Genomic DNA, 129,037 nt, shown 5'->3' on the forward strand with positions numbered 1-129,037 from the left:
GCAGGAATTCACCTCTTCGTACTGCAGGAACTCTCTGGCCACGTGCTCTCTGTATTTCTGCTTGTACTCTGCAGCAGACAGAAGTAGAGTCAGTTCCAAAGCACAGCCACACTCCTGACACACCAGCAGCACGGGACATTTGCTTCAATGCTCTGCCTCAATATAAAATTCAGTTATGCACTTCCTATGTGCCATCCACTGAGCCCTCTTTCTTCTTCTGGGCTCTCCCAGGAATGTCCCCAAGGTGTCCCTGGTGTCCTCCAGCTCAGCAAACATCTGCCAGCTCAGACCTCATGGTTGCAGTGATTGCTTGTGTAGGAGCTCTGCTTTCCCCTTCCAGGCACCCTGGCCTCATCCCCGCAGGCCTTACTCTCCTTGTGGCCTCGCTTCATTATGGGGCAAGGGAGAAGAGGAGGCCAGATAGAATCAGTGGGACACCACGGAGCTGAAGCCTGCTCTTTTACTGACTTCTATCTGTCCCCAGCACTTAAAAGACAACAGAAATCAAAATGGACCCTGGCTGTTTACCTTTCGCCTTCTCATCGAGAATTTTTTCCGCAAGGTCCCTCTGGTTCATCTCCTCCAACAACCCAATGGCAATGTCCATAGCCGTGTCTTCCCCATAGCTGTCACCCATGTAACTGATGAGTGTGGAAGGATGGGTGACCTTCTCCAGCTCATCCCTGTGGATGTTCCAGCCTCCTTCGGTATCAACGTACGACAGCTTCGTCTTGAACTCTTGGAAGTCTTCGAGTGTGAGACCTTCCAGTGCTCCTAAGAGGATGGTGAATGTGCTTTCTACTCCTGCCATCACGGGATATGGAAAATCACCTGAAAAAAAAACAACAAAAAAACATGAGTTAAAAATCAGTGCTCTTTTGTCGTTCTTACAAGACATCCCTGAGAATACGTGAGCACCGAGAGCAGGCAGAGTGGTATTTAAGGCTCAGTCTCACACCCATTCAGAAAGGGCCGGGTGAGGGGTATTGGTGTGAACTTCACAGGGACAGAGCTGCTGAGATGGGGGTTGCTGCTGGCTCAGAGATGGAGGAGGAAAAACAGTGACACTGAAGGGCAGAAAATCCTCGAGGGGAAAAAAACAGGGTGTCACTCAAAGCTAGAAAATGGGAGATGTTAAGAGGAAACGCGTCATTACGAAGGTGATGGTGGGGTGTGATGTCAGGATCCATTGCTGGTGAGACACAGGTGGCTCTGGCAGTGAAGCACCAAAACTTTCTGCCCAAAAACATAACATGGGGCACTTCCCTGGCAGAGATCATATAGGGTTGCTAGCAATTATGAACTAGGTTCAGGAGAAAAGGGGAAAATTTAACATGGGACACGTGGCTTTCAGCAAGGAAGGAGGTGGATAACAGAGGAGAGGGGACGGATGGAAATGGTGATGGTAGGGGTAGAACATTGGAATAAATGGATTAATACAGAAGAAAACATTAAAAGGACATTATAAAGGGTCAGAGGACAGAGAGAAGCAGTAGGAGACAGCTTCACAGTACTCCAACAGCCACTCTGAAGGGATGGCAGAAAGATTGGCCCTGGGGAAAATCCAGTGCCCGAGCTGGAGTCACGGCACCTTCTAGTCATGTCCTGAAGAAGCCAAAGCCAATCTCTGAGGATTGTTTTCAACAACGTTTCTTGAGAGGTTATAAACCTCTATCATTTTGTACCGTGTCCCATTAGCAAGGCTGGTGGGAAATCCTGACAAATGACAATGGAGTGCTGCCAAATAAATGTGTTCACCATGAGAACTGCTCCGATTTCAGCAAGGCAGTGATTATTGCTAAGCTACCAGGAGGCAACAAGTGGTTTTCAATTATAGCTCCAACCGTTTCTTTGCCATCCCGCTTAGTGAAGAATCATTTTTCAGGGCTGTTTTTCTGAAGAGAAGAGATAAAACCCTTCACTGGCAACACCAGGGCTTCCTAATGCACCTGCAGGACACGGGCTCACTTCAGCAACTTGTTCAAATTATCGTCTCCTGAGAATAGTGAAAAATTGTCATCTTACACGGATGCTAGTGACCAGAGCAGCAGAATTATATCATAGAACCATAGAATGGTTGGGTTGGAAGGGACCTCAAAGATCATAGAACCATGGAATGGTTGGGTTGGAAGGGACCTTAAAGATCACAGAACCACAGGATGGTTGGGTTGGAAAGGACTTCCAAGATCATTCACTTCCACCCCCTGCTGTGGGCATGGTTACCAACCGCTAGATCAGGCTGCCCAGGGGAGAGCCATCTATGTGAGCAGCAGTGGGCAATAATATTAATGGCTAGAAGAATTACCATACAGACATTACAACAACCAGATCTTCTCACTCCTGCTCTGAGTGAACAAGGTGCACATCACACTGCTGAGAAAGAAACCAGCTGTAATCACTGGGCATGGATGTAGAGTAATACTAATAAACCATAGGCATGCTTCATCGATGAGAGCTAGACATGGCCAAGGACAAACAGTCCTATTATAGAACAGGAAAATAAATAATGTGGAAACTATTGTAATAAAACACCCTCCAAGTAGGAGTATAGAGTACTACAAACGTTATTAGGAGAAGAAATACCTAAGCAGAATCCTTTGCATCTTGTTGTGGACAGCCATTTTTCTAATTGTGGAATAAAACATGGGAGATGTGGTTGGAGAAAGGAGGATAGAAAGCATGTAACAGGAGACGGAAATGAGACTTCTTAGAAGCTGCTTGAGGGAGCCCAGAGAATTCCAGCATTCATCCACCCAGGCTGGGGACTCAGCACTGGAAAAACATGCTAGAATTACAACAACTTAGTGATGCTGGCAGGTTTGTTCGTGTACAGGATCAGTCTCAGCAGACAACAAGTTGCAGAGGAGCGCGCGGACCCGTGGCAGAGATGCTGAATGATGACAACCATAATATACTGAAGAGGTAAAATGCTTTTCCTGTAAGGAAATATGATGGCTGCAGAGTTAGCTTGCTGTGACATTATTTAGTGTAGTTCTTGTGTGAAGCCTATGGAAAATGTCTCCATACAAGAGACAAGGTCTCCCTCTGCCCTTGAAGGAGCTGCTTTCACCTTGCTGCATCTTGAGCTGAAGCACTGCGTGCTGTGCTGGCACTTGGCTCCCTCCTGCGCTCTCCTGCAACGGATTTTCTGTGGTTTGCTTCAAACGTGGACAAGCATCATAGCCCTTATCTCCTGATCCAATCCAGCTAAAAGACCCATAAGAAGTCCCAGGACCTGGCCGAGGTTTGTCCCCAGTGATGTGCTGTGGGGTGGTTTCAACCTGGGAGGATTCAGGGAGAGGAGAACAGAGATACCACAACCTCCCCCTCTATGCACCATTTCAGCTTCCTCCCCTGCGCTGTGAGAGCATCTCTTGCACGACAGCGTCTGTAACAACGTTCTCAGAAATGCTGAGTGCCGTGAGCCCCCAAATCTTTTTTTTTCTTTCCTTTTCTCTGCGTACGGAAGCATCCCAAATTGCCAGGCTGCCCCCTCCCATTCTCTCCCCCCTGCAGGGGACAGCCCCAAATCACCCAGCCCTGAGACATGGGGATGTCAGACATTCCCCCCCTTGTTCCCCCCCCGCCTCCTTGGCATCCTTTCCCCCCCTCCTCAGTCCCAGCCCTCCCCTCCGGATTGGAGCACTCTCTGCCCTCCTCCCTTGCTCTCCATCTTTCTGCGGTCTGCAGAGGTGCATTGTGGGAAACTCCCAAGTTTTTTCCACTCCCCCACCCTCCCTCTTTCCTCTGCCTCCATCCCTCCTCTCTGCGCAAGAGCCAGCTCCGGAGGACAGAGGTAAGGCTGCTGCTTTTCCCCATGCATACCACTAACTGGGAGGGAGGTTGGAGAGAGGGGAAGGAGATTTTAATCCCCGTTAATAAATAACAAGACATTTTAACCCCAAATAGCAAAGATCCCCGCGCATCTCCTTCAAGGTCAGGCAGCCCTGGAATAGAGCCGGGAGCTGGGATGGAGGCTGGGAGAGGGGATGAAGGCAGGAAGCTGGGATGGAGACTACAGCCCCAGAATGGAGGCAGGGAGCTGGGATGGAGCTGGGAGCTGGGATGGAGGCTGAAGCCCTGCGATGGAGGCACAGAGCTGAGATGGAGGTAGGGAGCTGGGATAGAGGCAGGGAGCTGGGATGGAGGCTGCAGCGCTGGAAGCCTCTTGCCAGGTTCCCAGCTGTGTTCCTGCTCCTTTCTGCATCCACAGTGCAATGTTAAATGTCTAATTGCTAGCAGTCCGCAGGCAGGAGGCTGTGCAGAGCAAGCAGTGCTGCTAAGTAATAGCCCTGGCTGTTAATTGTTTCCTTTTGCCATGCTAGGAGCTGGGGTTGTTCTGCTGGGGTGGGGGTATCTCTCTGATACCAAATGGATAGCATTTGATATTGCCCCCTACTTTGTGCTGAAAAGTTGCTTACAAAGCGAAACAGAGCAAAACCAAAACCAAACCAAAAAGCCGAGAGGCATTAGTGCCTATTTTCAGCTAGTGAACCAAATGGGAGGGGGACACCAGATGGGAATGAGATGCATGAGGGGCACCTGGAGCATTTTGTGCGCCTCTGTGCACGGCTCTTTTTCCATCTGTGTGCGCAGAGACCTGTTAGCTTGGTCCCTGCCTGTGGTCTTGGTGACCACTGAGGAGGGGGGAGAGGATTTTTATGCCATACTAGAGGTCAACCTGGGAGAACTTTGGTGTCGGGGCCATAGGAAGGTGGTGGCAGCCTCTTCTCCTGGGTGGGGCTTGGGCAGGATGCTGTCAGGAACAGGAGGATGCAGCTGGACACAGCTCCCTGCTCCACACGGGGACCAACCTCCACATTCTGACCTTCACAGCCACGACCTTCAACAGTTCCCATCCCCTCACCCATATGATTGCAGCAGGAAGAAAAATCTAGAATTCCCCCTGAATGCACGCATTCATCCCTTGGCTGGCGGGTGGCCACAATTGCGGGCACGGCTCGGTGCAGCGGTTCCATCCGTGGTGGGAAGCAGGGAGGAAGGATGGATATAGGGCAGCCTTCCTGCATTGGAAACATCCCAGATCCCCAGAAGGTCACTGCTGAATTATTCCCCATCCATATGCACTTTTGCATCTGGGTTATTGCTGAGGTCCCAGCTAGGTGCTGGCATGAATGCAACAGGGAATTGCTCTTCTGTTCCTCGGGCAGACCCTGAGGGTTTGGGGGAGGTAGCGGCCTCCATCCTGGAGCAAGCAGCCCCCTGGGAGGATGGCTGAGCCAAGCTGTCTCAGGGAGAGGCTTGGCATCTGATGCCTTGCAATTTTGAATAGTAAAGGCTACAGCCTTGTTCCAGCGATGGAGATATGGAGTGACTTCTCATGCAGTCTCATGCAGGCTCAGGGACCGTGGATGCGATGGCTGAGATTCCAGGTCTCGGTGCAGCTGCAGGGCTGACGCAGACACTCTGCCAGCAGTGATTTGAGGCTGCTGCTGCCTGCTCAAAGCCTCTCAGCTCCTGGATGCTCAAAATTCAAAGGGCTTGTCGGGTGGGGAGCATTTAATCTGGGATGCGAGAAGCAGCGAACAGCACGTTGGGAGAAGGATCCATCAATATTGCATCCCGGGGAAGTGGGTCAGCAGCGTGTGCTGCAGCTGAGTGCCGCTGCCTCCAAGCTGTGCTTTGGGAGGGCTGCACAGCCCAGCCCTGGCTCACTGAGCCTGCTGAAGAGCTTCCACAGCAAGCAGATCCCACTCTGAATGCATCCACGCTGCTTTATCGCATCCGCCGGGCGTTGCGTCGGTCCAAAGAGAGTGGAGGAGGCTGCAAAGCTCCCAGCGACACGGCACCGACTCCTTACGTAAAGCTGCTCTAAGATTTATGGCAATACCGAGAGGTACCGCATTACCTCATCCGCCACCACAGCACCTCTTGGAGATGGGAAAAGGCTTAGTCACGGCACGCTGCCGTCACGCTGCCTGCCTGCTGGCGCGGCATCTCGCTGCTCTTGGTGTGCCTGTTGCCTCAGCAGCACAGAAAGGGGCAGCAGGGCTGTGCCACATCTCCACGGTTCTTGAACGCCTCCAGGGACGGTGACTCCACCACCCCCCTGGGCAGCCTGTGCCAATGCATCACTGCTCTTTGAGAGGATTTTTTTCCTCCTGTTCAGCCTGACTCTCCCCTGGCGCAACGCGAGGCCGTCACCTCTCCTCCTAGTGGCTCCAGCTGCTTTCCCCCTGGCCACCTCAGCCACTCGTGGTGACAGTATACTCAACATAACCATGCTTGAAGGTCTGGCATCGGTCAGCTCGGCCTCCAGTATGACATAAATCCCATTTCCACGAGTTTGTGACACGCAGAGGTCACGTAGGAAGCCCGCAACAGCACTGATACCCCAGCAGCACCCCATTTCTAACAGCCCGGTCCCTCAGCTGCCCTATTTTTGGCACTCAGAACCATGCTGCTTTTGGTGCTATTTCCTCCTTTTGGGGAAGTTATACAGTAGTAAGTTTCCAGGTGCCTCTTTGAAGTGGCTAAATTCTCATTTCCCCGTTTACGCGCAGTCTGCCATAACGGAAGAAAATCTGCCGACTTCAGGCTAAGATTACCTGCTCATAATCTACCAGCTGGCGCCAACAGATGAATCTGCGATGGTAGCTAAGTCCTGTGAGCTGGTGTCAGCAGGTGCGAAATGCACTCAGTAAAAGGGAAGCTTTCTTTGAGAAGAGAGCCACTTTCTGTTCCTTAGAAAGTTGGTTTGGTCTGAAATGACCAGATACAGGTATGGCAGCTGAGACCTACCGAACCCGGCCAAGGGATCCGGGAAGCTCTTGAAACCAACTGGTGTTCTGCATTTGTTTTGTACACTGAAGAAGTTTCCCTGCATTGCTGGACAACACAGTGACAGCGGGGATGGGCAGGGAGAAGCGTTAATGCTTGCCTAGTCCCAGGGACCCATTTAATTCCTTGCCCAAAAGCCAACACAGCTAACTCACAGTCAGGAGAATGGGGCTTTGGAACTGTGGTATTTATCGCTCTCTTATTTATTCTGAACAAGTGAACTTTTGGGCAATTGCTTTTCCAGACAGGTGAGAAAGACAAAGAACCGGAGGGGAGGTTCAGGAAGGAGACCTGAGGGTTTTTAAGGTCTTTTCTGCCAACTCAGGCTCTTTTGGCACGGCCTTGATAGAAGTCAGTAGCTATCCCTGGGGCTGGACTCAACAACCCTTATGGGTCCTTTCCAACTTCTACGTTTTCAGCTGGAGGGCACCCGGAGGTTGTGGCTGGAACTTTTTGGCTGCAAGCATGAATTCAGAGAGGCATAACCCCACTGTGTAAGATGAATTGTTTTTCTGCTGATACGGTACAAGTCTGTCAGTGTGGGGTTTGAGGATCCCCCCCAGCTGTGGGGTGCAGCTTCACGCTGCCCCCCGCACTCAGCTCCTCCTTGCAGCTTTTCTGGGCTTTCTTTCTAACTCAGAAGAGTGAGGGGAAGATTGTAGGGCACAGGAATGGGGCAGGGAATAGGACCTTCTAAGAGTGATACCTTACAGCAAAGCCAGCAATGACTCATCTGCTCCGATTGGTGCAGAACTGATGCAGCTTTCATCTGCACAAACAGGAGACAGATGAATAGATGTGCTTGCTAATTTAGTGGGCACGGAGGGGGGCTGAAGCAGAAAAGGTGCCCTTCAAGGAGCCAGGGAAAGCTGCTCCTTCCCTGTTGCTTTGGCTGGGGCTTGTTGTAATGGGTCTGACTGCACTGACCTTGAGCTGCAGCAAGTAGAACCAGCCAAGGACTTTGTTGGGCAGGAATTCAAAGCGCTTTTTTTTTTTTTTTTCCCCTTTTTCTCCTTAATCACTGGTGTGTGATCTCTGCTCCCCCTTCCCAGCCTGGGGAGGAGCTGGTGGCAAGTGGGAAACTCCCTGCAAGGGGCAAAGATTGTTAAACAGAGGCATAGAATGGAGGAGACGGAGGGAATGAAGGCTGTTTCTCACAAAACCTCATTCTACAGAGCTGCTGTCTGTGTGGGAGGCAGAAGGGAGCTGGAAGGGGGAGGAATGGGTAGACAGGAGGAGACAGCAGCTGAGGAGGAATAAATAGATGTGGTGAGCTATGGAGAAGAAAGTAAAAGGTGGAGAGATGGGCCATGAGAGGGAAAACGTTCTGTGATGAAATGAATGAGGGAAAGGAAGGAGAAGAAAAACCCTTTGAAAATGAGGAAAGCGCAGTTCTTCTGAGCCTGACGTGGGCTACAGAAGTGCTTGAAAATGAGCAGCGCTCGTGCCCTTGAAGGCACAGGGCTAGGAAGAGGAGAGCAAAAATTAGGGAGTCTGATGGATATTGACAGCTTTGGGATCAGTTCTTGCAGAACACATTGTACTGCTTTTGGAGCCTGGCTTGGCAGGAAGAAATAAATGCAAAACTTGCGTTCTGCACATTCACATAGTCCAGCAAGGAGCGCAGGGCAAAGCTTCCCAGCAGTGGGAGAGCACTCGCAGAAAGCCTTTCACATACACACTTAGGAACTGCTGATAGTGAATTTTAGTTGAGTTTGGTTTCCAAATCTTTGGAATCTGCATGAGGGGAAAGCAGCAAACATTTAGTGATAGCAGAATACACTATAACTGCACAATGCGAGGGAGAGTGAGCAGCCCAGCTAATTGCCATCAAAGTCACTACGTAGGTAACTGAATATTTATGGTATGATGAATCTGACTCTCCCTGCCTGAACCTCAAAGCCTGCTCCTGTTGTGAGCCTCACTTTCTCTTCGTGGCCTGTGTCATCATTGCACCAGATGTAAAATGAGAATTAATTCCTCCCCAGACCAGAAGAGTAGTGCCCTGCAAGTGACTGGAGCTGCAGGACGTAGGAGTATGGCTCTGGATGTACGTAGCATTTCTACTAAGAGCATTACAGAATCACATAGAATCATTCAGGTTGGAGAAGACCTCCGAGGTTATCATGTCCAACCGTTAACCCAGCAGTGCCAAGCCTACCATGAAGCCATGTCCTTAAGCATCACATCTACACATCTTTAAACACCTCCAGGGCTGAATTATGAATGTTCTTTGCAGAGGAAGGAAAAGACGAGGCAGGCGTCATTTAGAGACACTGCAAAATGAGCAAGGAAGGGAGACCACCACTCCTGCCCAAGGGCATAGGCTTATCTCCAAACACCCAGGCCACAGGGAAGCTCTTAAGCTCAGTGAGCATCTGCAATTGGGTTTGTGTGGTATACGATGCCCAAGCGCGTGATAATCTTTAGTGAAGAATGAGGGGTGGTAGTTTGGGTTTCCCAAAGGATTTAATATCAAACTCAGCGATGTCAGTAAGTGTTGCTCTGCTGCAGACAAAGTAGATCTGGCCTACGCAGAGCAGCTACGTGGGCATTTGGTTGCTGTGTTTTGGCTGAAGAGGTGGTTTGATTCTATTCCGTGGGAGAAGGTTGAGCTAGACTGAATTGCAAATCCAAGGGGAAGGTGCATGGGAACTGCTGAGTCCCGGCCTGAACCACTGATTGAGTACCTGGAGGAAAGACCCAGTCAGCCCTGGGAGCACAGCTGAAGGCAGTTCACCTCCTAGGCCTCATTTAAGGGCTGGCTGCCACTGAGGAAGGATTTCTTTCTGGAGATCCCTCTTTGGTGGAAGGTTTTCCCTGGGAGCCCAGAATCTTCTGATATGGGTGAGTGATCTACTTCTCTTCCCTTGTAGCACCTTGGTATCGTGCTGCTCATTCCACCTCTGTTGTAAGGCCTTTTCCATCGTGTTAGTCTTTCTGATCATTACAGAAGGTAGCAAATATCCTGCTTCATGCTGGCTATAAAACCCTTTGTGCAGATTATTTGCCACTTTTCAATGATTTATTTCAAAACTAGTCAGCTTGGATCACCTAAAGTCATTTGGAGCCTTCAGGCTCCATCTCACCGAACACTATACAGCTACAACTCATCTGCCCTACAGGAAATAAATAAGGAGGTAGAGGAGAAGCCTTCTGGAAGCCGTGTCCTATCTCCACACTACAAGGCCTTTACCCAAACAGGAAAATGTTCTCTGTTTAGGGAAGCATATGACATAGCAGTATCATGGCCATAAGCATGGCGTAGCATGAGAATCATGGGCTCCAATGCTTTTGGTGTTGCAGTTCCCCAAGTTAACTCCAGCTCACCGGTGCTGGAGGAAATGCTGGCCATCGAATGAGAAATGGTTCCACAGAGAGCAGGAGAGAGGGCAGTTTCTTACACTAGCCAGGAAGCTGTTGCCTGGTTTTGCTCTGAACCCAAGGCCACCACTTCTGCCTAGGCAGAAATGGAGAACCCAGCATTTGTTAGCCTGGCTCCCAGAAGAGGCAGCAGCGCAAAGCACTGCTGCAACCTTAGCACCTTCTCCTTGTCCACTGTTGAAGGAGAGATCTGCCCTCTGAGCTATTACAGAAGGAACATCCATCTGGAGAGGTTTTTGATGAGCTTCTCTATTTCTAAACCCAGACAGTTATTGAGCTCATATTTCACTTAGCAGGCAGAGAGCTCTCGGCAGTGCCAAAGGTCAGCCGGGAGGTAACAAAGCAGGTGACTCAGATCTGATGGCTTCCTCTTGTTTAATCATCATTTCCCAAGCTCAAACCCCATGTGGTGCTGATGGCAAACCTCTCCTCATCCCCTGTGCACAGGGAGGTGGCTGTGGGAGCTCCATCTCCCACCTCACCCTGCCCAGATGGCTGCCTAGTGAGGCTGGCTTAGGTGATGCCTTCACTGTGCTTTTTTTTCTAATTTTCTGAAGCCCGTGATTGCTGAATTATCTGGATGCAGACATGCTGCTTTCATCAGTTCCTCGGGGAAAATGATTCCAGCTCATCTCTGTCAGCAGTATGGGTGGTGTTTGTAGGCAAACTTTGTGAACCACTGCAAGGAGACAGGAGCCTGCCACTGAGATCTGGTGGATGCCCCGTCCCTGGAGACATTTGAGGTCACGCTGGACAGGGCTCTAAGCACCTGACTGAGCTGTAGCTGTCCCTGTTCTTTGCAGTGGAGTTGGACTAGATGCCCTTTAAAGGTCCCTTCCAACACAAATGATTCACTGGAGTCCATACAGAGGGTGAGTTATGGTCATGGAGGAGCTGCTGGTCTTCTTTCCCATGGAACAACACTTTCTCTTCTTACCCAGGAGGAAGGCATTAAGGAATTAAAATTTGGTTGGACATGAGTACATCTTGTCACAGAGAAAGGACATCACATATGCAGCTAGGGATGTATCTTGTAGATGGAGTGTAGCTGCAGTAGACCTCAGCGATGGTTGGTTTGATGTGTTTGGTGCTCTCTCAAGTGCAGGCACTATAGGAGATACTTTGACTACAGCTCACAGTTTTGTTCTCTTCTTCCAGTGGGATGCCACTGGCTTGTTCTCTCTTTTTTGCCCACCTCTCATTGCTCTCCTTTCTCTTCCAGGTGCTGTATCATGTCCAGGTAGGACACCACCAGTGTGAACGTCATCCCAAGGTGATCATCCCAAGGTGCTGAGCTGTCCTGCTCTCGTGGCTCCTCTGTTTCACTCAGCAGCAAGGCAAAGAGGAAGAAAACCTAGGGCTGCCCACCTTGCGCGTGGCATCCAGACCACCTGCAGCACTCGTAGGGATGGATTCCAAAGGTAACGTCCGAAGTGGAAACAAACCCGATGCCAAGGCCCCCAGCTCTGGAAAGCCGGAAAAGGCCAGCCCTGTGTCTGCCACGAATGCAGACAAGAAGGAGACCCCCAAAGAGCAGCCTACTCCTGCCGCTGCCCCCAAGAAGGCGGGCAGCGACGCCGCTGTCGCGAACAACCACAGCAACCTGAAACCCAGTGCAGCCGCCACGGAGACACAAGAGGCCACTGGCCAGTCCCCTGACTCTGACCACAAGGGAAATGGCTCCGAGGAGTCACCGGGCAGCATCTTCGACAACATGAAGCCCTTGATCATCGTTGGAGGAGTGGCGGTGGCTGCGCTGGCGGTGATTGTGGGAGTGGCGTTCCTAGCCCGGAAAAAATGAAGACCGAGACGGGGTGGGCTGAGAAACCCAACCCGGCTGTACAGCTCCTTTTGAGACAAATGCATGCAGAAAAATTCTATACATATCTATATAGAGAGAGCGAGCTAGATAGGTCAATGTCAAACACCAACCGCAACTCCAAGAGTCTTGTTCAAGACAACTGTGCCAGTTTGACCCAATGTGGGTAACTCCATGCACTCAGTGTGTTCTTTTCATGTAATATATCTTGGCTTATACCCCTGTGTATAGATTACAGCTTCTCCTGATTGGTGTAAATGACGGTGTCCCCTCCCCTCCCCTGCTGTCCTCCCTGGGAGCCACCCCCACTTCTCCTGCAGTCCCCTGTTTTCAAGTCCAAAGTGTTCTTCGTCCCATCCAGAGTCCCTGCTTTGTGTTTTGGTTTTTCTGTTCAGTTTGTTTTGAGGGAAGAGATGGAGCCTAGTGAGAAGACCCAGTTCACCTGTCCCTATGTGTGGGGCAAAGCGTGGTTTTTTTGGTGTTAATTTCTTGGGGCTTTGGATAAGGCTGTTCAGCTGGTACTTAACCACTAGAGGCTACGGCCTTTCTGTACATGAGAAGGTAGGAAAAAAGGGAAACACAAGCTGGTTTTAGGGGTGGCAGGAGCTGGGACCCCATGAAAAATAACACTGACCTACATCATGCCAGGGCAACCCTGATCAAGGTCACTGGAAAGACCCATCTGTCCTAGAGTGATTCCTCGCCTGTGACAGTAGCAGGGATTTGTGACTCCTCCACATCTTGGAAATGGAAACAAATTCCCAGCGCTGGGGAGCAGCCTGGTTTCACCGGTGAGTACCTCAGGTCTAAAGCCAGACCTTCTACCAAGGAAAAGGAATGCAGGCAATGAGGGGATTCAGTGCCTTGGCAGATGCCTTTCCCCCCACAGTGAGAAGTGGGTCACTTTATCTTGCACTGTCCTTTCAACTTGAGTCAGAGATCAGATGAGGTCAGAACCACAGGCTCCCTGGAGCTCAACGTAAGTTGCAGCCAATGGGGTTTTGGAGCGATGCTTAGGATAAGGCCGCGTGATGGTGGGGTGAGTTCAGTAGAAATCAGTTCAAGAGCCAATGTGATGTGTCTTTGAGCCTGGATGTATACATTCAGCGTGCCCTAGGCCAGAGAAAGGCACACGTTCCTTGGGTGCTGTCTTTGCAGTACCAGCTTCTGGCAAAATTACTGGATAGGATGGCGGATGAGTATAACCCAATCTGGTAATTCTTCTCTTGGCTCATGTCTTCTTAATTTACCTCCAGATTTGTTTGGCTGAATGCATACAGCTTCCCCAGACAAAAAGCCTTTTCAATGCAGCGTAGCCATTCCTATGGTCACCCTCCTCTTTTCCCTAAGGCTCATAAAATATTCCCAAAGGCACGCAACCTCTGGGAGTATCAGATGCTGTCTTCTGATGAATGACAGGCTGCTTGCAGCATGAGTTTGATGTCTACCTCTACCTTCACCAGTACACAGACAGGAGATGTATTTGTTGGGTTTACGGTGGTTTTGGAAAGAGTGCTAACAGCCCAGGAGAAATCCCAGTGGTTCAAAGCACTCCTTCCCTGTACTGCGGATATCTCTTCAAGCAGCAGTGTGTCACAGCCTGGAGAATTTTGGGGGGGTTGAACAGAAGGGTCTGTGGCTGGGTGCCTCCATAACGCCACTTCTGTCTGAAGAACGGATTTCCCCTCATCCTGCTTTGCAGTTCAGTTGCTCACTTTTTTTTTTTTGTGTAGTTGTGTTTCGTGAGGGAATGTTTCTGCAGTGTAATGCTGAATGGGGCATTTGGTTTTGTTCAGGTGGGGGGGGGGGGGTGAAGGGAGAGTCAACAGCAGCAGAGGAGTATGAGAGGAATTGGGAAAGCAGAGATGTGAGGCACAAAATGACTCCGAAGCAGTCCCAGCACAGAACCTTTGCAGTAACTGCAGCAGGGCTTTGCAAGAGGATGCAGTGGGGCTGCTGCACCTCCTCGCTTGCACCTCAACCAAAAGCCTGGGGGTAAGGCAGAGCACCCAGACTCTGGCAGTGCCCTTGGCATGTCCTCCTGTAGGAGCCAGAAGCAAAAGGCAGCGCAGTCCAGCCAGGGACCTCATCTATGTTACTGCCCACCAGGTGCAGAGCAACGTATCCAAACTAATGGTGTTTGGATGCAGGGATGGATACTCCTGGGCTCCTCCTCCTACAGATCCTTGGAGCACAAAGCTTTTGGCTGTAGGGACTCTTCTTGTGCTGCTTACGAGGAAGGGAAGTTGGCCGTCCCTGTTCTGATTCATGTTTTACCAAACCAGTGTTGGTGATTTTCAGACAAATGCCTCTATTTTCAGGTCCTGCCTTTAGGAGGTGTTTCCACCTGTCCTGTCTTCTCCTGGCATGGGTTATCTTTAGCAGTGTGTGACACTACAGATCCAGCATTTATCTACTCTGCACTGATCAGCATAGATAGATGCAGGGGGAGGAAAAAGAAATGCCTGCCTCATTTGGGTACTTATTATTATTTGCTTTCGGAAGTGTTTTTGTTTTCTTTGCTTAAAGTTTGGCAGCAGAAGAGGGGAAAAACGATTCTCAGCCAACATGGGCAGTAACCATTTCTGTCTGCATCCAACCCCTCCTTGGCCCTAGGGCATGTGGGTGCAAGGCCAGTAACCCCATCTGGAAACACCCCACAGAGGCAGTGCCAGGACAGCAGCTCGTCTGGGTGCATAAGCACATGCAGCCCTCCCCAGGCAGGGTCTGTAACTTGTCCTGTCCCTAAGGGATCTTCTGCTTACCGCTGTAACTTAATGTTGTCTGCTGTCCAGATCCATCATCTGGAGCCCGCCTCTTTGGTTTGGTTTGAGAAACACCTCTCTTTATGTATGCATGTGAGTGTGTCTGTACCACCACCCTGCCTTGAAGAATATTCTGTGTCTGTTTGTATACCGCAGTCTCAGTAAAGTCACATTCCTTGTAGGGAAAACCAAAACAAAACCCGGAGGTGACACTTTGTTCCCTTGCATTTTCACAAAGCCTTCATGATGTCTTTTTTTGCGCCACGCGTCACACCACGCAATGCTCAAATTTCTTTATATTTGGTCCTGGTTTCTTCTCAGTGCAAAGAATGTATGGCTAGTGAACTTCTGAATGTATCACGTGCCCATTATGCTAAAAGCTCAAAACTGCTGTTCCTCTCCCTGGATAGTCGTGTGGGCTACTTGCTTGAAAATAAGGTACTTTTAGACTATATTGGACTGTATGGACTGTGCAGTACTTGTCAAAGCGTGGGTCTAGCGTTGGCTTGAGTCAGGTAGGCGAAGCGTAGATGCCATACGAGCTCCCAGGCACGCTGCTGGGACCGTGCACTTGCAAGTGACCTCCTCTTAGCAAACACCTCCCGTTCTGCCTTAATGTGCCAGGCTGTGCGGTGGCTTTGTTCTGAGTGAAAACGTCCGGTGAGAAGTAGGCTGAGAAGAGCAAATTCATCTCTCTCAGCATCGAAGCGAGATCGAACTCAAAGCTGTCGAGAAGCCGAAGGCTCAAATGACTGAACTCGCTGTGCTAAATAAATAGTTGTCTTTTCTCGTACTGAGCACATGCTGTTATTTGCTTGATGTTATTCTTTGTGTGGTGTTTGTGACACGAAGTCCTTCTAGTGATATCTCCATGGGGAGAATGAACTAATTAATGCTTAAAACGAATCAGATTCTGCGCTTGGGTTTTGAAGAGATCTAGATTGCTAGTTTACTCTTTAGATAAAGTCTAAATCAGAAATTTGACTTCACAGACATTGCAGCTTATCACTAAAACTATAGATTCAATTACAATACCTGATCTCAACCTATTTTTCAGGAGCCGTAAGTTTTGGTCGGATACAAAGATGTTGTATGCTCTCTTGGGCAACTTTTTAGAAGGTTTTTGATGCTTCTAGCTTTCAGAAAGGTGGAAGAGGTTACAGGGCTGCTTCCGCTTTCTGCTGGTTTAAGAGGCTGTGGGAAGTCCAACAGTTTCGCAGCAGGATGCAAACAAACCTGGGAAGAAAAGGATAACATAGCAGCGCTTTCAGGAGGGCAAGCACTGGGCAGCCGCTTGCCCCGGGGCCCTTCCCAGTCCCACTAGGTTTAGCAACAAATTGAAAATGGATTGGTGTCTTTGTTGGATCAAAGATTAGCGGCTGAGCCACAGGCCGCTGAAAACAAAGGGACTTTTTCCATCCATTTCACGTGCTGTGATCAGGCATTGGGGTCTTAACGGCACCAGGGATATGACAGCAGGTCGCTCTGGAAGATACAAAGGCATTTCAGCGTCACGTTTGTACAAAATTGGCAAAAATACTTCTTAGTCCTCTGCTGAGTATAAGGGAAGCCTTTATCGGCACAGCCATGCCTGTAAGGATAGCATTATTTGCGAACAGCCATCAGGATAACTTTGAAAATCAACCAACAAAAAACTCGCTACAGCTGGTGAGAGATGATCCCTGCTTTAAATTCCCTTCCTTCCTTGGAAATGCCACGAGGGTTCAGAAATCTGCCTTTTTCCAACTATTCTTAGAACTGGTTGAAAATAGCAACCCTGAAGATTTGCGAGAAAGAAAAATGTTCTTCAAGAAACAAACCCAACGATGGAGGCGATGAAAAGAGCACCCGAACAGTGAAATTCCAGGAATTACAGTGGATTCAATATTGCTGCTCTGTTTTCAGCCCATTATCTATCTCAAAGTGCTTCTTGTCCTACAATAACGGTTTTTGGCCTCTTTGTCCAAAAACGTCTCCTGTTTCCACTTCAACTGGAAACGAGCGCGCTCTTGCAAAGTTTATCTTTTTGAAGTGTTGATCATTAATGAGAAGCTATTTTTAAGGGCGAGGAGCGTAGAATAAGGTTAGTAAGGTTAATGACAGTCTTCGCTGTCAAAAACAAGAAAGATGGTGCTTAATCTAGGTCCATCCTACTGAACGCAGATGTCCGCAAGATAGCTGTCATTGAGCCAGACTACAATAGCTTGAATTTAGCAGCCCAGATGATGATGCAAGGTGCTGCTGAGGGGACAACAATTTAATTGAGTCATTGGCTTGGAGCACACCCCGTGTGCCATTCAGCTCGACTTGGCCGGCTCTGTTCCAACATTATTTTTCAGTCTTTTATTGTTTCTTGCATTAGTTAGCTCAGATCGCGCTACCTTGACTGGCCCTGGAGAGTTAAATCTGTTGAGTAAAGGGTTTTTAATGATGAAGACTTTCTTCCTCTTTTAGTTCATCAGTCCAGCTGTGTGATCTGCTTTCCTTTTAAAAGGAATGTAACCCGGATTCCTAGGCTGGTGATGCCAGATCTTCATGGCTCCACTGGTTTGTAGAAATTTGGTTTGTTGCTCGTGCTTTACTGCTGCTTCACTTACTGAACTGTCTTCCCTGGCAACTCTGCAGCTGTGACCTCTCCACAGTGAGGCAGAAACCCTGGCCCAGTGCAGAGGCAATTTTTGGGCAGCCTCACCTAACAGATACGGCCAAAGTTCAGCCTCTCAGCACCTAAAGGGAATGCAGAGACTGTGTGGAGCAGCAGGGAAATATGAAGTATTCATTTACCTGGTTGCTAAAGCTTTGGAGTTTGAGGTGCAAGATGCCGAGCGCTTGTCTGCCACAGGAGCTCAGTAGAGGAGAAAACCATAGCTGGAAGGTCACGTTCTTGTCCTTAGTCAGAGAAGCACTGCATGTACACAAGCTCTTCTTGAGATTGGAGACCCAGGAGCTGCCTGTCACTCGGATATGAGGCTATTCTGGCTACTCTAGAGATGTTAATGCGGCGTATGCAAACCCTACACCTGGCTGAAGCTAAGAGCACTTTGGTACTCCCCATATTGGAGCACCGCAAATATGGGCAGAGAAGAGAGCTGGCTCTCAGCTGAAGTCAAGGACCAGCATTTCTGTTGGCCTTGCAGAATCAGTGCGCCTGTAGGGAACACACTGCAGCCCTCATCCTCCATCAGCTGCAGCGCTGAGGACACAGAAGACTGCAAGAAGGTTTCTGTTTGATTGGGCTGCTCGAGTTTTAGGAAGTTACACAAGACGGCTGGGCCTGGAAAATTCACATCTCATTCAGCAAGACCATGCTAAAAAGCTATCAGTGCATGCAGGAAAGAGCATAGTAATTGGTTTTCAAATGTGTGAGTTTGGCTCTACCCAGCACTCTCCTTCTGCTGGCTACTTTGTCAAGGACTCGATCTCTTCCAACTAAAACGATTCCAAGTGTTTGTTCTGTTGGGACACTGACAAGCAGTATGTAGGGAGACGCATTCTCTGCTCTTGGAGGCTGTGCTCTTCTGATTAAATAGATCTTTTTGCTGAAAAATATAACTTGGATTAAATAGGATGTGGACCAGCAGCATTTGGCTGTGTTACTCTTGCTCTCACTTCTCCAGTTGCTGCCATCTTGAAATTCCCAGACCTTTGCATTCTAGTTTTTATTTTCTCATAATGCAAATCTGCAGTGCAGGATCCCAAGAATCAAGTTACTGTTTCCTTCCACCTGTGCACGATGATGCTCCAGTACCAAAACAGGAAGAGAGGAATCTTTAATCATCCCCGCGACAGTAAAGACCTGCATTGTATCCCTGGTTTTGCCTCATCGGCTTCAAGCAGTCAAGTTTCTGGGACAATCCGATAAGAATAAGGGTGCCGTACAGTTTGTTTCAACAACAACATCAAATCATTTGGCTTTATCAAGTTTTGAGCAGCCCTTCTTAAGCCTGATGCCTTTTTCTGAGTCACTGGTTGTGACCCCTTCAATCCAAATCTTTAAAAGGTGTAATCTCAATTCTCCAGTGAAAACCAGCTCCCTCCTAGAGGTAGGCGCAGGTTGCTTATAAACTTGTGGAGAAACTAAAACAGTAGAAAGGGAACTCGAAGGTCCGATTACGGGGGATTTCTTTTCTTCTTTTTGGTTTGCTTTTATTCTGTTATTTGCCAGGGACTGACTCAAAGCCCCTGGAATTCAGATGGAGAGCTCAACCGCTAGCAGCAGGGAAATGCCGGCTGTGACACCTGTGGGTTTTGCATCAGCCCCTGGATGCGTTTTCCAGTTGGTAATAATTATCAGAGTGACATTTTGTTTTCTTCCCGGTACAAACAGACCTGCTTGTCACTTATGCATATTTACCTGTGTTCAACATACAGGTTTGGGTTGTTTTTTTTTTTTTGTTTTGTTTTGTTTTTTGTTTTGTTTTTAATTTTCAGAAACAATATGCTGCTAGATACATTTCCCGGAGGGAAATGGACACCTACCTACACACAAAGCTATTGAGCTAATTTATACCTTGTTGGATTTATAACCTTGTCTATGCTTCTATGGACACTTTGTATGGGCTGCAGCTCAAATCCTAAAATAGTCAAGAATTTTTCCTTTCCCATATAGTATTCTATTTACTTTGACTTAAAAAAAAAAAGCGTATAAATGCAATAATGCAGGTAGACTAGAAATACTAGATTGAAAATTAAAGTAGTTTAGCTTGTCCCGTCGTGACTGACAGTGTTGTACGACACCCAACGCTGTACCCTAACATTTTCCAGGCTTTCTACGTAGCTGAATCTAGTATTAGCTTTGAAAACCCATTGTATGAGTGGTGGGTGGATGGGCTGGAAACGTGTGCTCTCTACACACTGTATGTTACTCACATTAGAAGCTGTATGGCCACTCCATATGCTGTGAAACTGTAAATGATTCCCAGTACACCTGTAACTCTTACCAGGATTGTGAGAAATAAACTATATATAGAGATATATATACAGATATAGATATATTGTATAATTCCTCCTGCGAGCATCTTTGTGTATGCGGGTATGCGAGTGAAAATGGCTCCCTTCCTCTCACTCCTGGGCCACGGTCATGTCTCCTGAAGGCTGAACATTGGCTAGGATTAGAGATCCCAGTAAGAACCATAACAGAAGGGAATCCCTGCCCAGAATAAACTCCAGCCTACCGAAGGAAAACAGGCAAAGGAAGATTATTATTATTATTCCCAGATAGGGGCTGAGTTGTAGAATAGCTGAATGACTTATCCAGAGCCACTCGAGCAACGCCTTCTGATCCCAGCGATCCCCATTCTGCAGGCTGGTTTGTCCCCTCCTTATTAAAAAAAAAAAAAAATTAAAAGCATGAAAAGCAGAGGCGACCTTTGCAACTATCTTAAGCTACAAACTGCTTTTCCCCTCTCTTTTCAGTTCTAGCCAATGTTTAGCCCAAAACTATATGACACAAAATCACCACGCTCTTGAGAAATGCTATGGTTATGTTGTACCACGCCAGATTCAAAGGGGAAGCACTCAGCTAACTCAACACAACTGTAACGTCCAGGCTTTACCAAAGCAAACTGTCTGCACAAAGTAGCAAATATTTTTTATCGTCCTTATGATTCTGCAGTGTTATAGTTGCCTGCTAACCTCCCACATTAAGCTGAGTGCTCACTGGAAGAGAAACGAACAGAAGAGCATTTACAAAACCTCCCTGCATGTGCTCTGGTAAAGCTGAGATGCTGGCACTGGAAGATCTAGAGTAAAGAGGTCACCCTATAATTTAATTTCTTAGGAACTGGGGCTCTCGTATGCTTTTTTTGTTTTTTTTTCTTTCTCTGTGCTCTCACCCTAAATCATTGCCAAGTCTTCTCACGCTTTGTATTTTTGGGCAGTCTAGGGAGGATAGGAAGAGCTGATGGAGCAGAGTTTGAAGCAACGGTTTGCTTTCTGCTCTTGGATTTAGAAAATAAAATGGATTCACATGTAAGGAAGAGGGACCGTAAATCCAAAGCTCAGTACCGTAAGGGCCGAGGCTGGTGGAGGAGCACCACGTCTCCCCTGCAATGTGGCCAAAGTGAAGAAGTGAAAGACAGTTTGGTTGGGTTTTAATCATTTCCTGGTAGCTGCAATGGAACAGACTTGAGCACCCAGGTGTCTCCATACATGACATGGCTGTGGGTTCGGAACGCTTCTTGAGAAAAAAGGAGGTTGGCAGGTAGGCAGACGGCCAGACAGACTGCACGAGGCACGAGCTGCCTTTCCTATAGGAAACCAGGCTGGAAATCAGGTTCCTTCCAATAAATACACGGAAATAGCAGCAAAATGGTGTTGTTTTCATGTCATAACTTATCATCTCGCGATAGTTTCTTTATAACACACTCACGACCATCAAGACCCAGACCAATGAAATGAACCCAGAGGTGAAAAATGCAAATCTAAGGTTCACAAAAATCACATCGCCTTATGGCCAAAAGCCGCCTGCAATAAACGTTGCTCTTGAGGAACAACGTTACTAACATCACAAAGAAGATGAACTGGGAGACACAAGAAGGATGGGAAGGATGCTTTCAGGGAGGATTGGACGAGTTTATTTATCTCGCTCGTTAGAAACCCGCCATTAAACCATGCTTGCAGGGCTTCACTGAGGGTCTTTGGTATTCAGACAAGGAGGGATCTGGGGAGTTGGGGAGCAAGAAGGTTGAAAACCCAACACCGGGCACTGAAAATTAAGTGATACACTGACATTAAATTCTGTTTTCTCGTTTGCAACATGCTAGCGCTGGCATAGGAAGGTCAGTCTGAGCACCCGGCGTTGCAGCCCAACAAATTTGAAGAGGATGGGATATGAAACCGGTATAAAAAGCCAAACATCAACACAAAATCCGGTGAGGAAAACTGCCAGGGCAGAGCGTAGGGAGGAAAAACGGAGCACGGCGGCCACTGTTACGGTGCAGCCCGATGGGCGGTGACACCGGGAGGTTTAAAGGCAGCGCGCGTCAGCAGCCCATCATGGCTGCCCCCATCAGCGTTCCCGCCCAAAGGACGCAGCGCGCGGCGCGCGGCGCCTTGTCTTCCCCGAGTGCGCATGCGCGGCGCGGCTGCATGAGGAGACGGCCTCGCTCCCCACAGCCCGTCCCTGCCATGTCGGAGCGGCTCGGCAAACCCACCTGCCTCCTCGTCGCCAGCGCTGCCGCCGCGGGTGAGCCGCTCCGGGGGCGGTCCTGAGTCGCTGGTCGCCCTCCTGTCTCCCTCCCGGCCCGGCTGAGCGCGTTGCTCCGGCCCCTTTTCCTGTCAGCCCGGCTCCTCCCCTCCCCGGTGCTCGGCCCTATGGTGTTCGTGTGATCCCGCTTCCCCCGCCGGGCCTTGAATTAATTTTCTGACGATCTCCCGAGTTTTTAGATGAGCCAGAGCGGCTGTGCGCGCTTCGGAAGGTAAAATTACGGCTGACGTTATAATGCGGCTGTTGGGCTCTGTTTTCCAGGGGTGTCAGCCCAGTCCTTCCTGCACTGCTTCACGCTGAGTAGCTCTGCCTTCAACCTGCAAGTCGCCACTCCCGGGGTGAGTAAAAACGGTGAAAACAGGTGATTTGTGGTGATTTCAGGCTGAAGCTGTCGCAACCGAGGGGCTGCTCGTGCTTCTCAGGTCTGTGGAGAATTTCAGCCTTCTTTTACAGGTAGCAGGTTGCGCCTTATGAAAACAGTTACAACCTTTCCGTGGATAAAAGCATTTAAAAGCCGAATGAAACAATGCTTTGGAGTTGGTGTTACGCCTAAGCTAAGAATCTAGGACTTGATTCTTACAGAAAACTATTGAATTAATGTTAAAACTATTGCTTTTACTTCCTTTTGAGAGACAAAATACAGATTCAGTCTGAGCTTTCACCATGGAATAAATTAATGAATGACTGAAAGGAGAACTGGAAAGGTTCGTTATTCAAGCATCGTATTTCCAGAACTATTTAGTCAATGAAAGGACCTGAGGATGGAGAAAGTTTGTTACTCAAACATCTTTCCAGAACTATCTGTCTGTGACCTCTCAGCTTATGAACCTGTAACTGGTGCTGCTGCCTGCAGTAGGTCCTGAGCTAGGGTGCAAGCTCACTGCCTTACACGTGCCCTGTGAGAGCTGCAGGTGTGATTTGGGCAGTACTGGGCTGCCCGTCAGGTTGCATCAGCGTGGATGTTGCTAATATGGCTGTTGCAAGGGATGAGGTAAGGAGAGGCAGGGCCCGAGGAGCCTGCCACTCTGTTACACGTGAGTGCTGGGGAAGGTCCTGCTAAGGTGGGCCAGATGTAAAACTGGGTACTGTGTAAGGTGGAGGAGCAGGAGTGGCTCCCGAAGCCTGTTTGGTGCTTGGTGGCAGCAGAGAGAGGCTGGCACTTTTCCCTCTCTGCTGCTGCAGCGCAATCTGGGAGGGTTGGAGCAGTGCTGGCTTGGGTAGTGGCTTTCTTAGGATGCTTGAGTGGCAGGGGACCCCATGGGTGCTGCTGTCTCTGGACCTCCTTCCTTTTCTGCTGCCAGCAACTCTGCTCTTACCCAGCATCTGCTCCCCACATGAGCTGGGCTTCTCCTCGGGTGGCTCTTGTTCAGATCTGTCCCTGCAACTGATATGCCTTTCCACGAGCTTCTTCCTCCACTAGAAATTCAGGAACTGAGGGAGGTCTTTTGCGGGTACGCTGTATTTTGTTGAATCCATGCAGATTAAGTTGACAAGGAAAGCTTTTGGTGTTTTCAATCTGAAAAGCTGTTCTTAAACCTTAAACATTTCTTCATCAGTTGCAACACAGTCTCCACTGTGACCCCACCAAATCATCTTGGTCACTTTTAATCAGTAGCCAGCATTGTTCTGGGAAGCTGAGGGTTAGGAAGATACTGGCTTTGCTCTCCTCAGGAGAAATGTGAGGTAAACATTTGGCTTCCTCTTCATCCGAAGAAGTTAATGACTCCTTTTCCTCCTTCATCCATGCTGCAGCAAAATCACAAGCTGTTCCTTGATCCTGTCCTGGAGGATTAGGAGAAAGGGAGCCTGAGGACTCAAGCCAGCTCCTCTGGATCAGAACAGAAGACAGTTCTGATAGCAATCTCTTTCTGGTTTGTCAGCAATTGTTTGCAAATGCTCCGTGGCTTCAGTAGCATGGCTCCTGCAAGGGAGTAGCTGTGTACACAGGTGATGCTCTGCGGTCTCCCAAGGACTGCTTGGTCCAACTAGAAAAAGACACGACATCCATTTTGCTGATGGCATAAACAGGAGATGTTTTTGATTCCTGTGCTTTTATATGATGTTTTAGAAAGCAAGCTAACAAAATCAGTATGTTCTTCAAGCCTTTTAAGTCACACCCTTCTCTATAGGATCACGTGCTTAATCTGTGAAGGGAAGGCTTGACCTAGAGATGGTGTTTTGATGCAAGCTTTGAGTGGATGCTAAGTTTGAGGGTGGCACTAAATTGGAGGAGCTGTTGACTCTCTCAAGGGTAGATGTCTTGTGGAGGAATCTTGACAAATGTGAGGGCTGGACTTCACTAAGGGCGTGAAGTTATTTAGCAAGAGCAAGGGCCAAATTCCCCACCTGGGCTGGGGCAATCCAGGGCATACGTAGAGTCCTGGGGACAAGAGGCAGGAGAGCAGCCCCATAGAAAGGGGTCTGGTGGTTCTGCCTGATGGCAAGTTGAAGCTGAGTCAGCAGTGTGCCCTGGCAGCAACTAGATCCTGGGGTGGTGCATCAGGCCCAGCACTGCCAGCCAGGGAAGGGATTATCCTGCTCTGCTTTTTGCTGGTGAGGCCTCACCTGGAGCCCTGTGTGAAATTTTGGGCACCACAATGTAAGAAGGACATAAAACTATCAGAGCGCATCTAGAGGAGCACTATGAAGAGAGTGAAGGGTCTAGAGAGCATGACATACGAGGAACGGCTGAGATCCCTTGGTTTATTTAGTCCCCCTCATGGCAGCCTTACAGCTTCCTCACAAAGGGGAGCAGATGCTGATCTGTTCTCTTTGGTGATAGTGACAGGACCTGAGGGAACAGCATGGAGCTTGTATGGGAACTGTTGAGTCAGGGCCTGAATCACTGATTGAGCACCTGGAGGAAAGACCCAGTCAGCCCTGGGAGCACAGGTGAAGGCAATTCACTGTGACCAGAAGGGGAGGAGCTGGGCTCAGCCCCTCTTAGGCCTCATTTAAGGGCTGACTGCCACTTTGGTTTTTCTTTTTTTTTTTTTTCTGGAGTATTGAGTGGTGTCCTCTGGGGTGCTCGTCGATATCCTTGTCAGTGACAGAGGCGGCGGGATGGAGCGCACTTTCAGCACTTTGATGGCACCAAGCTGTGTGGTGCAGTTGACACAGTGAAAGGAAGGCATGCCATCCAGAGGGACAGGCTTGTATCCTGGGCTGCATCAACAGAGGGGTGGCCAGCAGGGCAAGAGAGTTGATTGTCCCATTCTGCTGTGCCCTCATGAGGTCCCATCTGGATTGCTGTGTGCAGACCTGGGGCCCCTAGCACAAGGAAAGTGTGGTGTTGTTGTGGCAGATCCAGAGGAGGCTATGAGCGTGCTCAGAGAGCTGGAGGACCTCTTGATGAAGAAAGGCTGAGCGAGAGCTGGGCTTGTTCAGCCTGGAGAAGAGAAGGCTCTGGGGAGACCTTATTGCAGCCTTTCAATACCTAAAGGGAGCTTACAAACAAGAAGGAGACTGACTTTTTACACAGGTAGGTAGCGATAGGGCAAGAGGGAAACTTGTTAAAGAGTGGAGATTTAGGTTAGATATGAGGAAGAAATTCTTCACTCAGAGGGTGGTGAGGCTGCTGGAAGAAGCTGTGGGTGCCCTATTCCTGAAGTATCTTGAAATCCCCCATGCATATCCTTCAGAAAACGTAGTGGGCATTTGCACACTGATACTAACTGTAGTCTGCAAACCTTTGTTCTGCTAGGGGAAATCAATTGATTTTGTGGATGTGAATGAGAGCAACATGCGCTGGATACAGGACTTCCGTATGAAATCGTACGCAAACCCTGCCAAGCTGGAGTCGATCGATGGTAAGGTCTTTGCTGTTGGCTTGTGTGTCCCTTCCATTTATCAGGGGAACAGATTCTTCATGTTGTGCCTTTAGAAGATTGGTACAGAAAAGGCATAAAAGCTTCTGTTTTAAGAGGAAGCCATAGCAACTGCATTTTTAATCTTCCTTCTTACTATTATCTAATATCTTAGGAAAATGCTTATTTAAAAAAATGAATATTTAAAGTATGAACTAGCAGATAGCTTCTAAGCTTCGTCTGGGTAAGAAATGTCTCATTTTCAATGTGTCCTAGGACAAAGAACCTCTTTCTCCTCTGCTCCACATAGATCATATAGTTTCCTTAGTACTTTCAGTCTATGAAACTTTTGAGCAACTTCCATACTGTTGTCCTAAGTTTGTCTGATCTGAAATGAATTTATGGTCAGGTAGTTTCGGGTTAGCGATGCTAGTTTTTGGTTCCTCTTTACTAGGTGCTAGATACCACGCGCTACTGATTCCAAACTGTCCGGGGGCTGTGACTGACCTTGCAAACAGTGGGTACCTGGCAAAGATATTGCAGCATTTCTGCACGGAGAACAGTAAGTGAACATCATCTCATAGGGAACTTCAGATTCCCTGGTACGTGCTGGAAATGTAATACAGTGCAGGAGAAGCAGTCTAGGAGGTTTCTAGAGTGTGTGGAAGATAATTTCACGACGCAGCTGAGAAGAGAGCCTAGCAGGGGAGGTGCCCCACTAGACCTGATGTTCACAAACAAGAGAAGAACTGGTGGGAGATGTGGGAGATTGTGTGGTGAGGTGGAGGTCTGCCTTTTCTCTCTGATAACTCTCAATAGGATGAGAGGGGCTGACCTTCAGTCGCACCAGGGGAGGTTCAGGTTGGGTATTATGAAAAATTTCTTCTCCAAAATAGTGCTCAGGGACTGTAAAGGACTGCCCAGGTGGTTCAAGAAATGTGTAGATGTGGTACTAAGGAACATGGTGTGGTGGGTGCATGGTTGGACTAAGTGATCTTGGAGGTCTTTTCCAGTCATAATGATTTCATGATATTGGATACTTTGCTAAATAAAATAGTCCCTACTTCTTCAGTATTTATGCAAGACTGTTACCTGAAGTACATTTACATCGTAGTTCTGGAGTGCTGCAGCATTCAGAATTGTAAGGACGTGGCTTTCTGGGAGGGGAGAGGGGCTGGAAAAATGCATCTTCGCTTAAAAAGTATCCTCTTTGTGCAAATAAGTTTAAAAAAAAATAATTTTCTAAGAAGGTTCTCAGATCCAGAAATGCTTCTCTCCAGGTTGGTAGGATTGAAGGTTCGAAGCCAAATGTGGGATGTAGCAGACTAGTCTTTGAGGCCCCAGCAGATTGAGATGTTTGGCTATTTGAAGATGCTTACAATCTCTTAAACACGCTTGGATTTTTCTCTAGAGCCTATCTGTGCAGTGGGACACGGTGTTGCAGCTTTGTGTTGTGCTACCAATGAGGATAAAACCTGGATATTTCAGGGATACAGCCTGACAGGGGTAGGTTGAGCTTTCATCTAACTTTCTGTGATCTTTTTTTTTTTTATTTTTTAAATCCTGTTACAAGGATCCTTTCCTGTCCAGGGGCCTGTGACTTGAGATGACCATGCCAGTGTTTATGGTCTTATTCTAGAACTTTCTACACACAAATCCATCAGTTTGGTGTGCTTAACTTACATTCAAGGAGCTGCTATTGGAAGGGAGCCCAACACCATCCATGAAGGAATTGTTTCACTTCACCCTGCACATTGTGAGAGTGTTTTCTTTCTTGCTGTTCCATCAACTTCAAACTGAGTCTGTAGGATGCTGGGAATGACTTCTGCAGCTCTTTAAGTTCATAGCTGAGGGCTTTTAAGAATCTTTTTTCTCATTCATGAATGCCAGAGTTAAGTTTTACTGCTTTACTAAAGTTCATGAGATTCAAGAGTCATCGTAGTGTCCTGATGTGCTTGTATTTGTTATTAAAATCTAAGATCAATTCTTTTAAACAAAGAGGCACAGTGTGGACTAGCTATTGCTGCTCTGGAAGCCATCAAGTTAACATTCCTTCTGCTTGTATCACACGATCTCAACTAAATACTCCTGTTTTGTTTTCTCTTCATTTAAAGTGGTTTCTTATATTCAGTAGTCGTAGCTAGACTCCACAAGTGACAGAACGTTTACTTCCAAGTGTATATTTCAGCAGGCTTGCTGTGAGATTGTTTAATTACTGCTTTGCATCAATATACTTTATAGCTCAGAATACTTTATATATTTGTAAATGACTAGTTTTACACTTACAAGACATGGTATTGTGTTAGTCCTTGGAAAGCTTCCCAACTGGGGGCAGGGAGAACTGCAGGTATGACATCGATTAGAGATGCTGCTTACCTGTTCTAGTTAAATAAGATGTGTTTTGAATATCAAATGTGCAGGGGGCAGATCTTCCTGTGGTGTCATTCTTTCCTTTGTTGCGTGAGATCTTTCAGTGTGCTCCCTAAGTAAACTCCATAGAAGCTGTCTGCGGTCACTTAGTTTTCTGCTTTGTTTGTTACATTTTCTGTATACAATTGAGAAGATGGTAGTGGGAACAGAAAAGGTAAATTAGAGTTTTGCCTATCTTTTTCTATGAAAGCAAGACAGAATGATTTTTTGTCTTTTTCAGCCCTCTGTGTATGAACTAATAAGGCAGCCTAACTTTGCCAGTTTGTCCATTATTGTGGAAGATTTTGTGAAAGACTCTGGAGCTACGTTTAGCGGTATGTCACTCTTGTTGACCAGCACTTTGTTCTGTGGCTGTGTTGAAAAATAAATGTTTGCGTGCCCGTTTCTCACAGGTGAGCAGGGCTTTGACAGGATATCTAATCTTGCATTCTCATTTCACAGCTATAACTAAACACCCTACTGGATTAGAAAAGATAAGAAAGAACAAGTTCCATGAAACACTGTATGTTGACATGCAGGGGGAGGGCTTTTTTTTCCTCCAAGCAGAATATGTCTTATTATTGAAAACTGGAGGCAGCATACTAAATGTTTTTGGTTGCTCTCATCAGTTGTCCTCTAGCTCCGAATAGAATATCTGATGATAAATCAAATCAAATGTCACTTTTCTTTCCCTCAATTATTTCTGAATGCACAGGGAAACATGTAATCTTTCAAGTGGTCCTGATGAATTAAGTGAGAGGAGGAGAAGCATGCGTGGTTTGGAGGCACTTAGCCTGTGCTTAAGGCAGTAAGAAGCAGGGAGAGGGCAAGGATGATGTTCTATATAGGATGAAGTCTTCAAAAAAGTACTGCTTGGAGTGCTGAGCAATTAACACATCAGGGTTGCTATGGCTAATCATAAAGTAAGTTTTTCTGCAAGTTTTCTGAAGCAGCATGATTACAACTCTTGAAGGGTTGTGGTAGGACAATCTCTTGGTATGTGCACTTTACCCATCTGCTGTTGTTTGAATGAAGGGACCAGTCCTGCTGTCCCTTATAAGTAGTTACCTTCTGCATTCAAGTTCTATGAGGTGAAATGCTGAAATGGAAGCAGTGTCCGCTAACACCTGTTGTGGTTTTTTTCCTCCTGTACGCAGCCAGCAAACCAGATGCTGTTCACATTGTGCTGGACAGGCACTTGGTGACAGGACAGAATGAAAATTCCACCCTTCCAGCGGTCCAGAATCTTCTTCTTCTTTGCAATGTCAGGTGAGGCAATATGGGAGATGAGAACTAGGAATGGATGATGTCAAAGCATCTCTTGCTCCAGGAATCTCGTCCCCCAGATGTTGTCTTCCTCATTTAGCTGCCAAAGTGCATGCTGTCTGTGCTTGATCTGTCTGTTTGGTCTGATAAGTCTTTTGTTAAAAAGGCATTTGTGTAAAATGGGTTGGAAGTGCAGAGTTATCCATCAAGACTGGGGGAGTGAAACAGTAGGCTTTTCTAAATAGTTCTGGTAAGCAAAATTTCTTTTCTGTGTGTTTGGTTTTTTTTTGTGCTCTGCCAAGTTCACGTTTAGCTATATTTAAGAATTCTGGGTATGAACAGATTGAATTTCTGTGGTAACAGCTTGGCTGTTTGACTGTCTTTCATCTTGTCAGATAGAAGAACGCGTTTAAATAACCACAAAAATCTTTTTTTGTTCAGGTGAATGTGTGTTAGAAGTCCTTTCCTGGCTGTGGACTAACAGGTGATGTCATGTTTGGATGTGTTTCCTTCAGCAGGAAATAAAGGAGAAGGTCTCTTTGCAAATAGGATGGATGAAGAGCCAGCAGGCTAAGGACTTGCTTGTCTTTTAACTGGATAAAACACGTTTAAATTTCTATCCTGGACTACGAAGTGACTGTGATGATGAAGTGGCAATATTAGGTTCTCCATATACAGAATGGAGGAAGGTTGTGAATAAGAGAATTCAGAAGTGCATCGCGCTTCAGAAGCAATTATGAAACCACCTTGCATTTGTTACTACATCTTTCACTGCTTCTCTCCAGACCCTTAACTTAGAGTGGTGAGGAACTCTTGTTTAAAACAAACAACAGAAAATCAGTGGCTGTCGGTGTCGTTTACTGAGGATGAAGACCATGTCCTTGGCTGGTGTTAGACCAATCGTCCGTCATTTGTGGTTCAGGTGTAAGAACCTCCACAGTGACGTGCCCTTTCGGAGGTGTTCTTACCTTTTGGTACATCACAAAGTACTGTCTGAATTGAGAATGTATCTGTGACACTTAAATATACTCGGAATGGCATGGGAAATGCTTAGCTGTGTGGAATAAAGCAGAATCAGTTGCCTGAAGGTGTTTCACTGTGGTGCTGCTGCTGGCACGATATGCCCTTGTTTTCTCTTGCATGTTCACACGAATGGACTTCAGTGTAAAAAGTTTGCTCAGCTATTTTTAAATAGCCTTCTAATTGGTTAGCTGTTCTGCTTTGTGGTGGGCATGTTACGATTATTGTTTCTCTCTGCAAGTAGATGTAGAATGGTTTTTGTACTTGTACTGCAGTAGTATCTGTAGTTAGGGTCATTTTGTTTTGGACGTTGTGCAGCTACAGCGAGGATGCTCCGTCCTGAAATCTTTGTTTGAAGACAGAAGGTGAAGCTTCCCACCCCGGGCTCCAATGACTGTCTGAGCTTCTGCGTGGGGAACTTGGGTTGTAGTTGGGTATTCCACCTCCTGGAGGAGGTGGGTGGCTCCTAGGATAACACAGTGTTGGATCTAACCCCTGCCTGCAGCCGCGAAGCAAAATCTTCATTCTGAAAGAATGAGAGGCTCCAAGTCTGTAAGATCTTTCAAACTCTGCTTCCATGCAACTTTGTCAAAATCGTTGCACCTTCTATTTCCTGTCTGTGCATCAAAAAGTGTCTAGCATGTATCTCCGTCTCATTCTGTTGCTGGGAAGTTCTGTACTCTCATCAAGGATCTGCCAGGTGAACAAGGAGTATTCAGACCTCTCCAGGCTTTAATCAGTTCTTTATTTTATGCTTTTCCTTCTTTTTCCTGGCACCCCACTGGAATCACGTGGTTTGTACCCCTACCAGGAAGTACATTGATACACTAAGTACATTGCCTTTACATTTTTTTCTAACGCTTCCTTCTTGCTTTATAGAAGCAGATGTTACTGTGCGTATTTTCATTCTTTCACGTGTCTATCTCCTCAGTGTTCTAATGGTCCCTGGTGGTTTTTTTTAAGCCTTTCATTTTAAGCTTCTTTTGTGAAGAAGTTCCTCATTTCGTGTTTTCTGTTCTTTGTGGTTTGTGCTTTGCTTGTGGTCATAGTGAAAAGGAGGCTTGTGAAGTACACCCTGAGCAGCCAGGAGCTGGTTTTTATCCCGAGTTTCCTTTTGCCAGCAATCTACTAGAACTGCTCCATGCCTTAAAATGGCATATATTCTCATCTTCAAGTTTTAAGAACATGGTATGATAACACTGTTCAGTAGCCAAGTTTTAAGTATTTTTCTTATCCAAGAGAGCACAGCAGGTATTTGTTTCTTGAGGAGGTTCATCTGCATATATGCGAAGTGTTCTGGCCTATTTCCTTGTGACTCTTGGCTTTTATCAGTGTCTTTCTTGTGATAGAGTTAGCATGTTCTCTGATACGCCCCAGGGATGCTAATCTTGAGCTTGAAGTTAATTAGAATGAAAAGATCATGATTCATCTGGTGATGTGAGTCAGAAACCACGCATAGCTGATTTGACCTGGTCAGAAATCAGCTAGAGGCAGGACCAGGAGTCCTGGCATACTTGTTTATCATGTCTGCTGCAGCGGGTTGATTTCTCCTCCGGAGCTAAAGCACACTGTAGCTGGAGTTGTTTGAATATAGGTTAGAGAGCCTGCAGTTCTCTTGTCAAGGGGAAGAATGAGAAGTCTCCTTTAGGGAAAAGGAGGAACAGTGCATGGTGAGTCCCTGTTGTTGGAAGGAGGTGCAAGCAAGCAAATACACTGAAGGACTTGACAGGAGATAAGAGAAGGGCCTTTTGTGTATGCACTGAGCTGTGGTGTTTGAATCGATATCATCTTTCCACTTTTGTTTGAGTAAGAGTTGCAGATTTGCTTTCTATAAGCAGGCTTAACACGTGGGAGCATTTTGTATTTTGTCCTGATAGTCTGATGGGCAAGCTGATATCAGCTAGAAGCATGGGTGTGCTCTGCAGTATGCAGATGGGAAACACTTGTGAGCTGCATCCAAAGGGGGAAGGTGGCTTTCTCAGATGACTTGTCCCTAGGATGTTCTTTGCAGCAGTTGTTTCACAGCTGTAGAGAAACATTGCTGTATTTTTTCAGGAGATCACACACAGGATTTCTTCACCACCACTGCCACCATGTATCACTGTGCATCATACCACCACGCTCACCAACAGAACTGCATAGCTGATCCCTGCAGGGAGGAAAGGAAAGGCAGAGAACAGGTAATAGGAGCTGTTGCCAACAGTTAGACACAAGTTGAGGAGGGATGCTCAAAATGACATATCTGCATACTGGAGCAACTGGTGCTCGGGAGCGATGGGAACGTTGATGCTTTTTGCATCTTAATTAAATTTAGATTTGGGTTTTAACAGTAATGAGAAGATCTTTCTGGGAACTCTAATGTTTACAGGGTAAAAGATTGAATAAAATAAAGATGAATGGGCAAATGCTCAGCACCCTGGGCTTTGGTCATGAGTTCTCTGTGCTGCTTTCTCACAGCTTATTGATGTAGCTGCGGGCAGTTTAGATCCTTTGATGCCAGAGGAGGTGTCAGGCAGCCTAAGCTTTTTGGATGAGGGAACATCCTCTCTTCAGAATGCTTTCAGAGCAAGGAGTGGAGTATCTTGGGTCATACTTTCCTTCTCTCTCCTCTATTGTGGTGGGGCAGGTGCTGGTCGGCCTCTTGCTCTGCATCAGCACAGTGTTACTGCGGTCACTTGCTTTGGGCCAGTTCCTGTAGCCTAGGGTAGACTAATGAAGAGTTGAAAAAAGTGGCCTCATTTTACCAGTATCTTACAAGCTGGCAACTTTTCTTCTGTCCTCATGCTTGTCTCCCACTTCCTTTAATCTCAAGAGCCACTGCAGAAAGTGAAGGACTGACTCTTGAATCTTGTGGTGAAAGGGAAATATGACTCTTTGTAGCAGTATCTGGCTCTAGGAAATCAGAAATCGGGGATTTTCTAGTCTATCTCAGTGGCTAAGCAACCAAAATTCTGTCTTAGAAGGCTAAAAATACATTAACTGACTTACTGTGTCAGATCTGTGGACTATTTCCAAGAGCTATGCTCTCCTGTACCTGTGCTGTACCCTCATTTAAAGAATACAGGAGGTACTGAGAGCAGTGGTTGGGAGCAGCAGCCTGTCTTCCTCAGCAGATTGGGTTGTGCGATGCAAGAGGATGTTCAAAGAGGGAGGAAAAGGTTTCCCACCCACCAAGCTTTGGGTGCTTGCATAATGTGTAGAAGCACCTGCAAACGGGAAGGTTGATTTTTGGGTTTCTGCTCATTGGTTTGTTGCAGCAGTACAAACTATGGAAAAGAGCTGTCTAGGTTGTTGCAGCCTCCCCGCGAGGTGGCGGTAGTGCTCCACACAGCTCCTCATTCCTCCTCAGCCACAGGCAGATTCCATACCCAAACAGCAAGTGCAAAAAGATGTCTTTCCTCTTGTCAGTTCCCAAGGATGGGCCTGCTGTGTCTGTGCACCTGTGACACCACCCAGGGCTACAGTAGCACAAAGTGCATGTTAATGCTGGACTAGATATTGAGCTGTACCTGTGGCTTTCCAGTAACCTACGGCCATAGGATCTGGTGCCCCCTGCTCCTTCCTTTCTAGGAGGAGGATGAGGGAAGCATAGTTAGAAGTCTTTCATGAAAACTTCAGTGTTTTGTCACCTTCTGCTGTCTCAGGTGCCAGTGCTACCCTGCGTGCTTTCCTCGGTAGCAGTTATCCCCAGTTGGAGTAGGCTGTTGCTAAGCCCTTTTTCTCCCACAAGGTCTCTTTTTTTGCAGTTTTGCTGTATGTAAAGCTGAGGACCAGTGTTGAATTGTAGCCGTTCTTTCAAGTAGTTTGTGTCTAATCTTGAGCAATTGAATGGCAGGTAGGTAGGTGTGCTGCCACCTGAAGTGAGTTTGAGGAGCCTGTGGGGTTGTTCTGCTCTCTTGATCTCCTAGGTTAGACACCAGCAGTAAAAATGGATCCACGTATCCCTGGGAATGAGAGAATGGGACTTGTATTGCAAGGGTGCTGCATTTCCTCAGGCAAAACTTGGTCAGGAGGGTGCTGTGGTTCTGTGAACTTCCCAGGACAGATGGGAAATGAAAGTAAGCAGCAGCTGTCAACTTGATTAAAGGTTAGCAGCGTGGCCAATGCATGTATAACAGCAGCTGTGGTCTGTTAGATTTGTAGGTATTTGAGGGAAAACTCCTTGTTGGCAGATACCACTGTAAGAAAACTCTTCCTGTGGTAGGAGGCTGATCCTTTCCCTGTTGTTTGAGATTTGGCTGAGAAATGCAGATCTTCAGATCCTCAACAAGCAGTCCCCCCAGTGGCTTTTCCACTGGAAATCAGAGCACAAAGGGTGTTTTCTTGGGGCTTCCTTTGCTCTGTGGAAATCTTCCTCAACAGCTGCTGGCCACTGTGGGAGACAGGATGCAAGGACGTGATGCTAGGCGGATCTGCAGTTGAATTGTAATGACAATTATCTAGGAGGGCAATATGTATCCTCAGTTCCAAGGTGAGTTTTGCATCCCTGGCAGAGGGAAACCTTTGCATGTACATTGGTTTAAGCAGAGAGAGTTGTGCTGCCAAGTCTCTGTGTTTTCTAGTATCAAGGTAGCTGAATCCATGTAAAAAGATCGGACTGAAATGTTGAGTGCTCACAGCTTTTCAGTGCAAGGACTGTGTTTCTTTGTATGTCTGCGTGCCAGCAGCTGTAACCTCACTATTACCTTAAGGAATCAATAATAAAATGTCAGCTAGGGAGTCAAGAGCTGAATGTGGAATTATTGTCTGTTTTTTAAATTAATTTGCTACGATTTCCAGTCTTGTGCTGAACATGTTCAACAACTTTGTGCTCAACATGGTAAGTCACTTTTTTTAGTCAAAACGTGCTTTTTTTTGAAGAGGTTGTTTTTTTTAATTGGGTTTATATAACTTAATTCTCTGCCTGAGAACTACATTGAAAATACAAGCTTAAAATGTTAATTTAGGTTCTTATCTAGCCTCCAATAGAATCTGTTGTTGGAGGCTCCATTACTTTAACATGCTTTTCTCTTGCAGCAATCCTCAGGGACTCAGGATCTCTATGCATAGAAACTTACAGGATCCCATTGAATGAATCCTACCGTCCTGGGTAGGGAGATGCAGCGCTGTTTCCCCAGGAGTTTGGGACTGAAGCATACGAAGAGCAGCCTTTTCCAGCTTGGTATGCCAGCAGAATCTTGCGCACTTTTTTGCATTCTCTCTGCAGTTTCAGGAAGTGTCCATAAATGCAGATGGTGCAGAGGCCACCTTGGGGCAAATCTGCATTTTTTTTGCAATGTGAGCATGGCTGTTGGGTCAGTCCCCATTGATCTCAACCCAGAGAAACTCCTGCTTTGTTTGGAGTGTGGGGTCCCTTCTGGCTGAATGTTGATGGTTGTGTTTTAATGTCTGAGCTTGTCTTTATGGCTGTGATAGCTAAAAGCCTTTCTGAGAGACAGCAAGTATCTCTTATCCTCAGTTTCTTAACTGAGGAATCATAGGGATCTGAGCAGTTGCTAGAAGGAGTTTGTGAGCTGGCTTCAGATGTGACTGTAGGAGAGATGAATGAAGCTGGGAAAGAAGTTGTGTAAGGAAGCTCTTCGTGGTTTATGTAGCTGCTGGGGTTTTGCTCTGTTTCAGAATGGATGTGGACTTTGAGGCTCAGCTATGTGCATCAGTCACTGCAAAACCCCTAGCCTGTGCTGAAGGAGAAAAAGCCCTGTGCTGAAATGGGAAACTCCAGCTACCACCAGTGCAGGTAAGGGACCTGTGGCAGCAAGCTCATCTCCTGCTCCCTCAGCTCTTGACTGTGTGTCTGTAGCCAAATGGAGTTAGGTTTGGCTGTTACTGAGGCACCTTTTGCCTGTCTCCCCTTCCACCATAGCTGTGGGACCTTCCTGTCTCTTGAGCAACTTTCTGAATGCCTCAGAGTTAGCTTTGAACCCTGCTACTGACCCTGGCCAGCTGCTTCCCTGTATGTGAGGTTACAGATCCTACAGCTCTGCTGGTAGCATGAGGGTGCGGGACACTCCTCTCATCCAGGAGGAAAAAGAGAGATTTCTTGCAGCCAGGTTCCTCTTCAAGGATGTAGCAACATCCCTCTGTGGTAAAATCTTTCTTTCCTCAACCTTCATATCTATGATTATTGCAATATTGCATGTATATATTAATAGTTAATTGTGGTTTTCTTAGTTGTGGCTTGATAGGAGTTAAGTGCAAGTGAGGTGGTATGCTGTTTAATACCTGACTTTCTCACCTTCCCTGAAGGGCGGCATTGCTTTGGTAGTGAAAGGAGCAGTGGGTGTTTCCACACTTCAGTCATTGAGAAATTTCTTGAAGCTCTTCCAAGACACAGGAAAGAGGCTACTGCAAAATTATCTGAGCTGCCTGTGGAAAGTGCTGCACTTGTGTGCTTTAGCTTCTCATTTCACATGGGCTGCATATATTTAAGTTGCTCTGAAAGAAACGCCTCCTATGAAGTTCCATGGAAACTACAGCAGATACAAAGAGCACAACAACACTATTTGATGGAGCAAATTCTCAGCTACCAAACTCATCAATCTGCACCAGTAGATGTGACCTACTGCCACCACTGCTGAAATGCACCGCCCAAAGCCTCGCTGTGCTCACATCCAATGTTTGGTCTCCATAAATGTTCAGCAAGTGTTGAAATGTCTGATCTTGATGCTGCTGGATGTGTGTTAATTTTGTCTTAAGATCTAACTTGTGTTATAAAGGGTAATAGTAAGCTTTTCTTGAGTAAAGGCCTCAGATGTATGGGGGGGAATACCACTGCTGTTCTTCTGTTTACTGTGGGGGTGGTGAGCCACTGGAGCAGTCTGCCCAGGAATTTCTGGATGTCCTGTCCCTGGAAGTATTCAAGGTCAGGTTGGACGGGGATTTGGGCAATGTGATCTAGTGGGAGATGTCCCTGCCCATAGCAGGCGGCTTTAAGCTCCCTTCCAACCCAAACTATTCTGTGATTTTTATGATTCATTTCTACTGCTTTTAAGACTGTATTTGTGGTTTGGAAATGGAAACTAGCCAAACTCAGCTGCTTGATCTTGTTATGAATTTTTCCAGTCCTGGTCTGGTGCTCTTGCTGCTGCTGAGAGGATGAGGCATTTGTTTGGTGTTTCAGCAGAGATCTTCCCTGTTACTGAGGGGCAGCAGGGTTCAGATGTGCAGCTTGTACTGCTGCTGAAGCTTTTATGGGTATTGCCAAGAGATCTGTAAGTGCTCATTGGTCTATTGTGTGTCTGAAGGAACTTCAGGTTTTTTTTAAAGAAGGAGAAAGAAATCCTTCCTTCTGGCAAAAGGGAAGGAGGGAAGGAGGTAAGTGGTTATTTCCAACCTCAAATTGCATTGAGGGTGACTTGAAACTGGGAAATAGTCTTCTTTGGAGCTGCTCCAAAGGGCACTGGATGCAGTCACAACCCGAGCTGGGAGCAGGAATGGGGCAGTGTTGACGTAGCCTAGGAGCAGATATCCCACAACTGCCGTAAAAGTAAAACCCTTCTAGCTGCCGCAATAAATCTTCAAAAAGAAATAAATTCCAGTCTACCTGTAACTTGAGGTGTGGTCCTTGCGGAGAACAGCAGCCCTCTGTGGGAGCTGAGGGCCCAGCAGCTTGCAGCTGAGCTGCTCAGTACAATGCAGTGCCTTGCTCCAGCTTATCACAGCCCTAAATCTGCTTCCTTGCACAGAGATGATGCTCTGGGTTTACAAGTATTCATGGTAGCAGCTTGAGCCATCCTCTCTCCCAGCTGCCAGGAAGCTCCTGGGGCTGTATACTATTAATTAACGTTCAATTTGATTTCGAGCCTGTGAGAGGGAATGTATGTTTATGGGAGGAATGTTCTGTGTGCCTTGCTGAGGTACTTTCTGCAATCAATTATCTGAAGTCTGCTGGTGATATTGCCTTATTATCTGTCTGCTTTAAAGAATGACTGTGTCAATGAGAGCTGGCAGCTCTGGGTCCCCTTGCCTACACTGGAAAGGATGCTGCATGGTTAGTGGAGGAACAGCACATCCCATGGCCTCTTCTCGGGCAGAATTTTGCTGTGCTATGAGGGTATTTAATATGTAGGTCCCTTACACATTTGGGAGAGATGATATGGTGATGTGTGCTTAGCTTGGTGCGTGTTGCTGTGCATGTGGGTAGCTGAGGCATGGGGTGACTGTGTCTCTGCATGCCCCCAGGGAAGTGGCTGGTAGACCCAGATCCTCTGGAAGGTCTCTCCCAGTAGAAAGGAAATCTTGCTTCCATTGCTATGTGAAGTACAGAGGCAACAGGAGGCTTGGCTGTGTAATCGTAGCTCTGTCTCAACAATGAACCTTATTTATCTTATTTATATGAATTTCCTTGGTTCTTGGTGAATAGGCTGCAAGCGATATTCCAGTGATGCCTGGGGTTTGCTTGGTGTCTGTGTGATGGAACCTCTGCTCTTGTTCATCTCTCTCACCACAGATGCTGCCTGCTGTTGGCAATCCTCCTGATTTAGATTTGTGTTTTGGTATAGATCCTGTTTAATTTCATGTCTATCCTGTCCCTAACAGATTCTACAATACCCTATTGGTTATATTGGTCTATGCTGCATAAGTGTGCAGCAGGAAATCTTAGAGAACATCTATGAACTGTGCCTTTCCTTATACGAAGAATAATTCCCACTGAGACCAGCAGAGGAGGGCAGTGCTCTAGATGCTGCTTTCTGCTTTAAGATGCATCAGGGTTATTTCTCTCCTCTGAGCTGCCCCCTGGCTGCTTGCAGCAGCATGCAAGCCTCAAACAGCTGGAGAACAGCTGGAACGTATTGTGAAAGCCAAGACGACAAATGTGAGTAGTGTGTTTTACGTTGATGTGTATTTCCTGCTGTCAGTCCATTCCTGTGGAAACATGGCGATGTCTGTCAGGGGTCTGGAGCACCTTTTAGCTTTCTGAGCCTGACCATTAGGATTTGCTAGCTGCCATGGGGCTTTACTGGGACCAGTGGAGCTGTTCATCTCATGCTGGAGCAGACCTCACCTAACAAACCGCCTGTAATGCTGATCATTTCAAGTTTCCACTTTCCTAGAGTAAACGGGCCTCAGTGTGTGGCAGCACAGGAAGTTTCAAAACAACCTAAACCAGAAAGATCTACTGAAATTGGCACAGCTCTGCTGAATATGCTTTGTCCATCTCTGCTTTCTAGCTTGACTGCTAGTGTTACGGTTTGATTACATGATGTTTTTAAGCGGTGCGTGAGCTATTTTCTCTCTCTTAGGATGGTGTTTTGTTCAGGAGACAAATAGCCCTGAAATACAAACCTGTTAGAACTGCTGTTCACAGTTTCCCAGCCGGATGATGAGTCCGCTGGTCTGCCTTAGAGGTGGCTGGGTTTTGTTTGTGGGCATACCTGTGCTTCTGGACACACCGTGCTGCCATCCCAGGGAAAGGCTTTTAACTGGCATGAGGGACTTGGCTTACAGTGAAGATGCAAGGCTGGGCAGATTGGCTGAAACAAAGGCTTCTTAGGGAAAGGGCCACAGTCAGAACAGGAACTGGCTGAAGTGGGGCTCAAAGCCTGTGACAGCTTCGTAGCAGTAAGCTCCCAAACTCTGCATGCCTGAATCCCCACTCTGATATGGTGTGAGGCTGGCTGCTCACAGAGATGTGAGGCTATTAGCTCAGCAGGGTTGAGGACACGTGATTCCAAAACAGCAAGCTTTTACTGTGCTCCTCATTTCCCCAAGTGACCAGCTTTGATCTGTTGCTATTTTAGGGCTGACTGGGAGACTTTTTTTTATAAATGTTTTCTTTCTTTCTGACTGGGAAAGCTCCATGGCTAAGTGGTTTTGGGGCAAGAGAAGGGCAGCAATTTGTCAGACAGATCTTGCCTAGAAAAGAATCAGTCCAATGTACTTGTCACATTAAGCTAAACCCATAACAGGTGTACTGTCTTCTCCAGTGATGTGCCCCTTGGGAAAGGAGGCCAGTGAGCTGGTGGGTACCCTCTCAAGACTTTGCATTCTCTTCCCTTGTGAGCTCATTCCTGAGTTGTGTTCTCATAGGAGATCTCCAGGCTGAAAGAAGATCCCCGGAATGAGTGGCACACAGGGAGAGTGCTCCCCAGGGGCAGCAGGATTAACCACAAAGGAAAGACCAGGCAGCTTCCAGATGTTTCCTGAGTTGTTTGGTGGCTGCAGAGACCAAGGACAGCTTTCAGAGGGAATGACTTCATTGGTGAGTGAAGTGCAGGGTGGAGGGGTCTGGCGTGGGAGCTTATGTTGATGGCATCAGTTCATGGACCAGAATTGCTGCTTGCTCCCCTCGGGGCTCCCTGAGGGATTGGAGTCACCTTTTGCATGGGTGTTTAAGCTTCAGTGGGCACAACTCACAGAAGTCTGGTGGTTTGCCCAGCTTGCAACGTCAATTTGTAAACGGGGGATTGTAAATGCTGGCCTTCAGTTGTGTGAAATGCAGACCTCTTGGTAAGAGGGGCTGGGGGTGGAAGAAGAGGAAGCATTTCTCTGGCAGTGTGAAAGGCCAGCAGCAGTCCCCCTGCTGTGTGCAATTCAGATGGCAATCTTAAATTGCTCTGATGGTTCTCTAATTCCTAGTTCTATTTAAAAGAACAGCATCTTCACAAGCATGCAGCTTCCTCACTAGATTTTCGGAAACACAAGTGTTAGTAATGTCTGAAGAGCCACACACAGTATGGTAAAGACCTTGTAGGGTGAGCTAACAGCCTGTACAGAGGTTATCACCTGCCAGTGAGTGTCTAATGGCAACTGCACAGGCTTCTCTATGCACCATTTTGTGTTTGTGCTCTTCCACAGCCCCAGAATATGGGGATGCTCCAGCTTTTCACGTGTGCTGTAGCATCTGATGTTGTTTGCTAGATTAAGCAGGCTTGGTGATGTGCAGAAATATTTCTCTTTGGTTGAGGATTCCCATATTACTCTATAATCTGTTCTGTTACTTAAGGATGATTCCAACAGCAGCGTTTGGAAAATGTATTTAGTTCCTTGCTCCTGAGTTGTGTTACTTTTCAGGAGCCATCTCTGGTTGCTCTGGCTTGCCGTGGTTTCTCTGGGTCCATCATCTCTGCAGCTGTCAGTCTCTGTCAGAGTAGTGGTGTGCAACTCTAATTCAGCCATCCCAGCACTATGCAGACGTGACTGATACAGCTCTCTTATCAGAGATATCAGATCTGCTTCTGGCTTGTGAGCATACAGCTATCTGTCACTTCGGCTGAAACAACAGCTCTCAGTTTGCCCTTCTGACAGTACTACTGATGGCTCAGACTGATCTTACTGATCAGTCATTCCCTTGGCATGTTTTTCTCGTGTTAATCAAACAGGACAGAGCTTGTGTATAAACACTGTAGTCTTAATGCTGCAAAGTCTAGAAGTTCAGGCTCATTCACGAGGAAATAGATAAATATTGTCTGCATACAAACAGGAACATCTGCTCTGTTCTTGATGGAGCAGGACCCACATAATCCAATAGGATATTTAATTAGTCTTAACAAAGTACACCATGAAATGTAATCAGATGCATCCCCACTTAATAGAGAGCCCTGTAATTGGAAAGTGATGTATTTAGGATTAGGTCATTCCTCGGAGAAGACTGCTACATAGCTCTTATTCTTTCACAAAAAAAAGAAACTTATGGACAAAGAGGAAGGGAGGAATGATACAGAGGGCTTTTTTTGTTTAGTTTAAGTCCATTTTGTGGTGGGGCTGGCAGCAGTTCCAAGGCTGGTAGAAAGAAATGCAGTAACTTGCCCTAAAAACAATACACAAAGCTACAACAAACAATCCTGAGTTGTATCCATATGTTCATTCTGTCAGCTCGGATTCAACAGTTACAAAGCTAACAAGTAACTGCTTGACTTAGTTACCTAATTTTGAAATAGTGTAACATTCAGTAACATCAGGGTAGCTGTAAGTCACGCTGGTGTTGCAACAGCAGTACCCTGTGCAGCTTCAGCACAGCAATGGATTCTACCACTCAGTCGGTTTCTGCTGCCGCTGCCTTGGCTGCAAAGAAAGGGCAAGAAAGGACTGGAGCCCAGTACGTGTGGTTTCTGTACCGTAGATGGTTTCTGAAAAGTGTCTTTTTCAAGTCACAGTAAGCCAGCATGAGAAACAACTGTTTTCTTAACGTGTGAGAAGCGGAGCCTGACAACTAGGAATTTAAGACAAACAATATTATGTTCTAGTGGAAATCAAACTGTCGTGTCATCTGGATCACCCAAGTCTCCTGCAGTGAGGAAGTAAACACATTACAAGGAAAGTATGTGTTAATTTGCATGTATTAACAAAGTGCCACAAAAACAGTGAAGTTTTGTCCCTTTGCAAATAGGTTTTTAAAAAAAGCATAATACAGAAATCTATGCGTACACAGCGTAAGACTTTTACAGGTAAGACATTTGTACATCCATTTCATTCCAGGTGATCCACTCATTCAGCCTGGAGCAGTCAGGAGAACTCTGACTCTTCTACTTCCCATTCTCAGCACTGAACATTCGCTCCTAGGAAGAGAGAAGTGAACAAATCAGTGGGAGCTGGGGAACTGAACTTCGCTTCAGTAATGCAAGTTATTTCACTGGTGAGTAGTTGTCAGTCTACAAGTGCCTTGAACTCATAATTAATGTATATTTTTTCCCCAAAAAACCATAAAATTCAGTTAATCCCACCTAAAATACTTGCCCTATACCAGTAGAAAACCTTGACAGGGCTTGGCTATGCTCAGCACCTGCTCTTAGAGCTTCTTGCAAGGAATACAAGCGTGTCTTATTTCCAGCTTTTTGAAGGTTATTATTGGTGTGTCTCAAATCAGTGTTGACAGTTAACAAGCCTCGAATTAGACTCTTCACTTTGAGGCTTTTTGCTTAAGATAGGAGTGTTATCTTGATTAGCTGTGAGTCTAAACACTGCCTTGGGCCTCAAAAACCAGGTGCCTGTCTACATGTAGCATGAATTCCTTCATGAAGTGCATTGGAGTTGATCAAGTTCATTCTACTCGGGTGGCCAGTTTGCAGGCTGCTTGTCCTACATAACATGCACCACCTGCACCAAACCTGATCCAACTTGCTCACAGGTTCCTAATCCTTTGCTGTACCAAAAGCAATTGAGGGTTAGCAGCAGTATTTAAAGGAATGTGCGAGGTGGAAAGAGAGGGAGCACGATATAGCATCTACCTTTAACATCCTCTCCAGTTTTATTGCGTCTGCAGCAAATTTCCTGATCCCATCAGACAGTTTCTCCACAGCCATTTGGTCTTCGTTGTGGTGCCAGCGGAACGCCTTCTCATCCAGGTGGATCTTCTCAAGGTCACAGGCCTGAGCTGCACAAGGGCAATTGAAAAACGAACAAAACTCTAGCAGACTGTCATCAGGTACCAGGGGCTTCCTAAAAAGTCTCAAGCTTCTGGCCCTCTCCAACTGAAAAGCTGAGAAGTTCCTAACGCCATTTCCAGCACGACTCGCTATGTGAGCATGCTTTGGGATGGAAGACTCAATGCGTCTCATCTGTGTTCTGAAGAAAGTTATCTAGCTCATCAGTTTCCTTCAAAATACGACGTCCACGGGTGGGCCGTTATCTTGTGTCTGTTTCTAATTGGTCTGGTACTTTCAGTAATATTACCAACAACACTGCAGTGAGATATTCTAAGCAAATACGCTGAACAATTGGGTCTTTGATCCTTTGGCAAGTACCTAACAAAAGCTCGATTGATAACACGCCTACCAGCTAGCTAGCACCCTGTGAGCACCAACCACAGCTGTACACAAATCTCACCATCTGAGCTGAGAAGCAGCATTTGGATAAGGCTGTGGAAACACAGGAGTAATGCAGTGAGACTGTACACTCAAAACCATCGTGGCAGAGTAGCACTAGATCAAATCAGTCTTGCATATGACTTCATTTCTAATGTTTCAGGAGGGAAAAAGTCTTCTGGTGTGCCCAGAGCGAACAGCTATATCAGCATCATGATTCAACTCTTTGGATCTCTGCTAAGAGTCAGTAACATTTCATCCCGAGTGCATGAAGGGTAAGGTTCCTCCTTCTTTCCCTGTCCCCAGGAGAAGGGACAGAGTATTTAAGTGTGCTCAAAACGCACCTTAATTCCAATTAGTGTACTCAGTGGGAACTGAGACAGTTCCCTATGTAACTATGTATAAGCAGGTGCAGTACTACAGCTGAAATGTGACTGTTTCCTTCAGAGAAGGGTCAAGATTTGGCCTTAAAGCAGGACAGAAGCACCACGGAGCTGGGTGGAACCACAGACTCTTAATGATGAAGCAGAAAGAGAGTCTGAGCAAGTCTGCATTACAGAGAAGTGGACTTACCCTCCTTAACACTGAGTGTGGGAGTTAGCTTGACGTGCTCTTTGCTGAGCTCTGCCAAGAGCTTGGGTGAAATGGTGAGATAGTCACAGCCTGTAAGCGCTTTGATTTCTCCCGTATTTCGAAATGAAGCACCCATCACAATCGTTTTGTAGCCAAACTTTTTGTAGTAATTGTAGATCTTAGTGACGCTCTTCACTCCTAAAGAGGAGAAACTGGTGACCTTCAGAACTGCTCATTTGAAGCCTAAGTGGTTATTTAGAACATACTAAAAAAAACATTCATTTGTTTCACAGGGGGATTTTTAAGGTTAATTGCAGTTTGGCTGTATAGCTATTGCATTTTAAAAAAGCTAACCTGGGTCTTCTGAGGGTTCATAGGTTTTCTTATCTCCGTTAGCAATATGCCAATCCAGGATGCGTCCTACAAATGGGGAAATCAGAGTAACCCCAGCTTCAGCACAGGCGACTGCCTGAGCAAAGGAGAACAGCAAGGTCATGTTGCAGTGAATCCCATACTCCGCTTCCAGAACCCTGCAGACATAGGCTGGCTTAAAATGGCAGTTTTCTCACCTACTGCACATTGTAGCAATAAGTTAATAGGTTAAACTAGTCATTTCTTGACTTGCATTAGAGATGTGGTACAGTTTACAAGCTTTCAAGTTCAAAGGTAGCAGAACAAAGTGTCGCACCGCCAGGCTCCCAGTGATCCCCTTCATGTTTTTCATTCACGTACCATTTTGGGAAACTTTTTATGAATGGCCTGGCCCTTGTATGAACCAACTTTTCCTAATTAACAGAAAGCTCCAGTGTGCCGCTGTGCTTACTGCAGACCTAGCAACAGACTTCCTGGTGCTGTGCTTTCAAAACAGTTCTTTATTTTAAGTGTAGAACGTGTTTGTCAAGTGCCTGTGACCGGCCAGAAGCACACTATGAATCAGCACACCAGCTACAGAAGTACTTACTTGCCAGCCTGGATTCCTTCCCATGTTGAAGAAAGCTTGATGAGAATCCGATCTTTACCAATTCCTGCTTCCTTATAAAGGTCAATCAGACGCCTGGCCCTCTGAATCATTCCTTCTTTATCAAAGGACAACCTTTGGAACAAGAACAGGGCTTCTTAAAAGCTGTGTTTTTTTTAAATAGCCCTCCCCTAAAGAAGCACTATTCAGAGCAATTGTCTGGGTTTTTTCTTGGAGATGCTTCCTTGATGGTAAGCCTGACAAAGAGTGCTGTGACAGCACTGCTGATGTCGGATTCAGAGAACTCAGAGCTCAAGGTGACTTTCCCCAAGAAAGCTACAGACTAAAGCTCTTCTCAAGCTTTTCCATAATGAACGTAGAAACTGAGCATTGAAAGTGACGTGACGAGGAGCAGGTTAACAGAGGAATCCTATTTCTAAATAAACTGCTAGAACTGATCTCTTGGAAATAGAGGGCGATATCAGACAGAAGAGAATGAACACAGCTCTAAGTATACTGGATGCACAAGGTTTCCCTTCTTTAAGGAATGGCATAAGGACCACGAAGATCAGGCCTCTGTTATTTGTTCTCATGAAGCTTTGTCACCAAGTTAAAACAAGTAAATGAACTGCTGTTCATTCTCTTAAATATTAACACTACCAACTCCTGCTGGCCTTGTAACAGTGAGCTGTCCAGGCAAGAATGTATTTCTTCAACTCTATCGTGCCTCTCTTTGTATGCACAAAGATCTTGGGTAACCCAGAAGAAAAGCAGCCAACCTTGCATCTACTTCTGTGGACACACGGCCAGGTATCCTCTTCAGTATTTCAGCTCCAAATAATACAAAAAGTTTGTCGCAAGCGTTTTGGATTTGCTCATCTTCTGACCTAAAAACCATGAAGAACGAAATCACTTCTATGGGAGGGAAAAAAGAAAGTGCATTCAAGGCTTGCCATTGAGTTAAAGATCAAATGTCACAGCCCATTTAGCATGACATGCCTGTGCTCAAATGAGCACTGAGCAGAGCAGACGTGGTTACGTCTTGTCTTTGGAGCTAGGTATACAAGTACACGAGTGGGAAACCCACCATGCTGCTAGCATGTCTTAATTATAGACCTTAAGTGTCTTAATTATAGACCTACTGAGAACAAGTTTAAAAAAAAACAACCAAAAACCTCGACTCTTCACTTACCCCCCAAGTTTTTTTCCATAGGCGACCGCATCGTCCACAAGTTTCTGGTACGCTGGCATCTGAGCAGCAGCCAGTATCAGAGATGGGTTCGTGGTGGCATCTAGGGGCTTGTACTCATCGATTGCTAGGGAAACAGAGGGCGCTTGTTGAAAATAATAAGTTGGCCTGAACGATTCCAAGGGTTTTGCTCGGGTTTGTAAAAATAGAAACCCTCTTCCATAATCAGATTTACCAGCATAGCTGAATTCCAGGAGTCACAGGGGAAAGGGGAGACAAGGGAATCTCTCTCTCCCTCTTGGGTCAGGCATTTGGATTTTTGTTTGCCCACAGCTGTTAGAGCCTGAACAAAAGTAAAGTTCATCTCGTAGAAAAACTAAGAGATGAGCCCGATGGTGCTTCAGAACTTCAAGTAGTCAAAGAGACTATCTGCCCTTGTGATTGTCTTGTACTGCTTCCTTCCACATATAGGATATTTGACTGCTGGGCTTACCTTAAGCCCCGCACTCCACCTATTTCAGGTGCTACAGCTGTTTACCTACTAGGCTGTGCCCGTGCATTGTCAGGCCCTAATCAGAGCTGAGCTGCCTGGCATGCAGGGCCTGACTCAGCAACCAGGGAGGGCCTCTGCAAGCCCTGCAGCGCTTCCTGCTTGCAGGCTCTCTCGTTCCCACAGCTGAATGTCCCAAATAATCAGGTAGTTATTGCCAGCTCTTCTACCAGAGCTGGCAACACAGGTTAACAGGACACGACTTTATTTTTGTAGTGGTAGGAGAAAATAGTGTTTTTCCACAGCTTCCCCCTGTACAGTGATTGTGAGCCCAAAGCTGCTTCATTCCATCCGAGCAGGTCCTTCAACATACACTTTAATTCACGGCGACTGCTTGAAGTAGAGCAGCACGTGGATAAAAGTGTATTCTGAAACAGGCACGCAACTTTAGAGAAGTTTACTTTGACGGCTTAATACAACCCTCCAGCACTGCAGCGTCTGAAGAACCTCACCGGGCTCCGGTGAGGACACACGAAGTCATTTCATCCATCCCAAAGGTTAAAATAGAGCATCTCGGGCAGGAGGCTGCAGTTCCCTTCCCCCTTGCAGGGGGCTAGAAGGCCGGGTGGGCAGGCTGAGCGTCACTTCAGCTTTCCTAGGGAGAATGTGAGCCTTTTCTTTTTCAGCTCTCGGCGCTCCGCGCTTGACGCTGCACCAACGCTCCGCACCTTTCAGCCGCTGCCGCGTCTTTAAGGCAAGTTTCTCCGTAAGCTTTTGCCCGGCCTGCACCCGGGTACTGCAGGCAGCTGGCAGACCAGCACCACGGCGGTCAGTGGACGCGCACACACGGAGCCATCTCCAGGGCTCAGCTCTGATCTCCTGCAGCACAGACCGCACGGCGCTGGCCGGTCACTGCCGTCGGGGGCCGGCTGTCCCCGGCGTTCGCTGCCCGCCCGTAGCAGCAGACGAGCGGCTGCTGGGATGCGAGAGGCGCTGCCCTGCACAGCCCGTGGACGCTGCGGGTGCTCACCCTGCCGGGAGCTGCGGGCGCAGCAGCTCCCCTCGCCCTTCCGCTTCCCACCCCCCCCCGTCCTTTCCCTCACCGTTGAAATCCCCGGTGTCGGCCACCACCGTGGTGTGGTGCTTGAGCTGGTCCAGCGCCGATTCCATTTTCTGCCGCTTCACGGGGGACACCGACATGCTCCGCGGGTGAGGGGGGGGCTTGTGCCGCCTTTAACGAACGCTGCGTGCCCGGAGGGGAGCTTGCCTGCGCGCGCACCCGCCGCTCGCTCCCGACACCCTCGGCCCGGGGGCGGGCGCGCCCCCCGCTTCGCCCAATCCCGTCTCGGATGGGGGTCGCCGCGAGCCAATCAGCGACGCGGGGACAAGACGGACGGCAGCTAGGTGGCGCTGCGGAAAGGCGAGGGGAGGAAGGAAGCTCGTCATTGGGTGGTTTGGTGACTCAGGAAGGGCGGGGATTGGTCACCTTGGAGATGTGGGCTTCGGCCCGCCCCTGGGGCGACGGGGGCGGGCGGGTCCGCGCGTTCCGGGCAGCGGGGAGCGGTCACGCATCTCAGAGCGAGAGTGACTTGGCACGCCGAGGAAAGGCGTATCTTGGATTCAGCTGGTACCTTTCCCAATATTTGGTTGGTATAGAATCATAGACTCGTTTGAGTTGGAGGGGACGCTAAAAGGTCACCTAGCCCAGCTGCCCTGCGGTGAACAGGGGCTCTCACAGTGCAGTCTGGGTGCTCGGAGCCCTATGCAGCCTGACCATGAATGTCTCCAGGAACGGGGCATCCCCCACATCCCCAGGCAACCTGTGCCGTGCTTAACTGCTCTTAGCATTAAAATCTTTTCCTACATCCAGTCTAAATCTGCCCTCTTTTAGTTTGAAACCGTTTTCCCTTGTCCTGTCGCAACAGGCCCTGCTAAAGAGTCCGTCCTTTCTTCCAGCCCCATTTAGATACTGAAGGGCTGCTCTCAGCTCTCCCCACTGCTCACCCTGTCCAGGACTCTCTGTACAGCGTCCCAGCCCTCAGGTGTGTTGACAGCACCCCGCAGCTTGGTATCATCTGCAAACTGCCGAGAGTGCGCTCGATCCCACTGTCGATGCCGTTGATGAAGATGTTAACGAGCACTGGTCCCAGTAGAGACCCCTGAGGCATACCAGTTGTTGCTGATCTCCATCCAGACATTGAACCGTTGACCACCACTCTGTGGTTACGATCGCAGCCAATCCCTCATCCATCGAACAGTCTGTCCATCGAATAAGTATCTTTCCCATTTGGAGAGAAGGATGTTATGAGGGACAGTGTCAGAGGCCTTAGTGAAGTCCTGATAGGTGAGATCAGCGACTTCTCTTGTCTGCTGATGCAGTTATGCCATCACAAAAAGGGACAAAGTTGGTCAAGCAGAACCTGCCCTTGCTGAAGCCATGCTGGTTATCCCATAATACCTCCCTGTCTTCTGTGTACCTTAGCATAGCTTCCAGGAGGATCTACTCCACGATCTTCCCCAGTTATCGTATGTGGAATTTTCACCCAGCCCTATTTTGAGTCGTGAATCACGATCACAGCTGTAACAGCCTTCCTTTTGAATGTCAGTCCTGAGAAACAAAAGGAAACTAGCTGAGATTCTCTGCTGTGCATCTCAGACCCGCAGCCACGAGTCATTAGGAAAAAACAGCCCTTAACAACAGCTTCTTGAGTCCTGTTCCTTTCTTTTCTACCCAAAAGAAAGAGGCAGAGATGAAGTTATATGTATAACTTAACTATTTTAATAAATCTTATACAGTGCATGGTTATATTATTTTATCCTTCGTTCAATTACATTAATGTACAGTACATTAGAGCATTACTTGCAGGCGGTACAAATAGAGCAGATGCACAGCTCAGTCACGTGGAAAGTTTTAAAAGTGACCTGCAATAAGGCTTACAGACACTTCTGTTATGCATAATGCTCCCATGGCTCCCAGCTTCAGAGAACTGTTGTGTACGCTTCTATTCCAACCCCAAGTAACGATAATTCCGCGTGATTCTGTGTGACCTCACACACAAACACAAGAATGGTGTTCTATGTCCAAGCTCCCCATTTGTTTTTATTTTAATTGTAGAATTGATGTAGCCTCCTGTGCTTACACCACCAAAGGCTCGCCAGTGTTCTGTCCTGCTTCCCATCTCCACCCAAATCCAGAAGCCCGAGCTTCTCAGGAGGATTGTCCTCTTCATCTCTCCCTGACAAGGTGAGTACCCTTGGCAAATTCCAGCCTTTTCGTGACCCTTGAAGCTCCCTGCCTGCACCCTAGTTCTGCTGATGCTATCAATGGGCCATTTAAAGATTAAGAAAATACACAACCCACTGGAAACGTTTTTGGAAGATCTAAGCCAAAGTCAAGAGATGCGTCAGTATTCTCAAACTGAGACATCTGTCCACGAGCCACCTGCACAGCTTTTCTTCGTTGCATGTGCAAGCATGGGCCCAAATCATGCCAAGACATTCACTTTTCAGGGCTTGGCTGTGCTCTGTGGAGGAAGAGGGACCATTCACAGCACCTTAAGGAGTGCCTGTGTATAGGGCTCTGTGCCACCCGGGCCTGAACTGCCATCCAACCAGTGTGTGTGTGAATGAGAAGGGCAAAGCATTCCCACGTCATGCTGGTTTTAGTGCATTCTTTGCAAGATTGTGTGTCAGTAAAATAGAGATATAAATACAGTGAGTCCACCTTGCTGTGGAAAGGAAATTACTATATGCTTGCTTGAGCTTTTAAAACTTTGAGTAAATTATTGATGTACAATCACTTGATTATATCTCTAGGAAAAGGGATTTTTCCCCTCATCCCTATTTGGAGATTGTCAGAGTGAGGGAACATTTCACTAGAAAGATGCATACATATGCACATAATAAGAGAAACAAGAACTGAAGAACAGCAGCATCTACTAAATCAGAATTTTTTTTTCTGCCTTTTTTTTTTTTTTTCTTTCCCTTGTGGCTAATTATTTTGTATTAAAACAGCCATTCCTTATTTAGGAAACATCTCAGATTACTCTTTGCAATGAAAACGTGAAGGTGAGGGTGAGCGGTGACCACGCTGGGAATGGCTTTGGGTGTGAGCAAACGGCAGGGGCTTATCTTCTCCTTGTTGGAGGCCTGGCTTTGGCAGTGCTGCAGCTTTCGGGCCCGGGATCAGCGCCAAGGTGAAGGGCTGCGTGGCTGTCCCGAGCCCCAGCCTCTGGGTAAGCAGGGATGATCGGGCTGAGCTCACCTATTTGCAGATTCAAATCGCTTCGGTTGTCACTCAGATCCTGCTCTTTGTTACGCAATGAAAGCCCATTTCCACTGTTCGAAGGCAGCACTGACTGGTAACGGGTATTTAAGGAAGCAGCCCAGTCTTAGGTAATGCGTGTTGCAATTCTAACCTCGTCCGACCAGAGGGCACGTGGGGACGGAAAGGGCAGCGAGCTGACACCGAGCCTTTGCTAGTGGGCTGCACGGGATATCTGCCACAGAGATGGAAACGAAGGGTGGGGGAAAGGAGCTATTTCTGTGGTCCAGACTCTAAGCATTCAGGCTGGCTTGTTCTGTGCTGGGTGCCGTGCCCTCTGCTCCCAAGGGAGCACAGACAGCCCTGCTTTAAAAGCTCTGTGTTGCTGTTTGCTTGCTTGTTTTTCTCGAATCCAGCCATTGTCATACGTTCATACCCGCGTGAATCCTCATCCGTTCTGATCACATGCACGTACAATTTCAATATAAAATATATAGCTATATATATATATATATATAAAAACCTTCATGCAATATTAAAACACCTTTCCCAGCGGGATATGGTCTTAGTGTCTATCCTTACCAACAGTGTTCAAGGAATTGTCCCTTTGATGGCAATTACACTGCTAAATGTGGAGCACTGCTGTCTCTTGTCTAGACTGGGGATCATTGCTTTAATTCCCTTTTTCTGCACTACTATGACTAATAGCTGAAAGAAAGCAGATAGATTTTAATTAGCAGAATCAATCCTCTCCTGGCGACGCTTCATAATTTCTTGGAGCTCTGTCTCCCCTCTGTTTTTCTAGAATGGAAACAAAAAACAAAGTTTGAATTTAAACTTCAAGCTGCGGTTAACTTGTAATATCTAACTAATTCCAGAAGAGCAAGTATCAAAGGGAACAGTAAAAAGGGAGAGTCTTTAGTGGAGACAGGGTGATCTGCCTTACGGATTCGGGACCCTTTTGCTTAAAAGAATTCTCAGCGTTTTTAGTGCTGTTTTTGTTGGTTGGTTGGTTTCGATTTTGTCTTTTTTTTTTTTTTTAAATTGTATTCTTAAAATGCTTGTTTAATGGGACATTGGACACTGCTGATGCAGGCATCCTTTTCGGTAGGAGTTGTCCAGACAGCTGCTTACCTCCAGCTGGTTCTTTTCCACCGTGATTTTACTGTACACTCGGTTTCCCTCATCACCGCACACTTTCTTCAGCTCCTCTCTGTTCAGGGAGAAAAGCTGAGCTCCAGTAAGGATGCCAAGGTGTTCCACCGTCCTGGGAAGACACAAAACCAGTAGATAACAGTGTTATACGTGGCCTCTTGCTGAAGGCGAGGAGTCAGCGGTAACAAGGCACTGGGACCATGTCCCATGCAAGGCTTTGGCAGCACAGCAGCTGTTGGGCATCCCAAGCTCATGGCAAGGATGACAGCAGGCCACGAGGAATGGGTGAAGCCAGCGTCACACCGCATCTGTGGGCATTGCAGTGATTTCACTGCATGTGGGAAGCAGCCCTCACACTTCTTGTTGCTCACAGTGCAGAACATGAGTTGTAACTTGTGGCCCTAGACCACCTGCAGCATTTTGGTCCCTGCGGCTGGCTCGACTTCCTAGCCCTATCTGAGGATCTTGTTCCTCGCTGATCCTTTAGGACAGCTTTGCCAGAGACAGTCCAGGTGGAGTAGTAGGTCTCTGGCTCCAAATGTACTGGCCACATAGTCTGTATTTAATATGACCAAAATCTAGTTTGCAACACAACATCTAAAGGTAGATATAAACGACTTGAAATCCAGCCAAAGTGTTCCAAGCTGCATCCCCACTCCTCCTTAAATGAAGAAACAACATTTCAACTGGCAGCAGCGCCGATCTTACCCTTTGCTGAATGACTTGGCCTCCAACCACGCTTTGACTTCTTCAGAGCTGGATTCGAAGGTGAGGGGCACGTAAACTTCCTGAGGCTTCTCCACTCTGAAATTCCTCTGGGGAGGCTGAATTTTGCTGTTTGTGATCTTTTTTAGCAACTCATCGTTCACCTCATCCATCTGATGCAGAAGTTCTGGGGAAACAAGGCACACTTTTTAGAGCACGGGGTTGAGAGAGGGAATGAAACCAAGTCTTCAGTCACAAGCTCTGTGAGATGAATGTTTGCAGTGAAACTGTAAGGAAGATCAGAATGCCGTTCAGCTTCTTTAATAACTCTGTAAACACATTAAGGGAAAATGCTTGCTTTTGCATTTTAGTTCTAGAGAACAAGTTCAAGTACTTCATTAGAGCAGTAGGTTGAGGAATGACATTTTTGACCTTCAAACTTTGATCTAAAACAGATGTGTAGAGGGAGACCACCAAGGTTTTGGATGCTGGCAAACTGATGGAGAACTGGTGGATTTCTTTGCCTTTCCTCCCAGCCCTGTCAACTTCTTTTGGCTTTTGAAACCTCCCTTTCTCTTTGGAAGAAAGCTAGATTTCTCCAGTTCTTCTCCAGAATGATGGAGAGGAGGTATCACAAAACAACAGCCAAATGCTCATCACCTGCCTAGCAGTCACTGAATCTAAAAAGCTGCTTCAGGTATCTATAGCAGGTGCTGGTAAGCACCTATGTTTTGACCTAATTTATATAAAAATATATTGCCACTGATCTCTTGTTTCTTGCGTTGCTACCCTCTCCTGTTCATCACGCTTCATTCAATCTCTCCACGCCACCTAGCAGAATTTTGCTCAGTGGTGTAAAACACCTGATCTGGCAGTGACTTTGCTATCCTCGGTGCTGTCAGGTGGTGACGAGGGACTCCCCAGTGTCTTGTGTTGCTGTTGTGTTTTTGCTACTAGATTATCATCTTCCTGTTTTGAGTTACTTAGTTCCCTTTGGGCTATTGAGATAAGGAAATTGCCCTGCAAACTTAATGGCAGAGGGGAAAAGAAAACCCAGAGCACATGAGACAGCAGAAGTCAGAGAGGCCTAACTGTGTTTTTGAAAAGAGGTTCCCATTTTTCTGTGTCCTGTAGTCCCACTCCCTCCGCTCGTCAGTCCTCACCGCTACTTCTAATAATTTGCCAATCCAAATCTTCAGACCTTCAGCTTTTTCTTTGCAACTAAATAGAAGTGGGAGGAAGCTTGAACTGGGAGTGACTGGTACGCTCACAAAACTCCCGCGACACATCATCCAGCATCACTTTTTCCATGAAACTCCCAAAGACTGAGGAGAATAACTCAGTGTTATTAATAGATACGTGACTACAATGTCTGTGTTGTGGGGCTTTCCATTGTCCTAAAAGAGCTTCTGCTTCCAGGAGGTTACTGGGGGCGAAGAGGGGATGAACCCTGGTTGCGGCTTTCAGCAGCTAGTATGCTACAAGTGTGTTCAGGGTGAGGCAAGGGGGTGAGGTGAGCAAGGCTCCTGGTCTTTCTAACGCTCCATGTCTCTGTATGGCTTGTGCAGAGGGAGGGTGTGATGTACAATCTCATACTTGACAGATCCGGTGGCTGGGATTCCTCGGGAACCATTTGAAGGAACAAGCCAGCTGGGCACTGCACGCGTGACAGGAGACAGGAGCAAAGTAAGTGAGAGAAAGGGATGGACCTGAGTGGGGGTGGTCGCTTGGACACAGGTCACGCTGAAGGGAAAGGAGGCTCTCTCCTTGGCAAGAGGAAGGTCAAGCTGGAAGAAGGGTTAAGTTGATATTAAGTCACCTCTTTGCCCTCCTTTTCTCAGGCTGCCTGAGCTTAGCCAGTGAGCTCCTCAGGGAGTAAACAGAAGCACACGTACACCAAAACCGTTCAGTTAAGTCCTAAAACACAAAGCTGCCTGAGAGCAGTACGTGTGGTGTAAAAGAGGCACGATGGGAGGCACGTACGTTCTTTGGCATCCTGGGGAGAGTTGCGTGATAACATTTCACTTCCCCATTTATCCCCGGCGTAGCTGGCAGGCAGCTTGTGAGTTGGGCTGGATGGCCCGTATCCTCTGGGACTCAGGTCTCCTTTGTACCTCTGGTTAGCCTAGGTGATAAAGAAAATAGACGTGTAAGAGTATTTTTTTGTCACTGTAGGGGAACTGCTGAGTCCCAGCCTGAACCACTGATGGAGCACCTGGAGGAAAGACCCAGTCAGCTCTGGGAGCACAGCTGAAGGCAATTCACCTCTTGGGCCTCATTGAAGGGCTGGCTGCCACTGAGGAAGGATCTCTTGCTGGAGATCCCTCCTTGGTGGAAGCTTTTTTCCTGTGTATCCAGAATTTTCTGATACGAGTGAGCCATCTGCTTCCCTTCCTTTGTAGCACCTTGCTATTGTGCTGGTCCTTCCGCCTCTGTTGTAACATGTTTTCCATAGTGTTGGTCTTTCCAATTGCTGCAGTCATTTTCTGCGTTTTATTTAATTATTTTTTTAAATATTTTGTTTCCCTCCTATGGTAACAAATGGAGGGACAAACTGTTGTGTTCTCCCTGTGGGGATCTCACTCCACTGAGGCTGAGGTGAACTCAGAGAGTACTGCATGGAATGAGTTCATTTTTGGGGCCTCATAGGAATAAGCACAAAAAGAAAGCAAGCCAAAATCCCATTAGGGGCTAAAGCATCAATGTTTTAGTAACTGGATGTCGAGTGGGACTACTGCCAAGTGCCCAGAGCAGTCTGGAAAGGGGCTTTTCATATTTTCTTGGTTAAACTATTGGGACTTCAGTCCATTGGCCTCCTGGAGCGCTTTATCCTTTGCCTGAGTTGAGAAATACCGAAGAGGGGAAGAAATTCCATGCTTCCTTTGGGCATTTGGAGCTCTCTGTCACGCTTTTGCAACACAAGGTGCTTGAGAGCAGTATTCCCTTAATACTCACTTGGGTGGTATTTCAGTCTGCCTCTACTCTGGTAGCTGGTTCCTGCTGCTGAGCTGAGTTGGTGAGAGAACTGTCTGGTCTTCATTTAATTCCCAACAGCAACAACAACTATCCTCAGCGCTTTGGTGGTAAAAACTGCTCTTATGGCTGCATGGGCTCCCTCATCCTGCTTACAGTACAGCCCTGAAAACATCAGTTTCACAACAGAGGAGGTGGTAAAGCATAGGCTGGGAAGTACGTGAGCTTGAGGGGGAGATACTGGCAAAAGGTGAAACTACTTCAAGCCATTGTAGCCAGCAGATGCTTGGTGACAGCTCTGTGTGAGACCTTTGAGCTGTTTGGGATGGCTACACATAGTGCAGGAGGAGATAAATGGTGGCAAAATGTGGGAGTTGATCCTGGGAGACTCAGGAACCTCCTGGACCCTGGCTCATTTGCTTGTGAGGGTTCCTGCTGAGCTGCACATGGTACCCTAAGAAATCCAGGCAGGTCCAGCTAACAAGCTCATTCTCGGTGGCTGATCGTGCCTTGCTGCAAGCTACCAATTAAACATCACCTGGCTACAGACCTGTTCGAGCTCTTCCAGCTTCACCACATCCAGGATGTTATAAGGGACGTAGCCGGCCTGCCCGCTCCGGTTGAGCAGCTTCCACCACTGCTTATTGTCTTCCAACACCTGGCAGAAAGGGGGAGGAAAAAAAACAAACAACTGCTAGTGAGACCATCAGATATCCAGCCTGTTTAAGTGGGATACAGCGGAAAGAAATTGCACAGAAACGTGAAGTTGCCAGAATAACATTAGAGTAACGTTGTCTCAGAATCTCATTACTGAGACAAACAGATCTGTTGGACTGATGATTTGAAAAATAGATCTCTAGGTGATAAATAATCCTTCCAGAACGTGTGGGCTTTGCTGGCAAAGCCCATGCACATTTCTCGTTTCAGCTTCGCTTTGAACAGAAAAATAGAGGTCTTTGCCCCAAATCATAGATCCGTTATGGTTTGTGTGTTGCCCAAGTTGTATCGTACATTCCCACAGTGATGCACAAAGAGAGAGATTGTGAAAAAGGCTTGTAGACTGGAACCAAGCTTTGTTACTGCTTTTGATCAGAAAATACCCAGCAAAAATGAGCTGGCAGTTTCCAGTCTGTTGAGATCTTCGTGCTGTTGCTAGAAAGGGGAGGAGGGCACACCTCCTTTCTGAGCACGCTGCTTACCTCCAGGATTTCATCCTTAAGCACTGAGAGTTCATTGGCATTTCGCGCTGTGAAATCGTAGCGGATTTTGGCATATCTCTTCGGCTGGGCCATTCCCTGTGCCTCAAAATTCCTGCAGGAGAAAAAAAATATATATATATATATTTAAAGGAGACTGGTTGAAGAACTAAGGCTATGCAGGTCCACTGGGAATAGACAAGTGGTGATGACTGTGCAAGTGCAGGTGGAACCGGCTGCGTTTGTGTTGGGAGGGGAAGTGCCCCTTTGCTCCTTTAAGGAAGAGTTTCACCCCTCACACGAACAAATGACCCTATGTTTGAAAATAGAAGAGCTCTAAGGCTGTTTGGCTACCAGCCTTATTGGGTGAGGCTGCTGCTTGCAGGGTAGAAGAGGCTTTTTCCTCTCTCAGCTGCTTTGCTGCTGCAGCAAGGCCTGAGAAGGCTGACAAAGCACAAACAACAGTTGCTCTCATTCCACCCCTTGTGGGGAAAAAAAAACACTATCATAGAGAAGTATAACTGTCCTCTGTGCCTGAGCAGGGGAAAGGCAGGCACCAAAGCTGGGAGAAGAGCTGTCAAACATGAACGTAGGTAGAACTGACTGGAAATCTGTGTTGTGTTTTGTTTTGTTTTGTTTTTTTCAGCAGGCAACACTGAGCTACTGAAAGAGAATTCTGCAGATTCATAGGAAAAGTGAGTTGAATGTTTCTATTCTAAGATACACTCGGTGGGAGGAGGAAAGTGTTCAAGCATTTTCCTTAGGAGTTTTTGATAGAAGAATATGTGGCTTTCAATGTTAAACCAGCTTTTAATTTGGAGAGGAGAAATAAACACGGTAGGTCGTCAAAAGTGGAAATGTGAAGCGAAAGGTTTTGTTTGGCCCAAGCTGAAATGTGTTTTTCTTTCTTTACTTTTTTATTTTTCCTGGCTTTGGAGAAAATGTGCCTATCTCATCTCTTTTTTTTTTTTTTTTTTTTCCCTCTGGTTAGGATGGGCATAGTGTTGTTTCTTAATTCCAAATGTGCCTGCAGTATGGGGAAAAGCTGTCTTGCCTAGCTGCATAAGTGTAGGCAGGGGATATTTTAATGTATCTTTTGTGCATCTTTCTGCTTATGACTTGTAACCAAGTACACAATGCTAGGGAGTTCCAGCTGTTGATATTCACAACAAACATGCCAACAGGGTGTGAGGTTCTCCTCCAGTGGGGCTATGCCAATTTCTATCAAGGTCCGTGTAACTCAAAGAAGCCAGTTAGACAGCTGCAGGTGGGCTGAAAAAGGTTGAAACCATTGGTTCAGTGATTTGGTATCATGCCAATTTCTGCAGCGCAGTCTTCAGTTCACTTGATTTGGGATGGCTCTCGGTCTAGTTACGGAAGTTCAGTGCAGTCTTTCAGACAGATCGAATCCATCAGTCAAGAAAGGGAGTGGTGGCCTTACCCTGCAGTGCCCTGAAGGCAGGGAGGGGGGTGAAAAGCTGGAGTTACACAGGAATTACTTATTTTGTACCGTTCCAAAATGTAAATGGGTCACGAGGAAAGGGGACAGCTTGAGGAGTGTGAGGGTAATGTGTGTTTTGCATGCATCTAGGTTTCACATGAGAGACCGTCACTGTTTATTATAATGTCGCCTAGGGCTTTCATGACGCTTCTCTGCAGCCCAGAGCTCTGTTATAAATAATAATGCATGCATAATACATGCATGGGTGCTCTTGCGAATATGGAGTCACTTGGTTAGAAAACTAGTCCAAACTATCCGGAAATAAAGCTGAGTATACCAGGAAATACCCTGTCCCAGGGCTGTGATGTTGGCAAGCATCTGGGCAGACTAGATTGAAGCCTGCTCTGGACTGTAGAGTCATGGAAATATTCTCAATTAGAGCATCTGCTTCAGTGCCACGAACTTGAACGTTTTCTTCTTACATATAACATAAGGAAAAGTTGCTGTTGATAGTCTGAAAGGTAGGTACAAATACAACCATGCCCTGGTTGTGATCTTGAGGAATGTGGGCCTGACAAAGAGTGGAGTCAGCACCCGGAACTTCAGGAGAGCAAACTTCAGGCTGTTTAAGGAACACCTCCGTCCCTGGAGGTTTTCTAGGCCAGGTTGGATGGGCCCCTGCACAACCTGATCTAGTGGCTGGACCCTGATGGTCCCGGAGGTGCCTTCCAACCCAAGTCATTCTATGATTTATTACTTACCTATGTTAAGACTAAGAGGTAAAACTGTCGTTTACTACATATTGTCTACCACTCACTTAAGATGGGCTTAAGCGTTCTCATGTAAACTGATTTCTTATTTTTCATAACAACACTGAGGAAAAAGTAGAATTGGAGAAGAGAATCTGTTACCGTAATTCTCTTCCCGCTCAGTGCACTGTTTCTGTATCATTTTATGATCCCACCAGGAGCTCTGGTGAGGCAAATGAGAAGAATAAGTCCTTTTGCTGTTGCAATTGGTTTTGAAGGTTTTTCCTGTGAATTTGAACATTTTGTAACAGCAGTAGAGCTCGTAAATCTTTTGGATTAGAACATTGAAACGTGGAACAAACAGTGTGTCTTTAAGCTGTTTCTCCAGCCTAGTGCGGCTTTGGGAAAGTCCGTTGTTAATTGCTGTGCTGTGTCTGGACTTCCAGCCTTTAACATTTCATGGCTCATTAGTGTAATCTAGGCCTGTGCTTGAGCAGAAGGGAATGCAGTTTGGAACTTTACGTCAAATCACCGCGAAGTGAAGTATAGCAAAGAGCTCATTTGTAATTTGGGAAGAGTTTGTTGGAGCTTAGAGGCCTTGAGAAAAATTCCAAGGCACGTGATGCTTAGCATCACTTTGGTGGGTTGATGTTACAAAATGACATACTGATAGACTAACGAGGCCAGCCAGGAGTTCGGCCTCTTCTGGTAGAAAACACGTGCAACTCATTTCCTTGTAGACCTGCTGGTGATTAAAAATCAGACAGTGTTTACATGAATAACTGCTCGTCTGACCTTTGAGTTCTCTCTATCTTGTTAACAAGTCAATCTGCCGGGCTGCCAAAACATCTTGGCATCGTGATGTGATGCAGTGGGTGCTTCTGAGGCTAGCTGGGAAGGGCCGAGACAATTTTGCAGGGTGGTGCTGGTACGTTACCTATTTACATGCTGAGTTACGTTCTGCTTAAAGGCATCCACAGCTTGTGTCTGATCAGCTGTCTGGCCACGCTTGAGCGAGGAGTTACGGTAAGGATATCCATTGGCTGATGATAGCTGGAAGGGTAAAAATGGAGTCAGCGGTGCCAGGAAAGGGGGAAGCTGCAACGGAGGGAAAGGAAGGCAATGAATCTCGCCTCGTTTTCTTTCTGTATGGAACCGGAGTAACCAGATCCAACTGAATTTCGAGTCGACTCCTTGTTACACACCACTGCAAACTCCACAGTGGCACTGATGAGTCAGAGCAGAATCTGAGGAGCCAGAAGTGCCTGACAGCTTTGCTCTCCCTGCACTGCTGCTGGATTCCTCTGGTGCCACATGCAGAGGCCAGAGAAATTAACTGTAGGCTGGGCAGATCCCTCTCTCACTCTGAAGAAGAGAGAGGAAGGGTGAAAGGAAGAGAGGATGGTCCGGAGCACAGGACTCACCTCTTCTTGCAAGTGCCCGATGTCTATTTCCCAGGGAGCTCCGCGGAAGATTTCTATGGGCGGTTCCCAGCCATTGCGGAATTTGGGGATGTAGGTGGGAATGTTTGCTTCTCGGGGCCATTCAGCCCTAGGAGGTGAAGCAGGGAAGAAGTATGTGGTGAGATTCATGAGTCACATTTGTCACAAAGCATCCAGTACTGCATGCCAGGGCTGACGTGGCTGTAAAATCAAGCATCCTACCCCCTCCTCAAAAGCTTGGGGATGCTGGTGAGATAGCAGCTCTGTCCTCACCTGGATCTGGTCCACGCCTCTCCCAGGGAATCCCAGAGGCTTATCTCTTTTGGTGTCAGGTGTCCTCTGAGGAAATCTGTGGCATCTTTAGAAAGAAGCGGACTGATGACAGACCTGGCAAGCTCAGGGCCACCACAGCTACTGACGACCTGAATCACACACAGACACAAAGGAGTATGAGAGACTTTGCAGGAAAGGTTCAAAATATCATGCCAGCACACATGAAAGAACAGAAATCAAAGACAGAAAAATCATTCACTCTGAGCATTTGGGCTCTCTCTTCCTCCAAAGTAAAAGGGTATACCTTCCAGATCTTATAAAGAAAGAGCAGGCAAAAAAGGCAAATAATTCCTGACTAAATTCTCCAAGGGATCCAATGCAAGCCTTCATGCCAAGGGATGGCCCAACTCCTGTTGGAAGCAGCTAACGTTCAGTTGTCTCAAGAAACATCAACCTAAGTCTTTGCAGAAGACTGAACAGTTCAAAGGAATGCAAGAATTTTTCTACTGGAGGCTAAGAAACCTTAAAATGAGCCATTGTCGGAGAAAGGTCACAAACTGCCACGTTGGAAAATGGAAAATCGCTTGGTATTTCTGCATCACTTCTGGTTTCTTCTTTCAGTTGGATTCCTGCTGCTTCCTTTCAGTGCAAATATTGAGCCATGTTTACCTGAAGGTGAGATCAGGCAGATTCCCAACCAGAACCAGAGCTGGCTCGCACTCTTCACAGTAAGTCTTTGTTAACGTGGTGGAAAGATTTGTATTTGCTTGGGTTTGTGTATTTAATTCAGGCTGGAAATCGGATCAGAAAGCAGGAACACCGGTGCTGTTGCTTCTGGACTCTACTGAGAAAGCTATGGAAGGTTCTGACCAGCTTCCTGATTTTTTTCTGCGTAGTTTAGCTGCCTCTGAGTGCAGAAGCGACATTAGAAATAAAAAGCAAATTCACAGCCAAACCTGTGAATTAGTTTTACCAGTTCCAGCGGCCCAAATAGGAAGTGCACCAACTCCGAAGCGCTTGGATCCTGAATGTGCTTTCTCAGTTTGGCCTGAAAAGATAAAGAAAAAGCCAGCTTAATCCTAACCTGATTTAGGTTAGCATTCTACGACATGGGGGATTGTTACTGACCCATTCCCTACCGGAATGCAAGGTCTAGTCATGTTAAATGCTGATGATTAAACATGAATGTGAAGTGGAAAGCGTGAAATGATGGACGGCAGCAAAGTGACTGAGGAAGTGGCACTTCACAAGGAGGACACAGGCACGTGGTGTGGGGCAGATGTGACACCGTTCTGGCACTGGTTGCCCACTCAGCTTGTTACTTGCCCCCAGCCTCTCTTTGCAGGTCTCTGCATATATGGATAGCCAAGTCCAAGGCTGGCATGTGGGGAGAGCTGTGGGTGCATGGCCGTGGCCTTAGCAGGGTGCCTGATCAGTTCTCATCCCAAGCAGGCAAAACTATGAATATCTGCTTCTAAAAGAAAAGCTTGCATCTCTGTGTCCTGCCTCAGGCTGGTTTACAATTTCTGTGGTTTCCTTACTAATAACGTTTCAGGAAGGATCTTGTTCACTGAGCAAGTTTGATTGGAGCTGACAAAATTTCCTTCTGGCTCATTACCCTCCTGGTCTCACATACTTGTCTAAGCAGAGCTGGCTGCACTGGGAACATCTTTGTGCTCCAGCTTGTCATCCCCTTCTTAACACCTCCTGGTACAGCTCTTCAAGAGCAGAAACAGATTATGAGCTGGGAATCGGGGGGCAATTAGAGACACCAGCTACTGCTACCCAGTGACTTGCAGGCCCCTTGCTGGGGCAGCTTCACTGCTGCTCTGTAGACATGGTTGGAAAGAAATGGGTTTGTTTTCACACGTCTGCTCTCCTCAGCCATGAGCAGGGGCACAAATGCTTGGTATGGCATAGAGAGAAGGGAGGCACGGGGAGAGGAACAGGTGGGTCCTTTCAGCTCCGAGTGTTTGTGAAATGGGGCCAGGTGCCCGCTGTGTGCGCACCATGGCGCTGGCACATGCACAGGCAGTGTGGAAGGCACATGCCTTTTTCAGTCGTGGACTTAAGGCTTCTAGTTTCAGTTTAACAACTGGGCTAAAGGAACCTGCACAAGCCTCACGCAATGTTCGTTTTGTGGTTGCTTCTGGCAGAAGAATCTGAAATTCACACCTCTGTCCCTTGATAGCGCTTTCATTACAAATTTCACTGTAAATGCTTACTACTGCAATATACGGGAAACAGCCGTGTGGCTGCCTAAGATGAAAATATCCTCAGTGTCTTACCAAGAGGTTAAAAGCCAGTTTAGTTTTCTGGAAGCAGTCGATGAACTCAGCCTCGCTTGGGGGTCTTGCTCGAAGAGTCAGCATTCCCTCTTTACGAGAACGTGGAGAGAAAGACACTTGAATTAGCATGTCCCTTTCCAGGATAGGTCTGTCTCGCTGGCATGCAGAAGTCACAGCAATAACAGGTGCTGAGACCAGAACTACTGAAAATCTATGGATTGAGAAAAGTCAAATCTCTGCAGTAGGTCCCTAGAGACCAGTAGGACTTTTTCCAAATGGTGTATCACAAACCGACGCAGTGCTGCACCGACCTGGGCTTGCTAAGGTGAGGCTTCCCAACCTTATCTGTGCCCCCACATTCCCCATCTGTTCTGGCTGCTGCACTGTACCTGCTGGGCCTTTCTTCTTGTTCTTCTTCCCTTTCTTCCTTTGGTTGAGCTGTTTGAATGCCTCTGCAGCCTTCTGAAGCCTGGCAACAAAGACTTCAATGTCATCCAGGGTGCAGTTCAGAATTTGCTGTGAGAAAAGAAATGCAACAAACCCAGGTGAGAAAGGGCCCAAACTGCACACAGATGGGAAACAAGAATCCTAGGTCTTTACCTACTTCATTTCCCGGAAGAGTGAAGAATCCAGGCAAAAAATTAGGCTGGGTTGATCCCTTCCCAAACACAAAGCTGTGCCTTATTTTGTACGCTGCGCTTGCCAGCGTGATAACTGGCTCCTAGCTTATGGGCGTTCACAAAATAACCCCAAGAGAGGACTGTGAACTGGGCAGAACCCTTCTGAAACCAGCAAAGGAGATGGCAACTAACCCAGTAATGGGGTTTTTGCTTTTTCTCACCCTTCTAAGCAGTAGATATCAGTTTGAAAATGACTGAACATAAAATGAACTGGCGTAAAATGCCAGCTCATGGAGGAGCCCCTTGCTTCCTTCCCATCTTCCCCTTTTCCTTCTGCCTGCTGTTCTTGTTACCAACCGTTTCTTTTTCAATCTTCTGTGCTAAGATGGCTCGGGACTCTTCATGGTCCTGGGAGGCAGAGCCTCTGCGTTCGTAGTCTGCAGACAAGGAAGAGAAAAAATATTTTTTACTGTGGAAGGTTGAAGATGGGCTCCATTAACCACAGTGACCCATGAGTGGTAACACCTGGCTGTGTTTGTTCATTCCTTTATTCTGAGAGCACCTCAGAAGCTCGCCAAGAGCGGGAGGTGATCAAAGGTGCCTATTAAATCTCGCACGGATTACAGCACCTGCCCACCAGCCCTGTGTGTCTTTCTGCTGCCTGTTTTCAGATGGAAGCACTCAATGAAGCACAGAGAGCAGTCAGCTCCCGGCTACAGGCAGAGACCTGCAAGCCCCAGCTGCCAGGAGGCACTGACTTGTTTGCCCTCAATGCATCTACGCTAACTTAGGCCCACCGAGGAGCTGAAGAGCTGCCCCTGATATTGCTGAGCATTCCACGTGTGTCTAAGTGTGATCAGAGCAACTCTGAGCCTGTCTTCTAGCCCTGAGCTCCCCAAGAAGCCTTGCTTGTCATCAAGAAATTAAAAATAAGACCTGGAAATGAATGCAAGTGTCTCCTGCTAGCAAGCAGCCTGCCAGGAATTCTGCATGGTTGGTATTCAGGCAAGCCCCTGCAGAAATCGGCATTTTTGTGTCAACTCGTGTGCAGTCTCTCAAATGCTTTTAGCTGATATTAAGAAGAAGATAGACACTCAGTGGTTTAGCAATATTTCAGCAATTGTTCAGGTGGCCTCTTGTGACAAGAGCAATGTGTCAGCTCAGCAAAACGGGCTTTGGAAAGGGCAGCACAGCAGGTGTTTGCACAGCAGCATTCTCAGGTGGGACAACCTGCAGGGCAGTTTTGACAGAGGATGGGGAAAACTGTACATCACCTTTAAGTGTGAAGATGAGCTGATTTGTTTTGTTAGGCTTGATGTTAAACGTACTTAACGTATGTTCACATATATTAACGTAAAGGGCAGAGGGGAGGGTGGCCATTATGGAAAATTACCTCAAAATATAGGTGCTGAGAGATGGTCCAGCTCTGAACTGCAAGTCTTATTTTCATTATGCAAAGCTGGACCTAACATAGGCTCTCCACCAAGGAGGCTGGATCAGCTGCTTGGCCTTGGATCCCAACCCAGGGGAATGAGTGTTTACTCTCATCAGCTTGTACTTGAACTTTCTTACTGTATTCTGATTACGTATTTTCTTTTGAACCTAGCAATTCAGCCCACAAGAAGCTGGTACAATAGGTTGTTTGCTGGTCATTTTAGACACCTTCAGATCTTCTTTATTTTTTTTTCGAAGCAAGAGCTTATTTCAGTTACTGGGAGCTTTTTTCTGTTACCTCTTTCTCCCAAGAGGACTACAAGGTTTCTCAAGGCAGCTCAAACCAGTCTGAAGTCAGGATGGCTTTGGAATAAGGTTTTAGAGGGGCGAGTTCCAATCTGCCTTTTCATACTCAGCTCTAGAATTCATGCAAACCACTTAATATCTGTGGGTGAAATGTGTGTTCTTTGTGAAGTTAGCACGGGCCAGGAATTTGCCTTTCTGACCAGCTCTGTCTTTTCTGTACATTTTAATTTCACTGGTCCAAGCTTTGTGTCATCATTCAGTTTGCTGAGGGCCCGTCACCTCTTTGGGGGGATTTCAACCTCTACTGTTGCTTCATAGCACAGTGTAAAGACACTGTGCGGCAATACTGGGGCTGAAACGACCCCAGGCTGTTTCAGGAAGGTTCTCTGTCCAGGCTGAAGAGTCCCTGCCCTCAGGGACAGACTCAATGAGCTCTCCCAGTACCTGGTTCATACTGGGAAGGGGGTGCCACCCGGTTCCTGTTCATCGCATGGCCTCGCATGTCGTGCTGGATCGGGATGGGGGCTGGCCCCTGTGGCGGTGGGAGGATAGACTGTCTCTGCTTGATCTTCTCTTGGTTTGCTCTGCAAGGCAACAACACAGAACAACCCCATCAGAGGCTGCTGATCCTATTTCCAATGCTGGAGCAGAGATGTGGTGCTCCGAGTGATACTAAGTACACTGGTTGCCTTGCCCCTTTGACCTGAGTCCTGCAGGACTTACTTGAGCGTCTGTGGCCGTATTTTCTTCCCGTGCTTGTGGTCTGCCAGGGCACTTTCTATGTCTTCGTGAACCATCTCCGCCTCAAAGATAGAACAGGAATGTTTTACTACAGGGCTGTGCTTTGCAAAGTTTGAGTTGAAGGCTCCAAGTGAGCAAGGGAAGCAGTGGCTGGCAGAGAGCTGGGAGCAGTGTATCTTGCTCTGTTTACCAGATTGCTTGGCCTTGGGGTAGTCTGCAGCCAGACATCACTGACTGCAACATAGGGGGTCAGGAGCCTTGAAAGGGTGGTGTCAAGGCACCAATATCTGGACAAACCTTTAGGGTGGCTCACAGCTCCCACTGACCACCATCAGTGCCTGCCCAGTCCACACCTTTGTTTGAACAAGCAAGTACAACGCCACTGATATATCCATACAAAGCATATTGAGATATGCATGCAGGTGGCACTCCTTCCCCCCCCCCACCCCACCCTGGGCTTTGCAGGCTACTTAGTGCAGGTTCCTCTGTCTCACACGGCCCAGAAGGGTTTGGGGAAAGCCATCTGCGGGCCACAGCAGCCCCATTTCCCATCACATCCCCATGGCGAGGAAGGCTGCACTCACCTCCACCTCATCGCAGTGGAAGAAGTGGATGTCAGGTTTGTGCTGCTCCGAATCCTGGCACACCAGGAGGAGGATGGAGGAATAGCGCATCTGGTTCAGCACCGTCTGGCAGTGCTGGACAGTCGGCAGCGGGAAGTCCTCCAGCTCCTCCTGGAAAAGAAGAAGGAATGGGTTGGGCAGCAGGGATCTCTATTGAACCTGTACGTGAACTCTTGGGATCCCTGCTTGGAGAGACCTGACGGAGTTCATGCTCTGAGATTTCCTCGACCCATCAAACATGCATGTCACCGTCCTTCTCCCCTTGTCTGGATGCTCTCTGCCATCAGATTAGGTGCCCTGTGTGCATCTATGTGTATTGCTGTCAAAATGGGGCATCGTTTTCAGGCAGGGGATCCTGCACGTTGTTATAATACCAGTAGTAAGTTCTTCCCTCTCTGCTCATATGTTATATGCAGATCTCTGTGGACCTGCAAGTCTGCATCACTCCCACAGAAAAACAGTTACACTGTTTGCTTGGGGCACAGCTCAAGGTATCTTCTATCTGGACTATCTGTGCTGTGGAGCCATGAATAAATCAACCCACGCCTGCCTACCCTTCCAATTAGAGTCAGCCAGCCTCTGCACGGCCTGGAGTGGATTTTGGTAGTGATTCACCCATGTTTGGTTTCCTTACAGATGGTTTCCCTAAGCAGAACCCCTCTCTGGCTACCTGTGACTCGCAGTCCAGCAGGCGGATGGACTTGTCATTCACTTGCAGCAGCATCTCCTGTGTCCAAATCTTCTCCTTGGAGTTGAGCAATAGGAGTTTTCGGATGGCGTCATCCACTGTCACGATGGACTCGCTCTTGTCCATGATGAAGGTGGCCAAATGCTGAAGTTGAGAGGGAAGGAGGAGAAAACAGGTGAAAAAGCTTTGGTGATGGGTGTATTGTGAGTCACTGGTAAAACCATCTCCAGAGGTCTGGACAGTTGTTTGTTCTTTACTGCATGGGCACGACAGAGTCGCTGTGCAAAGCGTGCATTCTGGTTGTTAGCACCAGTCTGTTCACTGGTGAAAGATTAGGTTTGGTAATACAGCAGGAGTTTTCATAACAAGTTTCACCGCTTGCATATTTATCTCATTGTATGTCAGCTCTGGCAGCTCTGGCCCCTGTCCAGCAGCACGCGTTTGCAAGTGCTTTGTAAGTGTGAGCCAGCCCCCTATTTTTTCCTGAAGCCATAAGACAGCTGATTCTGCTCCAGCCTTTGGATCCCTTCGCGCTGCTTTTCCATCCAAGTTACGCAAATTGCTTTCATGGGAGTGAAAATGAGCCTCTCTGACTATACAAAGTCTTTGCTTCTTGCCCCTGTCCCGCACCATGGCTTTGCTGGATTTCCCTGGTCTTCCTCCCTCCCTCCGCTTGTCCTATAAACCCAGCCTAGGCCTCTTCTCTCCTCCAGCCTGATTTCCATGCTGTCCTCCCCTCTTTGTGCTGCCTGACCAATGCACTTGGGCCGGGGACAGACCTGATCGGATGGCAATGTCCCGGACATGACTGCACTTGCACACTTTCCCAGCCCTGTTCTGTGTCCTGAAGCAACGATCCAGGCATTACACTTGGCACTGAATTTATGAAGGCTTGTGTAATCGAGCGGCACCTGCAGGCTTGCGACTGCTGGCAGGGCTCCACGCGAGGGGAGTCTCGGCAGGGTAGGGCAGGGGGGAGTTGCAGGAAGGAGAAGCATCTGTTGCATACAAATAATCCACATGTCCCCCAGCAGTGGGTAAAGGCTACTTCAGAAATCCAGCTAACTTATTCCTCTCCTCTCTGAACACAGCTCGCAGCGTGCTGTGGGTGGAGAAGACGTGCATCTGCCAGCAGAGGGGACTGCAAGGCAGGAGAAGCCAGCTCAGGCCAGCCAGGCTGTTATCTGTGCAGTCATCCCTGTGTGAGGGACGGCACGGTCAGTCCATGTGTTCAAGTGACATCAGAGGAAGGGAAATGTGAGGGAAGCAGAAAGAAATTGTCCCGTTTCACCTTGTTCCCTCTGCTCTGCTGTGTTCCTGGTGACGAGAAGGGAAGAGTCTACCTGAGTGGGAAAACAGCTGAAAGTGTTCCCTGTTGTAACCATCTTCTTCCAGGAGGGGAAGGAAGGAGGTTTTTGCAAGGGCACATTATAGGCCTGACCAACACATCTGTGCTGCAGCTGTGCTAGGGCCTGCTTCCAGGGGGCTTATCAGGGCAGATCCTTGCTCTTCTCTTCCCCAGAATATCTCTGGCTTAGCCACTAGCCACTGTTGCCTTACTTAATACCATTAGGATAAGTAACGTAGAATCACGGAACGGGTTGCTGCTGAGTGATGATGCATCAGGGGTCAGGGTCCAGATGGTGCAAAGAGACAGGTTTTGTCTGAGAAGGCTGGCAAGCAAGAGCTGCAAACTGCGAGAACAGAAAAAGGCTGGGGGAAAATGTGTCTGTTCCCAGCACGTTGGCTCGTGCTGGTTAGAGTTCACAACAGCTGCGTGCCTCGGAGAGCAGCAAAGGAGGATGAGAGTGTTCTGCTATGAGGAGGAAGTCCTTTCCTACCTACAAAAATCTAGGATGATGCACAGTGAGCAGGGAACAAACTATGAGGTAGCAAAAGCCAACCCTGCTCCAGCACCAGAGGGGAAACCGTCAGTGTTCTGCAGTGGAAATAGGCAACAAAGGAGAGGCCATGGCCACTGGGGTATGAAATGGATCAGATGGGCCCAGAGCATCCACGGCACCAGAGCCTTGGGTGGTGGTGCTGAAGCACAGGTGAGAACCATCACTGCAGCTGGTTCTGTACAAGATGTGTATGCAAGGCGAAAAAGCTCGGATTGAGGCAGCCCTAACAGGATGAAGGGGTTGTGTCTTTAATGGTGACAGTCAACATTAGGGATGGAGAGAACTTGTGGTTGCTAAGGTGATTGTTGGATCGTTCCCAAAGACTGGATAGACCAGAGAGGAGGACAAACACCGCAGAGCTTACACGATGGCCCAGTTCTGTGCTCGTGAAGCAAAGGTATGGGGTGAGGCACTATCTAAATAAAACTCCTGGCAGGTATTTGAGCAGCTACACCGAAAGCTGAGGTTAGCCGTGCAATCAGATATGAAGAACGTGCTTGGGTATGTGTTACTGTAATTGTAAAACGCTGCACAAAAAGCTATTTGCAAAGTCAATATTATGCCAAACCCTTTGCCTTCTGAGCAGTGAGGGGAATTGGTTTATACCTGCTGACAGGCATTCTTATCTGCTCTATTTGTGATAAGTGCGAGGTTTACAATCTGCATAAATTCCTTAGTTATTTACTGGGAAATAAGTTAATTTTCAGGGAGTGAAATCTACTTGTCTGGCTCAGGCTCATTAAAATATTTTTCCTTTCCATTTTCTTCAGATAATGCTGGAGTGAGGGGAATAGAAGCTCGTTCTTCTCTTTATCTGATTAAACCCCCCCCCCCCCCCGTCCAGAGGGAGAATCAAATAGGCCAACTTTTCTAAGAATGGGCAATTACTGCTTCCACTTTTAAGGCCTGATCAACTTAAAGATTACTTGCAGGGTGTGAAATGCCTTTATAAGGAAACCGCTTCCTGCCTCACTGCCTGCCACTGAAGCCCTGTTTGCTTTGGTCAAAGTTCAAGGCAGAAACTCACAAATGAGTGGCATATGGCATAAGTAATGAAGAATCCATGTACGTGTCACTGTTTAAAGTCCCTTCTGTGACTCCGTGAGTGATTTTATTTGGCAGGGCTCACTGATGGGGATGGTTGGCCAGGCTCTTAGCTTCTCGGGTGGTCTTTGAAAGTCTAAATTGCATTTCAAGCCAGTGAGCAGGCTCCTCTGTTTCTAACTGGACCGAGGCCTTAAACCAGAGGAAAGAGGACCCTTCCTGCCACCTATAAACCTCATCAAGTGTGTTCCTTTCTTGCCTTGCCAGGTTTCAGTGCCCAGTGACCCAGCTGTCCCCGGCCAGGTGGAGCTCCTGCTGGCTGGCAGCGGCACAGGCTGGCTGCCTCTCTTCCAGTAGGTGTCTGTGACACTGGAAGCCCAATTTGGCTGAATGCCTGTCATGGCTGAAGGGTTTTGAATTACTGGAGAGGACACAGTAGCTGAGGGAGAGCTGAAAAATGATAGGTGATGTGCCCTGTGCGGTTTGGGCAGGTGAGTTCCTGTAACCACCACAGAATCCCTGCCTGTCTGCGGTCATCAGGAAGGGTTTGAAGCATGGGGCAATAAGAGGACAATAGCTCCCACTACTCTCCTTCAGATGTAGAGGAGGAGGAGGACAACAGTTTCTCAATTTCCTCTTTCTTCATGCTGAAATTTCCCTTATCTTTTTCACATCTTTTTTTCTCCGTTCCCTCGTTACTCAATAGTTTAATTTGCTGGATCTCGACCGTTCATATTTTTGATAAACGATGGCTCTGCGTGACATTTTCAATTTTAATTTAAGACAGAAAAGAGATCTGTTGTTGATTTAACCAAATTCACATTACTTAATGATTGGTTTTTTTTTTTGTCCTCCCTTCCCGTCCACCCTTTTGCATCTGCTAGCTATAGCAGCTAAACGTGTCCAGCTGAATAACTGGTTAGTGCTGGCTTGTGCTGGCAGGAGTTAGAAATAACCATTGGGCCCAGCTTAGGGGAAGCTCAGGAGGCAAATTAATCTATCTGCATTGAGGGGGCAGGAAAAAGAAATACAGGAATGGCAAGTCCCATCTCCCTGAAGGACGAATGGAGGATTCTCAAGCAGCTTTGCTGTTTGCCTCTCCCAGGATGTGGAAAGCAACACCTGCATATTGTTAAGTAGGTTACCAGCTGCTCTTTGACCTAATGCAGCTCCAGGAGAAGTGAAATACATTCCATTATCAGCATCTGCCACTGATATAGGCCTTGCAGTCCCATAAAATTTCATTGCATACTCACCTGTACGTGGTACTGCGAAGTCTCATGCATAATGATATTGGAATTGGAGTATTTTTTCCTTTGTTCTGCAAAAAAGAAAAAAGAATGCCTTTAGTTTAAAGGCTGTTTATCGGTGTACTGGGGTCTGAGAATTACAGCTCTCGCAATGGGGTGCTGCTTCCAGTTTCAGACTGTTGAGAATCAAGGACAGCAACTTCTGCCACAGAGTGCAAACTCGGTGCGTAGGGTGCACATTTGAGCTGTATTCCAGAATGCCACTGATCATTCAATTCCTGGAGGCCAGCGCCATTTAAGGAGGAAATGAAACCTTGTGTAAAGCAAAGCTTCACACAACAAATCACCAGGGAAGGTCTCAGAAGAGCAGCTTGAAAAGGCTGGCACCGGGCTACGAGCTGTGCGTGGCTAGAAAAATAGCCTGCTGCATCCCATCAGCCTGGACATAACAGCCCTTCTAAATGGCCTCCAGAAGAAACCCTCTGGAGCACCATGACGCTGCTAGTTTGCTTTCCTTGCATTTCCTGGCAAGGGGAAGGGCTGCAGGGATCAAGGCCAGCCAGCCAGAACGTGCCTTGAACAACATTTTTATGAGGCAACAAATCTTTATGGCTTCCCGCATTTCTCACTGGAAAACAGCAGCAAAGAGCAACTGGGGAAAAAAAAAAATACTGCTTGGATTAGCAAGGGGATATGGAATAGAATCCTAGGAAAATGGACCTTGTCAGCTTCTACTCCATGGTTAATGGTATGCGTGCTTTGTGTGCAGAGCAGAGGAGTAACTGAACTGAAAACATCTCCCTGACCAGCAGAGGACATCCTCTAACCTCTAGTTTGCTTAGAACACGTAATTGTAGATCTGTGTGTTGTCACATGTTCTCATGAAAACATTTCTTTGCATATTTTCACCCATCTAAAGCTGGAAATAACCTGTGTTAAAATCATCCTGTCCTCTGTAGCAACCGTCACAGCCAGGAGGATCTCGCAGCAGAGCAGACACTGGGGCTCCTTGTGTTTTAAAGAAGCATATGGGAGTCTTAGCTTATTTGTGGTTTACTTCAAAGCTTCTTGAGTGCCTTCAGTGCGATGCTGGCTTCTCCGTTTTGTTCCCTGGTGCTTTGAGTACAGAGCATGGTGACGTGGGGAGAGATGTAAGTGAAACTTCCCAAGCTGTTCCTTCGGTTTATAACACCAGTAGCGTGCCACGTTTTGATGGAAAAACATTCCCCAGAGACTTAAATGAAGTATTGGCGCTGTTTGTGTCAGCCTCCTGGTTGCTTCCAAACCATGGAGTCTAAGATCTACCAAGCCTGTCCTTGACATCCACTCCAGAGCCACAGAGAATGGGCAAGTGGCTGTGAAGTAATTAGGCCAATGCTTAACGTGTGTTCTCCTTTAAGCCCTGCATGCAGGAGAGTGCTAGCAAGGAGTAACTTAAGTGAACAGAGCATGCTGCTGTTACACGAGCAGAAAACAAACCCCAAAGCATCATCCAGGGGCTTCAGCTAGGTGCTAAGGGGTTCCTAGCATCCCCTTCTCACCTGGATGGCTGTGATTTGCTCTGACTCCCAGCTGATCCTGTGCAAAGAGAGGAGGAGCTGGCCTGGATCCACTACTGATTTTTCTCACAGCTGACAGGAATTAAAATATCCACCGCGTGCATGCTTTCTTGGCACTGCTTGCCAGGATTTCTGCACATCCTTCCTGACGAGGGTTGTGCCCCTCCATGTAACATGCAGTTACACGCCTCAGTTTTCCTGCCTGGAACTGGGTGTGATTTGGAGCCAGCCCTGTGCTTGGATCCAAATCCCACTGGTTTGGATTGAACAAGCTCACATGTCCCAAGTCTTCAAGACTGTCAGTGTTCTGCTCAGAGCTCTCAGCCCGTTCCCTGCCCTGCTTGAGTCAAGCACAGGTCCGTGGCTCTTGCTTTGGGTTCCACCTCTTTAACCTTTTCCCTGGACTCTTGGGCGTCTGTTAGCTGTTTATTTCTGCTTGGCTTCCGTCGAGGCAGGAGGAAGGAGTGCAGGCGCTGCCAGCAGGTGTCTCTCCAGAACAAGCACTGGCCTGAAGAGTTGTTTTCCTTGGGATTTAACTTGGGATTTTCAACTTTGCAGGACCAGGAGAGCTGTTAGATTGAGCCCCTCTTTGTACTTCTTCAAAGGCACGGGGCCCAGCACTGGTAGCAGAGCTGCCTGCAGATGCAAGAGCATCCTAAATAAACATACAAACTGGGCCCAGAGAGGTGAAAATGAAAAGGGATGCTGGTGCTTTTGGTCAAAGCCTGGTGAGGGTTGATAGGTGCAGATTTCGAATGCGTTTTATTTTGAAGCCTATAAGATGTCTCATCAGCGTGGCAGGACACCTGTGTACTTTGCACCTTGCACCTGTATGCCTGTCGCTGAAAGCACAAGAGCGTGCTTTGCTTCCACAGCTGATTCCTGGTGGCACCAAAGTGGCTGCTGTGTGCAGGTAGGCATTACTTTCTGCTGGGCATGGTGGCAGGGGCATTGGCCGAGGCTCTGCCTTGCACACCATGAGGACAGCTTGGGGAGAGAGATCTTTGGACGCCATGCACAGCTCCTAGCTCAGCCACGAGCTCCTGGAATGACCCCGAGTACAGGAATTAATATTTCAGCACGGCCACTTCCCCCCTTCGGCTTACACTGAGGGGTCAGTGGCGTTTTCTGTTTGCTGGGTGTTTTAATTGCAGCCTGCCCTACTTCAGATGTGGGGCAAGATCTGGGATAGGGCACACAGCAACATGTGTCTGCAGGGAATTGTGTCTGATGCGAGGCACTTATTTTTTCTCTGAGTAACCTCAATTTCCTCGCCGAGCATTTCTCATGTAAATAGATGACACTGATGGAAATGAGAACACTGCGTCTGTGTGGGATGGGGACAAGTTTCAGTTTTGAGACATCCCGTCCCCTCCTTTTTAAAAGGGAGCGGAAAAGGCTGAAGTGGTCAGGCTAGAAACAAAGGCTCTTTGCAGTGGGGCAGGCAGATGACTCCAGCTCTGAAAGGATGGGTGTTGAGCAGTGTCAAGAGCTGGTAGATACTGGGGAGACGGAGTTCCAGAAAAGCCCTCCCAGCCTTTTCCAGCAGAGGTGCAAAACACTGAAATCTCCTTTCATTTTAATACAGGAAGAAGCAAGGATCCAGGCTGTACATCACAAAACAGGCAATTGCAGGCCACCTCTACCCGAGATGTGGATGCTTTAAGGAAAGCTGGGTTTTGGTATGTTTGCTTCACAGCAGCGTGATGAAACATTGCAGACCTCTCTCTGGATTCATCATTATTTGCCTCAGCTTAAGTCTGGCTCTGGTGATGCTGGGCCGAAGTAAACGTGCCCCGCACAGAATAACACTACGAATCTTGGGGGAAACTTTTTGTTGGCAAAGCGAGCTCTTTGCCGGAAGAGATTTCAGAAAACAGGACGCTTGGCCAAGTGGCTCCCGCACTGCATCGCCTTGCCCTCCTCCATCTGCTTAATTTTGTATGAAAGAACGCTGGCACATTTCCTCCTGGTTTATCCGACACCACTCGTGCTGGAAATACTTTGCATTTCTACAGCATCTTGCAATGGAGAAGACCCAAGCGCGGTAAGGTGTCACCCACTCCACACTGAGTCCTCGGGAGGAATCTGCATAATCCCCAGGTGATGAATAGGAGTCATAGGAATTTAAAGGTGGTTTTCAGATGGCAGCCGCTGTCAGAACCTAAACGCCAACATGCACCTCTGTTTAAGTGAGTCATCTGCTGCATTCCTTGAGAGGCTGCCGCGGTGGAGGGCTACAGGATGCAAGGCAGGCTGGATTGCAAAGAGCAGGAGAGCTGTGGGACTGTGGCACTCGTACAGCAAACATCTGAAGGTGATAAAAGCTGGCGTGAGCCCCACAGTGACCACTGCTGGACTTTTTCCCTTCTGCCTGCCAGGACAGCCAAAGAGAATGGAAAACAATGGAGCTTTGTTCCTTGCTTTTTGGTGTCTGGCAAGAAAAATCTCTCCTAACATGAAGATCATCGCCCTTTCCTAAGCAGCTGACTTTACTGTTGCCTCATTCCTACAGGTGTGGGAGAAGCCGCAAAGCCATTCTCTGACGAATGTTATGTGTCACCAGTATCTTACAGACACACAGCGCTGCAGAAATGGTGTTTCCACTGGCACCGGTGGCCAGATGAGGAAAAGGGAAAAGCTGAGACCACTGCAGAGGCAGCAAGGTGGACTTGACCCACTCAAAATGGGCCAAAAACTACGTGCTGAGCTGAAAATCCAGTGAAGACAGGCCAAAATCCTGTTTGGAAGGGAGGTCGTCCTGCTTGGCTTTGTGTTAATGAGTGAGAAGATAGAACTGAGAGGGAAAAAAAAAAAAAAAGTAGGATCAATTCACATCCTGGAAGAAAGGTGTTATCGGAAGCCTAAGCACATTCCATGTGCCAAGTTCCCTCCTCGTGTCCATGCAGTGCCCTTTTTCCCAGGGAGCTGGGCTGTGGCTGTGCACGCTTCCCTGGATCGGGTGCTTTGTGTGTGCAGCAGATCGGTGGGATGAATGTCCGGTGGTGTGCTCCTGGGGTACAGCACGGCCAAAGCCACTCGTGGTGCCAACAGGTGCCTCTGTGACAAACACGTGCTGTCACAGCAGGGCTGCCCCAGCCTCTCCTCCATGCACATCCTTCTCTGCTTAATTAGGGAGTTGTATCACGGCGGATCCTCCCTCATCCTCCCTCTATCTCCTTGTATTTGTTTTCTGCTGTTGCTGGGCAGGAGGCTCCGTAGAAAATGTGGGGGATGAACAGCTCATCAATGAAGCAGTTAGGAGGGAACCAAAGCATAACAACCCCAGGTTTGGGAGATGGGCTGGGAAGGCAAGAAAGAGCGTGGCTGTTGCTGAGCATCTGGTCTCTCCAGGAGCTGTCAGCACAGGACAACACGGGCCTAGAAATGCAGTTATCCTGCAAGGACCCAAGAGTCACGACTATTGCTTTGTTTCAGAGCTCTGGTGAAGGACGCGCACGAAGCAGGGGATCCTCGGCCTCTGTATCCATTATGGCAGCTTAAGGAGGCTCCTGGCTGTTGCCTTCTGGAGTTTGCCAGTTCTTTGTATTACCGATATATTATCTAGCAGCACACACGCTTTTTATAGTAACCTGCTGGTCCTTCTGCCAAACTAACAGGTCAAGACACAGCCCTTTGGAGGAGAAACAAAACAGCAAATGCCTTGGAATGCTAATGGCAGTTATGCAGATTTGCCGGGCCTGCATTACGAAGCAGCCTTACGAAACAGCATCCCTTCCCAGGATCCGGGCCAGGAGGCCAGATCTGATCTGGCAGCACACGACCGTGCATCTGCACTGTGCAGCTCTGCCCATCCCATGGGTTTCTGCTTAGCTATAAGACGGAGATTGGTCTGCACAGGCAAGTAAGCATGTGGCATTGCAAGGCCTTCTGCCGAGCAGGGAAAGCAGAAAGACAACAGGAATGAAGCACCACCCAAGGCGGCAGGAAGGAAACTCCACCAAATGGCATAAGGAATGAAATACCACCCAAAGCAGCAGGAAGGAATCGCCACCAAAGGCTTTGGTGCTGCGGCCTGGGCCCCGTTTTGGAAGCAGCTTTGCACCTTTCTGTAAAGCATCAAGCACTCAGTCTTCCTGGCACCACTCTGTGCGCTGCCAGCAGCTGCCTGTCACGGTTGCTGGGACACGGGGAACATACGTGGGGTAGCTGTCCCTTTTGGGACGTGCCCCTTTTAGTACGTGAAGCTCGTGAGGTGAATGAAAAGGCTCTCATTGATACTGGGGGCAGCCAGGGGTATGAATGGACCTGGGCAGCAAGGAGCTGCTTGACTGATAGTGCGTTGGCAGCCAGTTGCTGTCAAGAGGCTGAATTCCTCCTCGGCGTGCCTAATATTTGCCACTAGCTCAAGCCCAATTGCTCACATTCCTCATTTATGAGCTGAAGACACAGCACACTCCAGAAGAGCAAATAAAAACCTGACACAGCTCGTGGGTTGTGCAAGGCCTGCGTGCATCAAGTAACACTGCCCGCTTGTGCCTGGCGTGCCCAAGGACGCGAGGCGGTGCCTACAGCAGCACACAGCAGCTGGGCAGGCGCCCAGGGGCTGCCCAGCAGAAGATAATCAGGCTATTGAGAAACTCGTGGGGAGAGGTATTCCCTTGTCCTTTCACATCAAGGCTGGATGAAATACGCCAGAGGTGGAAACACCTCTTTGTAGACCCCCCCCCCAGCCATGCAGTTTTCCAACCAGCAGCGCTGCTCTTGCGCTGAGCCACCGGTGGGTTTTCATGCAGGAGCCAACAGGAATGTTGGTTTCCTTCCTTTCTTCCAGCCCTGCTTCCAGTTAAAGTATTACATTTCCAGGCCTTAAAGGAAAAGGGTCACCCATGAGGCAGTGTCAGAGCGGAGCCACGTAATCTGAAGCTGGAATGTGGGCTGGGAGAGGGGACGTGAAGAAAGACCACTGAAGTGACATGGGAGGCAGACAAGGGAGTTATTCAAGGCTGGAGGTGGGGGAGAGGGGGAATCGCTGCTTCAGGAGCAGATCAGCAGATCAGTGTTGCCCAGGGCGTTTTTGCAGTGGGCTGGGAAGCCAACAGCAATAGCAGGTGAGAAATCTGTGCCGCCTTTCTCTCTGCCTGGCACAGGAGCACTTTACCTCCCTGTTACTGCCCCGCTGCACTGGGAAAATGAACGCAGGGATGCTCCCTCTGAGCAGCTCTCTGTCCATGCTGGCACCGGGCAGGAACGGTGGAAAGGGTGAAAACAGGGCTGGTACTTCCCTGCTCGATTGGCACCGCTGTGGTCAGCACCGTTCCCCTGTGTGGCTGTCATTTGCAGGGCTTCAAACAAGCGTGGGGTAAACCAGGCACTGCCCTGCAAGTGCTAAATCCATGCACAAACTCTTTTCTAGAGGGCTGTGGGGCAGGAACGGTACCTCAGTGCTTCCATAGATAACTGTGTGATGCCCTTGCTCGTGGCTTGGGCAGGCCAGCACTATACACAATATGCCGTACTAATGATATGGTATACAGGGAGCAATACTAATGAGCCCATTGTTGGTCATTGCGCCAAGCCATCCGTTGTAAATGCGTATTTACAGTGCAGCTTTAGGAAACGGACTGTCTCGAGTCCGTGTTTCTGTCTTTCTGCTTTTGAGGCTGTTCCTGAGCTGGCACAGCTCGTGCCTGTAACGGTATCTCGCTGCATCGCCACTTCACATTGCATTTGCCCAGTGTGCAAGCGAGGATGCAGGAGAGCAGACAGCAAGGAGTGACAGCCTGGGGGCCGTGCAGGAGATACGAGAGCCCTGCGGAGCCCAGGAGCTGTGTTGTGACCATGAAGCACAACTCAGTCCTTCCCCACCGGCTTGCTGGTGCAGCCTGTGCAGGCGGAGCCCCTCTCCCCATGGCTCCCCAGGCACATGATACCCATCCCAGGGCCACGATGGCCCGGTGCGAACAGCTCCTCTCTTTGTGTTAGCATCCCGTGTCCTGTTACAGCACCGCAGCCTTTCTTGGGTTACGGGAGGCGTGCAGTGTCAAGTGATCACGCCTCACCGACTGGAGCTTTTCGAGTCCGTGTTTCTGTAGCCTAACTCGTGCTACCGGCGGTTTCCCAGCCCTGAGTGCACCGAGTTTGGGTCTTCCCCAGAAAACATGTATCAGGAGGAAGATGGGCAGCTTGGAGCCGGCTCTTGGCAGAGCGCTGGGAAGCAGGCAGGCATCACACAGATACAGCACAGAAGTGAGCCCCATGTGAAGCCCACTGTCCTCTTTAAACTCCCCTTGGCTCTGCGCAGCTTCTCACACTTACGGTGCCCAACCCTCCACGAGAAACAGCACCAGCCAGCCAACCACAAAAGCAGCTCAGATGTCCTCCTGGTTATCACCCCAGCAGGGGCCGTGCACAAACGCTTCCTTCCCAGCCCTTCCCTCGGCTTCTGCCAGAGTCACGCTCCTTTCCCCCCGCCGCCTTTCATCCCCGTTCAGGGCAGATACCGGTAAGCAGAGAAGCAGCTTAATTTATTGATGGGATGCATTAACATTTATTCAGCCGCTTGCTGTGCGTTGAGTAAGGTGGCAACCTGATAGGTGCCAGCCATTCCCCCTGCTCTCTCTGTATGGGCAGTCACGGACTCTTCCAGAATATGGAGCTGAGCAAACGTGATGCCCTTTAGCAAAGGGGAGTGGGAAGGACGAGCATCTGCTGTCACGGCAGCCAGGCAGCTCCACGGCTGAGCGCCTTAGGATCAAGATGCTGGCAGGGCTGGAGATGGGGGAAGATGTCTCAGGGCTTTAAGCCATTATTGTGCAGAGTTCCCTGGTGATTTGGATCTTTCTACATCCCTCTGTGCTCGCCACAGTGAAAAAGACACCAGCTGTGGCACGAGGGCAGCCACCCTCCCCGCCTCTGGGCAACAATGTCACATCTATGGACCTACATGGGTAGAACCATTGAGGTTGGAAAAGACCCTTAAGGTTATCAAGTCCAACTACCATCCTAAGGCTACAAGTCCACCGCTAACTCATGTCTCTAAGCGCCGCATCCACACATCTCATCAATATCTCCAGGGATGGGGCCTCCACCACCTCCCTGGGCATCTCGTTCCAATGTCTGACAACTCATGCCATGAATAAATCCTTCCTAATGCCCAATCTAAACCTCCCCAGGCACAACTTGAGGCCATTTCTTCCCATTTCCTCGAAAGCACTGTGGATTTGGGGCTTGTTGTGCTCATTCTTGGGAGGCCCAGCAGTGTGCACAGGCTGAGGGTCCTGCCTGATTGCACAGGAGAAAAATGGAAATATAAAACTTGTCATTAAGCTGCACAACGTCCCTTAGCAGCGCCACAATCACATAATCAAGGCCAGCTCAGCTTGATGTGATTTGTTTCATTATGAAACATAATTCTCCCTGGAATTTGAGTTCTTGCCTGCCCTCCACCCCCAGCTCCCAGCAGAAATTCGTGTTGGGGGAGGGACAGTCCAAGTGGAAAGGGGACCCAAACATTTAAAGGCTCCTTTCACGCACGCTGAGTGCCCTTTGAAGAAGGCACGCTGAATTAGCGGGGCGGGCCCCACGTTCTGCAGGCAGAAACCCCGCGGACGTGCTTGTGCATAGGGGCAGAGCCAGCCACCAGCCGCTGGCTTCTGCGGTAAAGGGCTGCCAAGGTGAGGGGGGGAATCGAGGGAGGAGATTTATTCCTCTCAATGGTTTGGCCTCTGGCCTTTCAGTCCTCAATTAAGGTTTGCTGGAATTTGGTGGGAGAGGTTCTTGCTGAAATTTGCTTTTGAGGTGTGTCCGTGCAAAAAAAGGGTTTAAAGATGTAACTCCGCGTTGAAAATGACTTATTTGAGAAAGTGCGTTTGGTTCCAAAGCAGTTTGTCAGCTTTTTTTTCCTTCGTGGGCGCTGGCCTGAGCACGCCCTCCTGTTTCCAACCCATTTTTCATCTCCCTGTTTCAGTTTTACGTCTCTGTGCGGTTCTGTATTTACCTCTCAGCTAACATCTTTCTGCCCCCGATGAAAACTGCAGGAGCTTTCAGTGCACAGCTGAGGAAGCGATGCTGTCAGAGGAGCAGGAGGAGCTTGTCCGAGCAGTTGAGGTGACAGATCCCTCTGGTCAGTAACACCCAATTTCTCATCTACCTTTATTCCCACAGTTCACTTCTTGCAGCTCATCCAAGTTAGCTATTCCTGTGTTTAACACTTCACCTGCCCCCACCTTCCACCAGCCCCCACTACTTCTCCAGATTGCTCATTTGAAGGACACCATCTCAGCCCATCCACCCTGATAAAACTATAGGTAAAACCATTCAGCAGCCAAAGTCACTTTCCAGGGACAAATACAGCCACCCTCATAGCAGCAAAGGGAGCTGTCTGATCAAACACTCTCTGACAGGGGGCTGCCACAGCTCTTCCACAGCCAATGGAAGTCCCAGCCAAGCAAAGGGACAGCCAGAGGGTGGGAGTTTGGGTTGAGCACAAGCACTGATCCCACCGATTCTGTTTCCAAACAGCCAAAGGGCACTAGAGTTGTCATGGTTCACTGAGTAGTTAAGGGAGTATAATCATTAACCTGCTGAGGACAGTCTTTCTTTTGTTAGGTTCTATATCGAGTTACCTTGCTAACATAACCCGAGAGGATCTAGGTGAGAGGAAGCAATGCTCTGCGTAGATTGGTCTGTCCTCACTGAACCACAGCCATGCCCAGCGTGGACCACGGTAGCACAGGGGTAAAGAGCATGCTCCATACATAGGTGCAGACACACGTGATGGACTGCTGGCTTCAAACTCCCCAACAATGATGTCCAGATCTCCAGAGGTGCTCTTGCTATGGGAAACCTGAGACAAACTGGCCTGTTTGTGGGCACCACTTACCGTACAGGTCCTTTGCGCTCAGCTTGGAGGCTCCGTCTGCTTTGCCCATGCTGCCACTGCAAAAAATAAAGGAAGGCACCAATCAACATCACCTTCTGCATGCAACAGTGCAACCTTACAGCAATCCTGAGGGAAGCCAGCCCTGCTCTCATCATCACATCCATTGGATGTGCTGCCAGGCAAAGAGTTCTGCAGCTCCCTCTGCAACCCTAGCTGTTATCCACACCACGGGCCTGTGTCACCAAACCCAATGGCCGGAAAGAGGAGCAGGGCAGCCCACCCAGGCCTGTCCCTGGTAGAGTTACCACAGCTCGCAGTGTCCCCGGGAGCACATCGCTTATAGAAGGGCTGTGTTAAGAATGGTGCTGTATGGGAACTGCTGAGTCAGGACCTGAACCACTGGTTGAGCACCTGGAGGAAAGACCCAGTCAGCTCTGGGAGCACAGCTGAAGGCAGTTCACCTCTTAGGCCTCATTTAAGGGCTGGCTGCCACTGAGGAAGGATCTCTTCCTGGAGATCTCTCCTTGGTGGAAGCTTTTTTCTGGGAGCCCAGAATCTTCTGATACGGGTGAGCTATCTACTTCCCTTCCCTTGTAGCACCTTGCTATTGTGCTGGTCCTTCTGCCTCTGTTGTAACGTGTTTTCTATAGCGTTGGTCTTTCTGATTGATGCAGGTGCTCCCACTGAGTTGTTATGGGGAGGAGGCCAGGGAGAAGGAGGCTGCTCCTTGAAACTGAGTCCACCTGAACCTAAGCAGTGCAAGCACCAAGGCTTAGGGCTCTTTTTAAACCTACTCCTTTAAGGTAAGTGCTTAGGTATAGACTGCATCCCACGTGCAAGTGTGGGGGGATGTAATTCTGTATAAAACAGTTGAGTTTTGTGGGTGTCAAGCTTCGAGGCATGGGTTACATCCCCTGGAAGGCCCATCTCCACATGCCGTGTGGCATTAACATGTGAGGAACCTGGGAAGGGTTAAACAAACCCTGTTCCCTTGGGGGGCCAGGTGGGACCACAGGGAGCGTCCCCCTGGGCTCTGGGAAGGAGCGGTACCCACAGGATGGAGGGAGCCCACCACGGAGATCCTTACTTTGTTGAGCCAGGGCTGCTGCTGAGGGATCCCTTGAGACTCATGTTGCTTCGCAGGACGGGCAGCTTCAAGAGAAGCAGAGGAGACAAGGTTAGAAATTAAAAAACAGCCTTCACGCTTTCCAGTGATTTATTGGTGCACGTGATGCCTTGACTCTGATTTGGGGTTCCCAAGCAGGTGAGAGCAGCACAGCGAGGCTTTCTGGCCATTCACTGCTCCATGGCTCTGCCCTGGGCTGAGGTGAAGGTAACAGAACCTTCCTGAAACCTATTTCCACCTCTCCTCTCTTGCCCATCCCCTCCAGGCACACCCAGACTTGCGGAGCCTATGGTCTGCACAGACTTGATGAGGTCTTTGCCCCTGTGCCCTGATGGTCGTTGCGAGGCCATTAACAGGCTTAGAGCTCACTCATCTCAGCGTGTGCTGACCACACTAAGTGTCCTGAGTCATTTGTCATGCCCACGCTGCTGTTACCTTGCATGGCAATTTTAATCCCTATGCCAGCTATTAAGATATCTTTACCCAGGGTATTCCCTGTATAGAGAAAAGGAAGGTAACTGTCAGTGCTCCTCCACTGACAGCATAAGGATGGGGAAAATATCACTGTGATGGCCGGCTGCTTGGGAAGAGGCAGGCAGGCTTAGTTCACAGAGACTTTTGCCTCTTTTCCAGTGAGAATTATTGATAATGAGAAAGTGCTTGAGGGAGATGTAGAACTGCAAGGGGAAAAAGGCAGGGAAGCCAGGTATAATAAAAACTTAGGGCATTTCATCTTGGGATCCAAGTTACTGGCCTTAGCTGCAGTGCGCAGGCTGAAGGAAGAACAAGGAAAAGTCTCCAAGAGTTTTAAATTTAAGAACTCAGGAGGCACTTGTGTGAAGGCTGGGCACTCAGGGCCTCTTTTCTCATTCACCTGGATCAGACCCTGCATCACCTCATTCTAGGGTTGTCAGAACACATAGAGTTATAGAATCATAGAATGGCTTGGGTTGGAAGGGACCTTTGAGATCATAGAACCATGGGATGGTTGGGTTGGAAGGGACCTTAAAGATCATAGAACCATGGGATGGTTGGGTTGGAAGGGACCTTTGAGATCGTAGAACCACGGGATGGTTGGGTTGGAAGGGACCTTAAAGCCTTCCCAGCCCCAACGCCTTCCATGGGCTGGTTGCCCCCCACCAGATCAGGTTGCCTGAAGCCCCATCCACCCTCGCCTTGAGCACCTCCAGAGATGAGGCATCTACAGTTTCTCTGAGCAACCAATTCAAATGGCTTAAAAACACTCCATCTAAAGGAAGGTGTCACTCAGTGAGCTCCCGCAGTGGGACCTCTGGATGAGGTTGGCATGTGCTGTGAGCTGCCCTGTTAGTTTATTATCAACTGAACTAAGGCTTGGTTGTATGCGATTCCTGGGGAATACTTCAGAGTCATCCCTGACGTCTGGGGTTTCCCCACTGGAGGCTGATGGTGTGCTGCAGGGCTTGTTGTATCATCAGTAGGGCTGCCCTGGCTTCCTCACGTATCCGGTTTAATTCCCTGTCTTGGAAGCGCTCACTCGCGGTATTTTGCTCTGTGTGTTTTCCCCTGAGGTCAGGGCAGATGCACAGCTTTCTCACTGCACGTGTGCCAGGGAGGTGTGTTTTGTGGCAAGACAGACTCTCTCTGGGGGGTCCCTGGCATGTTTTGTGCTCAGCCTTACGGCTTCCATCCCACTTTGTATCACAGCAACACTCCTCAGAGCTAAGGCACCGGTAGAAATGGCTTCCAAGCACATGAAATTCCCCTTTAATTTTCATTTCTTTTGGTGGACACCTAAGCCTGTGCACACAGACACACACACACACGTACATGTGGATATTAATTCATACAGATGTAAGAATTGATACTTGGTGTTCTGCCAGCCTCTCTTGTGTGTAATGAAACCCATCCCTGCGCCCAGGCTTGGGTACCTGTGAATTTTTCCTCTGTTAATAGCTGTCTGCTGGTTTCCCCTTACAGTCCTCAGATGGTTCCTATCTCTGAAATCTCTATGTACATTAGCATAAGATACCTAGAAAAGGGAACGTGCTCTAATAAACTCAGCTCTCTTCTGCTTGCCTACTGTCTGAGCGCTTCAGTCCTGTGGCTAATGGTGAGAGCTGCTTATTAATGTAATATTTCTGGCTCCCTTTCACTTACTGCCCCAGGGCTGTGTCCTTAATGGACTGAAATCCAGGTTACTCCAGCATGCAAGGGTTGCTGAATTTGGCTGGTGGAGTTCAGAGCTTGCTCCCAGGCCCCAGCTGGGAAACAACAGCAGGAACCTGGGATGCCAGGCAGAAGCTGAAATGCATCAGCACCACTGATTTCAGCAAGAGGCTGATTGCAATTTGCTCCTTTGGACACACAGAGTGATCCCTGCTCCATCTCCGTGGTCATAACACAGTAAACTCCAATGGAAACCTCCTTTTGCCATCACTGTTGAAAGGCTGCCCTCACTTCCAGGGTGTCTGCATCCCAGCTGGGGCACTAAACCAAGCCAGCAGGTCCTTATGCTGATGGGCTCCCTGCTTCTTATTTATTTGTGCTTTTTTCAGTATTTAACCTTTGCCTGGTTCTTAGTGCAGCTGTGAGGACCTCGTTCAAACTTGCGTTAATTGAAAGGAGGGTGTGGTGTGAGGCTGGCCAAGTCAAACTGGGACACAGCCTTGCACCAGATCTTTTAATTCCATTTAAATTGTCTGATATTAATTGAATCCTGGCTGGCAGACTGCGGGAGGGCACTCTTTGGAGGGGATGGAGCCTTTATAATTACTTTGGCTGTCTCTCAATTTCACAGACTTGAGTAAGAGGAAGAAAGAGCTGAGAGAGCTTCAGCTTCCTAAGAGCACTGGCAGTCTGCAAATTCCGATGTGCCCACCCAACCTGGCTTTGAACGCCTCCAGAGATGGGGCATCTACGATCTGTCTCAGTCTGGCCTGTTCCAGTGCATCACCACCCTCGGAGTAAAACATTTCTTCCTAACATCTAAACTAAATCTCCCTTCTTTTACTTTAAAGCTATTCCCCCTAGGCCTATCATAATCAGACCATGTAAAAAGTTGGTCTCACTCCTGCTTGTAAGCTCCCTTCCAGTACTGGAAGGCCACAATGAGGTCTCCCTGGAGCCTTCTCTTCTCCAAGCTAAACAAGCCCAAATCCCTCAACCTGTTTTCATAGGAGAGATGCTCCAGCCCTCTGATTGCCTCGGTGGCCCTCCTCTGCATGCTCTCCAAAAACTCTGCACACACTAGTCCAAAGATGGACCCCTGGGGGACACCGCTCGTGACTGGCCCCCACCTGGACATAGAGCTGCTGATAACAACTCTCCAGCTACAGCCAACCACCCAATTCTTTATCCACCTCATAGTCCAGCTTTCAAATCCATCTCTCTCCAATTAAGAGGTAAGGATGTGGTGTGGGACCATGTCAAAGGTCTTGCACAAGTCCAGGTAAATGACACCAGTTGTCCTTTCTTTGTCCACCGATGCCATCACTCCATCCTAGAAGGCCACCAGACCGGTCAGGCATCATCTGCCCTTGGTGAAGCCCTGCTGGCTGTCTTGGATCACCTCCTCATCTCTCATGTGCCTTCACATCTCTTCCAGGAGGATCCACTCCATGCCCTTCCCTGGCACAGAGGTGAGGCTCACCGGCCTGCAGTTCCCTGGGTCTTCCTTTCTCCCGTTCTTGAAAATAGGAGCCATGTTTCCTTTTTTCCACTCACCGGGGACTTTGACACCTATGGCTTTTCAGATATGATGGAGAATGGCTCAGCAACCACATCAGCAAGCTCCTTCAGGACCCTGGGGTGCATCAACCCTTCACCCATCTTCACAATGGCCACTAAACCACACCCTCAGTGCTGCTCTACGTAGTTCTTGACCACCTCCAGGGATGGTGACTCCACCTCTTCCCTGATGTGACATCAAGGTGGGTGAAGTATCATGCTTTAAAGCAAAGGAAATCTCCCTCCCTGGCTTTCCGGATGTCCTTGAAGGTCAAATATCCTCCCAGAGACGCACACGGAGTCATGACAGGAGCCTGTCATTGTTTTCTGTGCTACTTTTCTGTAAGTTCCTAGTAAATGGACCAGAGCCATGCATTGTTTTGGCTTTTTCTGAGCCTTTGAAGAGGGAGGTGCAGCCTTGAAAGAGTTGGAAGAGCTCTGGGGGAAAGAATAATGACACTTCTGTGCAGGCTGATTGCTTTGATTGACATTCATCCTTTTTATCAGCAATACTTTCCATTCATCTGCTGTGATCACACATTATTTTTGTTCTCAAGCAAATGGAAAGGAGTTGTGAAACTTCCTGAACTCCAGGTGAAGACCTGATAACTGGAAAATTGGAAACACTTGTGTATCGTTAGGGCCATAATTAATCTCATCGTGATGGCTGTTAAAACCAATACTAAGAGCAGCATCTAGTGTTTGGGAGCGTTTTTCCTCACGGGTCTTGTCTTTGTTTCCATCAGTTATCCCACTGAAATCTGCCACAATGCCTGTGGACTAGAACTGAAACGTGTTCTCCTACCTGGACCCATACTGCTGGTTTAACCCATGTGTAACCAAAAAGGAGGCAAGTAAGGCTTGATATCCATAGCCTGAAGCGATTGGACCGTGGGGAGCAAGGCCAATGAGCAAGGCATCCTCTAACACCCTGCCAAGCCAACCTAAAGGTGGTGGCAGTGAGAATGACTTTATTTTGGAGCACACATGAAGTGCACATTCTGGAGCTTGGGCAGCAGCGATGGAGATGGATATGTGATGCAGAGGCTGCCCCAGGGTCCTGCCCAGGCCTGGAGCACACAGATCCATGGCACTGCTGCCTGTGCAGGCAGCTGGAGCCGACGGGATGCGTTGGGCAGAAATGCTAGATTAGCAAAAGCCTCAGCAAGTAACATAAAGCCTCGCTTCGAAACATTAGCTGTTGCCCACATGATGTTATCTTTTCAACTTCCCAGGACAACAAAGCACCGTCTGTTAGGGTTGCTGGGTGTCTTTTTTTTTTTTTTTTGCAAGGGAATGTCACGCTGACAAAAGCTGTTTGCAGGACTGCCCTGCAAAGCTCAGCCTTCTTGTATGCACATGAGCAGGGGGAGGACAGGCACCATAATACACGCATCCTGCCCCGCTTGGCTTGTCCACCATACAGGCAGCCCCTGAGGGCATCCTTCCAGCTCCCTGTGTTGAAAGATACAAACAGATAGAGAAGGCTACACCCCACGTGGATCCTCTAACACAACAGCTTTGTGGCTGTGGGTCTGTGCTCCCCATGGCGTGCCCATCTTTCAAATCATGCTTTGCAAGTCCTAGTGGCTCGGTGACGTCCACAGCTCGATCTTAACCTGGTGCTGGTGATTCTATGTTGAGAAGGGGAAAGCATCCAATTGATATTTCCCGAAGAGCCTGGTGACCTTGGGATTCTCCCTTCCCACCTGCGCTCTTGGAGATGCTTTGAAGAGCGGTGAGTCCTGTTGCCCTTCTCATCCTCCCTCCCACCTTTCAGTTTATCTTTACGGCAGCGGGGGCACTCAGGGTCACAGGTTGCTTTGGGAAGATGCTAGCCCCAACCTCCTCAGGAACAACAATTTGTGCTTAAAATGTATTTCCCGAGAAAACAGGCGGAATTCCAGCAGCGAGAGGGGAACTCCCATGCGCCTGTCAGGCAGTTGGGCTTGGCACCAGTGCTCCCTGGGGTCACTTAAACAAGGGCCTTGCATAGCAGATGCGTTGCTTCCCTGCTATGGAGCCAGCAAGGAGCAATGCTGGAGGCTGTCTGCTCACGCTGAACCATACTGGGAGTTCTTCTGCTCCTGCCAGCAGGTAAAACACCCAAAAGCAAGTCTAGACAGTGCCTCGCTCTATAAATATCCAGTGAAAAATGCAAAACTAGCCGCAATCTCCAAGATCTTTGGGGAAAAAAAAAAAACAAACTGGAAACTGACTGCGCTGCCCCTCTGAAAGAAGTGTAGGCAGAGCCTCCGTGCTGAGTCACAGCTCCTGAATTTACACTTTTCCTTTCCGTTGCAGGAGCCCCATGGAAGCCAAGGAAGAACAAGGAGCAGGTCTGGGCTTGCGGTGTCTGCCCAGCTTCCCTCTTGCCAGGGGCACCGCATACAGCGTGCACTGTGCCTGGGCTGCAGCTTAGCAAGCCTGAGAATCAGGCCCAGAAACAGTCTGCCAAATATTTACAGATGCTTTTGGGAACAACGAAGGAGACGGATGAGCCCTTGCTGCATGGAAGCTCTTCATAATGGTGTAAATGAAAAGATCCTCGCTCAACCCAATCCAAATGGGTGCTGTGAGTCCCGGGGAGGGGATGGCCAGGGGCTTGCTCCAGCACCCAGAAAGCTGGCAGAGGAAATGCCCTGGCAGTTGTTGGGCTGACGTGTTACTCTGCTCTGTGTCCTTGTTCAAAACTGAAAGGACAATCCCCTTTTCTCAGCCTGCTCCTAGGTTCCAGGAGCGACGTTGTGGCCAGCGAGAGGGCTACAGCTGGGATATTCAGAAGGGCAAAAGATCTGACACTGCACCTCTTCTGATGAAAGGGATCCTTTTTCTTTCCTCTGCAGGAATCAGGACTTGGGTGTCAGGCCAGTGAACGCAGGGAGTGACCTCATCGCAGGGCGAGAACACCTCTCCCTTCTCCCTTGGCTCTTCCAGGCATTTGAGGAAAAGATGGGAAGCTCAGCAAAGCCAGCACCAGCGGGGCAGCAAACAGGGTGGTGGGGCTGCTGCTCTCCAGTTCTCTGGTCCAGCCATCAGGTAGGGGACCACCCACTGCAGTGGTGGTTGCTTGGAGCTGATCACCCAAGTGCATTAAGAGCTCATTAAGCATTGGCTCTAATGTGTAGGTGCGTGGTGACCCCACCTCACACTACTACGCACGATCCTTACAAGCTCACCTCTCCTTTTACAGGTGACCTGCACGGCTTGTCAGATCCACCTGGCAAACAAAAGCATTTTCCACATGGCTTCCCAGCAAAAGCCTTAGCCACAGGAGGACCACAATGCTCCAACCTGAATGTCGCCAGCCCAGACGGGAGTGAAGTGCTGCAGGGGAAGAGGACTGGGTGGCAGTGCTGTCCCTCCACGCCAACTGGTTCATGAGTAAGAGGTGCTGAGACAGATGGGATGTTTCCTTTAGGAGGAGGCTATTCCTCTTCCAAACGTCCGCCGGCAGCGCTTTGGGCTTGGGGATGCTAATGCATCACTGATGTTCATTTCCTGCCATAAAACTCACCCTCTGACTTTGGCCAGGAGGGCGGGGAGGAAGATTTGAAGGAGGAGATTCATCCCGTGAAAAACACATGTGATGTTTAAGGCTTTTCCAGCCTTCTCAGCCTGACCACGGCAGTGTTCGTTGCCACCTCTTCCCACCCCATTCTGTGCTCCCTGCTCATATCCTGTCTGTCTATTTTCGGCCGCTCACTGGCAATTCATTGGAGCTAAAACCTGGCATGCGGGAGCTCTACTGTGAGTGCAGGTTAAGTGAGCTGACATCAGTGTAACCGGCTCCGTCATACTTTGGCCACTGTGAGTCCTGGGACGTGAATCCAGGGACCCTGAGCCCAGAGCTCAGGCCAAATTTTGGGCTGTCGGGGCCAGCAGGCCCCGTGGATGAGGCAGGAGCGGGTTTTTGCAGCAGGAAGAGCTGGTTGCACAGTAACCAGAACAGTCCCATGGGAGGCGGTTCCACAACCAAAACAACAAAATTATGTTCCCTTTGCCCTTTGTTTCGTTTCGAATAGAAGGATGTGTGCGCTTGGGTTTATCGAGAGAATTTAAATGGCAGTCTCTAATCTGACCGTGCAGAAATGTTTTAACAATCTCGCTGCAAAAATAAACCGACAAAAAAACCTCCTGCAATGGCAAGGAGGAAAAAATATACGTGGTCCCTGCAGCACAGGGCTGGGCTGGGAGGGCGGTCTGTAAGCTGAGCTATTGGAAACCAGGAGTGATCCCAGTGTTGGAAGGGTGTAGGAGAGCTTCCTGCGATGCCTCGAGGAGGGAAGGTTTCAATGACTGATGAATGGTCAGGTTGGATATTAGGGAAAAACTGCTTCTTAGAGTGGTGAGGCACTGGAACACGGGAGGGAGGTGGTGGAGTCACCATCCCTGGAGGTGTTCAAGGAATGAGGAGATGTGGCACTGAATGATGTGGTCAGTGGGCATGTGGGGGTGGGTTGGGGTTGGACTTGGTGATCTTAGAGATCTTTGCCAACTTTAATGATTCCATGATTCTATGACTGCCCACATGCCCTCAGTCCCACTGGGATTACCAGTCCCAAAAGACTAAAGCTCTGCAGATGGATGCAGAGGAGATGGTTTCTGAAGCAGAATCCAGCCGGGAAAGCACAGAAATCCATTCTGAGAGGGACAGGGAGCCTCTAACTCCCTGTCATTGAGCAAATACCATCTTGGTCCTAATGCTAAGCTGGGCGTTTTGAGCTAACCAAGGTCGAATTTAGCTCGAGGTGTCGGGAAACGAGATGCTGAGACAAGAGGAGCTGAGTGTCAGCCTCCTGCGCAGCGCCGGAGCGGAGAGCAGCTTTGCATGCAGCGCCTTGGCAGCTATCTGCACTCGTGTGGCCAAAGGCAGATCACCTTGGGGTCAGCACTGCACGCTGTGGGAAACGCTAGGGACCGCCGAGAGCGCTGACAGCCCAGATCTCTCCTGCTGTCTGCACCGGTGCTTTGGATGGCTCCCCTAACCTTTGGCTGTTTGCTCACAGGGTCTTGGCAGGCAGGGAGCGGAGCAGGAGCGTCTTGGGGCTCCTGCCAGGTGTGGAGCAGATGTTCTGGGGACCTGCCTGGTCTAGTTTTCATGTGACGGTGGCAGGCGGGCTGTAAGCACTCAGCCTCCGAACTCTCTTCCTAGGCTGTGATTAAACTTGCATGACATTTCCTTCCATCGAGCAGTCCCTGGGGCTGGAGCTCTTCTCCTCCCTGCTGGGAGGTGGGCACCTCTCGGGTGTCAGGTTGGGAGCGCACGCCCAGGCGTACTGCATCAGCCCCTGGATGTGCCTCAAAGATACCTGGAGCAGAGAACAAGAACAGGACGGGCGCCAGCTTCACGGGATGCCCCCCAGCTCTGTCACCAGTAAACAGCTGTTCCCTTGTTCACTGTCTCCATGCCGCAGGCAGCACCACGGATCTGGAGGACAGCGGCACCTCAGCTGTGCCTCTTCCACGCCGAAGAGCATCGGGAGCTCTGTAACCCAAGTCACGCATACGGGGCCTCTTCCTTCTTTATTTCTAAGCAGAGCAGATGCGGCAGCGTGGAGGAGCAGGGTGCTGCCCCTGGTGAGAGCATTGCTCAGGCAGCTGATGGCCTGACCACACCTTGGGTGTTACCTGCTCAGCTCCTACTAGCAGAGACCAGCACGAGCACAGCTCTGCTACACTTGCTCTCCATTTATCCAGTTCAACCTGCTCTTGCTTTGGTCAGTGCAGCAGCTCTTCTTGCTATGCTAAAGCTCTTCTGGCTTTTTTTTTTTTTTCAGTTGTTGAAACTTTATCATCTTTTTTTTTTTTTTTTTAACTTAAGCAGTAGCAACTGACAGCAGCACCCAACTTGACAGTGCAACGGATCTACAATTAACCCCCAGGGCCTGCGTGCCACATTTGCTCTCCCTCCTTCAACTGAAAACCAACAGAACAAAACAAAACCCCAACCTTCTCCCCACGTTACCCATATCTGACTTGTTCTGGCTTCGAGTGCCTGCTTGGAGTGAGCTCGTGGGATGCTGGACGAGCTCTGCTGGGTTCTCTGCTACTGAAATACTGCAGGGGAAAGCTGACTTACACCATTTGGGAATCGGCCCTTTGACCTCGGTGGGGCAAAGCGATGTTCCCATGTTGCAGGTGTACCACTGCCTGCCTTCTGTTTGCCTTCTGGGGATCTGGGAAAGGCAGGGTGCAGCTCACCTCCCTGCGTGGTCGTGTAGCAGCCCCCGACCGCTCTGTGGGTCTGGGCATGGATCTACCCCACTAAAGCCCTCTAGTTCCAGTCAGGGGAGCAACAACAAGGGATAACTGGCTGCCAGCCAAGGAGCCATCCCCTACAAGGAAGCAAGCAGCATCCACGCCTGCACAGGCTGCCTGGATGCTTGTTACTCCTCTTTCTTCTTCAGAGAGTGTGGAAAGTCCCCTATCTCGGCCCAGAAGCAATGCTGAGAGCATCAGGTGCTGCAAACAGGAAGAACTGCCTTGCTGTGTGAAAGTGGGTGTTAGAGGTTCTCCTGCAGGAAGGGCCAGGAACGAGTCCATTCACTTATTCCCCAGAGGAAAGCGTGAATATCTTTCTAGGGAACAGAGAGGTTTTTTAATTAGTGCTCCCTTCTGCATAAAGCCTGGCTCTCCTCCTCTGACTCCTCAGATGAGCACAGCTATAATTAAGAGGCAGCGGTGTCGGGAAGGAGAGCAGGCTCCAGCCTGTGATTTATTAAGGGCTGCCGTGGGTGCAATTGCCTTTCTCTCTTCCCCTCTCCTCAGTGTATCCACAAAGTGAATTTAGTGATGAAAGGAGTGTCTCGGGCGAATGGGCGCCTCTGTGTTTATCTCCAGTGCAGACAGAACAAGGGCAGAGTTACTGCTGCTTTTTTTTTTTTTCTTTCCCATGGGGTTACCAAGGAAAGCCTCAAAGCTCCTTTAGAGAATTTCATATCTACAAGTCTCAGTTCCAGCCTAAACCCCAAGCCTCTGGGCCTCCCCATGAGCAACACCTGGACCAAGGAGCAGCAAACACCTCCTGCCAGAAGCGGTGGGGTGAGGAGCGAGCCCAGAGGAATCCTGCTGGAGACCCCCCGAGGTGTCCGCAGCGATGAGGTAGGCTAGGGCTTGGGTTTGGGTTTGCATTTCCTGGTGCAGCTCTCTGGGCAAACCCGTAGCTTGGGTGGCAGCTCTGGTTCTCCTGGCAGCCAACGCCTCTCGCTCACGCACAGCTGGTCAGTCAGACAGCCCCGCTGTGAGATCAGCACCTTGCCCCGCATGTCACAAAACCAGCAGCAGGTGAGCAGCACCCAGTTCCTCGCAGAAGAACAGAGACTTCCCACTTCTGCCCATCCTCAGCAAGAGGAAAGTTACGTGTGAGCAGCCTGGGCTCAGCCCCGTGTGCCTGCTCGCTTGATCTAAATCACTGTCCTGCCAGCGGCAGCGTTTCGCTTTCCAAACGACCTAGCGATGGCCAAGCAGTGCTGCCGGCTGCCTGAACTTTGGTTTATTGCCATTCAAATGGTCTGCAGCTTACCTTTGTAGGATATAAATCTGTACAGGCTGAGACTGATTAAAAAAAAAAAATAATAAAAGGAAGCAGGAAGAACAAAGTTGAAACCAATTCCAGTTATGAGAAGGTTTGTGGGGCCAGCGGCTCGACTGCAAACCAAAACCCATGGTGCAGGCAAGTGCCCACAGTCAGTGGGAGGATGAGAGCGTGCCTGCCTGGTGACAGCAATGCTGGGAAGTTTCTGGTCTGCTCCCTCGGTGGCACCTCGGTGATGGTGAGCACACTGCAATAAAACCCTTGGGAGCATTCGGTGCATGGAACAAGGGCTGGGCTCTCCTGGGGAGCTGCAGGGCAGGCGGATGGGAAAGGCCTCCAAACCGGTCCAGCTCCCAGCGACGAGCCCTTCCCTCCCTTCCTAATTGCCATTCCTCCTGATGTAGCTGAGCGACCAGGAAATCAAACCACTGGGGCTTCTTTGCTTAACCCCCCCCCGGCACGGCGCATTTCAGGTTTGCGGGTGGTGCCTTCCCAGCCCGGGAGAGAGGAGGCGAGCACAGCGGCTGCCTTGTCCATGTGTTATTAGCACAGTGCGTGGGACCAGCTCTCTGCAGCATCTCCTCCAGCTCCCTGCTTGGACCTCCTCCCTGCTGTGCCCTCAGCTTCACGCAGAGCGGGAAGCCGGCTCCGTCACTCCAGGAAGTCAGCGGACTTGCCTTGGCGCTTCTGCTGGGGGGGAAGGCTGGTGAGGCTTGAGTATTTTTAGAGGGTGATTAGTTTTATTGGCTGCGATGACATCAAACTCATAGGCCAAAGGGTGCGCGCTGACACCTGCCCCAGAGGTGGGAGCAGTCCTGCTGATGGCTGTTACGTGAAGCAGACATGGGGCACAAAGGGAAAATGGCTCCATCGTCATCAACGCTGCAAACCTGCCCTAAGCGCACAGAGGGGGACCACGGTGTGGAGAAGAGAGAGAAGCTGGGGATGCCCCATCCCCAGAGGTGCCCAGGGCCGCGCTGGATGGGGCCCTGGGCAGTCTGACAACCAGCCCAGGGCAGGGGCTTGGAAATAGATGGGCTTTAAGGTCTCTTCCAACCACGCCATCCTATGGTTCTATGATCCAGCTCTCAGGGAGTAACACCCCACGGCTCCCCCCACGCGCTCAGCCTTGTACCCGCACTTATTTCATATGGATGTTTCTCAAGCCCACACAAGCCAACTCCTGCATTTCCCCTTTCGCTCCTCTCTTTGTCTGTCAGAACTGAAACCTCCTCAGTCCTTCAGCCCATCGGGGTCTCTTCCGAACCTCCGTCCCTATGAACTTACATGCTCACCCTGTGCTATCCCAAGCACCAATTTAAACCTTGCTAAAGACAGGGCAAAGCAAGGATCGCACAGAAGTAGCTCAGAGAGCTCTTGGACAAGCAGCCACTGACAGACCTGTGCCTCACGCAGAGTCTCAGAGCAGCCCAGCAATGCAAGTGTTACTCCCCGTTGCCCTAATTACAGCAGGGCAATCACCGTGTTTTACTACTGTGTTGTCTCCCAGTTATTCTCCGTATTCAAAAATAACATCGGTCGCACATTGTCCCCGAGCCTTGTCCTCGGTGGAGTTTGCACTGGTGTTTTCTAGGCAAATAAGTGAAAGGGGAAAGAGAGCTGCGCTCGAACTTGGTGACAGAAAGGAAAGCGGTCGTGCACAGGGATGGGTCAGCACCAAGCAAGCCTTCCCTCCGTTCCAACATCGCCACTGAATTTGCCAAGGTCACTGAAAGCAGCAGCTCGCAGAGGAGCCCGGTGCAGAGCAGCAGAAATCCCTCCTGAAAGCAGGAAAGCCCGAGCTTTGCAAGCAAGCAGCTGCTTGATCCTGCAGTCGCCGTAGTTTGTTAAGAACAAGAAGAAAAGACCCTGTTCTGAGCAGGACGGACATCTTGCTGCCAAGAAAGTGCCACCTACTGGAGCTGGCCCGGCAGGAACGCGTGAGAACGGGAAACAAACCCAGAAGTAACGCTGGAAAAATTACTTTTTTCCCCCCCTTAGAAAACCCAAACAGCTACAGAGCCATACACTTACAGTACTCCCAGCCGCAGCCCCCTCTGATCACACCCCTCCGTGGCTCAATCCACCCGCAGCCAAACGTTGCGGAGGACTTGGAGGGTGGGGGGGCAAGGAATATACGGTTTTAGGGATCAAAAGGAGAGACTCACCGGTGCTGAGCAGTCCCTCGTGTCCCTGGTGGTCCCCTCGGCTCCTCTCGCTCCTGTCCCAGATAGCTGCGCCCTTCTAGTGCAATCCTGCTGCCATGCTCCGGCAGCCCAGCTCCTCTGCTTCGCCTCGTGCCCCAGGGATGGAGGACAGAGACCACCTGGAGCCCCGGCCTGGGGTCCCACCGCCTCCCCCTTCCCTCTGCCCTTTCGTCCCCGTGCCACTCGCCCCGGCTGTCTGCGAGCAGGTGACAGAGGTTTCTTGGCAGAGGAGAGAGGAGGGGAGGGATGTGGAGGCAGCGAGAGGTGGAGCTGGGACCCGGAGCAACAGGTTACTGAATAACTAGGAGCCGGTGGCCCCAGGGAGCTGGGCAGTGGGCCTTCGCCGAGCGAAAACCGAGGGGGGGGAAACGTGTCTAATGTCAGGTTTTTCTCGCCCGAGAACATTTCGTACCCCAGGGGGAGGTAGAGGAAGGCGGGGGTGATGAAGGAGAGCGTTGAGCTGGGTTTTCCATCGCCGGTGAGGGAGGGGACGCGGTGCCCGGTGGGGGGAACAAGGCAGCTTTTGTGCAGCCCGGTGCCGCTCGCTGGCTCGCGGGTTGTTTTCCACCAGCTTCACTCCTGCCTGCTCTCACCGCCCTGGTGTCTGCTAAAAGATGTGGGACAGATGCCTTGACACGGGTAGACGGCAAAACATCCTCCCCATGGTCCCCAGAGCAGGGTGAGGAGAGGAGCCCCCCAGGGGCACCCTTCTGGGGAGAGGCTGTGATCCCTGAGGTCTCCCCAGCGCAGAGCAGAGAGCAGATTTTTCTCTCGCTGCTCTTCCGAAGCCAAAGGGAAACTGCGAAAGATGCCAAGCCCACTGCTGAGCCTGCACGGCCACAGCGCTGCGAGGATGTTGGTGCTGCGCGTTGGGGTCTGATGGCACAGTTCGGAGCTCAGCAGGGCAGGGAGGAAAACCACAAATGAGCTTATTGCACCTTCCCTGCACCACCTGGCGCTGGTCAGAGCAATCGGCCAGACTGGGAATTACCCTGCTGCATCGGTGCCCGTGCTCTGGCCTCCTCAGCTCACATTCTGCAGAGCTTTGGACCAATAAAGCCCTATCTATCGCTCGCAGCATCTGAGTGTGACATCCCAGGAGGCCAACGTGCTCCTTGGGATCAGCCTTTCAAATCAGGTCGGCGGCAGGCATCCCTACGAGGGCTTGAGAACAAAGACTGCTTCCTCACAGAGTGAGCAACACCCAAACTGAGCTCCTCAAAACACGGGTTCCTCTCAGTTTTTCTGGCCGTTTTCATCCAACTCGCTCATCCTGTTTCAGAAGGGCTGGGCCTCGTAATTAGAAGCTCCACCAATCTTACGTCTGGCAAATGTCATCAATGACTTTGTTATGACTTTGCTCTTCTACCTCTGCTCGTGCTAAGGTTTTATGTTTTATTTTGTCTGCAGTGAGCGCCATGAGACGTGGGGAAGGCAGAGCACAAAGGCTGCAACTTGAAGTTAAAGTGTGTAACTCTCCCACCTCCGTCCAGGTAAGAACAATATTCCACTTAGCAGCTGCCTTTAAAACCCGTCAGACTTTCTGTGACCAGCTTTCTGTACAAGGCAGGCGTAAAGAGACACCAGGAAAAATGTGCCCTCTTATTTGTATGCATACAGAAAGGGCTTCTGCTTGGAATGCATTCATCATTACGAGGGTAGATCCAGGTGGGTGTGTTTGTCAGTCTTCGTAACAAATACGTGATGAGTGCATTCCATTATGCCAAGCAGATTGGGAGGAATGAACGGGTGGGTATTTGATTTGCGCACAAGCCCAGAAACATTTGGCCATTCCATTTCCTGGCTGCTCAGCACCCAGTTCTGCTGCTTTGCTGCCTTCCTGGGCGCAGCCTTGCTCCTGCTGATCAGCAGAGCGTTGTTTGTGCCACTGACTTGAACAAGACGAGGATGTGGCCCGGGGAGGTCCATGCCGCTGTGCATGTTTTGGTTTTGACTGCTGGGCAGCACGATGTGGCCAGAAGCCGGCGTTACCTGGCTTGCAAGGATCTCCCCCAGCTACAGATGAAGGATGAAACTGGGTGCTTCCACAGGAAGTGTCTCTTGTTCCTTTCTACCACCACTGCAAAGGAAAAACCAATGTGGCTAAGGTGATACCGGGCCTATACCACCGTCTTTCCTGCCCCTGGCTAGTGTAAATCAGCACAAACCTCAAACACTTCCCCAGGGCAGAGAGGCCTACAAAGAGGAGCAGGAGCAGAAGGTTTTTGCACACATGCAGTCTTGCCCAAGTCTCTTTTGCGTAGGTCAGCTGTACCCTAGGATTTGAACAGAACGCTCTGCACTTCAAACGCTTCTTAGCAAGATCTAATACGTTCTTTATTTGAATAAATAAATAGAAAAATAAGAAATTCTGAATATAAAAACTGCCTGTACAAAAAAAAAACCAAAAAAACCCACCAGCTCCCAAGCTTTACAGTATTATATATTTTTGATAGAGTGAAAAAAAAACCTGAAATTGCACAGTTGATGACCCTCATGCTCCTGCCTTTGGCCTCCACGTCAGTGAGAGGCAGCAGCCCAAACCTCGTAGCCCAGCTCTCCGAGTCGGAGCAAAACTCAATTCAAGTCCATCCCACCGGGACCCATCAGGTGCTGCCCTACTAACGGCAGGGAAATTACCATGGGGGTCTGAACACAAATGAGAGCAGAAGATGGGTAATAAAGCAGAACTGTGCCGTGAAACACCTAAGTGTACGTGGTGAGGCAGAAATGAGTCCATACGACACTGGCCTCGTTCGGTTCTGTGTCACTTTGCTTGCGTGGTGTTGCTCGGTGCCATGAAAACTCATGCAATCTCAGTGGCATGTAGCACTGGCTGCTGTTCTGTGTTGGGAATTAATACTGATCCCTGATGAACACCAGAGCATTAAGCATTTCTGCCGAATCATCTCTAGCATTTGCCCACAAATAAGCTAACTGATGAGACAGTGTAGCACAGCTGGTAGAAAGGCTATCTTCCCTACTGCTTGGGGGGATCTCTGCCAAAATAGGTAATTTAAACAGGAGGAAGCATTACAAAATGTTGATATGCACAAGAATTAAGTCTTTGAAATCTAAAAACACTCTTTAAAAGAAGAAACGCGTCCAAAACGTGCTGTGTCACAGTTAGGGCTTAGCCAACAAAAGCAGCGATGGCCAAGACCTGTAGTACTGACTCAAGGCCGTACGTAAAGAGAAGAACAGCATTTAAAATGACATCTGCTTTGAGCACGTACGTTTGCCATATCAGGAAATACACAGACAGAATCATGCTTCCGAACGTTATCACAAGGCTGAGACCTAAAGGAGCCTCTTCTTCTGTCAGGTTACCCTTTGAACCTTTGAGGGAAACAAAAAGCTGACATGAATCTTTGATGCACTGAGACCATGCTCAAACAAGGCTCTGTTTTTTAACAGCTCTTTAAGAATAAACCCAGAGATCGGTGGACAATCCATTTCTTGCTGACTGAGGTTCATCTCAACGCAGAGAAACCAGGTGACATTCCAAGTCAGAACACCTTCCCTTTCTTACCACAGATCTTACCACCAGTCCTGAAGCGGCAACCATTCTGATCGCTCAGCCTGGCCCTCTGCTTGGGTAAGCATCAGACTTCCCCCCAGCCCCCCTTCAGCCCCACATCCAGCATGGCAATGTGGCAACACTGAAGGACATCCAATGCTGATTTTAAAATCTTATGCAGCAGAGAGTCTTCTGTATACCCTAGTGATCTATTCCTACTTCAAGTTCCAGGCATTGTGAAGAAGCTGCACTTATGCCTTACTTGTATCATATTTCTGAGCTTGCCTTGGTAGATTTTGCTGTTTAGCTACATGAGACTTGGAACTTGCTTTTTATTCATCCGTCAGGCTCCAAGCAAATAAATGCAGAAAGCTTTAAGGCAGTTGGCTAAGCATTCAGCCCTACAGCAACGCAGCTGCATTCAACAGAGACCCGCCTTGTGTAAATGTCTTAGGAGTATCTAGCACAAATTTTAATAGTGATGTTAAACCTCGGTTAAAAGACGGGACTTGATGAAATTCCAGCTGGCTTTGGACAGGGATTAGTAGGATTTCATATGGAGCCTTTCCATTGTTCTGGCATAGCGAAATGGAGATGATGAGAGTGACATGTGTCTTTAGAAGTGGAAGGAAAAGCTGTAGTCACAGTGGCAGCCACGGGCTGCTCAGGGACATCCTTAGCATTACCTGTTCCACAAGGCTCCAGCCAGCTGCTTACTTTGATGCATTTCTGGGCAGCTGAAAGGAGCTGTATCGCCTCAACGTATGGAAATCTCTGTGTTTCAACACGTTCATTCTCACAAGCCACACCGATGGTAAACGGCGTAGCAGCATTCCAGCTGTCCCAGTTGCACTGCTTTCTGACAACCCAGCTATTGTCTTCTTAGGGCATTATAGATCATACATCAGATGAGAGCAAATTCTGTGTGACCCTCGAGCCAAATACGTCCATCAGACAGGTAAAGTTTAATAACACAAATGAATAAGTCTCCCAAAATCTGCTTGTCTGCTAAGCTGACACGTTCTGACACCCAACTCCATTTCAGAATGATGAACGTTTACAGATTCTATTCCCCCTGAAAAGGTGCAGTGATAACATGACATACCCAAGAACAACCGCAGCGCTTCAAGAATGGCCATGATGCAGAGCAGTGCAAGATCGGGAGCCAAAAAACGATCCGGGTAACTGAAAACCTGACCTGTGGAATAGCACAGCATCAGTAAGCCAGAAGAATAGAGCAGGGATACCAGCAAGGCACCAACGCATCAGAACCGTGCAGCCTGGTTGCAACTTACTTTTATAAACCATCATCGCCAGCGTCGCCACGAAGTAGAAGACGTAGTAAAGCCCATTTATGTAAAATAAAATCTGCAGAGGAACGGATGAGAGCTGATAGCTGTGGTTAAGGATTTCTAGTAGCAGTGAGGTGGGACCCATCTCGTAAAACAACCAGTTCCTAGTAACCTCAGAGTATTCTCTGTGCCTCCTGATACTAAATGATTCAAGTACGCCTGGCCTACGGGGGAGGTTTCAGAAAGTAACTGGAGATTGCAAACACCAACAGCTTGCTGTTTCAGGTTTGCTTTTTGTTCTTTTTCTATTTTAATTTTGGTTGTCGCAGCGTATTCGTTAGCCCAAGGAGACGAGGGGAGGGCGTGCATGTGTGCGTCTCCCCAGCCAACTTCTGTAGCTGTTAGCTGACAGAGGGCTGGCACGCTCTGATATATCAAATTCCTTTGCGTTTTTGAAAATAGGTGGCTCTGGGAAGCAGACAAGCCCTGTTATTGCCTGCATGACGGAAACCCTGAGAGCCAAGCCCAGCCTTTGTTACGTGTCTGAGAAAGGCCACAAGCTCAACTTTGAGATGTAAATTTGTAAGACATTTCCTTAATTCGCTGCTCACGAAACGAAGTATTGTATAAGGCGACTTTTAGCTTGTCAGCGTGGCTCTGCTGACCAGGGACTTGAAATCTCCACAGTCCTTAACACATCCTCAAAATGCCTCTGAAGGGCAGGGAATATGGCAAACACCCATGTACAAAAACAGAGTGCTTACAGACTCAGAATATTCTCACCTGCAGCCACCCTAAGATGAAAACCGCCGTCAAGTTATGCCTCTGCTCTGAATTCATCACCCGGGCTCCCCCTGGAGTCAGCCCAGAAGAATACCTTCATAACCAAGCAGTCAAATTAAATTAAATTACCAGCCCACCTCTCTCTTTGACTACAGAAGACATGTAAATGCTTCAGGTTATACGAGATACCCAGCAGCTGTCTTCAGGAGGCCACCCTCCCCGACGGGTAAGTGCAGTTCCTACACAGCAGGTACATGCACGCTGAAGGCATCACTTCTTGCACGGCAGCATGCTGTGAATGCAATACAGAAGACACCAAGGGCATCTGGGGGGCTCACTGCCACATGGAAAAGCTGCAGTGTGGCTCAAAGAATCCAGAAAGCTTCATCCGTTCCTATGTATTTTTTGTAATGAAATTATACCAGCTGTTTTTTCTTAGTCCTCAATAGCACAAGGCAATTTATACAAGGTACAGCAGTGCAGAGTTCACTATTTCTAGCTGTCTGTCTCAAGGCATTCTTTATCCTCTCCTCTCTCCCCAGCCCCTCTCAGATAGTATCTCTCTAGGCAGGGACTTCATCCCAGGCATCTTTTACAGGAACAACCCATCCGGTTTTTGAAGGGAGCACCCACCCACGCGCAGTGGACGCCTTCCAGTTCCCAGAGAATCCCACTGCATTAAAATAGAACCAGGTTTGTGCGTTCTTCCAGTTGAAGGAAGGCGGAACAAAAAATGACTAGGAGGGTTCTAAGCATGGAAATCTCTGAAGACAAGGGCGTCTCCTTTAGGAGGCTGCTTAGATCTCGGGAAAAGACAGGGGTGAATAAACATGAGAGAAGAGGAAAGGCTGCCGCAAGCTGCTTTTACTGCCTCTTGCTGGCCCGGGCAGCACCAGCTGTCTGTGGTGCGCTGCCCGAACCTTGTGTCTGCAAGTCCACAAGCCAATCCGTGGCCTTGCTTCCTAAGGAAAGGAGTTGGGCGAACTCTTGATGGCGGCCGGCCCTCTGCCAGGCCTGCACGCTGGGTCACGGGGCTCGTGCACCACGGGGAGCAAGAAGATGTCAGCAAAACCCCACAGCAAACGCCTTCCACTGGGGGGAACGTTGGATGAGGGACACAGAGAATAGCAGCCCCGTGCTGGTTTGCTGGGCAGAGACGGACACGCTGCAGCCCGCCGTCCTGAGGAGGCACCAAAAGGATACGACGGATGAAGTCCTTCCTTTCCGTGGAGAAGAAAAGAGAATAAAGAGCAGGAGATGAGCCTAAATATTGACCCAAAGCGCTGTGGAAGGTGCCGTGACCGGGAAGCCCCTAAGCCTATGCTTGTGAATCTTTTCGTCTCCATTCGCTCCAAGATTGACTTGTTTTTTGGTTCAGGTTCCAACCGTGACTTTTTTTCAAAGGCACAACACTCCAAAGCGACGCGGGGAAACCCCCGCTCTGCAGCACGCATTCACCCAGGAGCGCAATCAATGCAAAAAAAGGCACGGCTGTCAACCCGGAGCTGCTCCTCCTGCCCTCTCGCAGCCTCATCCCCTCGACCCACGCACCCCCCCCCTCCGCCCCTCGTTAAGCTATTTAGGAACGCGCAGGCATCTCCGGCCCACGAGCGGCGCCGCTTTGCGCAGCGCTCACCTCTCCCGGCGGCCGCCATGCCGGCTCCCCTCCCCCGCCGCCCTCCAGTCCTCCAGCATCCATCCCGGCAGCCCCCGCGCCGCGGCCGTTCGTTTCGTGCAGCCCCGCCCCTCTCCCTTCGGGTGCGATCGGAGCGCTCGGCCCGGTTCGGTCGCTTTCGGGCGGTTTCGGGCAGCGCCCGTTCGGGCGCCGCCGCCGATCGGGAGGGCGAAAGGGAATATTCGGACGCGCTCGGAAAAGGTTCGGCACATCTCGGCCACCGCCTCACCCGCCTTCGGGCGGGATCGGAAAACACTCGAGCGGACTCGGGATTCTTCGACCCCGCGGGCCGGACCGCTCGGGGACTCGGCCCTGTTCGGGCGGGCTCGGGAGCTGTCAGGTATCGCTTCGGGCCGCGCCGCCAAGGCCTCGGCCGCGTCCCGCGCTGCGATTGGCCGCCGGCAGGAAGCGCGGGCCCGGCGCCTCGGGAGCCGCCGAGCCCCTTCGGACGAGGCCTGAAAAAGGACTCGGGACACTTCGGGCCGCATCGGAAACGCTCGATTCCGCCCGGGAAGCGCACTCGGAAACGCTCGGCACCGCTCGGCGGGAGAGCCCGAGCGGCCTCGGAGCACCGCCACAACCCCCCCCCCCCCTCCCCGCACCCCACCCGGCGGCGCTCGGGGGGGGGAGCGGCAGGGCTCGGGGCTGCTCGGGGCTGCTCGACCCCGCTCCCCCCCCCCGCCTCCCGCCGCCCCCGGCAGCCTCGCATGGAGGACGCCGACTCGGCGGCCAAGCGGCTGGGCTTAGCGGAGGCGGTGGCGGCCGCGGTGGCCGCGGCGGCGGCGGAACCCGAGCGGCAACAACCGCAAGGCTCGGAGGGGAAGGCGGAGCGGCGGGAGGAGGTGACGGCCGTGACCGTGATGGCGGCGGACGCCGAGCACATCGAGATGGGCGCCGAGCCGCTGCCCAGCGCCGACGAGGCCGCCGCGTTCGCAGGTCAGCGCGGGCCGCACTGCGCATGCGCCGCTCTCCACCAGCGCAGCCCGCGCTCCGCGCTGCCCGGGGCCGCCTCAGCGAGGGCGGGCTGCCCCAAGCGGCCTCGGCTTCCCGCCGCCCGCGTCTTTCACCACACGCCGTGAGGCGAGCGACGGCCCCTCCGCGACCGTCCGAAGCTATTGCGGCCCCGTGTGCAAAATTCCCGTTAAAAAGCCCTGTCAAAACGCAGCCACGCGTTGGTCGGTTTTTAGCTGGGCAAGGTGTGAGGCGTACCCTAAAAATTCCTCATAGTTCCCGTCTCCTGCTCGTTTCCCGCTTTAATAAAAAGCACCACGTTTTCCTCCAATAAACAGGAAATAAACATTTTCCCCTTAGTTAGAACCCCCGAGGCTAAGCCGTGCTCGACCCAAAGCCTAACAGAGGGCAGGAATCGCACTTGCCCTAAAAGTTTCCACAGAAAAATAAAACAAGACCCTGGACGGGAGGGAAGGAGGGAATGCACCTGTGCGGGGTTCGCTTTACTCCTGCTTCACTTCTCTCTTGCGTTTCAGAAGTCACCACGGTGACGGTGGCCAACGTCGGTGCCTCCGCAGACAACGTGTTCACGACGTCCGTGGCGAACGCTGCCTCCATTTCGGGACACGTGCTGGTAAGTCAGCCCTTGGTTCCAGCATTCCGTCGGCGTTCACTCAAAGCTGCAGGGCTTTGAGCCGCAGAACCGTCAGCTGGTGGACGTGCAGTGCTTCCCCCGTCTCTTGGGAGGCTTTTCCGTGCCTTTCCACCCGCAGGCACGCGCTCCGTAATGGAGTGAACGACCTGGAACGTGGAACCGTTGGCTGAAAGCTCAACAACGTACCTGGCGACCGCCGTCCCCACGTGTCTTTGGGGACCTTTGAGAAGATGGGCAGGAATACTAATGATTATTTTTTCTTTCCGTTCTTTCTTCTGTAGTCCGGGAGAACGGCCCTCCAAATTGGGGACAGCTTGAATACTGAGAAAGCCACTCTCATAGTGGTTCACACAGACGGCAGCATCGTAGAAACCACGGGGCTGAAGGGGCCATCAGCACCTCTCACACCAGGTATAAGGCAATCTGCTCTTGGAGCGTCCTTCTCCTGAGGAGCTGCTTCCTCTTCGCTTGCTTTGCGTGGCTGGAAATCCAAGCAGACATCGCGTGCAGAACATTGAAGTTTGCACTGTACACTCGCGTCCCCTCTTAACGTGCTGCTTTTTGCATTTCTTGGGAGTTGAATAATTTTTTTTCTTTTTTTTTGGTATATTTCATTTTCTCATTCGTTGCTCTAGTCTTTGCAAGTAAACTTACTGAAAAATCTTACCCTGCTCCTGGGCTGTTGCGTGCCTTTCTAACCCACCCCCAAAAGCAGATCGATTCTAGTATTGATAATAAAAGCCCGGAACTAGGAGGTGAATACCTGGTTTCTTTATGAAGGGCCCTGGAACACGGTTTTGTCCCCATTCTGGCCCTTTGCTGGTGTTTAATTGTCACTGTAGCTGGTGACTTTATCACCGAGGTTGTTCCCAGCTGCGTGGCAGTCCCCTTTCTGCCCACAAGATGGCACGACAAGCCTTGTGCAGGCGGTCACACATTGCACGTTGTCCTCTGGGAAGCCTAAGATCCAGCCGGCTGCAAGTTACAACCGGAGCGTTTAATGTGCTGTTAAAAGCGCGTTTCCTAACGTGCAAATCGCTCTGTTTCCAGTCATTTTCAGAATGGTACCTTATGTCAGACTTCTTGAGCCTGGCAGGGCGGATCCACGGCTCTAGCTTACATCAAGCATCTGTTCCAAACAATGTTGTTGTGGCACGCTGACCCCAGGATGAGTTTGGCCCAGCCAAACTGCACGTGAAGGTGTAGTCACTGTGCCTTTTGGTTGCTGTCACCTTCCTCCTTTTTTTCTTTTTTTCCAAAGGACCGCAATCTCCTCCTACCCCTTTAGCCACTGTCCAAGAAAAAACTGGAACCAAGTATAACTGGGACCCATCTGTGTACGACAACGAGCTCCCGGTGAGGTGTCGGAACATCAGTGGGATTCTGTACAAAAACAGACTCGGCTCAGGTAAAAAACAGCCTTCCTGTGTAAGGAGGATGGTTCCTTCTTCACTTTATGCAATTTCCTTTGAATCAGATTGCCTTCAGGGGCCAGTCATGAAGAAAATAAGGGTGGTTTCCTAGTCGGCGTAGTCCCATGGATAATATCGTTCTCTTCTGTTTTGCCCTTTAGCTTCCTCGCTCTTTATTCAGAGGCTTTTTATCTGTGTAAATGCAGCCTGCTGTGCAGTGAGTCTTCCCAGTAGTAGGCTGACTCTTCCAATGTTCTTTTTGCGGACCTCTGAGAAGCACACCGTTGTCTCTACAAAGCTCTGCAGAATCCCTGCTGGATTGGAAAGCAGAGAGCTTGTCTTCTAATGAGCCTCCTTAGCTGTCTTAGCCCCTCTCCTCGCATTTATCTCTGTGGGAAAGCTGAAGAAGCAGTTGCAGAAACTGTCAGCAAGCCTGACTGCACAGCGCAGCGTTTGCTTTGTGGAAAGAGAGAGTTTTCTCCGTGACCAGAAGGATTAGAAACCTAAGTGAAAATTATGGAAAGGTTTCAATTCGTGGTAGTTATCCAAGAAAGACTGTCCTACAGGTGGATGAGTAATACTTCCTAGCCTGTTGACACTGGTGAAGCACAAAATTGGAATTCACTGCGTGCACATTGTCACAGCCAGGCTAAGAAATGGGCATGGTTATCTTTAAGCGGTGGGAACAGCAGATTTGGTAGTTACTATAGATGACCTGCTGTTTTGCCCAGTGATTTCATAGAGTCACAGAATATCTTGAGTTAGAAGGGACCCCCAAGGGTCATCGAGTCCAGCTTGCCATCAGCCAGAGCCTGCAGAGACCCTTCCTGGGGCTGCTCTCCAGCCTTTGCCCTCTTACTCTGTACACAGAGCCCAGGGCTGCCCCGTTCTGGGAGCAGAATCTGGCACGTGCACGTGTTAAACTTCATGCAGCTCCCGATTGCCCAGCTCCTGTCAGTATTTTTTAGAAAAACAGAAAAATAATCCTTAGCCTTTACTAACGCATTTTCTTTTCTTCTTCTGATTTTAATACAGGAGGCCGGGGTAGGTGCATTAAGCAAGGGGACAACTGGTACAGCCCCACTGAATTTGAAGCTATGGCAGGACGAGCCAGCAGCAAAGACTGGAAGAGGAGCATCCGCTATGCTGGGAGGCCCTTGCAGTGCCTTATTCACGTAAGGTTGCATTTGTTTTCTCCTGTCTGCTGGAAGGGGCTGGTTAATTCTGGGCAGAATCTGCCTGGTACTGCAGTCCGAGCAGTGTGCAGAGCTGTGTGTGATGGTGTCCTGGGGTGACTGAGAAGCAGCTCATTGATTTGGTTGAGGGGAACTGCCTTTCTTTTATTGAGTAGGGCCCCCAGAAGGGAATTAATGTTTTTTTTTTTCCCTGGGAGCTGCCAGGATCTTTGAGCAGAGCGCAGTCCCGCTCTCTCTGCTTTTGGCATCCGATGCTGAACTTGTAATCTTCCAATTTCAGGATGGGATTTTAAATCCTCACGCCGCCTCTTGTACGTGCGCTGCCTGCTGTGACGACATGACTCTGGTGAGTTGTAGGTTTTATATCCATTAGTTTAAAAACAATTCATCAATCAAGCTGCCACGGCCATCTGTGAGCAGGTCAGGAGTGTCCTAGAAACACTGACAAGTACTGAGGCTGCAGCACGCTTGGTCCATGTTTCATACAGAAGTAAGATAGGGAACTGCTAGCGCTGCTGCATAGCAGCCTCCAGCGTTCATATCTGCCCCTCCCTAAAACTGGATAATTGCAGAATTTCTCTTTTTTTTTCTAAATAACGTAGTCATGTGAAACGCCTTCTGATGGATGTCAAAGCCAATTTGTGATTGGTGCTCAAATTCCACAATAATCGGTGCTGGAAAAAGAATGTTTTTATGAAGGATTAGTGTCACACCCCATGTGAAATCTGCGTTTCCATATTAGACTGCTTGCTTTTTTCAAAAGTGATGCCAGAGCCGTGAAAGCAGTGGTGTTTAGCTTCACCTCGAGCATTGTGTTGTACTGTCCTGCTGTGAACTGGATGGTTTCCTCGTTGTCTAGATCTGAAACTGCATGCTTCCCATCTTCTTTCACTCTTCTTTCTTTCCTTCAACCCCTTTGACCAGTAGTGAAGGATTTGCCCAGTTCTTGTCCTTTAATAACAGTGGGAAGAGGCTGAATCCGAGTGTAACTTTTTTATTCCCAGAATAGGCTTTTCGGTTTGCAGATCCAATAGAAACTTTTTGATCAATCCTTGCAGATTGGGAATACTTACTGCTTAATCTTAGCTGCATCTGGAGAGGTTGGAGTACACTGATATTCCCCTCAGAGGTGCCTCAGCTAATGTCTTTTCCTCTTCTTTTTCCCCTAGAGTGGACCTATTCGACTCTTTGTGCCCTATAAACGACGGAAAAAAGAAAACGAAATGTCTGCAAATCCAGTCAAGAAGGAATCCTCCAAAAATATCACCCTGCTTCCTGCCACGGCTGCTACCACGTGTAGGTTGTTTGCTCATGGTCAAAACTCCACAGTGGGTTTAGGGACAGCTCTTCACTAAAGGCAATTGAGAAATGTCCTTTTGTTTGAGGTTAGGTTGAGGGAAGGCTGGCTGCTTTCTGCTCTGCAGGAAATCCCCATTCTGTCCCCCGAGCTTGGGTTTTGTCCCTTGATATCTGGTGGGGCTGCGTGGTAAGATTTGTGCTGTTTCTTGAGATGCGTGGAAAAGCAGGCGTGAAGCAACAGTAATGAAATCCGCAGTCTGAAAGCCGTTAGTGAGGGAGGCAGGAGGTGAGGCTTTCATCTGCAGGCTCCTCTCTGGCGTTCAGGACTCGCTTTGTCACTCTGCGTTTTTGAAGTCAAACCGCCTGGGTGAGAACAGAAATTAATTTGGAGCAGGCCGGTCCAGCTCACAGGTTCCCTGTCACATTCACGTCCTCCCGCTCTCATCGCATCATCTGGACGGTAACACTACAAAGTGAGCTGAGGAGGAAGCAACAGGAATCATACAAAAAAGAACTGAGCGAGCCAAATGTAAGGTTAGATTACTAGCGACGGCAGGAAGAGAAATGCAGCAAGATTCTGCAGGGATTTTGTTGCTACCATCCCCCAAAACAGCTTTCATCTGTACTGCTTCGTTAACTTGTGCTGCTGGGAGGCTGCGTGCTTGCTTGTGCTAGCACTGGGAGAGAGCAGCCCTGCTTGTCTTGTTAGCAGCCACGTCTTCCCTCAGAAACAAAACCGTAGCCTCAGTGTCTCAGCGCTGAAGAGTTTGTAATAAATTAGGGCCAGCAATGCCTTCAGAAGCCGTGCAGGGCTTTTATTCCCAGTTTTGGTATTCGTGGCCTTAGAGGGGGGATCCCAACTTGGCTCTCACAGGCCACTAACTGATCTGTGAGTTCTGTGGCTTTGGGAACAGGGATCTCAGCAGCTAGGCAGCCAAAGCCTGAGCACTGAGCGCTGATTATGAAAGTGCTTCTGCTATTTCCAGTCACCGTGACTCCTTCTGGACAGATCACTACCTCCGGTGCTCTCACCTTTGACCGCGCGTCGACGGTGGAAGCCACAGCCATTATCTCAGAAAGCCCAGCCCAGGGGGATGTTTTCACTGGAGCCACTGGTAAGGATTGAGCTGCATGCCTGCTTGACATCCACGAGAAGGTAGGAAAAGAAAAGGCGTTGGGCGTCCCGCTGCTGTAGCAAGAAGCCCTTTGTATGCTGCATGAAGAATTTTAGTTTCTAAGAACTTGCGCAGAGGCTGTACGTAACTTGCCATCATTTCTTTGAAATGATTTTAGCAGCTTGGAATCTTTCACAAAATGAGTTCCAATGTTTTGTCCAGATTCTGCAGCTGCTAACGTATGCCTCTGTTGGTTTCTTTGGTTTTATGGTTATCTCTGTGGGGATAATCCTAAAATACCGCCCATAAATTTCAGCTCTTTCAGTCTAAGTCCTGCATGGGGCTGTGGGTTCTGCTGGGGTAGCTGAGAGAACCAGCACCCTCTGAGAACAGTAGCTTGGAGCCCTTGTGGTGTAAAATGAAGGTGTGTGAGGAGGTGTCTGGCAATAATCTTTGCAGAAGCCTTGAGATGTGAAAGCAGAGAGAGCTGCAATCAGCGCCCGGTTGCTTTGCTTGGCGCCCGTGTGAAATTACACTGCTGCTTCTCATTTGCAGCCTCTGGAATTACCACAGAGAATAGGAGCTCGAAGAAAATGTGAAAACAAACACAAAAAAAAAACCCGACCCAAAGGGGTGAAAGAAGTGTAAGACATGCCTGAAAACTGCGTCGTGGTGTGATTTATAGTGTCGTTGTTCTCCTGCAGTTCAGGATACCAACGTCCAGCAGCCGTGCCGGGTGGCTCACCCAGAACCTCACTACCCAAGTTACCAGGACAACTGTCAGATTTCCCCTTTTCCCGAAGCTGCGCTGCCGACATCTCATCCCAAAATCGGTATGCTTTGTGTCTGGCTGTTAGCAGAAGAAACTCTTGTGATCTTGCATCCGAAATCTTTGCAGCTCCCTGCCTTTCAGCAGGCTGCTGCTTCAAAGCTCTCGTCACCGCTTGGGTGCTGTGGGCAGGCACTTATTTAATCTTCCATCCAAGGAAACCATCTCCTTGCTTAGATTTAAAGCCAGATCCTAGGAGGGTCTCTAAAAACCTCCACATCCTTTACGAATCTGCTCATGTAAGGTGGAGGCAGTTGAGAGCAGGTTTGCTGTGTGCTCTCGTGTCTCATGTCAGTTTCCCACTGAAACTGGGTCTGCCACTGCACAGGGTCTCCCACAGGGTCTGCCCTGCTGCAGTCAGACAGACTCTGGAGTAAAAAAGATGATACAAGAAACAACGTGCAAATCACCCCTTATGTACTGAGTGGGGCAGGGTATGCTGATGATAACACAGGCCTCTCTTCAAATGGAATTAAATCACGTGAACTTAACGACCTTTCATTTCCTTATTGATTCAGAGCAGCGCGGTGCATTCCTGCTCTGTCCAGAATGCAGTCTTGTTGGTTTTAAGCCTTACTCAGCTCTCGATGCTATTAATTAAACATTGATTATTTTTCACCCCTGAAGCAAAGATCATTGCCTGTTCTTGGCTGATACATCTCTGCTAAAACGAGGGGTCGGAAGTCGTTCCTGTTAGATAAGTTATCAAACACCGTGCCGTGATAAATACTCTTCTGAAAACGCAGCGGAGGAAAACATCCCTCTGCAAACAGTTACTGATAAAAGGCTGATTTATCTTTTCTCGTATATGAGTGCAAATAGTTCTAGGCCAGTCATGGGAATGGAGCAAAATTACTGTTTTAATTAAGGGCTGCGGAGTGTAGAGTATCAGCTCACCTGTATGATGAACCTGCAGTGCTGACTGAAAACTGCGCCCATCCAGCACACAATGACCTGAAGTACAATGTGTTTTTGGAGACGACTTGTTCCCTCTCTCCAAATCTCTTGATCAGAAGGGGAGGAGCCAGGCTCCACCCCTCTTAGGCCTCATTTAAGGACTGGCTGATGCTGAGGAAGGGTCTTTTTCTGGAGATCCCTCCTTGGTGGGAGCTTTCCCCTGTGAACCCAGAATCTGCTCATACAGGTGAGCGATCTGCTTCCCTTCCCTTGTAGCACCTTGCTGTCGTGCTGGTCCTTCCACCTCTGTTGTAGCACCTTTTCCATTATGTTGGTCTTTCCGATCGTTGCACCAGATGACATATATTCCTGGAAATGTTATCTGATGTGAGCTTACTGCTGGGTTTCTTTAACATTCAGCCTCGTATCTGTGTCATTCTAGGTGATACACGAGAAAACAAGTGAAGGGGTCCAAAGAAAATACAGCAGTGGAGGTTTTCATTGTAGGAGCGTCCTAACTGGGAGTTTTGGGAACTGCACGTTCATGTCATACGTGCAGTTGGAAGTGATGACAACTGTCTTGGTTCTATCCCAGTCTTCAGCCGGGGTTATTCTAAGATCAGAGTTCAGGAAGCGTTAGGTGTGAACCTTGTAACAAAACAAACCGCTTTATGGAAACGCAGTGCCCTAATTCTTTGCATTTTATGATTGTTTCTTTGTGCTCAGTGTTGACCCCAATCCCTGCCCTATCGGTGCCCCCCCAGACCCCCACCAAAGCCATATCCCCGACGGTGGTGAACGGGCTGGAGGTGTCAGAACAGCGGAGCTGGCTCTACTTGGAAGAGATGGTCAACTCACTGCTCAACACGGCGCAGCAGCTCAAGTCTCTCATTGAGCAGGCCAAGCAGGCCAGCTCCTCCTTCCGCGAGGCCGCCGTCACGCAAGCCAAGATTCAAGCTGACGTGGAGAGAAAAGAGGTAATTATGCCAGGGGAGGTGAGATGGGGCATCTTTTTGGCAGAGTGCTGGAGGTCTTTTCCGACTTGAATGATTCTGTGGGTTGTAACTCGCTTTTTTCCACCGGGCATAGCTCTGGTGACCCTTATAAATTGTTTCTCAGTGTCTTGAGAGCAGAGGGAGGATAACCAGTAAAATTTAGAGGTGTCCTGCTGAGCATTGTACAAGCAAAGCTGATGTCTCCTATGTCCTGTGATAAGACTGTGAGGCCAGCTGGCATGACGAGAGTGTTGGCCTTTACCCAGCGGCCCTTTTCTCCTCTATAGGGAATTATCTGCAAAGTCTGCCCTGTTCTCCCTGCTTCTTTTCTCCTTTTTTAATGCATGGCAGAGGGCCTGGATTCCTCTTAACACCTAGCTCCATGCACAGCTGCATGCATTCCCCTTGTCCCACAGATCCCCAGCTGCTGCTGTGGCTTTGAGGGAGACTGGTGAGGGGAAATGTGCTGTGTGACTCCTGCCCTCCTTGACAGCCGAGGAGCTCCTTTTCCATGCACCACACTACTTGCTATATTATTGCTAACCTCAGCTTTCCACTGGATTCATAGGGGAGTGTGCAGCAAGAGGCCTTGGAGAAATGCGTGTGGGAAGATTTTGCTGAGAACCCTATGCCAGTCCCTGCAGCAGCTTTGATATTCTTTGCCACGTTGTCACTGCTAAACTCTTCTGTACGCTGCATCCCTCGTGCGAGACTGTGATACGCTGGGAGTCATTATCCCTTGCCTTCAACCTGGACAGAGTGGTTATTCATGCTGCTGTCCAGATTCGGGCTATCAGCTGCCAAAAGCTTTGTAGATCGTGGGACAGCACGGAATAGGAAGCTTTCTCAGTTTATAGAGGGACATCATACTTAGTTTGACTTCACTCTCTGCTCTTTTTCCAGCTTACGTGCTGTCTTCCCCTCTGTTTATCTGTACAGAGCTTTCTCGAACCAGTGTTTCAGAGCCCATCCCTCTCACCCTCTGATCCAAATCCAGCTCTCTTCGGTGTACATCTTCTTGCCTCAGAAACAGAGCTTAAAATCACTCCTGGGTAGTGATCTTGAAGTGCTGACTTCACAAGGCAAGGGTGAGCACGCGCATATTTCCAGAGGAAGTCCTTTTCCCAGTAACTACTGAATTCCTAATTACTCTCTTTGTGAGTCTTACCACTCTTATTTGGTAATGGGTTCCCCCAAGGTTGGTCACGGTGGTCGTTTTTGAACTGTCCAGCTAACAATTCTCAAGCTTGCTGCTGTGTGCCAGCAGCTGGGCAGTCCTGCAGGTAGCCATTCTAATCCATTCCAGCGAGTTCCCTGTTCTTTGAAAAATGAGTTCTCTGGGTACAAACCTGGCGTTGCAAGCAGTTACAGTAAATGCCAAATAATCTCCTGTGAGCTTTTGTGGTGGTCAGAGTTGTTTTTTCCAATTTCGTGAATGTTTCCATGGTTTGTAACAGAGGTCTCTTTGCCTTTTTTGTCTCCGGTCCAACCACTTCTTTTGTCAATTAAGTTGTATGAGAGGGGGAAGGAGGTGTCATCCTACCTTGCTGGACCCATTTAATAAGCAATTGTGCCAGCACGTTCCTACACATTTAGAATTGAAAGGTTGTATGGCTATATCTGAGCTGCAGAGCAAAAGCTTTACAACAGATTAAATTATAATAGAGCTGTAGACTCAGCTCTTCCTGGAAGAGTGACTGCATACAGAGCAGGATTAGTGAAATCTGTTAGTGGGAACAGGCTTGTTCCCGACTGGATACACAAACTTCAATGCCGTGACTATAAATAATATGTATGTTTAGTTTTCACAGCAGTGCAGAGTGGTCAGCATCCTGTCTCTTCAGGATCTGAGTTCAAGAGCTTTTGATCCTGTAACTGTCCGCATCCCTCCCTGCTAAGGAGCACAAGAGGGAGGCAGAGGGCTCAGGACAGCGCTGCCTTTACCCGCCCTTCAGAGGAAGTGTGCCTGAAGCTGTGCTCTCTAATGGCAGCATTAGGTGCTTGTGGGAGTTAGGGAGCTCTGAAACGTGCAAGGTAGGCTTTTTCCCCAAGCTTCTTAGAGCAGGGGAGGCATTCGTGCTGCCTGCAGGCTTCTGGTCTTATCTGTGAGGTCAAAGAGCAGGCATCACTCTTTGATTCCGCTCCTGCTTTCTAATGGTGTCATCCCGGGTGGATTAGGAACATTCCCCTTTTCTACAAGGTTTTGAAGGTGGAAATGCCCACATCAGAGAGTAGCTGCGGCAGGAAGGGGATTTGCTAAAAAGCAGCTTGACTGGCACCAACCAGTCAAGTCCTTGAAATATGGACAATTTGTAAGCCCCAAATCTACAGTTCCAACATTTGTGAGAATATCTCCTTTGCAATCATTTCTTTTAGAAGAGAACTATTCCTGGAGCCTAAGGAAGAGGCTGAAAAAAACCTCTCACGTTGCGTGTGCTGTCTGCAGCATCTCACGTGACTCTTGATGATGACAGCTCCTTAATTAACAAGCAGAGCCCTCACAGAGTTGGTTCAGACACGAAACTGACTCTGTTTGGGAAACGTGGATGCCATAAACCTTGTGGCTTCTGTGAGTAAACGTGCAGCTGGTGCTCAGCCTGCGTGTGGCTTTGTGCTGGGAGGGACACCAAGTGTGTCCATCGATCACATCGGTGTCATCTGGAAGTTCTGAGAAATGATGTCCTAAAAGAAAACCGAGCCATAAGCTCTCCAGCTCAGTGTTTATCTAAAATGCATCATTACACAAAATTAAAATATCAAAATACTCGTAGGCTTTATGGAATTGCAACATTTTGCGTGGGATTCACTAAGTACAGCTGCTGTGTCAGAACTCTGCACAGCTGTTGGGAGAGAGTTCTCCTCTACTGTAATTAAATAACTTGTAGATGAGGTTATTGGATTCTGCTGGGATTTTGGCTTTACGGCAGTTCTTAATTAAGGGAGAAAAAAACAATTAGGAGGAGAGTGAATGGGGCACTTAGGGTCTCTTGGAAGAGATGTTTGACCCCTTGCAGGATTGGCCCCAAAGGAGCAGAGCAAAGGCTGTACTTTACACAAAGATCTTTGGAAATCTCTCTTTTTTTTTTCTGAGAGTGCATGAAGCCATCATTTATATCAGATCAACTTTAGAAGCGGGGGAAACACATGAACCCCCCGAGTTCTGTGCCGCAGGACACAGCTGGAGGTTGCAGATCTTCAGGACATGTGTTAAACAGTGTTTCTGTATCAAGATAAAACATCAGGGTTGGAATCTGACAGGGGTTTGAATTGCAATTGTCCTCTTCTTGTGATGCAGCGATGCCTACGGAGCCCTGTCCATTTGAAAACAAGGAGAAAGATTAAATCTGTTAACAGCTGGGCCATCTGAATTATGTTCTTAGACAGATGAAAACAGTTCAGGGCTGGAGAGTATGAAATTAACCTAAAAAGGGTTTGGCACTTACGAAAAGTAGTTCTAGTAAGCAAGTAATGACTTGTATCCTTCAAAACAGCAGTGGAAATGGTTGAGAGCTGGGGTTTATCAGTTTCCTGGAGATGGTTTTGCAAGAAGTCTGTGCGTGTCTACCTTGATCGTCTCTGTTCTCACACCTTTCCCTTCTCCACAGTTTCTGGATGAAGTGACTTGTTCACACAGAGCTCTGAGGGCTCAGAGCTAAAAACTCTGGATCTGTGGCAGCTCTCCGAACTGGAATTCTGCATCTTCAGCCCAAGAGCCCCCTCCGTGCAGGCCTCACAGAGGGGCTGTAGCAGCTGGGTGTATTTATGCAGAGATTTTCAAGAGATGCCATCTCACACGTGCTTTGGCATCTGTACTTTCACTCTCCTCACCGAAAAGAGGTTTAAAAACACTGTGCAGTGCAGGTGTGCTGTCTTGCTAATGAGCTTGATCTTGCCTGTTTGTCTCACCGTGGTAGAGCCAGGTCATAGCTCTTGCAGTAGACAGCAAGAGGTTTCCCTGCCTACCTCCTCCATCTCCCCGGAGAGCTTTTTCATCTCAACTTTGTGTTGTGGTTACAGAAAGGTTCGGGAGGTTGCGATTTCACAGGAGAATAAATTCTGAGATGTCAGGTCATGGAGGCACTTAAATTAAGCCTTTAATCTCCTTACGTTTTGGGTCATATCACTCCTTGATAAACCTGCTTTGCCTGAAGGTGGGGATTTGTAACCAAGTGGGGGCCAGTTTTGGATTCCTTTGTTTGAGCACTTTGCCTCTCAGCAGCGCTGGCTGTTGAGCATGGCAGGACGAGGGGCAGGAGCACCGAGCTGGACTTGAACTGATTGGATCTGCAACACACCCAAAGTGTACTTCAAAATTCACCTTCAGAGGGCTGTTTAATGGATAAGCTGTCTGAAAGCCCTTTCATCTTTTCATCTTTTTCATTGAAAGGAAGAATAGTTATTATGCTTGATGTTGTTTCTGAAGTTTTGGGCATGTTAATTTTACCTGATATTTATTTTTCCTAACCCAATCCCGTATCTCCTGGGCTATTCCATCCGCCAGGATTCTCCCATGCCTGCTGGTGGATCAGGATCACAAGGCTGGACTCATAACTTTGTCCAGGAAGATGGCACGTGGCCCTGTTTCTTTGGCATTTGCCTTGGGTTTCCTTTGCTAACTTGTCACTGTCTCACATGGGATGCCGTTCTTTGTACACAGTTAAGCCACATGTCTTAAGATTGGATGGAGTAGGGTTGGAATAAATGCTGTACTTAATTGACAATTTGTCACCTTGTTACTCCTGGCTTCTTCGTCTGACTCCGCACTATGGCAGAGTCCCTGTCCTGCAAGGGAGGAGTGAGATTCCCTTTGGTCCTCACAGAACTGCGTGAACCCTCCGTACAGACCTTGCTTTTCAAGGCCTCGTTGCATCCTCTGGCTGTGAAATGACAAACTTGCTTTTATTTTTTCCTTGCAGCAATATCAGAACCAGTTATTTCAGCCAACAGAAGATGTGGATGGGAAAACAGAAATCATCATCAAGGTAAGCTCTGGATGACTCGTGTTTTATGAGGAGCCCTTTGTCTTGTTGCATTTAAAGGTCCACAAATGGTGTCTTCTGTGGCTGGCCTCATCTTCTGAGCCTTCCCTGGCAGGACAGGTGCTCTGCTCTGGCAAAGCGTGCCCTGTAGCCACATGTTCTCAGTCCCTAATGGCCACCTGAGGCACCTCCAAGAAACAGCAATGCAGATCCAGCTGGTGGGTCACTGCAGTGAGCTAGGAAACATAGTGGCACCGCAGCTCTGACGTGCTAATGATGTGTCAGGCACTTAATGAGCTGAGAACGGGATGTTCTGCAGAGTGCTTCTTTTTGTGAGAACTCAGTGAGATTGCCACCTAACGATACAGGTTGTGTTAATTGATGTCACCGGAGTAAGATTAAAGTGCTAGGTACAAAAACATCCTTTAAAAACCAGGTGTGATTTTCAGTCTCCGTATCCTCCCTCATCCTCGGGGCTGAAGTCCTGTGCTCCCTTTACAGTCTTCTTACTTTTACTCCTCTGCCTTCTGCTTCACCGCAGTTCCCCTCTGTTGCTGTTCCCTCTGATGTGGTCCCTTTGCTGCTTGTCTTCACAGCAGTCGTGTGTCAACTGTGGCCGCGAGGCAATGAATGAGTGCACGGGATGCCATAAAGTCAACTACTGCTCCACTTTCTGTCAGCGGAAGGTATAAGAGCGTCTGTGAGTTGCAGGCTGAGCCGTGCAGAGGGGACGGGTGACGCTGGGGTCGGCCTGTGTGTGGGCTGAGGGCACAGCACAGACAGGAATGTGCTGCGGAGTAGGGGGTTACCTGGGTCTGTGAGGCAGGATGCAATGCCGGGGTGGGTCAGACAGGTAAGGAACGGCCCCAAGATTTGCACACACCTTCTGAAAGAGGATGTCCAAGTGTGAATACAACCAGCAGTGAGGTGTGGACACCTCACTGTGGGGTGAGCTGGGTGGGAGGAGTGCTGTGCAAGCCCTCCCTGCTGCTCCCTGGAAAGCTGCACACTGCTCAGTACCTCCAATCCTGTGCCACTGAGGCCATAGTTCTCTTATTCCGTACGTTATTTGTGATGGCATGGATGGTGGGGTGAACTGAGACAAACTGCAGAACTTTAACATGGGAGGTGGAAACAGGTGTGAAGAAGAAGCTGCAAGGCTTTGGGTTTCTCATGGGTTCCTTACAAAGACCCTTGGCACCTTTTGCTGTAGAGGAGAGGATAATTTGGTTGAGCTACAGCTCTGTGACCTGTCCAGGTTCATTCTTTGTCAGCTGAATGGAGCAGCTGAAGGATTTTGACTGTTTCTTTGGCCTGTACCAGAGTGTAATAATGCCCGTCCCTGTACAGCAGGAAGGCTAAAATTTCAGAAGAAAGAGCGATTGCTTCTTGCAGATAAATGACAAAACCTGCCTGCTGTCCCCAAGCGTCTCAAAGACAGTAATTCCATCCCACTCTTCTGTCAGTACAGAACATGCTGGGAAACGTCACCCGAGTGGTCATGTGCTGGTTCCCCCCCTGAGGCAGCTTATAACTGCCCCATGAAGATTCAGCCTTTAAAGGGAGCCTATGGGTGAGAGGGAGAACAACTTCTTACACAGGCCAATAGTGATAAGACACGGGGGGGTGGTTTTAAACTCAAAGAGGGGAGGTAAAAGTTAGATGTGAGGAGGAAATTCTTTACTTAGAGGCCCTGGCCTGAGCTGCCCAGGGGAGCTGTTGGTGCCCCATCCCTGGGCTGTTTCTTCACGGCCTCTCCATATGCTCTTCCCCCCAGGACTGGAAGGAGCACCAGCACATCTGTGGTGAGGCCAACGCAGTGACGGTGCAGGCCGACGATGTGCACGTCACGGACAATGTGATGGAGAAGGTCTCAGTCTGAACACACCTACCTCTGACCCCATGGCAGGGCGGTGCAGCCGGCTGGATCGGCGGCCTGATGAGAACGGTCTGTCCTTTACGTACAAACTCATTTCTGAAAGACTTTTTCATAGTGTTTGCCTACTTCCAGTCCTACTGCAGACCTCTGGATAAAGCAGGGACTGAGAAATCCGGATCTGGAGGAGGCAAAGTGCAGCCTCCCACCCGGGAGCCTCCTCCAGCTTCAGGAAGCTTTGATTTTTGCCAGACTGAAACTTCCACTGTGTGGATAACGACAACCTCATCGTCTCTCTTGAGATGGATTTAGAACAGTTGCTGCAATTAGATTTGCTGTTGTTCTGTTTTCCCCATGCCTCCCTACCTCTTATCTGAAAAAAGGAATGATCCCTCATTTGGTTTATTTAATTGCCTTGAAAAAGTATGAACTCTTAATTTGCCTTCGGAAGGACATTTTTTTTGTTTTTTTTTTGTTTTGTTTTCTGTGTTTCCTCTGTGCTGGGGAAATTTGGAACACATTGGAGCTTCTGCACTTAAATACAAGTGGAAAAAATCACATCTTGTTCAATAAAATGCGATCAAAGCACAGTGTAACCCCGCAGCAGCACCTCTGCACGGACAAGTGCAGCATGTGAGGGGTGCAGCTGCAGGGAGTTGGGCTGTTTGCACAGAGAGGTGTTGGCTCTTAGTCTTTGCAGGATGTCAGCATGGATGTGACATGGCAACAGGCAGGAACGGCTCTCAGCACGGCAGCATTCCCTGTCTGCAGCTCTAAATCCGAGCAACCCCCAAGGAGGAGTGCACAGATAAGAGTTCTGGCCTCTTGCTGCTGCTTAGTAGCTCCTAATTAAAGCACTGGTGAGCATTAAGAGGTTATTGGCTTCATTCACTGCTCCAGAATGCTTTAATTAATAACGTGCTGCTTTAATAATTTAGGTTATGATCGCTGTTACTTACCTTCTAGTTGCTCACTGGAATGATTTTTCCTCTTGGTGCTGAGGGTGAGGACCAGTACTGGTGGAAGGAAGGGAGCAGCGTGCCCTCCTCCTCTCCAGGAAACCATCCGTTAGAGGGAAGCCAAGCACGAGCTTAGCAGGCTGAGAACAGAAATTACACATGGAGAGCTCTAGGGAGGGAAATAGGCAATTCTGTAGAATCCCATCACAAGCAGCGCACGCACTCCTGGTGCTTCTCCAAAGTCATACTTCAGTATTTGCAGTTGTTTCTTTTTACACGATGGTTGCCTGTTTTCTAAACCTTTACGATAATTACTTAATGGAAAAGATGCTCTTAATTGAGCCCACAGCAGTACAACTAATTGACAGGGTTTCTCGCCTCCATCTATCCCCCCATGGAGGTTCTAACTAAAGGAGGCAGCGCGCCGTGCTGAACACCCAGTGCTGTTTGCGTTAAGCACCCGTTTGTTCTCGGCAGCATTCTGCATTCCTCCCAGAGGAATGTCCCTGCTGGGCACTGCTGGGCTGGGAGCAGAGCTCTGTGTTGGTTCAGGGACGACTGCAGCTACACGAAGACGTGAGCTCAGCCGTAGCGCATCCGTGCTCGCCCAACTGAGCAGCAATTGATACCAACACGGAAAGCTCTCCCGTGTCGTCGCTACACAGCTTGTGGATGAGTATATCCAGTCCTTTGGTTACAGCCTGAATTTTGTTTTTATTGCTTCTTCTGATGAAGGAGATTCTGAAGAGCATGAGCGGGACAGCAGTCCTACGTGAAGATGCGTAGGTATGACTCATGTGTGATTAAAGCTCTCCAGAAGCTTCTCATCGGGGCCCTGGCATCTGGGGGAGCTACCCCCTGTAGCACAGTGAACTCGTAAGACTGCAACGTAATGTGTTTATTTCTTGATGATAAATTGATGAAGCAATCGTTATCCTTAGTCGAAGAAAATCTCAAGACCTCCCAGTGAGTCGTCTTTTATTTCTAAGCAGATGAATTACCCTTTGGAAAGCAACAGCCCTGCGTGAGGATCGTTAGTCAGAAGATAGCTGTCCTGTGCAATATCCACTCTCTTGTGGGATCTCTTCATGCCTACACCAAGCACCAAGTGTTAAGAAGTGGTTACGCCTGCAGCTCCCGGTGGGGGGACTTACCTGTAAATCCTCGCAGCGGAGACAGAGGGCTGGGAACCCCCGTCCTGGAGCTGCCATCCTGGCACCGTCTTTCCTCCTTCCCTCCTCCCCAACAAAGACAGCAGACCTTAGGCAGAAATAGATCTTTAATGAGCTATACAAAACGTTAATCTTGGTCGTTCCCTCCAGTTCTGGCGAGCTCAGCAGAAGAGGTGCAAGACTTTGCGGAAGAAGTTCCTGAACTCGGCGTTGAAGACGGTGTAAATGATGGGGTTGACGGCGCTGTTGACGTAACCCAGCCAGGTGACGATGCTGGTGACTTGAGTGGGAATGGCGCAGGACTTGCAGAGAGCCCTTGTAATGTGGACCACAAAAAAAGGCGTCCAGCAGAAGAGGAAAGCACCTGGAAGGAGAAAATTAAAGAGAGAAAGCCTTGTGTTAAAAAGGGGTTGGAATTAATAAGCGCAGAGCTACAGTCTCTCCGCGACACCAATTTTGGGCATCTTCCTAAATGTTGGTGAAGACAAGATGTAAGTCATGTGTCATTTTTGGCTTCGCATTTAAAACACCAGGAGCCACGAATACTGACAGCTGAAATGAAGGTTGAATTAAAAACACCGCACGTAGGTTTCCTCCCAGGAGTGATGCTACTCTGGATCAAAGGGAGACTGAGGCATTCACTGGACCGGGTTCAACAAAATCCTGCACCCTGTGGGACCACGCAGCGCGTTTCCCACCCTCCTTTACCATCCTCTGCCACCAGCCACTCACCAACAACCACCGGCAGCACCCGCATGGCCTTCCGTTCCCGGCCATTGATCTTGGCCCGCTTCTGACTGTGTCCCGGGTGTGGGTACTTGAGGTGTGGGTAGGAGACAGTCTGGAGCCCATTGCTCGTCACATAGTCCCCAGGAAGGGGGTGCTCATGGTGGGCGTAAGGGTGGAACTCCTCCGGCTCCATGCCGACCCGCTCTCTCTCCATGAAGGGGGAGGGGTGATAGAGCTTTCTGTTGCCCCCGTAGATGCCGCCCCTTAGCTTGGCCTTCCTGGCTTCTTCCCAGCGCTTGAGTCCTTGGAACATGGCGCAGTAGAGCACCAGCATGACGGGGCATGGGATGAAGAAGGAGCAGATGGAGGAGTACACGATGTAGTTGTCATCCTCCAGCTGGCACAAGCTGGGGTCTCGGTTCGGGACGTTGTTGAGGCCGAATATGACCGGGGATGCCACAGCGAAGGCGAATATCCACGTGGTGGAGATGAGGATCAGCTGCCGCAGGTCGATCTGTCGCCGGTTGTAGTTCAGTGGGACTGAAACAGCAATAAACCTGCCAATGCAGGCGGGTCAGCGCTCGTGTGGTGGCGGCACCGCTGCCAAGGTAAGTGAGAGGAAGCGGCTTGATGCCAGGACACAATCCCTCTCCTCTGGCATGAGGAGAAGGGAGGCACTTACCGATCCACGCTGATAGCACAGAGGTTGAAGATGGAGGCTGTGCACAGCATCACATCCATGGTCATCAGGGCGTCGCAGAGCACGGTGCTGAGGGACCACACACCACCCTGAAACTGAACAACAAGATTCCTGGGTCAGTAGGTGCCTTTAATGTGCAGGGAAACGGTTGTGTATGTGTGTGTATAAAATGCCCCTGGGAGCATCCTTGGGGCAGGGCTTGTCCCCCTGACTCCTGCTCCCGTGTTTCCAGGGCAGCTCTGTACCCAGTGCTGGGACCAAACCGAAGGCTTCTCCTCCCAGCTGTGGCCCTGAGCAGCACCACTGGACTCAAGGCATCTGTTTGTGCCACGTTTCTGCACTGGCCTTTGAGACAGCTCTGGCACTCCAGTAGAGAGAGGTTAGGGCTGAAATTCCCGCAGGGCTCTTCCCCAGCTTGAAGCACGGTCTCTCTAAGCCCGGTCCAAACGCTTTGGGTCTCCCTGTGCTTTTTGGGTGCCCAGTGATCTGGGTGAACTTGAGTTTTTTGACATTTGTGGTCCTCCCCATTCACATTTCCAGGAGCAGGCAGCTCGGCCTGGATTAGTATCAGGCGGTACTGATGTCACGCACAGGATTATGATTAGTGGAGCTGCAAAGCCAAAGGAGACTCTGGAGAAACTGCTGGGCTATTTTTGTCTACCCATCTCCTTGAGAGGCCCCGCGAGCTTCCAGAAGAGCACTGGAGTCAGACCTGAGCGTTTCATTCGGGCTTTTCCCTAGTGCAGACCAGCTGCTCCAAATGGAATTTGGGAGCCAAATCCTGAAATGCTACCTTCACCTTTTTACCAAAGCTTCACCACGATCCTCACCAGCTTCACTGAGGAAAACTTCACTCCGGGCCGTGGTATTCGAAACCCATTTGTGGTTTTGAGGAATGAACGGATTCTGACCAGGCCCCGAGCTGCCAGGCTGCAGCACCTTCCCAGGACGCAGCCTTCGCCATGGAGCTCATGTTGGGGGGCTCCAAAAGTCAGGCACTCCCACAAAATGTGCCCGGAATCCCTCTGGTGGGGGAGTGACTTTGGATTAGAGGCAGAGCTGGCTTTGCTGGGTCATGTGGCTGAGGGGTACCTCATTACAGCAGGTTGCAGAAGATTAGCCCATCAAGGTACACAGTGTAAAGCTTTAGGGATCACACACAGCTCAAGCTGCCTTTAACGAGCGCTCCAGAACAACTCTGATTTATTTTTTTTTCCCCATTCTCTGCTTTCTTAGCACGAGACCCTTCATTTTTCTTCCAGTAGTGCTGGTGCTGAGAAGAGATAGCCAGGCTGTTGCACAGCAAGGCATGCGAGCTGTCTCCCTTACCAAAATAAAACCAAGCCGCAAATACAACCCCATGAGCCAGCCTACGTCTTTTGTAAGGCATTCTCTGCACAGATCTGGCAAGGTTTCGCTCTGATTTCATGTGATACAAGCACATGCTTCTCTCCAGTGCCACGCAGGAGCTTCGTAGCTGCCCTCTTGCCAGCCCTGCAAGCGGGCTCACTGGGAGCGGAGCACGTGAAGTGAAATTTGGTGGGGATGGCATCCAAAATAACGATGCCCAGAAAACGGCAGGCTGCAAAAAGGAGGAGGTCGTAGAATCACAGCATCGCTAAGGTTGGAAAAGAGCTCTCAGGTCCCCACCCCACTCCCACCACGTCCCTCAGTGCCACATCTCCACATTTTTGGGACTCCTCTGGGATGGTGACTCCGCCACCCCTCAAGCATCCTGTGCCAGTGCATCACCACTCTTTCAGAGGAGAGTTCTTCCCTAATATCCGACCTGAGGTGCCCAGCTGGATTTCCAGGTCCCTTCCTGCCCTCAGCAAGGCCGTGGTTCAAGGGTATAACACGGAGAAAGTGCTAATCTGAAGAGCCTGAGCCTGCTGAGAAGGACGTGGCACCAGCAATAATCTTGGTGCGTGCGTTCAAAGTCCATCGTATCTGATTCCAGCAGCTTCCCGAATGCCCACAAGGAGCCGATTGCTGCTGCTTCTACTCTGCGGGCAGAGTGCCTGCTGGAGAGAACCACCTTCGCCAACCTGCGAAGGAGGAGCGGGGTAAGCGTGCAGAGCTGCTAAAACTGTTTCCTCTTTTTCGTAATGGCTTACACGGATCTTAGTGGCAAAGATGCTTACATAACCCTACCTCGCACAGCTCCTGCCCCAGCTTCCTGGCTCGGCCCCATTTCACGGCTTGGGCGAGGATTAGGGAAGGAGCCGAGCAGGGCCAAGCAGGTAGGAGGCCCACGCTGCAGCTGAGCAGCTTGACTGCAGACTGGAAGCTCAGTTTCCCATGCAGGCTGGAAGATCAGAGCTGACCAAGGACAGTGACGTTTTGGATTGAGGGAAGGCGAGCTTCATCACGTCCATTTCGACACTCATGAAGGCCCCAAGCATTCACCTGAGCTGCTAAGGCAGGTGAATCAGGCAGGGCAGACTAACAAGAACTACAATCCGAAGAACTCCCAGCTGTACACTAGAGAGACACATCTCTCGCGGTGAAGGCCGCTGTGTGGGGAGAAGTCCTGCAGTGCTGGAGCTTTCCTGCACACCCAGCTCGTGGGAAAGGAGAAGGGAAGGAAGAAGGGAAGGGAGAAGGGAAGGAGTCTAATCATCAAGAAGTAGCTAAGAAGAATGATAAAATACAGAGGCTTTCTAAGGACCAAAATTGAGACAAGCAGAGAAAAGCACCCAAACCAAGCAGCGTGGTGGGGCTTTTCTCAGTGCCGGGGAAAAGGTGTGTGTGAGGGGAAATCTATTGCTCTCCTGTTTGTCACTGGTTCTTTATGGGTCCCCAGTGGAACCTGTGTCTCTAAAAGAGCTCTGGGGAGATGGAGGTCACAACGTCCCACCAAATCCTAGGACAAGGTAGAGAGACTAAAAACATCCTAAGCTGTAATCCGCTGCCTTTCCTTGCTTAAGAAAATATAGGCCCAGCTCTGGTGATGGAGAGGAGAGGAGACACTCAGGCTGGGACACAGCCACTGTGATCTTGCGTTGGCCTTCAGGGATAGGAACACCACTCTGCCCCACTCGCAGGGACAGCCCCTTCCATCCCTCAGGAAGCCCTTCCAAACCTCGGGGGGAGGAAAAACCCCAAGGTCAGGAAGGTTGACTGGCAGCCACCCTCCCGAGCCCACAGGCGCAGCTTCCTGGGGCTGCTCCCTCTGCGTGGCATTACATCTCAGCTCTCCCCACATCTGAAAAGAGGTCCTCTGTCTTCTACACCTCCAGCTACAGCGAGGATAGGTGCAAAAAGTCGGGTCTTTGGTCCATGAGTGCTTCCCTCCATTCATCTGGGGACTGATAGAGCTGCGATGGGAGCAGGGAGAGCCACGTGCGGGTCCAGCAAATCCTTCTGAAATTGCAGGAAGATTGGCTGGACCAGGGAGAGGAGCAACAAATCTCCCTGCAATCTCAAAGCATCACTGGCCCTCAGGCAGGATCAATTTATTTCTGTTTCACAGCAAGATGCAAAACCACTCAGGCTCGGGAGCACCTGAATTGCATCCTCCTGCCTCTCGCTCCCGCTTCCCTTTCCCTCAGCTATGGTGGTCTCGGAGGGGAGCAGGTTTCAGGGGTGACTCAAAGTCTGCCAAACAGAGCACACCAGCCAGGAGGAGCCCCGCAGGAAGCCACCAAAGCCACTTGAAGAGGCAGCATCCCCTCCTCAACTTGTCACAGCAACCCGCTTCCTAACTAAAGACCTCACAAACCTGCTCGCCTTCCAGCAGCCGGAACACAGCACGGGAGCTCTCCATCCCTTCCTAAACACCGGCTGATGGCAAACTGGGATGCTCACAGCGCGGCGGCTTCGCGGAGCAGACACACGGGGGCTTGGGGAATTTGGGACTTGGGGTTGGAGGATCTTGGGGCTCAGGAGCTTGGGACCCTGGGGCACGGGGGCATTGGGGCATTCCCAGGCAGCCAGGACAAAGGGGAGCACCCGTGCTCGTGGAGAGCCACCTGCTGCCACCTCCAGCGGTCCCCGCAGCGCGGGCGATGCCAGCAGGGAGGGCAGAGCCCCCCCGAGCATCTCTCACCTCGGAGTAGACATAGAGGGGCAGGACGAGGAGGGCGAGCAGCAGGTCGGCGACGGCGAGGCTGACGATGAAATAGTTGGTGGTGGTCTTGAGCGCCCGCTCCGTGCACACGCTGAGGCACACCAGCCCGTTCCCCCCGACGATGAGCAGGATGAGGACGATGCCCAGCACCAGGGCGGCGATGTTGTGGCCGGCGGGAGGTGGAGGAGGAGGAGGAGGAGGAGGCGGCGGAGCGGTGCCGTTGCACGGGGCGGCCCCGGCGCTGCCGTTCCCCATGGCGCCGGGGCATGGAGCCGCCGCCACCGCCTCCCCGGCTCAGCCCCCAGCGGGAGGGAGAAGCGGAGCTGCTCCGCCGGCTCCCAACTTCGAGAGGTGATGGGAGGAGCCTCCGCAGGGCCGGGCGAGCTGGGCACTCACTAAGCGGCTCACCGGGAGGCGGTGAAGG

General features: G+C 49.2%; 8 protein-coding genes and 3 long non-coding RNA genes across 26 annotated transcripts in view; 6 read left to right on the plus strand and 5 right to left on the minus strand.

Moving 5' to 3' along the window:
• Positions 1-22,231, minus strand: part of NLRP3 (NLR family pyrin domain containing 3) — a 25,392-nt gene extending 3,161 nt beyond the window's left edge. For both annotated transcript variants that reach the window (XM_021401882.1, XM_021401883.1), the window contains exons 1-3: positions 21,924-22,231; positions 529-831; positions 1-68 (exon numbers count right to left, since the gene is read on the minus strand). The exon at positions 1-68 is cut by the window's left edge and continues 1,595 nt beyond it. In XM_021401882.1, the coding sequence (XP_021257557.1) occupies positions 1-68; positions 529-811 (351 nt within the window). In that variant the 5' untranslated portion in view covers positions 812-831; positions 21,924-22,231. The remainder of the gene's footprint in view (positions 69-528; positions 832-21,923) is intronic.
• CEND1 (cell cycle exit and neuronal differentiation 1) lies at positions 815-12,222 on the plus strand. 2 transcript variants are annotated; one of them, XM_021401888.1, is made up of 2 exons: positions 815-3,796; positions 11,408-12,222. In XM_021401888.1, the coding sequence occupies exon 2, from the start codon at positions 11,594-11,596 to the stop codon at positions 11,984-11,986; it is 393 nt and encodes a 130-aa protein (XP_021257563.1). In that variant the 5' UTR covers positions 815-3,796; positions 11,408-11,593; the 3' UTR covers positions 11,987-12,222. The 2 variants fall into 2 exon arrangements, with proteins under 2 accessions (XP_021257563.1, XP_021257564.1); XM_021401889.1 differs by lacking the exon at positions 815-3,796 and adding an exon at positions 9,616-9,648.
• Positions 21,757-30,544, plus strand: GATD1 (glutamine amidotransferase like class 1 domain containing 1). Of its 3 annotated transcripts, none has more exons than XM_021401884.1 (8): positions 21,757-21,955; positions 22,238-22,314; positions 25,680-25,785; positions 26,237-26,344; positions 27,194-27,288; positions 28,433-28,526; positions 29,349-29,460; positions 29,973-30,544. In XM_021401884.1, exons 1-8 carry the CDS (start codon positions 21,766-21,768, stop codon positions 29,980-29,982), a joined length of 792 nt encoding a protein of 263 aa, XP_021257559.1. In that variant the 5' UTR covers positions 21,757-21,765; the 3' UTR covers positions 29,983-30,544. The 3 variants fall into 3 exon arrangements, with proteins under 3 accessions (XP_021257559.1, XP_021257560.1, XP_021257561.1); XM_021401885.1 differs by having other exon boundaries at positions 29,976-30,544; XM_021401886.1 differs by having other exon boundaries at positions 21,758-21,955; positions 29,899-30,544.
• On the minus strand, positions 42,738-48,751 carry TALDO1 (transaldolase 1). Its single transcript, XM_021403484.1, has 8 exons — positions 48,533-48,751; positions 46,943-47,066; positions 46,530-46,637; positions 45,754-45,885; positions 45,147-45,322; positions 44,793-44,990; positions 43,644-43,789; positions 42,738-42,974 (listed from the first exon to the last, which is right to left on the minus strand). Exons 1-8 carry the CDS (start codon positions 48,627-48,629, stop codon positions 42,942-42,944), a joined length of 1,014 nt encoding a protein of 337 aa, XP_021259159.1. The 5' UTR covers positions 48,630-48,751; the 3' UTR covers positions 42,738-42,941.
• EPS8L2 (EPS8 like 2) lies at positions 50,189-97,949 on the minus strand. The gene is made up of 21 exons (XM_021403482.1): positions 97,469-97,949; positions 84,017-84,081; positions 82,930-82,985; positions 72,532-72,596; positions 68,310-68,471; positions 67,601-67,750; positions 66,999-67,078; positions 66,720-66,859; positions 64,893-64,972; positions 64,305-64,431; positions 63,916-64,004; positions 62,601-62,675; positions 61,628-61,776; positions 61,337-61,463; positions 60,850-60,965; positions 57,726-57,837; positions 57,077-57,184; positions 55,537-55,678; positions 53,557-53,740; positions 52,828-52,960; positions 50,189-52,494 (listed from the first exon to the last, which is right to left on the minus strand). Exons 1-21 carry the CDS (start codon positions 97,910-97,912, stop codon positions 52,423-52,425), a joined length of 2,676 nt encoding a protein of 891 aa, XP_021259157.1. The 5' UTR covers positions 97,913-97,949; the 3' UTR covers positions 50,189-52,422.
• On the plus strand, positions 55,155-76,899 carry LOC110401923. Of its 3 annotated transcripts, none has more exons than XR_002440693.1 (5): positions 55,155-55,239; positions 58,369-58,417; positions 68,276-71,766; positions 73,485-74,997; positions 75,673-76,899. It is a non-coding gene; the product is annotated as an uncharacterized LOC110401923 (long non-coding RNA). The 3 variants fall into 3 exon arrangements; XR_002440694.1 differs by having other exon boundaries at positions 73,485-73,676; XR_002440692.1 differs by lacking the exon at positions 75,673-76,899 and having other exon boundaries at positions 73,485-75,663.
• LOC110401922 lies at positions 87,141-93,548 on the plus strand. 5 transcript variants are annotated; one of them, XR_002440690.1, is made up of 5 exons: positions 87,141-87,675; positions 87,790-89,501; positions 90,068-90,295; positions 90,610-90,802; positions 90,957-93,548. It is a non-coding gene; the product is annotated as an uncharacterized LOC110401922 (long non-coding RNA). The 5 variants fall into 5 exon arrangements; XR_002440689.1 differs by having other exon boundaries at positions 87,141-87,438; positions 87,541-89,501; XR_002440691.1 differs by having other exon boundaries at positions 87,141-87,438; positions 87,642-89,501.
• Positions 93,710-101,445, plus strand: LOC110401924. The gene is made up of 3 exons (XR_002440695.1): positions 93,710-94,867; positions 98,918-99,000; positions 100,925-101,445. It is a non-coding gene; the product is annotated as an uncharacterized LOC110401924 (long non-coding RNA).
• TMEM80 (transmembrane protein 80) lies at positions 99,007-104,732 on the minus strand. Of its 2 annotated transcripts, none has more exons than XM_021403485.1 (6): positions 104,306-104,732; positions 102,323-102,416; positions 102,133-102,225; positions 100,744-100,846; positions 99,676-99,783; positions 99,007-99,587 (listed from the first exon to the last, which is right to left on the minus strand). In XM_021403485.1, the coding sequence occupies exons 2-6, from the start codon at positions 102,336-102,338 to the stop codon at positions 99,524-99,526; spliced, it is 384 nt and encodes a 127-aa protein (XP_021259160.1). In that variant the 5' UTR covers positions 102,339-102,416; positions 104,306-104,732; the 3' UTR covers positions 99,007-99,523. The 2 variants fall into 2 exon arrangements, with proteins under 2 accessions (XP_021259160.1, XP_021259161.1); XM_021403486.1 differs by lacking the exon at positions 104,306-104,732 and adding an exon at positions 103,292-104,299.
• On the plus strand, positions 104,744-121,653 carry DEAF1 (DEAF1, transcription factor). 5 transcript variants are annotated; one of them, XM_021403481.1, is made up of 13 exons: positions 104,745-105,713; positions 106,265-106,362; positions 106,665-106,794; positions 107,645-107,791; positions 108,831-108,970; positions 109,272-109,337; positions 110,161-110,287; positions 111,277-111,405; positions 112,110-112,238; positions 113,858-114,108; positions 119,043-119,108; positions 119,705-119,805; positions 120,883-121,653. In XM_021403481.1, exons 1-12 carry the CDS (start codon positions 104,756-104,758, stop codon positions 119,795-119,797), a joined length of 2,334 nt encoding a protein of 777 aa, XP_021259156.1. In that variant the 5' UTR covers positions 104,745-104,755; the 3' UTR covers positions 119,798-119,805; positions 120,883-121,653. The 5 variants fall into 5 exon arrangements, 4 of the variants coding, with proteins under 4 accessions (XP_021259156.1, XP_021259155.1, XP_021259153.1 ...); XM_021403480.1 differs by having other exon boundaries at positions 104,746-105,713; positions 119,702-119,805; XM_021403478.1 differs by having other exon boundaries at positions 104,747-105,713; positions 119,705-119,791.
• Positions 123,202-128,994, minus strand: DRD4 (dopamine receptor D4). Its single transcript, XM_021403483.1, has 4 exons — positions 128,593-128,994; positions 124,524-124,636; positions 123,845-124,398; positions 123,202-123,476 (listed from the first exon to the last, which is right to left on the minus strand). Exons 1-4 carry the CDS (start codon positions 128,866-128,868, stop codon positions 123,274-123,276), a joined length of 1,146 nt encoding a protein of 381 aa, XP_021259158.1. The 5' UTR covers positions 128,869-128,994; the 3' UTR covers positions 123,202-123,273.

Source organism: Numida meleagris, chromosome 6, assembly GCF_002078875.1.
Source record: "Numida meleagris isolate 19003 breed g44 Domestic line chromosome 6, NumMel1.0, whole genome shotgun sequence".
Taxonomy (NCBI): domain Eukaryota; kingdom Metazoa; phylum Chordata; class Aves; order Galliformes; family Numididae; genus Numida; species Numida meleagris.

Excerpts from the sequence above, each read along its gene's own strand:
- CEND1 (XM_021401888.1), top strand. The coding sequence starts at position 11,594 with ATGGATTCCAAAGGTAACGTCCGAAGTGGAAACAAACCCGATGCCAAG.
- GATD1 (XM_021401884.1), top strand. The coding sequence starts at position 21,766 with ATGGCTGCCCCCATCAGCGTTCCCGCCCAAAGGACGCAGCGCGCGGCG. Across the intron at positions 27,289-28,432 it reads AGGGATACAGCCTGACAGGG|CCCTCTGTGTATGAACTAAT; the intron begins GTAGGTTGAGCT and ends TGTCTTTTTCAG. Across the intron at positions 28,527-29,348 it reads CTCTGGAGCTACGTTTAGCG|CCAGCAAACCAGATGCTGTT; the intron begins GTATGTCACTCT and ends TCCTGTACGCAG.
- TALDO1 (XM_021403484.1), bottom strand. The coding sequence starts at position 48,629 with ATGTCGGTGTCCCCCGTGAAGCGGCAGAAAATGGAATCGGCGCTGGAC. Across the intron at positions 45,323-45,753 it reads GAAGGAATCCAGGCTGGCAA|GGTTCTGGAAGCGGAGTATG; the intron begins GTAAGTACTTCT and ends CTATGTCTGCAG. Across the intron at positions 44,991-45,146 it reads TGAACCCTCAGAAGACCCAG|GAGTGAAGAGCGTCACTAAG; the intron begins GTTAGCTTTTTT and ends TCTCCTCTTTAG.
- EPS8L2 (XM_021403482.1), bottom strand. The coding sequence starts at position 97,912 with ATGTTCTCGGGCGAGAAAAACCTGACATTAGACACGTTTCCCCCCCCT. Across the intron at positions 67,751-68,309 it reads TGCTGGACTGCGAGTCACAG|GAGGAGCTGGAGGACTTCCC; the intron begins GTAGCCAGAGAG and ends CTTCTTTTCCAG. Across the intron at positions 55,679-57,076 it reads AGCTGGAAGAGCTCGAACAG|GCTAACCAGAGGTACAAAGG; the intron begins GTCTGTAGCCAG and ends TTTATCACCTAG.
- TMEM80 (XM_021403485.1), bottom strand. Across the intron at positions 100,847-102,132 it reads AGCGCTGCGGTTGTTCTTGG|GTTCAAAGGGTAACCTGACA; the intron begins GTATGTCATGTT and ends TTTCCCTCAAAG. Across the intron at positions 99,784-100,743 it reads TATTTCCTGATATGGCAAAC|GGTACAGCTGACCTACGCAA; the intron begins GTACGTGCTCAA and ends TTCAAATCCTAG.
- DEAF1 (XM_021403478.1), top strand. The coding sequence starts at position 104,756 with ATGCCGGCTCCCCTCCCCCGCCGCCCTCCAGTCCTCCAGCATCCATCC. Across the intron at positions 105,714-106,264 it reads CGAGGCCGCCGCGTTCGCAG|AAGTCACCACGGTGACGGTG; the intron begins GTCAGCGCGGGC and ends CTTGCGTTTCAG. Across the intron at positions 107,792-108,830 it reads CAAAAACAGACTCGGCTCAG|GAGGCCGGGGTAGGTGCATT; the intron begins GTAAAAAACAGC and ends ATTTTAATACAG.
- DRD4 (XM_021403483.1), bottom strand. The coding sequence starts at position 128,868 with ATGGGGAACGGCAGCGCCGGGGCCGCCCCGTGCAACGGCACCGCTCCG. Across the intron at positions 124,637-128,592 it reads CCCTCTATGTCTACTCCGAG|TTTCAGGGTGGTGTGTGGTC; the intron begins GTGAGAGATGCT and ends CTTGTTGTTCAG. Across the intron at positions 123,477-123,844 it reads GGTGCTGCCGGTGGTTGTTG|GTGCTTTCCTCTTCTGCTGG; the intron begins GTGAGTGGCTGG and ends TTCTCCTTCCAG.